Below are 142,129 nucleotides of genomic sequence, written 5' to 3'. Positions count from 1 at the left end.
TGGGCTATGGCACCAATCAGTCCTGCTTCATAGATTTCGGGGGGCGGGGTTATACATATATATATATATATATATATACGCATATATGTATATATGTATCTACATCTGTATTTAGTTCTTTGTATTTATCCTGTTGACCCTCAAATAGGATTAGATTTCATTTTCCTACAAAACAAAACATCCGTTTTTTGATTTTTAGGAATCAACCATCTGTGCTCCCACTTTAAATCACTTCTCTCAAACTCATTCTGCATCTTGCTCCTTTCCAGCACCATCAAATACCTCTGTTAAAATACAGAGCATCAGTGGAAGGACGACAATCTTGTTACTTGCTGAAGAAAGTTAACTTGGATGACATACCTGCTTTTAAAAATCCAAGAGGAACAAAACCTACACATCAGCTTTAGAATTTCAAAAGCTGCTTCCTCAACTCTTCCACACCACTTTACTCTTTGGGGACATTCAGCAGCAATACCAAACAAGCACAGAAAAGAAATGGAAGAAGAAATGCAGATAGTCAGCAGCAGACCACCTACCAAAATACATTTTAAATGCAGCTCCAAGTTCTCCAAGAGCAAGTTTGAAGTGTAAATGGAGACACTCACACAAAATTACTACCACTTGGTACTTTTGGCATTTCCTTGGGCTTTCCTCTTCATTTTTTTTTTATCTCTCACCTAAGGCAAGAGAAAAAACCCCAAACAAACACAACCTTTCAGGCAGAGAAAAGATGTGGTTGCTCTTGAAGAAAGCATTTCATTCTGCCTGGAGAAGAAGCTGCTGGGAAAAATATTAGCTTTTAGCAAAATGGCACTGTGCTGTTGCACTTGTTCTAGCACTGGGAGAAAGAACAGGCCCGTCTGTAAGGCTCCTGCAGCTCACCCTGGCTGAGGGTCATTGACCACTGAGCACTGCAGGCATCACTGGCAACAACGATGGTGGAAAATGGGGAGGGAGCAGGATAAATAAATGTTTGCCATTGCCTTAGCCAAAAAAACCCCAGACATCAAAAGCAACCCACCCTCAAAACAAAGCTATGAAAATAGTTTGCCTCTGAATTTAAAGAACTTCAATTAACTCTATGATGTCTGCTTTTGGTTCAGCATTCATCAATCTGAATTTGAATATGCACAGGGTAATGAAAGGTAACTGAGGCTTAAAAATCATGTCTATTGACTTGTGCATAGCCTATACTGAAGCACATTAAAAAGCAGCGTTTTGCTTGAAATCTGCACGGTATTAACTTCATTCAGTCTTACACTCACTAGGTAATTAAATACATGAAGAAATAGATTTTTTTTTTTTTATTAAGAATGCATTATTAATTAGGAAGGCATGGCTTTAGTAGAGTCTGCTGATACCAACATTACTCAGCTAAGTTCAAAGTATGAACACAAGAACTTGATGACAGAAGCAATGTTCATCAGAGCCTCAACAAGAAAGTTGCAGTTCCAAGTTTTTCAGATGTCCTACACTTGCTAAGGCATCTCCAGAAAGAGGAGTCAACTGAAAATAGCACAGGAAATTTGAAACCCATTTCTCTTTTTGTCTTTTTTTCCTGAACTTTCTTGTGGGCAACAGAAAACTCCTAATATGTGGAATGCAATGTAGTTTTTATGCCAGAGTCATGAGTCATCCCCTCAGTTCCAACCTGATCCAATGCTCACTTGAATCTTGGAAAGGCTCGAATCAGCAAGATGAAATTAAAATTGTATTCATGAAAGGAGCTCTTTACTCTCCATTCCCCTCCCTCCCCCAAATACATCAGCACCAAGTGAGAAAGGCTCGATTTGAAAGATAATTATTACACAATTAAACTTGGACATAGCTAGTTTGCTACAAGTTCCAGCAGACAGACAAACGAGAGCAGAATCAGAGGTTATCAACCTCAATAGAAATTCCAGCTCATGCTTTCCCCAAAAGCCTCATTTAATTTATCCAGGATTAAAAAATAAAAGAGAAATGAAAAAAAATCACATAAAAGCATTTCACATAGTATATAGTGAAATACTATCATTTCCACCTGAAATATTCATCATCATTATTATGTTTTTCCATAGTAAATTACAAAGTCTCCTGCACCCATCTTCCCAATATCTCATTCTAAGTGCTTGCTACTTTAATCCCTTAGGAAGCAAAAGGAGCCTCAGGTGTCTCTGGATCAACAGAAACTAAACAACACAGCTTGACAAAGTATATCAAATTGTCAATCAACTCAATAAAGAACTCCCACTCCAGAGATAGCTATCACCAGCTGATGAATTTGGCTAGGGCAGGTTTAGTGAAGAAAAACTAGGTCTTTATTACCAAATCAGTTAGGAGTTGTTCTACCGTACTGCCCGTAGGATGGGAGTATAAACACCATATTCTTCACAGCCTCATCCACAAAGAATTCCACCTTCAAATTAAGGCTGCTTTGGAGTTGGACCAAACCAATGAAAACTCACTCATCAAACACAGTGATGGCAGCATGCTCAGTCTTTGCAATACAAAACTGGCAACTAACAGCACATTCCTGATCACATCTCCAAGGCTGAGTGTACAGAACTGCAGTGGTGGCCAGGCCCTCGCTGACTGCCAAACCTCCAGCCATCATCCCTTCCTCTCACAGCGACAGGGCAGAAAATAACAACAGCAGAAACTAGATTTTTAGCTTAAGCTAAAACCACAAAGGTCATTGATGAAACAGACTGGAGTGCTTTAGAAACTAGCACGCAGATTTAGCTGAAAACAAATCTTATTGATCACCAATTACAATGAATACTTAATTCTATCATTCTGCATTATTATTAGACAGTCAGAGACAGCCAAGCTGACCTCAAGCATGCTGAAGCATCGGGGCCAAGCAGTGCACATCTTCCCAGGAGCTGATTTACCCATCGTTCTCAAGTGAATTCACCTGCACACAGCCCCACCGTACAACTGCTAGGCTGCAAAATAAAAAAATAGCTCTGCTTAAGAGTCAAACCCCAGGACATAGACCATATGAAAGGAAGAATGAAACCTGCAGCATTTGGTTGACCTTCAATGCCCTGAGAAGATGACAAATTCCCCAAGATGAACAAGTGCCCAAAATACAAAGCAAAGGACTGACTTTTAGGGATCAAATGTTAAATAGGCCTGTGAAATTGGAGTTGTTAGGTTGCACATGAAAGAAGGGAAAAAAGAAAAAACCACCCCAACCCTCAACTGCAATTTTACATCCCTCTTGGAAAATTTGCTTTAATAAGAGAGAGGAATGGATACAATCTTCCCCTCACCTGGAGATTTTAATCAATTCAAGCCATTTCAAATCTGGCAAGAAAGCCCTACCACAGTCCCCATCAAACAACATTGCCTTTCATTTTTGCTTCTCATGACTACTTCAGAGCAGTCTAAATAACAGCAAAGAAGGAAATTCAAGTTGCAATTCAAACACTAAGCTCTGGAATCCCACATTGCCTTCAAACACCTGCATGAAACACTAACTTCATGCTCTATGCTCCCTGCTTTCTTCTAGTTTACTGCACAGTGCATTATTTACATAAAACAGAATTTCTTCTGTGGGAAAGGCTTGCATGGTACTTCAAAGCCTGAATAAATCAGGGACTGCAGCTTGAACTAACAAAAAAATCATCCAAAAAATTCCTTTCAATATCTGCATTGTATTACCTTATCATGCTACCTGTCTAGCTGAGTTATTCAGGTATCCACACCAGAAATGACAGACAATGTCTCTCTATGATGATGTGATGTTACTTCAAATGAAAAAAAACAATAAATAAAAATCACAGATTAATTTCCCATACAAATGATGACTCACTACTCCCAAATCCTTCCTTATAGCAGGATGCTCACTTCAGTCTGGAAGTCTTCATGTTGCAGCCTGCAGGAATCAGCTTATTTCCTGTCAAGGGCTGGAAAGCCTTACAGGAACTGGTTTTGGTTGAAGAACTTCTCCAAGGTGCTTACCTGTGGGACTTATCCAGGTAAGGGATGTTAGCTCCCTCTTCTTTGAGGTTCAGTGTCCAACCACTCCTACTGCTGGTAAGAAGAACAGAAGAAACATCTGCCCATAGCAAGGACTGCACTGGTGGGCAAAGTCCAAATTCCATCCTTCAGGGAAAAAGAAACAAAGACTGAGGAATTCATGTCTGTTCCTTGACTACTGAAAGCATTGGAAGCACATGTGTATGTTTAAAAATGGAATTGTCCTCATTTAAGAATAAAAATAATTTGATCCCATCACCATTTTTCTTGGTCCAATCCTGAACTGCAGATCCAAACAGCTGAGAAAGCATGGAATAGTCTGCTGGACAGCATTAAAATGAGCAACTCCTGTATCTTCCTAAGATAAGAACACAAATCACAAAGAAAGGCACTCTGAGAAAAAATTTCTTAGAGGAAGACCTCAATTATTTTCCAGCAAGGCAGGTAATATGCATTTGGCTATTTGTTAGAAAAAAAACCAAAAAACAAACCTGTTTTTATACAAGATTTTACTCATATATTAACTATCACATATTTTGCAAAACAAAAAGAGACCACAGCAAAGTAAAATCCCAATTTTTTCCTATATTTAAGCTGTGATAGTATGTCTGAAATGGGAATCCAGAGCCTCACCAGATTAATATCACCACTTGGACCAGAGAATTTGCCATATCCACTTCTTCTGGTTTCGTTCAGTTGGAGCTTCTGTTTGTACAGTGATGATGGCTCTTGAACATTCTGGGATTTAAAGTAGTCCCTGAAGAGATGGCTGACAAAAATATGATGTTACTTTTAAGATGCTTTTTAATTATTTCTACCCTCATCCAGAACCTTCTGAGGAGACTTGAAGAATTTTGAGGAATTTTTCTTAGATTTTGTGGAAACTTGTGGAGGTTTTGTGGGATTTTTGTGTGATTTTGTGGGATATTGAGGCGATTTAGGGATCTTGAGGGATTTCTCATGTATTTTGTGGGAATTTGTGGAGATTTGGTGGGATATTTTTCTAGAATTTTGTGGTATTTTGAAAAGATTTAGGGAATTTTGTGGTGTTTTTTCTTGAATTTTGTGGGAAACTGTGCTGATTTTATGGGGCGTTTCTGGAATTTGGTCGAGTTTTCAGAAGTGTTAGGGATTTTTATGGGATGTTCTGGGAATTGGTGGAGATTTTGTGGGACATTCCTGTGAATTGGTAGGGTTTTGAAATGATTTAGGGAGTTTTGTGGGACTTCTCTGGAATTTTGTGTGTTTTTTCTGGAATTGTGTGGGATTCTGAGGAGACTTGAAGAATTTTGAGGAATTTTTCTTAGATTTTGTGGAAACTTGTGGAGGTTTTGTGTGATTTTTGTGGGATTTTGTGGGATATTGAGGCGATTTAGGGATCTTGAGGGATTTTTCATGTATTTTGTGGGAATTTGTGGAGATTTGGTGGGATATTTTTCTAGAATTTGGTCGTGTTTTGAGAAGATTTAGGGAATTTTGTGAGATTTTTCCTGGAATTTTGTTGGATACTGGGGAGATTTTGTGGGATGTTTGTGGAACTTTGAGGGACTTTTCTGGAATTTGGTGAGATTCTGTAGAGAACTGACGAATTATCAGGGATTTTTCATGTATTCTGTGGGAATTTGTGGAGATTTGGTGGGATTTTTGTGGATTTTGGCCGTGTTTTGAGAAGATTTAGGGAATTTTGTGGGATTTTTCCTGGAATTTTGTTGGATACTGGGGAGATTTTGTGGGATGTTTGTGGAACTTTGAGGGACTTTTCTGGAATTTTGTGAGATTCTATAGAGAACTGACGAATTATCAGGGATTTTTCATGTATTCTGTGGGAATTTCTGGAGATTTGGTGGGATTTTTGTGGATTTTGGCCGTGTTTTGAGAAGATTTAGGGAATTTTGTGTGATTTTTCTGGGATTTTGTTGGGTATTGAGGACATTTTGTGGGATGTTTCTGGAATTTGGTGGAGCTTTTCAAGGATTTTGTGGTATTTTGAAAAGGTTTAGGGAATTTTGTGGTGTTTTTTCTTGAATTTTGTGGGAAACTGTGCTGATTTTATGGGGCGTTTCTGGAATTTGGTCGAGTTTTCAGAAGTGTTAGGGATTTTTGTGAGATTTTTGTGGGATGTTCTGGGAATTGGTGGAGATTTTGTGGGACATTCCTGTGAATTGGTAGGGTTTTGAAATGATTTAGGGAGTTTTGTGGGACTTGTCTGGAATTTTGTGTGTTTTTTCTGGAATTGTGTGGGATTCTGAGGAGACTTGAAGAATTTTGAGGAATTTTTCTTAGATTTTGTGGAAACTTGTGGAGGTTTTGGGTGATTTTTGTGTGATTTTGTGTGATATTGAGGAGATTTAGGGATATGAGGGATTTCTCATGTATTTTGTGGGAATTTGTGGAGATTTGGTGGGATATTTTTCTAGAATTTGGTCGTGTTTTGGGAAGATTTAGGGAATTTTGTGGGATTTTTCCTGGAATTTTGTTGGATACTGGGGAGATTTTGTGGGATGTTTGTGGAACTTTGAGGGACTCTTCTGGAATTTGGTGAGATTCTGTAGAGAACTGACGAATTATCAGGGATTTTTCATGTATTCTGTGGGATTTTGTGGAGATTCGGTGGGATTTTTGAGGATTTTGGCCGTGTTTGGAGAAGATTTAGGGAATTTTGTGAGATTTTTCTGGGATTTTGTTGGATATTGAGGACATTTTGTGGGATGTTTGTGGAACTTTGAGGGACTTCTCTGGAATTTGGTGAGATTCTGTAGAGAACTGACGAATTATCAGGGATTTTTCACGTATTCTGTGGGAATTTGTGGAGATTCAGTGGGATTTTTGAGGATTTTGGCCGTGTTTTGAGAAGATTTAGAGAATTTTGTGGGATTTTTCTGGGATTTTGTTGGGTATTGAGGAGATTTTGCGGGATGTTTCTGGAATTTGGTGGGGCTTTTCAAGAATTTTGTGGTATTTTGAAAAGATTTTGGGAATTTTGTGGTGTTTTTTCTTGAATATTGTGGGAAACTGTGCTGATTTTGTGGGGCGCTTCTGGAATTTGGTCAAGTGTTCAGAAGATTTAGGGAATTGTGTGAGATTTTTCCTGGAATTTTGTTGGATATTAGGGAGATTTTGTGGGATGCTTGTGGAACTTTGGGGGACTTTTCTGGAATTTGGTGAGATTCTGTAGAGAACTGACGAATTATCAGGGATTTTTCATGTATTCTGTGGGAATTTGTGGAGATTTGGTGGGATTTTTGTGCATTTTGGCCGTGTTTTGAGAAGATTTAGGGAATTTTGTGGGATTTTTCTTGAATTTTGTTGGATATTGAGGAGATTTTGTGGGATGTTTGTGGAACTTTGAGGGACTTTTCTGGAATTTGGTGAGATTCTGTAGAGAACTGACGAATTATCAGGGATTTTTCACGTATTCTGTGGGAATTTGTGGAGATTTGGTGGGATTTTTCTGGAATTTTGGTTATGTTTTGAGAAAATTTAGGGAATTTTGTGTGATTTTTCTGGGATTTTGTTGGATATTGAGGACATTTTGTGGGATGTTTCGGGAATTTGGTGGGGCTTTTCAAGAATTTTGTGGTATTTTGAAAAGATTTAGGGAATTTTGTGGTGTTTTTTCTTGAATTTTATGAGAAACTGTGCTGATTTTATGGGGCATTTCTGGAATTTGGTCGAGTTTTCAGAAGATTTAGGGATTTTTGTGGGATTTCTGTGGGATGTTCTGGGAATTGGTGGAGATTTTGTGGGACATTCCTGTGAATTGGTAGGGTTTTGAAATGATTTAGGGAGTTTTGTGGGACTTCTCTGGAATTTTGTGTGTTTTTTCTGGAATTGTGTGGGATTCTGAGGAGACTTGAAGAATTTTGAGGAATTTTTCTTAGATTTTGTGGAAACTTGTGGAGGTTTTGGGTGATTTTTGTGTGATTTTGTGGGATATTGAGGCGATTTAGGGATCTTGAGGCATTTCTCACGTATTCTGTGGGAATTTGTGGAGATTCGGTGGGATTTTTGAGGATTTTGGCCGTGTTTTGAGAAGATTTAGAGCATATTTTGGGATTTTTCTTGAATTTTGTTGGATATTGAGGAGATTTTGTGGGATGTTTGTGGAACTTTGAGGGACTTTTCTGGAATTTGGTGAGATTCTGTAGAGAACTGACGAATTATCAGGGATTTTTCATGTATTCTGTGGGAATTTGTGGAGATTCGGTGGGATTTTTCTGGAATTTTGGTTATGTTTTGAGAAAATTTAGGCAATTTTGTGGGATTTTTCTGGGATTTTGTTGGGTATTGAGGAGATTTTGTGGGATGTTTCTGGAATTTGGTGGGGCTTTTCAAGAATTTTGTGGTATTTTGAAAAGATTTTGGGAATTTTGTGGTGTTTTTTCTTGAATTTTGTGGGAAACTGTGCTGATTTTATGGGGCGTTTCTGGAATTTGGTCAAGTTTTCAGAAGTGTTAGGGATTTTTGTGAGATTTTTGTGGGATGTTTGTGGAACTTTGAGGGACTTTTCTGGAATTTGGTGAGATTCTGTAGAGAACTGATGAATTATCAGGGATTTTTCATGTATTCTGTGGGAATTTGTGGAGATTTGGTGGGATTTTTCTGGAATTTGGTAGAGTTTTGAGAAGATTTAGGGAATTTTGTGGTGTTTTTTCTTGAATTTTGTGGGAAACTGTGCTGATTTTATGGGGCGCTTCTGGAATTTGGTCAAGTGTTCAGAAGATTTAGGGAATTGTGTGAGATTTTTCCTGGAATTTTGTTGGATATTAGGGAGATTTTGTGGGATGCTTGTGGAACTTTGGGGGACTTTTCTGGTATTTGGTGAGATTCTGTAGAGAACTGACGAATTATCAGGGATTTTTCACGTATTCTGTGGGAATTTGTGGAGATTCGGTGGGATATTTTTCTAGAATTTGGTCGTGTTTTGAGAAGATTTAGGGAATTTTGTGGGATTTTTCCTGGAATTTTGTTGGATACTGGGGAGATTTTGTGGGATGTTTGTGGAACTTTGAGGGACTTTTCTGGAATTTGGTGAGATTCTGTAGAGAACTGACGAATTATCAGGGATTTTTCACGTATTCTGTGGGAATTTGTGGAGATTTGGTGGGATTTTTCTGGAATTTTGGTTATGTTTTGAGAAAATTTACGGAATTTTGTGTGATTTTTCTGGGATTTTGTTGGATATTGAGGACATTTTGTGGGATGTTTCTGGAATTTGGTGGGGCTTTTCAAGAATTTTGTGGTATTTTGAAAAGATTTAGGGAATTTTCTGGTGTTTTTTCTTGAATTTTGTGAGAAACTGTGCTGATTTTATGGGGCGTTTCTGGAATTTGGTCGAGTTTTCAGAAGATTTAGGGATTTTTGTGGGATTTTTGTGGGATGTTCTGGGAATTGGTGGAGATTTTGTGGGACATTCCTGTGAATTGGTAGGGTTTTGAAATGATTTAGGGAGTTTTGTGGGACTTCTCTGGAATTTGGTGTGTTTTTTCTGGAATTGTGTGGGATTCTGAGGAGACTTGAAGAATTTTGAGGAATTTTTCTTAGATTTTGTGGAAACTTGTGGAGGTTTTGGGTGATTTTTGTGTGATTTTGTGGGATATTGAGGCGATTTAGGGATCTTGAGGGATTTCACATGTATTTTGTGGGAATTTGTGGAGATTTGGTGGGATTTTTGAGGATTTTGGCCGTGTTTTGAGAAGATTTAGAGCATATTTTGGGATTTTTCTTGAATTTTGTTGGATATTGAGGAGATTTTGTGGGATGTTTGTGGAACTTTGAGGGACTTTTCTGGAATTTGGTGAGATTCTGTAGAGAACTGACGAATTATCAGGGTTTTTTCATGTATTCTGTGGGAATTTGTGGAGATTCGGTGGGATTTTTCTGGAATTTTGGTTATGTTTTGAGAAAATTTAGGGAATTTTGTGGGATTTTTCTGGGATTTTGTTGGGTATTGAGGAGATTTTGTGGGATGTTTCTGGAATTTGGTGGGGCTTTTCAAGAATTTTGTGGTATTTTGAAAAGATTTTGGGAATTTTGTGGTGTTTTTTCTTAAATTTTGTGGGAAACTGTGCTGATTTTATGGGGCGTTTCTGGAATTTGGTCGAGTTTTCAGAAGTGTTAGGGATTTTTGTGAGATTTTTGTGGATTGTTTGTGGAACTTTGAGGGACTTTTCTGGAATTTGGTGAGATTCTGTAGAGAACTGACGAATTATCAGGGATTTTTCATGTATTCTGTGGGAATTTGTGGAGATTTGGTGGGATTTTTCTGGAATTTGGTCGTGTTTTGAGAAGATTTAGGGAATTTTGTGGTGTTTTTTCTTGAATTTTGTGGGAAACTGTGCTGATTTTATGGGGCGTTTCTGGAATTTGGTCGAGTTTTCACAAGTGTTAGGGATTTTTGTGAGATTTTTGTGGATTGTTTGTGGAACTTTGAGGGACTTTTCTGGAATTTGGTGAGATTCTGTAGAGAACTGACGAATTATCAGGGATTTTTCATGTATTCTGTGGGAATTTGTGGAGATTCGGTGGGATTTTTCTGGAATTTGGTCGTGTTTTGAGAAGATTTAGGGAATTTTGTGGTGTTTTTTCTTGAATTTTGTGGGAAACTGTGCTGATTTTATGGGGCGTTTCTGGAATTTGGTCAAGTTCTCAGAAGATTTAGGGAATTGTGTGAGATTTTTCCTGGAATTTTGTTGGATATTAGGGAGATTTTGTGGGATGTTTGTGGAACTTTGAGGGACTCTTCTGGAATTTGGTGAGATTCTGTAGAGAACTGACGAATTATCAGGGATTTTTCATGTATTCTGTGGGAATTTGTGGAGATTCGGTGGGATTTTTGTGGATTTTGGCCGTGTTTTGAGAAGATTTAGGGAATTTTGTGTGATTTTTCTGGGATTTTGTTGGATATTGAGGACATTTTGTGGGATGTTTCGGGAATTTGGTGGGGCTTTTCAAGAATTTTGTGGTATTTTGAAAAGGTTTAGGGAATTTTGTGGTGTTTTTTCTTGAATTTTGTGGGAAACTGTGCTGATTTTATGGGGCGTTTCTGGAATTTGGTCGAGTTTTCAGAAGATTTAGGGATTTTTGTGAGATTTTTGTGGGATGTTCTGGGAATTGGTGGAGATTTTGTGGGACATTCCTGTGAATTGGTAGGGTTTTGAAATGATTTAGGGAGTTTTGTGAGACTTCTCTGGAATTTGGTGGGGTTTTTCTGGAATTGTGTGGGATTCTGAGGAGACTTGAAGAATTCTGAGGAATTTGATTTAGATTTTTGTGGGAATTTGTGGAGATTCTGTGGGATTTTTTTGGAATTTGGTGGGCCTTTTCACGAACTTTGTGTGGTTTTGAGGAGACTTGAAGAATTTTGAGGAATTTTTCTTAGATTTTTGTGGAAACTTGTGGTGGTTTTGGGTGATTTTTGTGTGATTTTGTGGGATATTGAGGCGATTTAGGGATCTTGAGGGATTTTTCATGCATTTTGTGGAAATTTGTGGAGATTTGGTGGGATATTTTTCTAGAATTTGGTCGTGTTTTGAGAAGATTTAGAGAATTTTGTGGGACTTTTCTTGAATTTTGTTGGATATTGAGGAGATTTTGTGGGATGTTTGTGGAACTTTGAGGGACTTTTCTGGAATTTGGTGAGATTCTGTAGAGAACTGACGAATTATCAGGGATTTTTCACGTATTCTGTGGGAATTTGTGGAGATTCGGTGGGATTTTTCTGGAATTTTGGTTATGTTTTGAGAAAATTTAGGGAATTTTGTGTGATTTTTCTGGGATTTTGTTGGGTATTGAGGACATTTTGTGGGATGTTTCTGGAATTTGGTGGGGCTTTTCAAGAATTTTTTGGTATTTTGAAAAGGTTTAGGGAATTTTGTGGTGTTTTTTCTTGAATTTTGTGGGAAACTGCTGATTTTCTGGGGCGTTTCTAGAATTTGGTCGAGTTTTCAGAAGTGTTAGGGATTTTTGTGAGATTTTTGTGGGATGTTCTGGGAATTGGTGGAGATTTTGTGGGACATTCCTGTGAATTGGTAGGGTTTTGAAATGATTTAGGGAGTTTTGTGGGACTTCTCTGGAATTTGGTGGGGTTTTTCTGGAATTGTGTGGGATTCTGAGGAGACTTGAAGAATTTTGAGGTATTTGATTTAGATTTTTTTGGGAATTTGTGGAGATTCTGTGGGATTTTTCCGGAATTTGGTGGGCCTTTTCACGAACTTTGTGTGGTTTTGAGGAGACTTGAAGAATTTTGAGGAATTTTACTTAGATTTTGTGAAAACTTGAGGAGGTTTTGTGTATTTTTTGTGCGATTTTGTGGGATATTGAGGCGATTTAGGGATCTTGAGGGATTTATCATGTATTTTGTGGGAATTTGTGGAGATTTGGTGGGATATTTTTCTAGAATTTAGTCGTGTTTTGAGAAGATTTAGGGAATTTTGTGGGATTTTTCTTGAATTTTGTTGGATATTAGGGAGATTTTGTGGGATGTGTGTGGAACTTTGAGGGACTTTTCTGGAATTTGGTGAGATTCTGTAGAGAACTGACAAATTATCAGGGATTTTTCATGTATTCTGTGGGAATTTGTGGAGATTCGGTGGGATTTTTCTGGAATTTTGGTTATGTTTTGAGAAGATTTAGGGAATTTTGTGTGATTTTTCTGGGATTTTGTTGGGTATTGAGGAGATTTTGTGGGATGTTTCTGGAATTTGGTGGGGCTTTTCAAGAATTTTGTGGTATTTTGATAAGATTTTGGGAATTTTGTGGTGTTTTTTCTTGAATTTTGTGGGAAACTGTGCTGATTTTATGGGGCGTTTCTGGAATTTGGTCGAGTTTTCACAAGTGTTAGGGATTTTTGTGAGATTTTTGTGGATTGTTTGTGGAACTTTGAGGGACTTTTCTGGAATTTGGTGAGATTCTGTAGAGAACTGACGAATTATCAGGGATTTTTCATGTATTCTGTGGGAATTTGTGGAGATTTGGTGGGATTTTTCTAGAATTTGGTCGTGTTTTGAGAAGATTTAGGGAATTTTGTGGTGTTTTTTCTTGAATTTTGTGGGAAACTGTGCTGATTTTATGGGGCGTTTCTGGAATTTGGTCAAGTTCTCAGAAGATTTAGGGAATTGTGTGAGATTTTTCCTGGAATTTTGTTGGATATTAGGGAGATTTTGTGGGATGTTTGTGGAACTTTGAGGGACTCTTCTGGAATTTGGTGAGATTCTGTAGAGAACTGACGAATTATCAGGGATTTTTCATGTATTCTGTGGGAATTTGTGGAGATTCGGTGGGATTTTTGTGGATTTTGGCCGTGTTTTGAGAAGATTTAGGGAATTTTGTGTGATTTTTCTGGGATTTTGTTGGATATTGAGGACATTTTGTGGGATGTTTCTGGAATTTGGTGGGGCTTTTCAAGAATTTTGTGGTATTTTGAAAAGGTTTAGGGAATTTTGTGGTGTTTTTTCTTGAATTTTGTGGGAAACTGTGCTGATTTTATGGGGCGTTTCTGGAATTTGGTCGAGTTTTCAGAAGATTTAGGGATTTTTGTGAGATTTTTGTGGGATGTTCTGGGAATTGGTGGAGATTTTGTGGGACATTCCTGTGAATTGGTAGGGTTTTGAAATGATTTAGGGAGTTTTGTGAGACTTCTCTGGAATTTGGTGGGGTTTTTCTGGAATTGTGTGGGATTCTGAGGAGACTTGAAGAATTCTGAGGAATTTGATTTAGATTTTTGTGGGAATTTGTGGAGATTCTGTGGGATTTTTTTGGAATTTTGTGGGCCTTTTCACGAACTTTGTGTGATTTTGAGGAGACTTGAAGAATTTTGAGGAATTTTTCTTAGATTTTTGTGGAAACTTGTGGTGGTTTTGGGTGATTTTTGTGTGATTTTGTGGGATATTGAGGCGATTTAGGGATCTTGAGGGATTTTTCATGCATTTTGTGGAAATTTGTGGAGATTTGGTGGGATATTTTTCTAGAATTTGGTCGTGTTTTGAGAAGATTTAGAGAATTTTGTGGGACTTTTCTTGAATTTTGTTGGATATTGAGGAGATTTTGTGGGATGTTTGTGGAACTTTGAGGGACTTTTCTGGAATTTGGTGAGATTCTGTAGAGAACTGACGAATTATCAGGGATTTTTCACGTATTCTGTGGGAATTTGTGGTGATTCGGTGGGATTTTTCTGGAATTTTGGTTATGTTTTGAGAAAATTTAGGGAATTTTGTGTGATTTTTCTGGGATTTTGTTGGGTATTGAGGACATTTTGTGGGATGTTTCTGGAATTTGGTGGGGCTTTTCAAGAATTTTGTGGTATTTTGAAAAGGTTTAGGAAATTTTGTGGTGTTTTTTCTTGAATTTTGTGGGAAACTGCTGATTTTATGGGGCGTTTCTAGAATTTGGTCGAGTTTTCAGAAGTGTTAGGGATTTTTGTGAGATTTTTGTGGGATGTTCTGGGAATTGGTGGAGATTTTGTGGGACATTCCTGTGAATTGGTAGGGTTTTGAAATGATTTAGGGAGTTTTGTGGGACTTCTCTGGAATTTGGTGTGTTTTTTCTGGAATTGTGTGGGATTCTGAGGAGACTTGAAGAATTTTGAGGAATTTGATTTAGATTTTTTTGGGAATTTGTGGAGATTCTGTAAGATTTTTCTGGAATTTGGTGGGCCATTTCACGAACTTTGTGTGGTTTTGAGGAGACTTGAAGACTTTTGAGGAATTTTTCTTAGATTTTGTGGAAACTTGTGGAGGTTTTGTGTATTTTTTGTGCGATTTTGTGGGATATTGAGGCGATTTAGGGATCTTGAGGGATTTATCATGTATTTTGTGGGAATTTGTGGAGATTTGGTGGGATATTTTTCTAGAATTTGGTCGTGTTTTGAGAAGATTTAGGGAATTTTGTGGGATTTTTCTTGAATTTTGTTGGATATTAGGGAGATTTTGTGGGATGTGTGTGGAACTTTGAGGGACTTTTCTGGAATTTGGTGAGATTCTGTAGAGAACTGAGAAATTATCAGGGATTTTTCATGTATTCTGTGGGAATTTGTGGAGATTCGGTGGGATTTTTGAGGATTTTGGCCGTGTTTTGAGAAGATTTATGGAATTTTGTGAGATTTTTCCTTGAATTTTGTTGGATACTGGGGAGATTTTGTGGGATGTTTGTGGAACTTTGAGGGACTTTTCTGGAATTTGGTGAGATTCTGTAGAGAACTGACGAATTATCAGGGATTTTTCATGTATTCTGTGGGAATTTGTGGAGATTTTGTGGGATTTTTGTGGATTTTGGCCGTGTTTTGAGAAGATTTAGGGAATTTGGTGGGATTTTTCCTGGAATTTTGTTGGATACTGGGGAGATTTTGTGGGATGTTTGTGGAACTTCGAGGGACTCTTCTGGAATTTGGTGAGATTCTGTAGAGAACTGACGAATTATCAGGGATTTTTCATGTATTCTGTGGGAATTTGTGGAGATGTGGTGGGATTTTTGTGGATTTTGGCCGTGTTTTGAGAAGATTTAGGGAATTTGGTGGGATTTTTCCTGGAATTTTGTTGGATACTGGGGAGATTTTGTGGGATGTTTGTGGAACTTTGAGGGACTTTTCTGGAATTTTGTGAGATTCTATAGAGAACTGACGAATTATCAGGGATTTTTCATGTATTCTGTGGGAATTTCTGGAGATTTGGTGGGATTTTTGTGGATTTTGGCCGTGTTTTGAGAAGATTTAGGGAATTTTGTGTGATTTTTCTGGGATTTTGTTGGGTATTGAGGACATTTTGTGGGATGTTTCTGGAATTTGGTGGAGCTTTTCAAGGATTTTGTGGTATTTTGAAAAGGTTTAGGGAATTTTGTGGTGTTTTTTCTTGAATTTTGTGGGAAACTGTGCTGATTTTATGGGGCGTTTCTGGAATTTGGTCGAGTTTTCAGAAGTGTTAGGGATTTTTGTGAGATTTTTGTGGGATGTTCTGGGAATTGGTGGAGATTTTGTGGGACATTCCTGTGAATTGGTAGGGTTTTGAAATGATTTAGGGAGTTTTGTGGGACTTGTCTGGAATTTTGTGTGTTTTTTCTGGAATTGTGTGGGATTCTGAGGAGACTTGAAGAATTTTGAGGAATTTTTCTTAGATTTTGTGGAAACTTGTGGAGGTTTTGGGTGATTTTTGTGTGATTTTGTGTGATATTGAGGAGATTTAGGGATATGAGGGATTTCTCATGTATTTTGTGGGAATTTGTGGAGATTTGGTGGGATATTTTTCTAGAATTTGGTCGTGTTTTGGGAAGATTTAGGGAATTTTGTGGGATTTTTCCTGGAATTTTGTTGGATACTGGGGAGATTTTGTGGGATGTTTGTGGAACTTTGAGGGACTTTTCTGGAATTTGGTGAGATTCTGTAGAGAACTGACAAATTATCAGGGATTTTTCATGTATTCTGTGGGATTTTGTGGAGATTCGGTGGGATTTTTGAGGATTTTGGCCGTGTTTGGAGAAGATTTAGGGAATTTTGTGAGATTTTTCTGGGATTTTGTTGGATATTGAGGACATTTTGTGGGATGTTTGTGGAACTTTGAGGGACTTCTCTGGAATTTGGTGAGATTCTGTAGAGAACTGACGAATTATCAGGGATTTTTCACGTATTCTGTGGGAATTTGTGGAGATTCAGTGGGATTTTTGAGGATTTTGGCCGTGTTTTGAGAAGATTTAGAGAATTTTGTGGGATTTTTCTGGGATTTTGTTGGGTATTGAGGAGATTTTGCGGGATGTTTCTGGAATTTGGTGGGGCTTTTCAAGAATTTTGTGGTATTTTGAAAAGATTTTGGGAATTTTGTGGTGTTTTTTCTTGAATATTGTGGGAAACTGTGCTGATTTTGTGGGGCGCTTCTGGAATTTGGTCAAGTGTTCAGAAGATTTAGGGAATTGTGTGAGATTTTTCCTGGAATTTTGTTGGATATTAGGGAGATTTTGTGGGATGCTTGTGGAACTTTGGGGGACTTTTCTGGAATTTGGTGAGATTCTGTAGAGAACTGACGAATTATCAGGGATTTTTCATGTATTCTGTGGGAATTTGTGGAGATTTGGTGGGATTTTTGTGCATTTTGGCCGTGTTTTGAGAAGATTTAGGGAATTTTGTGTGATTTTTCTTGAATTTTGTTGGATATTGAGGAGATTTTGTGGGATGTTTGTGGAACTTTGAGGGACTTTTCTGGAATTTGGTGAGATTCTGTAGAGAACTGACGAATTATCAGGGATTTTTCACGTATTCTGTGGGAATTTGTGGAGATTTGGTGGGATTTTTCTGGAATTTTGGTTATGTTTTGAGAAAATTTAGGGAATTTTGTGTGATTTTTCTGGGATTTTGTTGGATATTGAGGACATTTTGTGGGATGTTTCGGGAATTTGGTGGGGCTTTTCAAGAATTTTGTGGTATTTTGAAAAGATTTAGGGAATTTTGTGGTGTTTTTTCTTGAATTTTGTGAGAAACTGTGCTGATTTTATGGGGCATTTCTGGAATTTGGTCGAGTTTTCAGAAGATTTAGGGATTTTTGTGGGATTTCTGTGGGATGTTCTGGGAATTGGTGGAGATTTTGTGGGACATTCCTGTGAATTGGTAGGGTTTTGAAATGATTTAGGGAGTTTTGTGGGACTTCTCTGGAATTTTGTGTGTTTTTTCTGGAATTGTGTGGGATTCTGAGGAGACTTGAAGAATTTTGAGGAATTTTTCTTAGATTTTGTGGAAACTTGTGGAGGTTTTGGGTGATTTTTGTGTGATTTTGTGGGATATTGAGGCGATTTAGGGATCTTGAGGCATTTCTCACGTATTCTGTGGGAATTTGTGGAGATTCGGTGGGATTTTTGAGGATTTTGGCCGTGTTTTGAGAAGATTTAGAGCATATTTTGGGATTTTTCTTGAATTTTGTTGGATATTGAGGAGATTTTGTGGGATGTTTGTGGAACTTTGAGGGACTTTTCTGGAATTTGGTGAGATTCTGTAGAGAACTGACGAATTATCAGGGATTTTTCATGTATTCTGTGGGAATTTGTGGAGATTCGGTGGGATTTTTCTGGAATTTTGGTTATGTTTTGAGAAAATTTAGGCAATTTTGTGGGATTTTTCTGGGATTTTGTTGGGTATTGAGGAGATTTTGTGGGATGTTTCTGGAATTTGGTGGGGCTTTTCAAGAATTTTGTGGTATTTTGAAAAGATTTTGGGAATTTTGTGGTGTTTTTTCTTGAATTTTGTGGGAAACTGTGCTGATTTTATGGGGCGTTTCTGGAATTTGGTCAAGTTTTCAGAAGTGTTAGGGATTTTTGTGAGATTTTTGTGGGATGTTTGTGGAACTTTGAGGGACTTTTCTGGAATTTGGTGAGATTCTGTAGAGAACTGATGAATTATCAGGGATTTTTCATGTATTCTGTGGGAATTTGTGGAGATTTGGTGGGATTTTTCTGGAATTTGGTAGAGTTTTGAGAAGATTTAGGGAATTTTGTGGTGTTTTTTCTTGAATTTTGTGGGAAACTGTGCTGATTTTATGGGGCGCTTCTGGAATTTGGTCAAGTGTTCAGAAGATTTAGGGAATTGTGTGAGATTTTTCCTGGAATTTTGTTGGATATTAGGGAGATTTTGTGGGATGCTTGTGGAACTTTGGGGGACTTTTCTGGTATTTGGTGAGATTCTGTAGAGAACTGACGAATTATCAGGGATTTTTCACGTATTCTGTGGGAATTTGTGGAGATTCGGTGGGATATTTTTCTAGAATTTGGTCGTGTTTTGAGAAGATTTAGGGAATTTTGTGGGATTTTTCCTGGAATTTTGTTGGATACTGGGGAGATTTTGTGGGATGTTTGTGGAACTTTGAGGGACTTTTCTGGAATTTGGTGAGATTCTGTAGAGAACTGACGAATTATCAGGGATTTTTCACGTATTCTGTGGGAATTTGTGGAGATTTGGTGGGATTTTTCTGGAATTTTGGTTATGTTTTGAGAAAATTTACGGAATTTTGTGTGATTTTTCTGGGATTTTGTTGGATATTGAGGACATTTTGTGGGATGTTTCTGGAATTTGGTGGGGCTTTTCAAGAATTTTGTGGTATTTTGAAAAGATTTAGGGAATTTTCTGGTGTTTTTTCTTGAATTTTGTGAGAAACTGTGCTGATTTTATGGGGCGTTTCTGGAATTTGGTCGAGTTTTCAGAAGATTTAGGGATTTTTGTGGGATTTTTGTGGGATGTTCTGGGAATTGGTGGAGATTTTGTGGGACATTCCTGTGAATTGGTAGGGTTTTGAAATGATTTAGGGAGTTTTGTGGGACTTCTCTGGAATTTGGTGTGTTTTTTCTGGAATTGTGTGGGATTCTGAGGAGACTTGAAGAATTTTGAGGAATTTTTCTTAGATTTTGTGGAAACTTGTGGAGGTTTTGGGTGATTTTTGTGTGATTTTGTGGGATATTGAGGCGATTTAGGGATCTTGAGGGATTTCACATGTATTTTGTGGGAATTTGTGGAGATTTGGTGGGATTTTTGAGGATTTTGGCCGTGTTTTGAGAAGATTTAGAGCATATTTTGGGATTTTTCTTGAATTTTGTTGGATATTGAGGAGATTTTGTGGGATGTTTGTGGAACTTTGAGGGACTTTTCTGGAATTTGGTGAGATTCTGTAGAGAACTGACGAATTATCAGGGTTTTTTCATGTATTCTGTGGGAATTTGTGGAGATTCGGTGGGATTTTTCTGGAATTTTGGTTATGTTTTGAGAAAATTTAGGGAATTTTGTGGGATTTTTCTGGGATTTTGTTGGGTATTGAGGAGATTTTGTGGGATGTTTCTGGAATTTGGTGGGGCTTTTCAAGAATTTTGTGGTATTTTGAAAAGATTTTGGGAATTTTGTGGTGTTTTTTCTTAAATTTTGTGGGAAACTGTGCTGATTTTATGGGGCGTTTCTGGAATTTGGTCGAGTTTTCAGAAGTGTTAGGGATTTTTGTGAGATTTTTGTGGATTGTTTGTGGAACTTTGAGGGACTTTTCTGGAATTTGGTGAGATTCTGTAGAGAACTGACGAATTATCAGGGATTTTTCATGTATTCTGTGGGAATTTGTGGAGATTTGGTGGGATTTTTCTGGAATTTGGTCGTGTTTTGAGAAGATTTAGGGAATTTTGTGGTGTTTTTTCTTGAATTTTGTGGGAAACTGTGCTGATTTTATGGGGCGTTTCTGGAATTTGGTCGAGTTTTCACAAGTGTTAGGGATTTTTGTGAGATTTTTGTGGATTGTTTGTGGAACTTTGAGGGACTTTTCTGGAATTTGGTGAGATTCTGTAGAGAACTGACGAATTATCAGGGATTTTTCATGTATTCTGTGGGAATTTGTGGAGATTCGGTGGGATTTTTCTGGAATTTGGTCGTGTTTTGAGAAGATTTAGGGAATTTTGTGGTGTTTTTTCTTGAATTTTGTGGGAAACTGTGCTGATTTTATGGGGCGTTTCTGGAATTTGGTCAAGTTCTCAGAAGATTTAGGGAATTGTGTGAGATTTTTCCTGGAATTTTGTTGGATATTAGGGAGATTTTGTGGGATGTTTGTGGAACTTTGAGGGACTCTTCTGGAATTTGGTGAGATTCTGTAGAGAACTGACGAATTATCAGGGATTTTTCATGTATTCTGTGGGAATTTGTGGAGATTCGGTGGGATTTTTGTGGATTTTGGCCGTGTTTTGAGAAGATTTAGGGAATTTTGTGTGATTTTTCTGGGATTTTGTTGGATATTGAGGACATTTTGTGGGATGTTTCGGGAATTTGGTGGGGCTTTTCAAGAATTTTGTGGTATTTTGAAAAGGTTTAGGGAATTTTGTGGTGTTTTTTCTTGAATTTTGTGGGAAACTGTGCTGATTTTATGGGGCGTTTCTGGAATTTGGTCGAGTTTTCAGAAGATTTAGGGATTTTTGTGAGATTTTTGTGGGATGTTCTGGGAATTGGTGGAGATTTTGTGGGACATTCCTGTGAATTGGTAGGGTTTTGAAATGATTTAGGGAGTTTTGTGAGACTTCTCTGGAATTTGGTGGGGTTTTTCTGGAATTGTGTGGGATTCTGAGGAGACTTGAAGAATTCTGAGGAATTTGATTTAGATTTTTGTGGGAATTTGTGGAGATTCTGTGGGATTTTTTTGGAATTTGGTGGGCCTTTTCACGAACTTTGTGTGGTTTTGAGGAGACTTGAAGAATTTTGAGGAATTTTTCTTAGATTTTTGTGGAAACTTGTGGTGGTTTTGGGTGATTTTTGTGTGATTTTGTGGGATATTGAGGCGATTTAGGGATCTTGAGGGATTTTTCATGCATTTTGTGGAAATTTGTGGAGATTTGGTGGGATATTTTTCTAGAATTTGGTCGTGTTTTGAGAAGATTTAGAGAATTTTGTGGGACTTTTCTTGAATTTTGTTGGATATTGAGGAGATTTTGTGGGATGTTTGTGGAACTTTGAGGGACTTTTCTGGAATTTGGTGAGATTCTGTAGAGAACTGACGAATTATCAGGGATTTTTCACGTATTCTGTGGGAATTTGTGGAGATTCGGTGGGATTTTTCTGGAATTTTGGTTATGTTTTGAGAAAATTTAGGGAATTTTGTGTGATTTTTCTGGGATTTTGTTGGGTATTGAGGACATTTTGTGGGATGTTTCTGGAATTTGGTGGGGCTTTTCAAGAATTTTGTGGTATTTTGAAAAGATTTTGGGAATTTTGTGGTGTTTTTTCTTGAATTTTGTGGGAAACTGCTGATTTTATGGGGCGTTTCTAGAATTTGGTCGAGTTTTCAGAAGTGTTAGGGATTTTTGTGAGATTTTTGTGGGATGTTCTGGGAATTGGTGGAGATTTTGTGGGACATTCCTGTGAATTGGTAGGGTTTTGAAATGATTTAGGGAGTTTTGTGGGACTTCTCTGGAATTTGGTGGGGTTTTTCTGGAATTGTGTGGGATTCTGAGGAGACTTGAAGAATTTTGAGGTATTTGATTTAGATTTTTTTGGGAATTTGTGGAGATTCTGTGGGATTTTTCTGGAATTTGGTGGGCCTTTTCACGAACTTTGTGTGGTTTTGAGGAGACTTGAAGAATTTTGAGGAATTTTACTTAGATTTTGTGAAAACTTGAGGAGGTTTTGTGTATTTTTTGTGCGATTTTGTGGGATATTGAGGCGATTTAGGGATCTTGAGGGATTTTTCATGCATTTTGTGGAAATTTGTGGAGATTTGGTGGGATATTTTTCTAGAATTTGGTCGTGTTTTGAGAAGATTTAGGGAATTTTGTGGGATTTTTCTTGAATTTTGTTGGATATTAGGGAGATTTTGTGGGATGTGTGTGGAACTTTGAGGGACTTTTCTGGAATTTGGTGAGATTCTGTAGAGAACTGACAAATTATCAGGGATTTTTCATGTATTCTGTGGGAATTTGTGGAGATTCGGTGGGATTTTTCTGGAATTTTGGTTATGTTTTGAGAAGATTTAGGGAATTTTGTGTGATTTTTCTGGGATTTTGTTGGGTATTGAGGAGATTTTGTGGGATGTTTCTGGAATTTGGTGGGGCTTTTCAAGAATTTTGTGGTATTTTGATAAGATTTTGGGAATTTTGTGGTGTTTTTTCTTGAATTTTGTGGGAAACTGTGCTGATTTTATGGGGCGTTTCTGGAATTTGGTCGAGTTTTCACAAGTGTTAGGGATTTTTGTGAGATTTTTGTGGATTGTTTGTGGAACTTTGAGGGACTTTTCTGGAATTTGGTGAGATTCTGTAGAGAACTGACGAATTATCAGGGATTTTTCATGTATTCTGTGGGAATTTGTGGAGATTTGGTGGGATTTTTCTAGAATTTGGTCGTGTTTTGAGAAGATTTAGGGAATTTTGTGGTGTTTTTTCTTGAATTTTGTGGGAAACTGTGCTGATTTTATGGGGCGTTTCTGGAATTTGGTCAAGTTCTCAGAAGATTTAGGGAATTGTGTGAGATTTTTCCTGGAATTTTGTTGGATATTAGGGAGATTTTGTGGGATGTTTGTGGAACTTTGAGGGACTCTTCTGGAATTTGGTGAGATTCTGTAGAGAACTGACGAATTATCAGGGATTTTTCATGTATTCTGTGGGAATTTGTGGAGATTCGGTGGGATTTTTGTGGATTTTGGCCGTGTTTTGAGAAGATTTAGGGAATTTTGTGTGATTTTTCTGGGATTTTGTTGGATATTGAGGACATTTTGTGGGATGTTTCTGGAATTTGGTGGGGCTTTTCAAGAATTTTGTGGTATTTTGAAAAGGTTTAGGGAATTTTGTGGTGTTTTTTCTTGAATTTTGTGGGAAACTGTGCTGATTTTATGGGGCGTTTCTGGAATTTGGTCGAGTTTTCAGAAGATTTAGGGATTTTTGTGAGATTTTTGTGGGATGTTCTGGGAATTGGTGGAGATTTTGTGGGACATTCCTGTGAATTGGTAGGGTTTTGAAATGATTTAGGGAGTTTTGTGAGACTTCTCTGGAATTTGGTGGGGTTTTTCTGGAATTGTGTGGGATTCTGAGGAGACTTGAAGAATTCTGAGGAATTTGATTTAGATTTTTGTGGGAATTTGTGGAGATTCTGTGGGATTTTTTTGGAATTTTGTGGGCCTTTTCACGAACTTTGTGTGATTTTGAGGAGACTTGAAGAATTTTGAGGAATTTTTCTTAGATTTTTGTGGAAACTTGTGGTGGTTTTGGGTGATTTTTGTGTGATTTTGTGGGATATTGAGGCGATTTAGGGATCTTGAGGGATTTTTCATGCATTTTGTGGAAATTTGTGGAGATTTGGTGGGATATTTTTCTAGAATTTGGTCGTGTTTTGAGAAGATTTAGAGAATTTTGTGGGACTTTTCTTGAATTTTGTTGGATATTGAGGAGATTTTGTGGGATGTTTGTGGAACTTTGAGGGACTTTTCTGGAATTTGGTGAGATTCTGTAGAGAACTGATGAATTATCAGGGATTTTTCACGTATTCTGTGGGAATTTGTGGAGATTCGGTGGGATTTTTCTGGAATTTTGGTTATGTTTTGAGAAAATTTAGGGAATTTTGTGTGATTTTTCTGGGATTTTGTTGGGTATTGAGGACATTTTGTGGGATGTTTCTGGAATTTGGTGGGGCTTTTCAAGAATTTTGTGGTATTTTGAAAAGGTTTAGGAAATTTTGTGGTGTTTTTTCTTGAATTTTGTGGGAAACTGCTGATTTTATGGGGCGTTTCTAGAATTTGGTCGAGTTTTCAGAAGTGTTAGGGATTTTTGTGAGATTTTTGTGGGATGTTCTGGGAATTGGTGGAGATTTTGTGGGACATTCCTGTGAATTGGTAGGGTTTTGAAATGATTTAGGGAGTTTTGTGGGACTTCTCTGGAATTTGGTGTGTTTTTTCTGGAATTGTGTGGGATTCTGAGGAGACTTGAAGAATTTTGAGGAATTTGATTTAGATTTTTTTGGGAATTTGTGGAGATTCTGTAAGATTTTTCTGGAATTTGGTGGGCCATTTCACGAACTTTGTGTGGTTTTGAGGAGACTTGAAGACTTTTGAGGAATTTTTCTTAGATTTTGTGGAAACTTGTGGAGGTTTTGTGTATTTTTTGTGCGATTTTGTGGGATATTGAGGCGATTTAGGGATCTTGAGGGATTTATCATGTATTTTGTGGGAATTTGTGGAGATTTGGTGGGATATTTTTCTAGAATTTGGTCGTGTTTTGAGAAGATTTAGGGAATTTTGTGGGATTTTTCTTGAATTTTGTTGGATATTAGGGAGATTTTGTGGGATGTGTGTGGAACTTTGAGGGACTTTTCTGGAATTTGGTGAGATTCTGTAGAGAACTGACAAATTATCAGGGATTTTTCATGTATTCTGTGGGAATTTGTGGAGATTCGGTGGGATTTTTGAGGATTTTGGCCGTGTTTTGAGAAGATTTATGGAATTTTGTGAGATTTTTCCTTGAATTTTGTTGGATACTGGGGAGATTTTGTGGGATGTTTGTGGAACTTTGAGGGACTTTTCTGGAATTTGGTGAGATTCTGTAGAGAACTGACGAATTATCAGGGATTTTTCATGTATTCTGTGGGAATTTGTGGAGATTTTGTGGGATTTTTGTGGATTTTGGCCGTGTTTTGAGAAGATTTAGGGAATTTGGTGGGATTTTTCCTGGAATTTTGTTGGATACTGGGGAGATTTTGTGGGATGTTTGTGGAACTTCGAGGGACTCTTCTGGAATTTGGTGAGATTCTGTAGAGAACTGACGAATTATCAGGGATTTTTCATGTATTCTGTGGGAATTTGTGGAGATTCGGTGGGATTTTTGTGGATTTTGGCCGTGTTTTGAGAAGATTTAGAGAATTTTGTGTGATTTTCTGGGATTTTGTTGGATATTGAGGAGATTTTGTGGGATGTTTCTGGAATTTGGTGGGGCTTTTCAAGAATTTTGTGGTATTTTGAAAAGGTTTAGGGAATTTTGTGGTGTTTTTTCTTGAATTTTGTGGGAAACTGTGCTGATTTTATGGGGCGTTTCTGGAATTTGGTCGAGTTTTCAGAAGATTTAGGGATTTTTGTGGGATTTTTGTGGGATGTTCTGGGAATTGGTGGAGATTTTGTGGGACATTCCTGTGAATTGGTAGGGTTTTGAAATGATTTACGGAGTTTTGTGGGACTTCTCTGGAATTTTGTGGGTTTTTTCTGGAATTGTGTGGGATTCTGAGGAGACTTGAAAAATTTTGAGGAATTTTTCTTAGATTTTGTGGAAACTTGTGGAGGTTTTGTGTGATTTTTGTGTGATTTTGTGGGATATTGAGGCGATTTAGGGATCTTGAGGCATTTCTCATGTATTTTGTGGGAATTTGTGGAGATTTGGTGGGATTTTTGAGGATTTTGGCCGTGTTTTGAGAAGATTTAGAGCATATTTTGGGATTTTTCTTGAATTTTGTTGAATATTGAGGAGATTTTGTGGGATGTTTGTGGAACTTTGAGGGACTTTTCTGGAATTTGGTGAGATTCTTTAGAGAACTGACGAATTATCAGGGTTTTTTCATGTATTCTGTGGGAATTTGTGGAGATTCGGTGGGATTTTTCTGGAATTTTGGTTATGTTTTGAGAAAATTTAGGGAATTTTGTGGGATTTTTCTGGGATTTTGTTGGGTATTGAGGAGATTTTGTGGGATGTTTCTGGAATTTGGTGGGGCTTTTCAAGAATTTTGTGGTATTTTGAAAAGATTTTAGGAATTTTGTGGTGTTTTTTCTTGAATTTTGTGGGAAACTGTGCTGATTTTATGGGGCGTTTCTGGAATTTGGTCGAGTTTTCAGAAGTGTTAGGGATTTTTGTGAGATTTTTGTGGATTGTTTGTGGAACTGTGTGGGACTTTTCTGGAATTTGGTGAGATTCTGTAGAGAACTGACGAATTATCAGGGATTTTTCATGTATTCTGTGGGAATTTGTGGAGATTTGGTGGGATTTTTCTGGAATTTGGTCGTGTTTTGAGAAGATTTAGGGAATTTTGTGGTGTTTTTTCTTGAATTTTGTGGGAAACTGTGCTGATTTTATGGGGCGTTTCTGGAATTTGGTCAAGTTCTCCGAAGATTTAGGGAATTGTGTGAGATTTTTCCTGGAATTTTGTTGGATATTTGGGAGATTTTGTGGGAGGCTTGTGGAACTTTGGGGGACTTTTCTGGTATTTGGTGAGATTCTGTAGAGAACTGACGAATTATCAGGGATTTTTCATGTATTCTGTGGGAATTTCTGGAGATTCGGTGGGATATTTTTCTAGAATTTGGTCGTGTTTTGAGAAGATTTAGGGAATTTTGTGGGATTTTTCCTGGAATTTTGTTGGATACTGGGGAGATTTTGTGGGATGTTTGTGGAACTTTGAGGGACTCTTCTGGAATTTGGTGAGATTCTGTAGAGAACTGACGAATTATCAGGGATTTTTCATATATTCTGTGGGAATTTGTGGAGATTCGGTGGGATTTTTGTGGAATTTTGGTTATGTTTTGAGAAAATTTAGGGAATTTTGTGTGATTTTTCTGGGATTTTGTTGGATATTGAGGACATTTTGTGGGATGTTTCGGGAATTTGGTGGGGCTTTTCAAGAATTTTGTTGTATTTTGAAAAGATTTAGGGAATTTTGTGGTGTTTTTTCTTGAATTTTGTGAGAAACTGTGCTGATTTTATGGGGCGTTTCTGGAATTTGGTCGAGTTTTCAGAAGATTTAGGGATTTTTGTGGGATTTCTGTGGGATGTTCTGGGAATTGGTGGAGATTTTGTGGGACATTCCTGTGAATTGGTAGGGTTTTGAAATGATTTAGGGAGTTTTGTGGGACTTCTCTGGAATTTGGTGTGTTTTTTCTGGAATTGTGTGGGATTCTGAGGAGACTTGAAGAATTTTGAGGAATTTTTCTTAGATTTTGTGGAAACTTGTGGAGGTTTTGGGTGATTTTTGTGTGATTTTGTGGGATATTGAGGCGATTTAGGGATCTTGAGGGATTTCACATGTATTTTGTGGGAATTTGTGGAGATTTGGTGGGATTTTTGAGGATTTTGGCCGTGTTTTGAGAAGATTTAGAGCATATTTTGGGATTTTTCTTGAATTTTGTTGGATATTGAGGAGATTTTGTGGGATGTTTGTGGAACTTTGAGGGACTTTTCTGGAATTTGGTGAGATTCTGTAGAGAACTGACGAATTATCAGGGTTTTTTCATGTATTCTGTGGGAATTTGTGGAGATTCGGTGGGATTTTTCTGGAATTTTGGTTATGTTTTGAGAAAATTTAGGGAATTTTGTGGGATTTTTCTGGGATTTTGTTGGGTATTGAGGAGATTTTGTGGGATGTTTCTGGAATTTGGTGGGGCTTTTCAAGAATTTTGTGGTATTTTGAAAAGATTTTGGGAATTTTGTGGTGTTTTTTCTTAAATTTTGTGGGAAACTGTGCTGATTTTATGGGGCGTTTCTGGAATTTGGTCGAGTTTTCAGAAGTGTTAGGGATTTTTGTGAGATTTTTGTGGATTGTTTGTGGAACTTTGAGGGACTTTTCTGGAATTTGGTGAGATTCTGTAGAGAACTGACGAATTATCAGGGATTTTTCATGTATTCTGTGGGAATTTGTGGAGATTTGGTGGGATTTTTCTGGAATTTGGTCGTGTTTTGAGAAGATTTAGGGAATTTTGTGGTGTTTTTTCTTGAATTTTGTGGGAAACTGTGCTGATTTTATGGGGCGTTTCTGGAATTTGGTCGAGTTTTCACAAGTGTTAGGGATTTTTGTGAGATTTTTGTGGATTGTTTGTGGAACTTTGAGGGACTTTTCTGGAATTTGGTGAGATTCTGTAGAGAACTGACGAATTATCAGGGATTTTTCATGTATTCTGTGGGAATTTGTGGAGATTTGGTGGGATTTTTCTGGAATTTGGTCGTGTTTTGAGAAGATTTAGGGAATTTTGTGGTGTTTTTTCTTGAATTTTGTGGGAAACTGTGCTGATTTTATGGGGCGTTTCTGGAATTTGGTCAAGTTCTCAGAAGATTTAGGGAATTGTGTGAGATTTTTCCTGGAATTTTGTTGGATATTAGGGAGATTTTGTGGGATGTTTGTGGAACTTTGAGGGACTCTTCTGGAATTTGGTGAGATTCTGTAGAGAACTGACGAATTATCAGGGATTTTTCATGTATTCTGTTGGAATTTGTGGAGATTCGGTGGGATTTTTGTGGATTTTGGCCGTGTTTTGAGAAGATTTAGGGAATTTTGTGTGATTTTTCTGGGATTTTGTTGGATATTGAGGACATTTTGTGGGATGTTTCGGGAATTTGGTGGGGCTTTTCAAGAATTTTGTGGTATTTTGAAAAGGTTTAGGGAATTTTGTGGTGTTTTTTCTTGAATTTTGTGGGAAACTGTGCTGATTTTATGGGGCGTTTCTGGAATTTGGTCGAGTTTTCAGAAGATTTAGGGATTTTTGTGAGATTTTTGTGGGATGTTCTGGGAATTGGTGGAGATTTTGTGGGACATTCCTGTGAATTGGTAGGGTTTTGAAATGATTTAGGGAGTTTTGTGAGACTTCTCTGGAATTTGGTGGGGTTTTTCTGGAATTGTGTGGGATTCTGAGGAGACTTGAAGAATTCTGAGGAATTTGATTTAGATTTTTGTGGGAATTTGTGGAGATTCTGTGGGATTTTTTTGGAATTTGGTGGGCCTTTTCACGAACTTTGTGTGGTTTTGAGGAGACTTGAAGAATTTTGAGGAATTTTTCTTAGATTTTTGTGGAAACTTGTGGTGGTTTTGGGTGATTTTTGTGTGATTTTGTGGGATATTGAGGCGATTTAGGGATCTTGAGGGATTTTTCATGCATTTTGTGGAAATTTGTGGAGATTTGGTGGGATATTTTTCTAGAATTTGGTCGTGTTTTGAGAAGATTTAGAGAATTTTGTGGGACTTTTCTTGAATTTTGTTGGATATTGAGGAGATTTTGTGGGATGTTTGTGGAACTTTGAGGGACTTTTCTGGAATTTGGTGAGATTCTGTAGAGAACTGACGAATTATCAGGGATTTTTCACGTATTCTGTGGGAATTTGTGGAGATTCGGTGGGATTTTTCTGGAATTTTGGTTATGTTTTGAGAAAATTTAGGGAATTTTGTGTGATTTTTCTGGGATTTTGTTGGGTATTGAGGACATTTTGTGGGATGTTTCTGGAATTTGGTGGGGCTTTTCAAGAATTTTTTGGTATTTTGAAAAGGTTTAGGGAATTTTGTGGTGTTTTTTCTTGAATTTTGTGGGAAACTGCTGATTTTATGGGGCGTTTCTAGAATTTGGTCGAGTTTTCAGAAGTGTTAGGGATTTTTGTGAGATTTTTGTGGGATGTTCTGGGAATTGGTGGAGATTTTGTGGGACATTCCTGTGAATTGGTAGGGTTTTGAAATGATTTAGGGAGTTTTGTGGGACTTCTCTGGAATTTTGTGTGTTTTTTCTGGAATTGTGTGGGATTCTGAGGAGACTTGAAGAATTTTGAGGTATTTGATTTAGATTTTTTTGGGAATTTGTGGAGATTCTGTGGGATTTTTCCGGAATTTGGTGGGCCTTTTCACGAACTTTGTGTGGTTTTGAGGAGACTTGAAGAATTTTGAGGAATTTTACTTAGATTTTGTGAAAACTTGAGGAGGTTTTGTGTATTTTTTGTGCGATTTTGTGGGATATTGAGGCGATTTAGGGATCTTGAGGGATTTATCATGTATTTTGTGGGAATTTGTGGAGATTTGGTGGGATATTTTTCTAGAATTTGGTCGTGTTTTGAGAAGATTTAGGGAATTTTGTGGGATTTTTCTTGAATTTTGTTGGATATTAGGGAGATTTTGTGGGATGTGTGTGGAACTTTGAGGGACTTTTCTGGAATTTGGTGAGATTCTGTAGAGAACTGACAAATTATCAGGGATTTTTCATGTATTCTGTGGGAATTTGTGGAGATTCGGTGGGATTTTTCTGGAATTTTGGTTATGTTTTGAGAAGATTTAGGGAATTTTGTGGGATTTTTCTGGGATTTTGTTGGGTATTGAGGAGATTTTGTGGGATGTTTCTGGAATTTGGTGGGGCTTTTCAAGAATTTTGTGGTATTTTGATAAGATTTTGGGAATTTTGTGGTGTTTTTTCTTGAATTTTGTGGGAAACTGTGCTGATTTTATGGGGCGTTTCTGGAATTTGGTCGAGTTTTCACAAGTGTTAGGGATTTTTGTGAGATTTTTGTGGATTGTTTGTGGAACTTTGAGGGACTTTTCTGGAATTTGGTGAGATTCTGTAGAGAACTGACGAATTATCAGGGATTTTTCATGTATTCTGTGGGAATTTGTGGAGATTTGGTGGGATTTTTCTAGAATTTGGTCGTGTTTTGAGAAGATTTAGGGAATTTTGTGGTGTTTTTTCTTGAATTTTGTGGGAAACTGTGCTGATTTTATGGGGCGTTTCTGGAATTTGGTCAAGTTCTCAGAAGATTTAGGGAATTGTGTGAGATTTTTCCTGGAATTTTGTTGGATATTAGGGAGATTTTGTGGGATGTTTGTGGAACTTTGAGGGACTCTTCTGGAATTTGGTGAGATTCTGTAGAGAACTGACGAATTATCAGGGATTTTTCATGTATTCTGTGGGAATTTGTGGAGATTCGGTGGGATTTTTGTGGATTTTGGCCGTGTTTTGAGAAGATTTAGGGAATTTTGTGTGATTTTTCTGGGATTTTGTTGGATATTGAGGACATTTTGTGGGATGTTTCTGGAATTTGGTGGGGCTTTTCAAGAATTTTGTGGTATTTTGAAAAGGTTTAGGGAATTTTGTGGTGTTTTTTCTTGAATTTTGTGGGAAACTGTGCTGATTTTATGGGGCGTTTCTGGAATTTGGTCGAGTTTTCAGAAGATTTAGGGATTTTTGTGAGATTTTTGTGGGATGTTCTGGGAATTGGTGGAGATTTTGTGGGACATTCCTGTGAATTGGTAGGGTTTTGAAATGATTTAGGGAGTTTTGTGAGACTTCTCTGGAATTTGGTGGGGTTTTTCTGGAATTGTGTGGGATTCTGAGGAGACTTGAAGAATTCTGAGGAATTTGATTTAGATTTTTGTGGGAATTTGTGGAGATTCTGTGGGATTTTTTTGGAATTTTGTGGGCCTTTTCACGAACTTTGTGTGATTTTGAGGAGACTTGAAGAATTTTGAGGAATTTTTCTTAGATTTTTGTGGAAACTTGTGGTGGTTTTGAATGATTTTTGTGTGATTTTGTGGGATATTGAGGCGATTTAGGGATCTTGAGGGATTTTTCATGCATTTTGTGGAAATTTGTGGAGATTTGGTGGGATATTTTTCTAGAATTTGGTCGTGTTTTGAGAAGATTTAGAGAATTTTGTGGGACTTTTCTTGAATTTTGTTGGATATTGAGGAGATTTTGTGGGATGTTTGTGGAACTTTGAGGGACTTTTCTGGAATTTGGTGAGATTCTGTAGAGAACTGATGAATTATCAGGGATTTTTCACGTATTCTGTGGGAATTTGTGGAGATTCGGTGGGATTTTTCTGGAATTTTGGTTATGTTTTGAGAAAATTTAGGGAATTTTGTGTGATTTTTCTGGGATTTTGTTGGGTATTGAGGACATTTTGTGGGATGTTTCTGGAATTTGGTGGGGCTTTTCAAGAATTTTGTGGTATTTTGAAAAGGTTTAGGAAATTTTGTGGTGTTTTTTCTTGAATTTTGTGGGAAACTGCTGATTTTATGGGGCGTTTCTAGAATTTGGTCGAGTTTTCAGAAGTGTTAGGGATTTTTGTGAGATTTTTGTGGGATGTTCTGGGAATTGGTGGAGATTTTGTGGGACATTCCTGTGAATTGGTAGGGTTTTGAAATGATTTAGGGAGTTTTGTGGGACTTCTCTGGAATTTGGTGTGTTTTTTCTGGAATTGTGTGGGATTCTGAGGAGACTTGAAGAATTTTGAGGAATTTGATTTAGATTTTTTTGGGAATTTGTGGAGATTCTGTAAGATTTTTCTGGAATTTGGTGGGCCATTTCACGAACTTTGTGTGGTTTTGAGGAGACTTGAAGACTTTTGAGGAATTTTTCTTAGATTTTGTGGAAACTTGTGGAGGTTTTGTGTATTTTTTGTGCGATTTTGTGGGATATTGAGGCGATTTAGGGATCTTGAGGGATTTATCATGTATTTTGTGGGAATTTGTGGAGATTTGGTGGGATATTTTTCTAGAATTTGGTCGTGTTTTGAGAAGATTTAGGGAATTTTGTGGGATTTTTCTTGAATTTTGTTGGATATTAGGGAGATTTTGTGGGATGTGTGTGGAACTTTGAGGGACTTTTCTGGAATTTGGTGAGATTCTGTAGAGAACTGACAAATTATCAGGGATTTTTCATGTATTCTGTGGGAATTTGTGGAGATTCGGTGGGATTTTTGAGGATTTTGGCCGTGTTTTGAGAAGATTTATGGAATTTTGTGAGATTTTTCCTTGAATTTTGTTGGATACTGGGGAGATTTTGTGGGATGTTTGTGGAACTTTGAGGGACTTTTCTGGAATTTGGTGAGATTCTGTAGAGAACTGACGAATTATCAGGGATTTTTCATGTATTCTGTGGGAATTTGTGGAGATTTTGTGGGATTTTTGTGGATTTTGGCCGTGTTTTGAGAAGATTTAGGGAATTTGGTGGGATTTTTCCTGGAATTTTGTTGGATACTGGGGAGATTTTGTGGGATGTTTGTGGAACTTCGAGGGACTCTTCTGGAATTTGGTGAGATTCTGTAGAGAACTGACGAATTATCAGGGATTTTTCATGTATTCTGTGGGAATTTGTGGAGATTCGGTGGGATTTTTGTGGATTTTGGCCGTGTTTTGAGAAGATTTAGAGAATTTTGTGTGATTTTCTGGGATTTTGTTGGATATTGAGGACATTTTGTGGGATGTTTCTGGAATTTGGTGGGGCTTTTCAAGAATTTTGTGGTATTTTGAAAAGGTTTAGGGAATTTTGTGGTGTTTTTTCTTGAATTTTGTGGGAAACTGTGCTGATTTTATGGGGCGTTTCTGGAATTTGGTCAAGTTCTCAGAAGATTTAGGGAATTGTGTGAGATTTTTCCTGGAATTTTGTTGGATATTAGGGAGATTTTGTGGGATGTTTGTGGAACTTTGAGGGACTCTTCTGGAATTTGGTGAGATTCTGTAGAGAACTGACGAATTATCAGGGATTTTTCACGTATTCTGTGGGAATTTGTGGAGATTCGGTGGGATTTTTCTGGAATTTTGGTTATGTTTTGAGAAAATTTAGGGAATTTTGTGTGATTTTTCTGGGATTTTGTTGGGTATTGAGGACATTTTGTGGGATGTTTCTGGAATTTGGTGGGGCTTTTCAAGAATTTTGTGGTATTTTGAAAAGGTTTAGGAAATTTTGTGGTGTTTTTTCTTGAATTTTGTGGGAAACTGCTGATTTTATGGGGCGTTTCTAGAATTTGGTCGAGTTTTCAGAAGTGTTAGGGATTTTTGTGAGATTTTTGTGGGATGTTCTGGGAATTGGTGGAGATTTTGTGGGACATTCCTGTGAATTGGTAGGGTTTTGAAATGATTTAGGGAGTTTTGTGGGACTTCTCTGGAATTTGGTGTGTTTTTTCTGGAATTGTGTGGGATTCTGAGGAGACTTGAAGAATTTTGAGGAATTTGATTTAGATTTTTTTGGGAATTTGTGGAGATTCTGTAAGATTTTTCTGGAATTTGGTGGGCCATTTCACGAACTTTGTGTGGTTTTGAGGAGACTTGAAGACTTTTGAGGAATTTTTCTTAGATTTTGTGGAAACTTGTGGAGGTTTTGTGTATTTTTTGTGCGATTTTGTGGGATATTGAGGCGATTTAGGGATCTTGAGGGATTTATCATGTATTTTGTGGGAATTTGTGGAGATTTGGTGGGATATTTTTCTAGAATTTGGTCGTGTTTTGAGAAGATTTAGGGAATTTTGTGGGATTTTTCTTGAATTTTGTTGGATATTAGGGAGATTTTGTGGGATGTGTGTGGAACTTTGAGGGACTTTTCTGGAATTTGGTGAGATTCTGTAGAGAACTGACAAATTATCAGGGATTTTTCATGTATTCTGTGGGAATTTGTGGAGATTCGGTGGGATTTTTGAGGATTTTGGCCGTGTTTGGAGAAGATTTATGGAATTTTGTGAGATTTTTCCTTGAATTTTGTTGGATACTGGGGAGATTTTGTGGGATGTTTGTGGAACTTTGAGGGACTTTTCTGGAATTTGGTGAGATTCTGTAGAGAACTGACGAATTATCAGGGATTTTTCATGTATTCTGTGGGAATTTGTGGAGATTTTGTGGGATTTTTGTGGATTTTGGCCGTGTTTTGAGAAGATTTAGGGAATTTGGTGGGATTTTTCCTGGAATTTTGTTGGATACTGGGGAGATTTTGTGGGATGTTTGTGGAACTTCGAGGGACTCTTCTGGAATTTGGTGAGATTCTGTAGAGAACTGACGAATTATCAGGGATTTTTCATGTATTCTGTGGGAATTTGTGGAGATTCGGTGGGATTTTTGTGGATTTTGGCCGTGTTTTGAGAAGATTTAGAGAATTTTGTGTGATTTTCTGGGATTTTGTTGGATATTGAGGACATTTTGTGGGATGTTTCTGGAATTTGGTGGGGCTTTTCAAGAATTTTGTGGTATTTTGAAAAGGTTTAGGGAATTTTGTGGTGTTTTTTCTTGAATTTTGTGGGAAACTGTGCTGATTTTATGGGGCGTTTCTGGAATTTGGTCGAGTTTTCAGAAGATTTAGGGATTTTTGTGGGATTTTTGTGGGATGTTCTGGGAATTGGTGGAGATTTTGTGGGACATTCCTGTGAATTGGTAGGGTTTTGAAATGATTTAGGGAGTTTTGTGGGACTTCTCTGGAATTTTGTGGGTTTTTTCTGGAATTGTGTGGGATTCTGAGGAGACTTGAAAAATTTTGAGGAATTTTTCTTAGATTTTGTGGAAACTTGTGGAGGTTTTGTGTGATTTTTGTGTGATTTTGTGGGATATTGAGGCGATTTAGGGATCTTGAGGCATTTCTCATGTATTTTGTGGGAATTTGTGGAGATTTGGTGGGATTTTTGAGGATTTTGGCCGTGTTTTGAGAAGATTTAGAGCATATTTTGGGATTTTTCTTGAATTTTGTTGAATATTGAGGAGATTTTGTGGGATGTTTGTGGAACTTTGAGGGACTTTTCTGGAATTTGGTGATATTCTTTAGAGAACTGACGAATTATCAGGGTTTTTTCATGTATTCTGTGGGAATTTGTGGAGATTCGGTGGGATTTTTCTGGAATTTTGGTTATGTTTTGAGAAAATTTAGGGAATTTTGTGGGATTTTTCTGGGATTTTGTTGGGTATTGAGGAGATTTTGTGGGATGTTTCTGGAATTTGGTGGGGCTTTTCAAGAATTTTGTGGTATTTTGAAAAGATTTTAGGAATTTTGTGGTGTTTTTTCTTGAATTTTGTGGGAAACTGTGCTGATTTTATGGGGCGTTTCTGGAATTTGGTCGAGTTTTCAGAAGTGTTAGGGATTTTTGTGAGATTTTTGTGGATTGTTTGTGGAACTGTGTGGGACTTTTCTGGAATTTGGTGAGATTCTGTAGAGAACTGACGAATTATCAGGGATTTTTCATGTATTCTGTGGGAATTTGTGGAGATTTGGTGGGATTTTTCTGGAATTTGGTCGTGTTTTGAGAAGATTTAGGGAATTTTGTGGTGTTTTTTCTTGAATTTTGTGGGAAACTGTGCTGATTTTATGGGGCGTTTCTGGAATTTGGTCAAGTTCTCCGAAGATTTAGGGAATTGTGTGAGATTTTTCCTGGAATTTTGTTGGATATTTGGGAGATTTTGTGGGAGGCTTGTGGAACTTTGGGGGACTTTTCTGGTATTTGGTGAGATTCTGTAGAGAACTGACGAATTATCAGGGATTTTTCATGTATTCTGTGGGAATTTCTGGAGATTCGGTGGGATATTTTTCTAGAATTTGGTCGTGTTTTGAGAAGATTTAGGGAATTTTGTGGGATTTTTCCTGGAATTTTGTTGGATACTGGGGAGATTTTGTGGGATGTTTGTGGAACTTTGAGGGACTCTTCTGGAATTTGGTGAGATTCTGTAGAGAACTGACGAATTATCAGGGATTTTTCATATATTCTGTGGGAATTTGTGGAGATTCGGTGGGATTTTTGTGGAATTTTGGTTATGTTTTGAGAAAATTTAGGGAATTTTGTGTGATTTTTCTGGGATTTTGTTGGATATTGAGGACATTTTGTGGGATGTTTCGGGAATTTGGTGGGGCTTTTCAAGAATTTTGTTGTATTTTGAAAAGATTTAGGGAATTTTGTGGTGTTTTTTCTTGAATTTTGTGAGAAACTGTGCTGATTTTATGGGGCGTTTCTGGAATTTGGTCGAGTTTTCAGAAGATTTAGGGATTTTTGTGGGATTTCTGTGGGATGTTCTGGGAATTGGTGGAGATTTTGTGGGACATTCCTGTGAATTGGTAGGGTTTTGAAATGATTTAGGGAGTTTTGTGGGACTTCTCTGGAATTTGGTGTGTTTTTTCTGGAATTGTGTGGGATTCTGAGGAGACTTGAAGAATTTTGAGGAATTTTTCTTAGATTTTGTGGAAACTTGTGGAGGTTTTGGGTGATTTTTGTGTGATTTTGTGGGATATTGAGGCGATTTAGGGATCTTGAGGGATTTCACATGTATTTTGTGGGAATTTGTGGAGATTTGGTGGGATTTTTGAGGATTTTGGCCGTGTTTTGAGAAGATTTAGAGCATATTTTGGGATTTTTCTTGAATTTTGTTGGATATTGAGGAGATTTTGTGGGATGTTTGTGGAACTTTGAGGGACTTTTCTGGAATTTGGTGAGATTCTGTAGAGAACTGACGAATTATCAGGGTTTTTTCATGTATTCTGTGGGAATTTGTGGAGATTCGGTGGGATTTTTCTGGAATTTTGGTTATGTTTTGAGAAAATTTAGGGAATTTTGTGGGATTTTTCTGGGATTTTGTTGGGTATTGAGGAGATTTTGTGGGATGTTTCTGGAATTTGGTGGGGCTTTTCAAGAATTTTGTGGTATTTTGAAAAGATTTTGGGAATTTTGTGGTGTTTTTTCTTAAATTTTGTGGGAAACTGTGCTGATTTTATGGGGCGTTTCTGGAATTTGGTCGAGTTTTCAGAAGTGTTAGGGATTTTTGTGAGATTTTTGTGGATTGTTTGTGGAACTTTGAGGGACTTTTCTGGAATTTGGTGAGATTCTGTAGAGAACTGACGAATTATCAGGGATTTTTCATGTATTCTGTGGGAATTTGTGGAGATTTGGTGGGATTTTTCTGGAATTTGGTCGTGTTTTGAGAAGATTTAGGGAATTTTGTGGTGTTTTTTCTTGAATTTTGTGGGAAACTGTGCTGATTTTATGGGGCGTTTCTGGAATTTGGTCGAGTTTTCACAAGTGTTAGGGATTTTTGTGAGATTTTTGTGGATTGTTTGTGGAACTTTGAGGGACTTTTCTGGAATTTGGTGAGATTCTGTAGAGAACTGACGAATTATCAGGGATTTTTCATGTATTCTGTGGGAATTTGTGGAGATTCGGTGGGATTTTTCTGGAATTTGGTCGTGTTTTGAGAAGATTTAGGGAATTTTGTGGTGTTTTTTCTTGAATTTTGTGGGAAACTGTGCTGATTTTATGGGGCGTTTCTGGAATTTGGTCAAGTTCTCAGAAGATTTAGGGAATTGTGTGAGATTTTTCCTGGAATTTTGTTGGATATTAGGGAGATTTTGTGGGATGTTTGTGGAACTTTGAGGGACTCTTCTGGAATTTGGTGAGATTCTGTAGAGAACTGACGAATTATCAGGGATTTTTCATGTATTCTGTGGGAATTTGTGGAGATTCGGTGGGATTTTTGTGGATTTTGGCCGTGTTTTGAGAAGATTTAGGGAATTTTGTGTGATTTTTCTGGGATTTTGTTGGATATTGAGGACATTTTGTGGGATGTTTCGGGAATTTGGTGGGGCTTTTCAAGAATTTTGTGGTATTTTGAAAAGGTTTAGGGAATTTTGTGGTGTTTTTTCTTGAATTTTGTGGGAAACTGTGCTGATTTTATGGGGCGTTTCTGGAATTTGGTCGAGTTTTCAGAAGATTTAGGGATTTTTGTGAGATTTTTGTGGGATGTTCTGGGAATTGGTGGAGATTTTGTGGGACATTCCTGTGAATTGGTAGGGTTTTGAAATGATTTAGGGAGTTTTGTGAGACTTCTCTGGAATTTGGTGGGGTTTTTCTGGAATTGTGTGGGATTCTGAGGAGACTTGAAGAATTCTGAGGAATTTGATTTAGATTTTTGTGGGAATTTGTGGAGATTCTGTGGGATTTTTTTGGAATTTGGTGGGCCTTTTCACGAACTTTGTGTGGTTTTGAGGAGACTTGAAGAATTTTGAGGAATTTTTCTTAGATTTTTGTGGAAACTTGTGGTGGTTTTGGGTGATTTTTGTGTGATTTTGTGGGATATTGAGGCGATTTAGGGATCTTGAGGGATTTTTCATGCATTTTGTGGAAATTTGTGGAGATTTGGTGGGATATTTTTCTAGAATTTGGTCGTGTTTTGAGAAGATTTAGAGAATTTTGTGGGACTTTTCTTGAATTTTGTTGGATATTGAGGAGATTTTGTGGGATGTTTGTGGAACTTTGAGGGACTTTTCTGGAATTTGGTGAGATTCTGTAGAGAACTGACGAATTATCAGGGATTTTTCACGTATTCTGTGGGAATTTGTGGAGATTCGGTGGGATTTTTCTGGAATTTTGGTTATGTTTTGAGAAAATTTAGGGAATTTTGTGTGATTTTTCTGGGATTTTGTTGGGTATTGAGGACATTTTGTGGGATGTTTCTGGAATTTGGTGGGGCTTTTCAAGAATTTTTTGGTATTTTGAAAAGGTTTAGGGAATTTTGTGGTGTTTTTTCTTGAATTTTGTGGGAAACTGCTGATTTTATGGGGCGTTTCTAGAATTTGGTCGAGTTTTCAGAAGTGTTAGGGATTTTTGTGAGATTTTTGTGGGATGTTCTGGGAATTGGTGGAGATTTTGTGGGACATTCCTGTGAATTGGTAGGGTTTTGAAATGATTTAGGGAGTTTTGTGGGACTTCTCTGGAATTTTGTGGGTTTTTTCTGGAATTGTGTGGGATTCTGAGGAGACTTGAAGAATTTTGAGGTATTTGATTTAGATTTTTTTGGGAATTTGTGGAGATTCTGTGGGATTTTTCCGGAATTTGGTGGGCCTTTTCACGAACTTTGTGTGGTTTTGAGGAGACTTGAAGAATTTTGAGGAATTTTACTTAGATTTTGTGAAAACTTGAGGAGGTTTTGTGTATTTTTTGTGCGATTTTGTGGGATATTGAGGCGATTTAGGGATCTTGAGGGATTTATCATGTATTTTGTGGGAATTTGTGGAGATTTGGTGGGATATTTTTCTAGAATTTGGTCGTGTTTTGAGAAGATTTAGGGAATTTTGTGGGATTTTTCTTGAATTTTGTTGGATATTAGGGAGATTTTGTGGGATGTGTGTGGAACTTTGAGGGACTTTTCTGGAATTTGGTGAGATTCTGTAGAGAACTGACAAATTATCAGGGATTTTTCATGTATTCTGTGGGAATTTGTGGAGATTCGGTGGGATTTTTCTGGAATTTTGGTTATGTTTTGAGAAGATTTAGGGAATTTTGTGTGATTTTTCTGGGATTTTGTTGGATATTGAGGAGATTTTGTGGGATGTTTCTGGAATTTGGTGGGGCTTTTCAAGAATTTTGTGGTATTTTGATAAGATTTTGGGAATTTTGTGGTGTTTTTTCTTGAATTTTGTGGGAAACTGTGCTGATTTTATGGGGCGTTTCTGGAATTTGGTCGAGTTTTCACAAGTGTTAGGGATTTTTGTGAGATTTTTGTGGATTGTTTGTGGAACTTTGAGGGACTTTTCTGGAATTTGGTGAGATTCTGTAGAGAACTGACGAATTATCAGGGATTTTTCATGTATTCTGTGGGAATTTGTGGAGATTTGGTGGGATTTTTCTAGAATTTGGTCGTGTTTTGAGAAGATTTAGGGAATTTTGTGGTGTTTTTTCTTGAATTTTGTGGGAAACTGTGCTGATTTTATGGGGCGTTTCTGGAATTTGGTCAAGTTCTCAGAAGATTTAGGGAATTGTGTGAGATTTTTCCTGGAATTTTGTTGGATATTAGGGAGATTTTGTGGGATGTTTGTGGAACTTTGAGGGACTCTTCTGGAATTTGGTGAGATTCTGTAGAGAACTGACGAATTATCAGGGATTTTTCATGTATTCTGTGGGAATTTGTGGAGATTCGGTGGGATTTTTGTGGATTTTGGCCGTGTTTTGAGAAGATTTAGGGAATTTTGTGTGATTTTTCTGGGATTTTGTTGGATATTGAGGACATTTTGTGGGATGTTTCTGGAATTTGGTGGGGCTTTTCAAGAATTTTGTGGTATTTTGAAAAGGTTTAGGGAATTTTGTGGTGTTTTTTCTTGAATTTTGTGGGAAACTGTGCTGATTTTATGGGGCGTTTCTGGAATTTGGTCGAGTTTTCAGAAGATTTAGGGATTTTTGTGAGATTTTTGTGGGATGTTCTGGGAATTGGTGGAGATTTTGTGGGACATTCCTGTGAATTGGTAGGGTTTTGAAATGATTTAGGGAGTTTTGTGAGACTTCTCTGGAATTTGGTGGGGTTTTTCTGGAATTGTGTGGGATTCTGAGGAGACTTGAAGAATTCTGAGGAATTTGATTTAGATTTTTGTGGGAATTTGTGGAGATTCTGTGGGATTTTTTTGGAATTTTGTGGGCCTTTTCACGAACTTTGTGTGATTTTGAGGAGACTTGAAGAATTTTGAGGAATTTTTCTTAGATTTTTGTGGAAACTTGTGGTGGTTTTGGGTGATTTTTGTGTGATTTTGTGGGATATTGAGGCGATTTAGGGATCTTGAGGGATTTTTCATGCATTTTGTGGAAATTTGTGGAGATTTGGTGGGATATTTTTCTAGAATTTGGTCGTGTTTTGAGAAGATTTAGAGAATTTTGTGGGACTTTTCTTGAATTTTGTTGGATATTGAGGAGATTTTGTGGGATGTTTGTGGAACTTTGAGGGACTTTTCTGGAATTTGGTGAGATTCTGTAGAGAACTGATGAATTATCAGGGATTTTTCACGTATTCTGTGGGAATTTGTGGAGATTCGGTGGGATTTTTCTGGAATTTTGGTTATGTTTTGAGAAAATTTAGGGAATTTTGTGTGATTTTTCTGGGATTTTGTTGGGTATTGAGGACATTTTGTGGGATGTTTCTGGAATTTGGTGGGGCTTTTCAAGAATTTTGTGGTATTTTGAAAAGGTTTAGGAAATTTTGTGGTGTTTTTTCTTGAATTTTGTGGGAAACTGCTGATTTTATGGGGCGTTTCTAGAATTTGGTCGAGTTTTCAGAAGTGTTAGGGATTTTTGTGAGATTTTTGTGGGATGTTCTGGGAATTGGTGGAGATTTTGTGGGACATTCCTGTGAATTGGTAGGGTTTTGAAATGATTTAGGGAGTTTTGTGGGACTTCTCTGGAATTTGGTGTGTTTTTTCTGGAATTGTGTGGGATTCTGAGGAGACTTGAAGAATTTTGAGGAATTTGATTTAGATTTTTTTGGGAATTTGTGGAGATTCTGTAAGATTTTTCTGGAATTTGGTGGGCCATTTCACGAACTTTGTGTGGTTTTGAGGAGACTTGAAGACTTTTGAGGAATTTTTCTTAGATTTTGTGGAAACTTGTGGAGGTTTTGTGTATTTTTTGTGCGATTTTGTGGGATATTGAGGCGATTTAGGGATCTTGAGGGATTTATCATGTATTTTGTGGGAATTTGTGGAGATTTGGTGGGATATTTTTCTAGAATTTGGTCGTGTTTTGAGAAGATTTAGGGAATTTTGTGGGATTTTTCTTGAATTTTGTTGGATATTAGGGAGATTTTGTGGGATGTGTGTGGAACTTTGAGGGACTTTTCTGGAATTTGGTGAGATTCTGTAGAGAACTGACAAATTATCAGGGATTTTTCATGTATTCTGTGGGAATTTGTGGAGATTCGGTGGGATTTTTGAGGATTTTGGCCGTGTTTTGAGAAGATTTATGGAATTTTGTGAGATTTTTCCTTGAATTTTGTTGGATACTGGGGAGATTTTGTGGGATGTTTGTGGAACTTTGAGGGACTTTTCTGGAATTTGGTGAGATTCTGTAGAGAACTGACGAATTATCAGGGATTTTTCATGTATTCTGTGGGAATTTGTGGAGATTTTGTGGGATTTTTGTGGATTTTGGCCGTGTTTTGAGAAGATTTAGGGAATTTTGTGTGATTTTTCTGGGATTTTGTTGGATATTGAGGACATTTTGTGGGATGTTTCTGGAATTTGGTGGGGCTTTTCAAGAATTTTGTGGTATTTTGAAAAGATTTAGGGAATTTTGTGGTGTTTTTTCTCGAATTTTGTGGGAAACTGTGCTGATTTTATGGGGCGTTTCTGGAATTTGGTCGAGTTTTCAGAAGATTTAGGGATTTTTGTGAGATTTCTGTGGGATGTTCTGGGAATTGGTAGAGATTTTGTGGGACATTCCTGTGAATTGGTAGGGTTTTGAAATGATTTAGGGAGTTTTGTGAGACTTCTCTGGAATTTGGTGGGGTTTTTCTGGAATTGTGTGGGATTCTGAGGAGACTTGAAGAATTTTGAGGAATTTGATTTAGATTTTTGTGGGAATTTGTGGAGATTCTGTGGGATTTTTTTGGAATTTGGTGGGCCTTTTCACGAACTTTGTGTGGTTTTGAGGAGACTTGAAGAATTTTGAGGAATTTTTCTTAGATTTTGTGGAAACTTGTGGAGGTTTTGTGTGATTTTTGTGTGATTTTGAGGGATATTGAGGCGATTTAGGGATCTTGAGGGATTTTTCATGTATTTTGTGGGAATTTGTGGAGATTTGGTGGGATATTTTTCTAGAATTTGGTTGTGTTTTGAGAAGATTTAGGGAATTTTGTGGTGTTTTTTCTTGAATTTTGTGGGAAACTGTGCTGATTTTATGGGGCGTTTCTGGAATTTTGCCAAGTTTTCAGAAGATTTAGGTAATTCTGTGAGATTTTTCCTGGAATTTTGTTGGATATTAGGGAGATTTTTTGGGATGCTTGTGGAACTTTGAGGGACTTTTCTGGAATTTGGTGAGATTCTGTAGAGAACTGACGAATTATCAGGGATTTTTCACGTATTCTGTGGGAATTTGTGGAGATTCGGTGGGATTTTTCTGGAATTTTGGTTATGTTTTGAGAAAATTTAGGGAATTTTGTGTGATTTTTCTTGAATTTTGTGGGATATTGAGGAGATTTTGTGGGATGTTTGTGGAACTTTGAGGGACTTTTCTGGAATTTGGTGAGATTCTGTAGAGAACTGACGAATTATCAGGGATTTTTCATGTATTCTGTGGGAATTTGTGGAGATTTGATGGGATTTTTGTGGATTTTGGCCGTGTTTTGAGAAGATTTAGGGAATTTTGTGAGATTTTTCCTTGAATTTTGTTGGATATTGAGGACATTTTGTGGGATGTTTCTGGAATTTGGTGGGGCTTTTCAAGAATTTTGTGGTATTTTGAAAAGGTTTAGGGAATTGTGTGGTGTTTTTTCTTGAATTTTGTGGGAAACTGTGCTGATTTTATGGGGCGTTTCTGGAATTTGGTTGAGTTTTCAGAAGATTTAGGGATTTTTGTGAGATTTTTGTGGGATGTTCTGGGAATTGGTGGAGATTTTGTGGGACATTCCTGTGAATTGGTAGGGTTTTGAAATGATTTAGGGAGTTTTGTGGGACTTCTCTGGAATTTTGTGTGTTTTTTCTGGAATTGTGTGGGATTCTGAGGAGACTTGAAGAATTTTGAGGAATTTGTTTTAGATTTTGTGGGAATTTGTGGAGAATCTGTGGGATTTTACTGGAATTTGGTGGGCCTTTTCAAGGACTTTGTGTGGTTTTGAGGAGACTTGAAGACTTTTGAGGAATTTTTCTTAGATTTTGTGGAAACTTGTGGAGGTTTTGTGTGATTTTTGTGGGATTTTGTGGGATATTGAGGCGATTTAGGGATCTTGAGGGATTTTTCATGTATTTTGTGGGAATTTGTGGAGATTTGGTGGGATATTTTTCTAGAATTTGGTCGTATTTTGAGAAGATTTAGGGAATTTTGTGGTGTTTTTTCTTGAATTTTGTGGGATATTGAGGAGATTTTGTGGGATGTTTGTGGAACTTTGAGGGACTTTTCTGGAATTTGGTGAGAATCTGTAGAGAACTGACAAATTATCAGGAATTTTTCATGTATTCTGTGGGAATTTGTGGAGATTCGGTGGGATATTTTTCTAGAATTTGGTCGTGTTTTGAGAAGATTTAGGGAATTTTGTGTGATTTTTCTTGAATTTTGTGGGATATTGAGGAGATTTTGTGGGATGTTTGTGGAACTTTAAGGTACTTTTCTGGAATTTGGTGAGATTAACCTCTTGCGTTTACCTTCTCTGAGCTCCGGTGTCCTGTCTTCTGCCTTTCTTGCTCTTATTACAAGCGGAAAGCTTTTGCACTGCGTCTGGCGAGGAGAACGTGTGACAGGACAGCACATGTTTGTGCAGCTCACCCCTGCCACTGACACAAGCACGGATTTGCAGCACCCTATTCCACCCATGGTGTGACAGGATTCTGCGCTGTGCAGGGCATTTCTCTGCATCTGGGAGTCCAAGGGAAAGTAAAATTGTTGCCGCAGAGAGCAGCAACAGCAGTAGGGAGCAGCAGAAGGATGTCGTTGCAGTACTTCTTCCACACGACAACTAGCAACTAATCAGCAAGGATGCGAGCGGCAGCTATGTTCCACTTACAATCTGAAAGTTTCGTGTGCCAGATGCCTGTTCAACACCTTCCTTATTCGCCTGCCCGCAGCGCTCGCGCTTTCCCCCGCCCTCGCGCTGACCGGCATTCTCCCTCTGATACACATGGTTCCTTAGCCGGTTGCCAAGGGCTCCGGAAAGCAGCTTCTACCGAAGGAGACTCGCCTCTTGCGGTTGCCTTCTCCGAACCCCGGAGTCGCGGCATCTGCCTTTCTTGCTCTTATTGCAAGCGGAAAGCTTTTGCACTGCGTCTGGCGAGGAGAACGTGTGACAGGACAGCACATGTTTGTTCAGCTCACCCCTGCCACTGACACAAGCACGGATTTGCAGCACCCTATTCCACCCATGGTGTGACAGGATTCTGCGCTGTGCAGGGCATTTCTCTGCATCTGGGAGTCCAAGGGAAAATAAAATTGTTGCCGCAGAGAGCAGCAACAGCAGTAGGGAGCAGCAGAAAGAAGTCGTTGCAGTACTTCTTCCACACGACAACTAGCAACTAATCAGCAAGGATGCGAGCGGCAGCTATGTTCCACTTACAATCTGAAAGTTTCCCGTGCCACATGCCTGTTCAACACCTTCCTTATTCGCCTGCCCGCAGCGCTCGCGCTTTCCCCCGCCCTCGCGCTGACCGGCATTCTCCCTCTGACACACATGGTTCCTTGGCCGGTTGCCAAGGGCTCCGGAAAGCAGCTTCTACCGAAGGAGACTCGCCTCTTGCGGTTGCCTTCTCCGAACCCCGGAGTGGCGGCATCTGCCTTTCTTGCTCTTATTGCAAGCGGAAAGCTTTTGCACTGCGTCTGGCGAGGAGAACGTGTGACAGGAGAGCACATGTTTGTGCAGCTTACCCCTGCCACTGACACAAGCACGGATTTGCAGCCCCCTATTCCACCCATGGTGTGACAGGTTTCTGCGCTGTGCAGGGCATTTCTCTGCATCTGGGAGTCCAAGGGAAAGTAAAATTGTTGCCGCAGAGAGCAGCAACAGCAGTAGGGAGCAGCAGAAGGATGTCGTTGCAGTACTTCTTCCACACGACAACTAGCAACTAATCAGCAAGCATGCGAGCGGCAGCTATGTTCCACTTGCAATCTGAAAGTTTCCCGTGCCAGATGCCTGTTCAACACCTTCCTTATTCGCCTGCCCGCAGCGCTCGCGCTTTCCCCCGCCCGCGCTTTCCCCCGCCCGCGCGCAGACCGGTATTCTCCCTCTGACACACATGGTTCCTTAGCCGGTTGCCAAGGGCTCCGGAAAGCAGCTTCTACCGAAGGAGACTCGCCTCTTGCGGTTGCCTTCACCGAACCCCGGAATCGCGGCTTCTGCCTTTCTTGCTCTTATTGCAAGCGGAAAGGTTTTGCACTGCGTCTGGCGAGGAGAACGTGTGACAGGACAGCACATGTTTGTTCAGCTCACCCCTGCCACTGACACAAGCACGGATTTGCAGCACCCTATTCCACCCATGGTGTGACAGGATTCTGCGCTGTGCAGGGCATTTCTCTGCATCTGGGAGTCCAAGGGAAAGTAAAATTGTTGCCGCAGAGAGCAGCAACAGCAGTAGGGAGCAGCAGAAAGAAGTCGTTGCAGTACTTCTTCCACACGACAACTAGCAACTAATCAGCAAGGATGCGAGCGGCAGCTATGTTCCAGTTACAATCTGAAAGTTTCGTGTGCCAGATGCCTGTTCAACACCTTCCTTATTCGCCTGCCCGCAGCGCTCGCGCTTTCCCCCGCCAGCGCGCTGACCAGCAGCGTTCCACAGACACATATGGTTCCTTGGCCGGTTGCCAAGAGCTCTGGAAAGCAGCTTCTGCCGAAGGAGGCTCGCCTCTTGCGGTTACCTTCTCTGAGCTCCGGAGTCCTGCCTTCTGCCTTTCTTGCTCTTAATGCAAGCAGAAAGCTTTTGCACTGCGTCTGGCGGGGAGAACGTGTGACAGGACAGCACATGTTTGTGCAGCTCACCCCTGCCACTGACACAAGCACGGATTTGCAGCACCCTATTCCACCCATGGTGTGACAGGTTTCTGCGCTGTGCAGGGCATTTCTCTGCATCTGGGAGTCCAAGGGAAAGTAAAATTGTTGTCGCAGAGAGCAGCAACAGCAGTAGGGAGCAGCAGAAGGAAGTCGTGGCCGTACTTCTTCTACAAGACAACTAGACACTTGTCAGCAAGCGGCTGAGCAGCATCTACGTTCCACTTGCAGTCTGAAAGTTTCCCGTGCCACATGCCTGTTCAACACCTTTCTTATTCGCCTGCCCGCAGCGCTCGCGCTTTCCCCCGCCCGCGCGCTGACCGGCATTCTCCCTCTGACACACATGGTTCCTTGGCCGGTTGCCAAGGGCTCCGGAAAGCAGCTTCTACCGAAGGAGACTCGCCTCTTGTGGTTGCCTTCTCTGAACCCCGGAGTCGCGGCATCTGCCTTTCTTGCTCTTATTGCAAGCAGAAAGCTTTTGCACTGCGTCTGGCGAGGAGAACGTGTGACAGGACAGCACATGTTTGTGCAGCTTACCCCTGCCACTGACACAAGCACGGATTTGCAGCACCCTATTCCACCCATGGTGTGACAGGTTTCTGCGCTGTGCAAGGCATTTCTCTGCATCTGGGAGTCCAAGGGAAAGTAAAATTGTTGCCGCAGAGAGCAGCAACAGCAGTAGGGAGCAGCAGAAGGAAGTCGTGGCCGTACTTCTTCTACAAGATAACTAGAGACTTGTCAGCAAGCGGCTGAGCAGCATCTACATTCCACTTGCAGTCTGAAAGTTTCCCGTGCCAGATGCCTGTTCAACACCTTCCTTATTCGCCTGCCCGCAGCGCTCGCGCTTTCCCCCGCCCGCGCTTTCCCCCGCCCGCGCGCTGACCGGCATTCTCCCTCTGACACACATGTTTCCTTGGCCGGTTGCCAAGGGCTCCGGAAAGCAGCTTCTACCGAAGGAGGCTCGCCTCTTGCGGTTACCTTCTCTGAGCTCCGGAGTCCTGGCTTCTGCCTTTCTTGCTCTTAATGCAAGCAGAAAGTTTTTGCACTGCGTCTGGCGAGGAGAACGTGTGACAAGACAGCACATGTTTGTGCAGCTCACCCCTGCCACTGACACAAGCACGGATTTGCAGCACCCTATTCCACCCATGGTGTGACAGGTTTCTGCGCTGTGCAGGGCATTTCTCTGCATCTGGGAGTCCAAGGAAAAGTAAAATTGTTGCCGCAGAGAGCAGCAACAGCAGTAGGGAGCAGCAGAAAGAAGTCGTTGCAGTACTTCTTCCACACGACAACTAGCAACTAATCAGCAAGGATGCGAGCGGCAGCTATGTTCCACTTGCAATCTGAAAGTTTCCCGTGCCAGATGCCTGTTCAACACCTTCCTTATTCGCCTGCCCGCAGCGCTCGCGCTTTCCCCCGCCAGCGCGCTGACCAGCAGCGTTCCACAGACACATATGGTTCCTTGGCCGGTTGCCAAGGGCTCCGGAAAGCAGCTTCTACCGAAGGAGACTCGCCTCTTGCGGTTACCTTCTCTGAGCTCCGGAGTCCTGGCTTCTGCCTTTCTTGCTCTTAATGCAAGCAGAAAGCTTTTGCACTGCGTCTGGCGAGGAGAACGTGTGACAGGACAGCACATGTTTGTGCAGCTCACCCCTGCCACTGACACAAGCACGGATTTGCAGCACCCTATTCCACCCATGGTGTGACAGGTTTCTGCGCTGTGCAGGGCATTTCTCTGCATCTGGGAGTCCAAGGGAAAGTAAAATTGTTGCCGCAGAGAGCAGCAACAGCAGTAGGGAGCAGCAGAAAGAAGTCGTTGCAGTACTTCTTCCACACGACAACTAGCAACTAATCAGCAAGGATGCGAGCGTCAGCTATGTTCCACTTACAATCTGAAAGTTTCCCGTGCCAGATGCCTGTTCAACACCTTCCTTATTCGCCTGCCCGCAGCGCTCGCGCTTTCCCCCGCCCGCGCTTTCCCCCGCCCGCTCGCTGACCGGCATTCTCCCTCTGACACACATGGTTCCTTGGCCGGTTGCCAAGGGCTCCGGAAAGCAGCTTCTACCGAAGGAGACTCGCCTCTTGCGGTTACCTTCTCTGAGCTCCGGAGTCCTGGCTTCTGCCTTTCTTGCTCTTAATGCAAGCAGAAAGCTTTTGCACTGCGTCTGGCGAGGAGAACGTGTGACAGGACAGCACATGTTTGTGCAGCTTACCCCTGCCACTGACACAAGCACGGATTTGCAGCCCCCTATTCCACCCATGGTGTGACAGGTTTCTGCGCTGTGCAGGGCATTTCTCTGCATCTGGGAGTCCAAGGGAAAGTAAAATTGTTGCCGCAGAGAGCAGCAACAGCAGTAGGGAGCAGCAGAAGGATGTCGTTGCAGTACTTCTTCCACACGACAACTAGCAACTAATCAGCAAGCATGCGAGCGGCAGCTATGTTCCACTTGCAATCTGAAAGTTTCCCGTGCCAGATGCCTGTTCAACACCTTCCTTATTCGCCTGCCCGCAGCGCTCGCGCTTTCCCCCGCCCGCGCTTTCCCCCGCCCGCGCGCTGACCGGTATTCTCCCTCTGACACACATGGTTCCTTAGCCGGTTGCCAAGGGCTCCGGAAAGCAGCTTCTACCGAAGGAGACTCGCCTCTTGCGGTTGCCTTCTCCGAACCCCGGAGTCGCGGCATCTGCCTTTCTTGCTCTTATTGCAAGCGGAAAGGTTTTGCACTGCGTCTGGCGAAGAGAACGTGTGACAGGACAGCACATGTTTGTTCAGCTCACCCCTGCCACTGACACAAGCACGGATTTGCAGCACCCTATTCCACCCATGGTGTGACAAGTTTCTGCGCTGTGCAGGGCATTTCTCTGCATCTGGGAGTCCAAGGGAAAGTAAAATTGTTGTCGCAGAGAGCAGCAACAGCAGTAGGGAGCAGCAGAAGGAAGTCGTGGCCGTACTTCTTCTACAAGACAACTAGACACTTGTCAGCAAGCGGCTGAGCAGCATCTACGTTCCACTTGCAGTCTGAAAGTTTCCCGTGCCACATGCCTGTTCAACACCTTTCTTATTCGCCTGCCCGCAGCGCTCGCGCTTTCCCCCGCCCGCGCGCTGACCGGCATTCTCCCTCTGACACACATGGTTCCTTAGCCGGTTGCCAAGGGCTCCGGAAAGCAGCTTCTACCGAAGGAGACTCGCCTCTTGCGGTTACCTTCTCTGAACCCCGGAGTCCTGGCTTCTGCCTTTCTTGCTCTTAATACAAGCAGAAAGCTTTTGCACTGCGTCTGGCGAGGAGAACGTGTGACAGGACAGCACATGTTTGTGCAGCTCACCCCTGCCACTGACACAAGCACGGATTTGCAGCACCCTATTCCACCCATGGTGTGACAGGTTTCTGCGCTGTGCAGGGCATTTCTCTGCATCTGGGAGTCCAAGGGAAAGTAAAATTGTTGCCGCAGAGAGCAGCAACAGCAGTAGGGAGCAGCAGAAGGATGTCGTAGCAGTACTTCTTCCACACGACAACTAGCAACTAATCAGCAAGCAAGCGAGCGGCAGCTATGTTCCACTTGCAATCTGAAAGTTTCGCGTGCCAGATGCCTGTTCAACACCTTCCTTATTCGCCTGCCCGCAGCGCTCGCACTTTCCCCCGCCAGCGCGCTGACCAGCAGCGTTCCACAGACACATATGGTTCCTTGGCCGGTTGCCAAGGGATCCGGAAAGCAGCTTCTACCGAAGGAGACTCGCCTCTTGCGGTTACCTTCTCTGAGCTCCGGAGTCCTGGCTTCTGCCTTTCTTGCTCTTAATGCAAGCAGAAAGCTTTTGCACTGCGTCTGGCGAGGAGAACGTGTGACAGGACAGCACATGTTTGTGCAGCTCACCCCTGCCACTGACACAAGCACGGATTTGCAGCACCCTATTCCACCCATGGTGTGACAGGTTTCTGCGCTGTGCAGGGCATTTCTCTGCATCTGGGAGTCCAAGGGAAAGTAAAATTGTTGCCGCAGAGAGCAGCAACAGCAGTAGGGAGCAGCAGAAAGAAGTCGTTGCAGTACTTCTTCCACACGACAACTAGCAACTAATCAGCAAGGATGCGAGCGTCAGCTATGTTCCACTTACAATCTGAAAGTTTCCCGTGCCAGATGCCTGTTCAACACCTTCCTTATTCGCCTGCCCGCAGCGCTCGCGCTTTCCCCCGCCCGCGCTTTCCCCCGCCCGCTCGCTGACCGGCATTCTCCCTCTGACACACATGGTTCCTTGGCCGGTTGCCAAGGGCTCCGGAAAGCAGCTTCTACCGAAGGAGACTCGCCTCTTGCGGTTACCTTCTCTGAGCTCCGGAGTCCTGGCTTCTGCCTTTCTTGCTCTTAATGCAAGCAGAAAGCTTTTGCACTGCGTCTGGCGAGGAGAACGTGTGACAGGACAGCACATGTTTGTGCAGCTTACCCCTGCCACTGACACAAGCACGGATTTGCAGCCCCCTATTCCACCCATGGTGTGACAGGTTTCTGCGCTGTGCAGGGCATTTCTCTGCATCTGGGAGTCCAAGGGAAAGTAAAATTGTTGCCGCAGAGAGCAGCAACAGCAGTAGGGAGCAGCAGAAGGATGTCGTTGCAGTACTTCTTCCACACGACAACTAGCAACTAATCAGCAAGCATGCGAGCGGCAGCTATGTTCCACTTGCAATCTGAAAGTTTCCCGTGCCAGATGCCTGTTCAACACCTTCCTTATTCGCCTGCCCGCAGCGCTCGCGCTTTCCCCCGCCCGCGCTTTCCCCCGCCCGCGCGCTGACCGGTATTCTCCCTCTGACACACATGGTTCCTTAGCCGGTTGCCAAGGGCTCCGGAAAGCAGCTTCTACCGAAGGAGACTCGCCTCTTGCGGTTGCCTTCTCCGAACCCCGGAGTCGCGGCATCTGCCTTTCTTGCTCTTATTGCAAGCGGAAAGGTTTTGCACTGCGTCTGGCGAAGAGAACGTGTGACAGGACAGCACATGTTTGTTCAGCTCACCCCTGCCACTGACACAAGCACGGATTTGCAGCACCCTATTCCACCCATGGTGTGACAGGTTTCTGCGCTGTGCAGGGCATTTCTCTGCATCTGGGAGTCCAAGGGAAAGTAAAATTGTTGCCGCAGAGAGCAGCAACAGCAGTAGGGAGCAGCAGAAAGAAGTCGTTGCAGTACTTCTTCCACACGACAACTAGCAACTAATCAGCAAGGATGCGAGCGGCAGCTATGTTCCAGTTACAATCTGAAAGTTTCGTGTGCCAGATGCCTGTTCAACACCTTCCTTATTCGCCTGCCCGCAGCGCTCGCGCTTTCCCCCGCCAGCGCGCTGACCAGCAGCGTTCCACAGACACATATGGTTCCTTGGCCGGTTGCCAAGAGCTCTGGAAAGCAGCTTCTGCCGAAGGAGGCTCGCCTCTTGCGGTTACCTTCTCTGAGCTCCGGAGTCCTGCCTTCTGCCTTTCTTGCTCTTAATGCAAGCAGAAAGCTTTTGCACTGCGTCTGGCGGGGAGAACGTGTGACAGGACAGCACATGTTTGTGCAGCTCACCCCTGCCACTGACACAAGCACGGATTTGCAGCACCCTATTCCACCCATGGTGTGACAGGTTTCTGCGCTGTGCAGGGCATTTCTCTGCATCTGGGAGTCCAAGGGAAAGTAAAATTGTTGTCGCAGAGAGCAGCAACAGCAGTAGGGAGCAGCAGAAGGAAGTCGTGGCCGTACTTCTTCTACAAGACAACTAGACACTTGTCAGCAAGCGGCTGAGCAGCATCTACGTTCCACTTGCAGTCTGAAAGTTTCCCGTGCCACATGCCTGTTCAACACCTTTCTTATTCGCCTGCCCGCAGCGCTCGCGCTTTCCCCCGCCCGCGCGCTGACCGGCATTCTCCCTCTGACACACATGGTTCCTTGGCCGGTTGCCAAGGGCTCCGGAAAGCAGCTTCTACCGAAGGAGACTCGCCTCTTGTGGTTGCCTTCTCTGAACCCCGGAGTCGCGGCATCTGCCTTTCTTGCTCTTATTGCAAGCAGAAAGCTTTTGCACTGCGTCTGGCGAGGAGAACGTGTGACAGGACAGCACATGTTTGTGCAGCTTACCCCTGCCACTGACACAAGCACGGATTTGCAGCACCCTATTCCACCCATGGTGTGACAGGTTTCTGCGCTGTGCAAGGCATTTCTCTGCATCTGGGAGTCCAAGGGAAAGTAAAATTGTTGCCGCAGAGAGCAGCAACAGCAGTAGGGAGCAGCAGAAGGAAGTCGTGGCCGTACTTCTTCTACAAGATAACTAGAGACTTGTCAGCAAGCGGCTGAGCAGCATCTACATTCCACTTGCAGTCTGAAAGTTTCCCGTGCCAGATGCCTGTTCAACACCTTCCTTATTCGCCTGCCCGCAGCGCTCGCGCTTTCCCCCGCCCGCGCTTTCCCCCGCCCGCGCGCTGACCGGCATTCTCCCTCTGACACACATGTTTCCTTGGCCGGTTGCCAAGGGCTCCGGAAAGCAGCTTCTACCGAAGGAGGCTCGCCTCTTGCGGTTACCTTCTCTGAGCTCCGGAGTCCTGGCTTCTGCCTTTCTTGCTCTTAATGCAAGCAGAAAGCTTTTGCACTGCGTCTGGCGAGGAGAACGTGTGACAGGACAGCACATGTTTGTGCAGCTTACCCCTGCCACTGACACAAGCACGGATTTGCAGCCCCCTATTCCACCCATGGTGTGACAGGTTTCTGCGCTGTGCAGGGCATTTCTCTGCATCTGGGAGTCCAAGGGAAAGTAAAATTGTTGCCGCAGAGAGCAGCAACAGCAGTAGGGAGCAGCAGAAGGATGTCGTTGCAGTACTTCTTCCACACGACAACTAGCAACTAATCAGCAAGCATGCGAGCGGCAGCTATGTTCCACTTGCAATCTGAAAGTTTCCCGTGCCAGATGCCTGTTCAACACCTTCCTTATTCGCCTGCCCGCAGCGCTCGCGCTTTCCCCCGCCCGCGCTTTCCCCCGCCCGCGCGCTGACCGGTATTCTCCCTCTGACACACATGGTTCCTTAGCCGGTTGCCAAGGGCTCCGGAAAGCAGCTTCTACCGAAGGAGACTCGCCTCTTGCGGTTGCCTTCTCCGAACCCCGGAGTCGCGGCATCTGCCTTTCTTGCTCTTATTGCAAGCGGAAAGGTTTTGCACTGCGTCTGGCGAAGAGAACGTGTGACAGGACAGCACATGTTTGTTCAGCTCACCCCTGCCACTGACACAAGCACGGATTTGCAGCACCCTATTCCACCCATGGTGTGACAGGTTTCTGCGCTGTGCAGGGCATTTCTCTGCATCTGGGAGTCCAAGGGAAAGTAAAATTGTTGCCGCAGAGAGCAGCAACAGCAGTAGGGAGCAGCAGAAAGAAGTCGTTGCAGTACTTCTTCCACACGACAACTAGCAACTAATCAGCAAGGATGCGAGCGGCAGCTATGTTCCAGTTACAATCTGAAAGTTTCGTGTGCCAGATGCCTGTTCAACACCTTCCTTATTCGCCTGCCCGCAGCGCTCGCGCTTTCCCCCGCCAGCGCGCTGACCAGCAGCGTTCCACAGACACATATGGTTCCTTGGCCGGTTGCCAAGAGCTCTGGAAAGCAGCTTCTGCCGAAGGAGGCTCGCCTCTTGCGGTTACCTTCTCTGAGCTCCGGAGTCCTGCCTTCTGCCTTTCTTGCTCTTAATGCAAGCAGAAAGCTTTTGCACTGCGTCTGGCGGGGAGAACGTGTGACAGGACAGCACATGTTTGTGCAGCTCACCCCTGCCACTGACACAAGCACGGATTTGCAGCACCCTATTCCACCCATGGTGTGACAGGTTTCTGCGCTGTGCAGGGCATTTCTCTGCATCTGGGAGTCCAAGGGAAAGTAAAATTGTTGTCGCAGAGAGCAGCAACAGCAGTAGGGAGCAGCAGAAGGAAGTCGTGGCCGTACTTCTTCTACAAGACAACTAGACACTTGTCAGCAAGCGGCTGAGCAGCATCTACGTTCCACTTGCAGTCTGAAAGTTTCCCGTGCCACATGCCTGTTCAACACCTTTCTTATTCGCCTGCCCGCAGCGCTCGCGCTTTCCCCCGCCCGCGCGCTGACCGGCATTCTCCCTCTGACACACATGGTTCCTTGGCCGGTTGCCAAGGGCTCCGGAAAGCAGCTTCTACCGAAGGAGACTCGCCTCTTGTGGTTGCCTTCTCTGAACCCCGGAGTCGCGGCATCTGCCTTTCTTGCTCTTATTGCAAGCAGAAAGCTTTTGCACTGCGTCTGGCGAGGAGAACGTGTGACAGGACAGCACATGTTTGTGCAGCTTACCCCTGCCACTGACACAAGCACGGATTTGCAGCACCCTATTCCACCCATGGTGTGACAGGTTTCTGCGCTGTGCAAGGCATTTCTCTGCATCTGGGAGTCCAAGGGAAAGTAAAATTGTTGCCGCAGAGAGCAGCAACAGCAGTAGGGAGCAGCAGAAGGAAGTCGTGGCCGTACTTCTTCTACAAGATAACTAGAGACTTGTCAGCAAGCGGCTGAGCAGCATCTACATTCCACTTGCAGTCTGAAAGTTTCCCGTGCCAGATGCCTGTTCAACACCTTCCTTATTCGCCTGCCCGCAGCGCTCGCGCTTTCCCCCGCCCGCGCTTTCCCCCGCCCGCGCGCTGACCGGCATTCTCCCTCTGACACACATGTTTCCTTGGCCGGTTGCCAAGGGCTCCGGAAAGCAGCTTCTACCGAAGGAGGCTCGCCTCTTGCGGTTACCTTCTCTGAGCTCCGGAGTCCTGGCTTCTGCCTTTCTTGCTCTTAATGCAAGCAGAAAGTTTTTGCACTGCGTCTGGCGAGGAGAACGTGTGACAAGACAGCACATGTTTGTGCAGCTCACCCCTGCCACTGACACAAGCACGGATTTGCAGCACCCTATTCCACCCATGGTGTGACAGGTTTCTGCGCTGTGCAGGGCATTTCTCTGCATCTGGGAGTCCAAGGAAAAGTAAAATTGTTGCCGCAGAGAGCAGCAACAGCAGTAGGGAGCAGCAGAAAGAAGTCGTTGCAGTACTTCTTCCACACGACAACTAGCAACTAATCAGCAAGGATGCGAGCGGCAGCTATGTTCCACTTGCAATCTGAAAGTTTCCCGTGCCAGATGCCTGTTCAACACCTTCCTTATTCGCCTGCCCGCAGCGCTCGCGCTTTCCCCCGCCAGCGCGCTGACCAGCAGCGTTCCACAGACACATATGGTTCCTTGGCCGGTTGCCAAGGGCTCCGGAAAGCAGCTTCTACCGAAGGAGACTCGCCTCTTGCGGTTACCTTCTCTGAGCTCCGGAGTCCTGGCTTCTGCCTTTCTTGCTCTTAATGCAAGCAGAAAGCTTTTGCACTGCGTCTGGCGAGGAGAACGTGTGACAGGACAGCACATGTTTGTGCAGCTCACCCCTGCCACTGACACAAGCACGGATTTGCAGCACCCTATTCCACCCATGGTGTGACAGGTTTCTGCGCTGTGCAGGGCATTTCTCTGCATCTGGGAGTCCAAGGGAAAGTAAAATTGTTGCCGCAGAGAGCAGCAACAGCAGTAGGGAGCAGCAGAAAGAAGTCGTTGCAGTACTTCTTCCACACGACAACTAGCAACTAATCAGCAAGGATGCGAGCGTCAGCTATGTTCCACTTACAATCTGAAAGTTTCCCGTGCCAGATGCCTGTTCAACACCTTCCTTATTCGCCTGCCCGCAGCGCTCGCGCTTTCCCCCGCCCGCGCTTTCCCCCGCCCGCTCGCTGACCGGCATTCTCCCTCTGACACACATGGTTCCTTGGCCGGTTGCCAAGGGCTCCGGAAAGCAGCTTCTACCGAAGGAGACTCGCCTCTTGCGGTTGCCTTCTCCGAACCCCGGAGTCGCGGCATCTGCCTTTCTTGCTCTTATTGCAAGCGGAAAGGTTTTGCACTGCGTCTGGCGAAGAGAACGTGTGACAGGACAGCACATGTTTGTTCAGCTCACCCCTGCCACTGACACAAGCACGGATTTGCAGCACCCTATTCCACCCATGGTGTGACAAGTTTCTGCGCTGTGCAGGGCATTTCTCTGCATCTGGGAGTCCAAGGGAAAGTAAAATTGTTGTCGCAGAGAGCAGCAACAGCAGTAGGGAGCAGCAGAAGGAAGTCGTGGCCGTACTTCTTCTACAAGACAACTAGAAACTTGTCAGCAAGCGGCTGAGCAGCATCTACGTTCCACTTGCAGTCTGAAAGTTTCCCGTGCCACATGCCTGTTCAACACCTTTCTTATTCGCCTGCCCGCAGCGCTCGCGCTTTCCCCCGCCCGCGCGCTGACCGGCATTCTCCCTCTGACACACATGGTTCCTTAGCCGGTTGCCAAGGGCTCCGGAAAGCAGCTTCTACCGAAGGAGACTCGCCTCTTGCGGTTACCTTCTCTGAGCTCCGGAGTCCTGGCTTCTGCCTTTCTTGCTCTTAATACAAGCAGAAAGCTTTTGCACTGCGTCTGGCGAGGAGAACGTGTGACAGGACAGCACATGTTTGTGCAGCTCACCCCTGCCACTGACACAAGCACGGATTTGCAGCACCCTATTCCACCCATGGTGTGACAGGTTTCTGCGCTGTGCAGGGCATTTCTCTGCATCTGGGAGTCCAAGGGAAAGTAAAATTGTTGCCGCAGAGAGCAGCAACAGCAGTAGGGAGCAGCAGAAGGATGTCGTAGCAGTACTTCTTCCACACGACAACTAGCAACTAATCAGCAAGCAAGCGAGCGGCAGCTATGTTCCACTTGCAATCTGAAAGTTTCGCGTGCCAGATGCCTGTTCAACACCTTCCTTATTCGCCTGCCCGCAGCGCTCGCACTTTCCCCCGCCAGCGCGCTGACCAGCAGCGTTCCACAGACACATATGGTTCCTTGGCCGGTTGCCAAGGGATCCGGAAAGCAGCTTCTACCGAAGGAGACTCGCCTCTTGCGGTTACCTTCTCTGAGCTCCGGAGTCCTGGCTTCTGCCTTTCTTGCTCTTAATGCAAGCAGAAAGCTTTTGCACTGCGTCTGGCGAGGAGAACGTGTGACAGGACAGCACATGTTTGTGCAGCTCACCCCTGCCACTGACACAAGCACGGATTTGCAGCACCCTATTCCACCCATGGTGTGACAGGTTTCTGCGCTGTGCAGGGCATTTCTCTGCATCTGGGAGTCCAAGGGAAAGTAAAATTGTTGCCGCAGAGAGCAGCAACAGCAGTAGGGAGCAGCAGAAGGATGTCGTTGCAGTACTTCTTCCACACGACAACTAGCAACTAATCAGCAAGCATGCGAGCGGCAGCTATGTTCCACTTGCAATCTGAAAGTTTCCCGTGCCAGATGCCTGTTCAACACCTTCCTTATTCGCCTGCCCGCAGCGCTCGCGCTTTCCCCCGCCCGCGCTTTCCCCCGCCCGCGCGCTGACCGGTATTCTCCCTCTGACACACATGGTTCCTTAGCCGGTTGCCAAGGGCTCCGGAAAGCAGCTTCTACCGAAGGAGACTCGCCTCTTGCGGTTGCCTTCTCCGAACCCCGGAGTCGCGGCATCTGCCTTTCTTGCTCTTAATGCAAGCAGAAAGTTTTTGCACTGCGTCTGGCGAGGAGAACGTGTGACAAGACAGCACATGTTTGTGCAGCTCACCCCTGCCACTGACACAAGCACGGATTTGCAGCACCCTATTCCACCCATGGTGTGACAGGTTTCTGCGCTGTGCAGGGCATTTCTCTGCATCTGGGAGTCCAAGGAAAAGTAAAATTGTTGCCGCAGAGAGCAGCAACAGCAGTAGGGAGCAGCAGAAAGAAGTCGTTGCAGTACTTCTTCCACACGACAACTAGCAACTAATCAGCAAGGATGCGAGCGGCAGCTATGTTCCACTTGCAATCTGAAAGTTTCCCGTGCCAGATGCCTGTTCAACACCTTCCTTATTCGCCTGCCCGCAGCGCTCGCGCTTTCCCCCGCCAGCGCGCTGACCAGCAGCGTTCCACAGACACATATGGTTCCTTGGCCGGTTGCCAAGGGCTCCGGAAAGCAGCTTCTACCGAAGGAGACTCGCCTCTTGCGGTTACCTTCTCTGAGCTCCGGAGTCCTGGCTTCTGCCTTTCTTGCTCTTAATGCAAGCAGAAAGCTTTTGCACTGCGTCTGGCGAGGAGAACGTGTGACAGGACAGCACATGTTTGTGCAGCTCACCCCTGCCACTGACACAAGCACGGATTTGCAGCACCCTATTCCACCCATGGTGTGACAGGTTTCTGCGCTGTGCAGGGCATTTCTCTGCATCTGGGAGTCCAAGGGAAAGTAAAATTGTTGCCGCAGAGAGCAGCAACAGCAGTAGGGAGCAGCAGAAAGAAGTCGTTGCAGTACTTCTTCCACACGACAACTAGCAACTAATCAGCAAGGATGCGAGCGTCAGCTATGTTCCACTTACAATCTGAAAGTTTCCCGTGCCAGATGCCTGTTCAACACCTTCCTTATTCGCCTGCCCGCAGCGCTCGCGCTTTCCCCCGCCCGCGCTTTCCCCCGCCCGCTCGCTGACCGGCATTCTCCCTCTGACACACATGGTTCCTTGGCCGGTTGCCAAGGGCTCCGGAAAGCAGCTTCTACCGAAGGAGACTCGCCTCTTGCGGTTACCTTCTCTGAGCTCCGGAGTCCTGGCTTCTGCCTTTCTTGCTCTTAATGCAAGCAGAAAGCTTTTGCACTGCGTCTGGCGAGGAGAACGTGTGACAGGACAGCACATGTTTGTGCAGCTTACCCCTGCCACTGACACAAGCACGGATTTGCAGCCCCCTATTCCACCCATGGTGTGACAGGTTTCTGCGCTGTGCAGGGCATTTCTCTGCATCTGGGAGTCCAAGGGAAAGTAAAATTGTTGCCGCAGAGAGCAGCAACAGCAGTAGGGAGCAGCAGAAGGATGTCGTTGCAGTACTTCTTCCACACGACAACTAGCAACTAATCAGCAAGCATGCGAGCGGCAGCTATGTTCCACTTGCAATCTGAAAGTTTCCCGTGCCAGATGCCTGTTCAACACCTTCCTTATTCGCCTGCCCGCAGCGCTCGCGCTTTCCCCCGCCCGCGCTTTCCCCCGCCCGCGCGCTGACCGGTATTCTCCCTCTGACACACATGGTTCCTTAGCCGGTTGCCAAGGGCTCCGGAAAGCAGCTTCTACCGAAGGAGACTCGCCTCTTGCGGTTGCCTTCTCCGAACCCCGGAGTCGCGGCATCTGCCTTTCTTGCTCTTATTGCAAGCGGAAAGGTTTTGCACTGCGTCTGGCGAAGAGAACGTGTGACAGGACAGCACATGTTTGTTCAGCTCACCCCTGCCACTGACACAAGCACGGATTTGCAGCACCCTATTCCACCCATGGTGTGACAAGTTTCTGCGCTGTGCAGGGCATTTCTCTGCATCTGGGAGTCCAAGGGAAAGTAAAATTGTTGTCGCAGAGAGCAGCAACAGCAGTAGGGAGCAGCAGAAGGAAGTCGTGGCCGTACTTCTTCTACAAGACAACTAGACACTTGTCAGCAAGCGGCTGAGCAGCATCTACGTTCCACTTGCAGTCTGAAAGTTTCCCGTGCCACATGCCTGTTCAACACCTTTCTTATTCGCCTGCCCGCAGCGCTCGCGCTTTCCCCCGCCCGCGCGCTGACCGGCATTCTCCCTCTGACACACATGGTTCCTTAGCCGGTTGCCAAGGGCTCCGGAAAGCAGCTTCTACCGAAGGAGACTCGCCTCTTGCGGTTACCTTCTCTGAGCTCCGGAGTCCTGGCTTCTGCCTTTCTTGCTCTTAATACAAGCAGAAAGCTTTTGCACTGCGTCTGGCGAGGAGAACGTGTGACAGGACAGCACATGTTTGTGCAGCTCACCCCTGCCACTGACACAAGCACGGATTTGCAGCACCCTATTCCACCCATGGTGTGACAGGTTTCTGCGCTGTGCAGGGCATTTCTCTGCATCTGGGAGTCCAAGGGAAAGTAAAATTGTTGCCGCAGAGAGCAGCAACAGCAGTAGGGAGCAGCAGAAGGATGTCGTAGCAGTACTTCTTCCACACGACAACTAGCAACTAATCAGCAAGGATGCGAGCGGCAGCTATGTTCCACTTGCAATCTGAAAGTTTCCCGTGCCAGATGCCTGTTCAACACCTTCCTTATTCGCCTGCCCGCAGCGCTCGCGCTTTCCCCCACCAGCGCGCTGACCAGCAGCGTTCCACAGACACATATGGTTCCTTGGCCGGTTGCCAAGAGCTCCGGAAAGCAGCTTCTGCCGAAGGAGGCTCGCCTCTTGCGGTTACCATCTCTGAGCTCCGGAGTCCTGGCTTCTGCCTTTCTTGTTCTTAATGCAAGCAGAAAGCTTTTGCATTGCGTCTGGCGAGGAGAACGTGTGACAGGACAGCACATGTTTGTGCAGCTCACCCCTGCCACTGACACAAGCACGGATTTGCAGCACCCTATTCCACCCATGGTGTGACAGGTATCTGCGCTGTGCAGGGCATTTCTCTGCATCTGGGAGTCCAAGGGAAAGTAAAATTGTTGTCGCAGAGAGCAGCAACAGCAGTAGGGAGCAGCAGAAGGAAGTCGTGGCCGTACTTCTTCTACAAGACAACTAGACACTTGTCAGCAAGCGGCTGAGAATCATCTACGTTCCACTTGCAGTCTGAAAGTTTCCCGTGCCACATGCCTGTTCAACACCTTTCTTATTCGCCTGCCCGCAGCGCTCGCGCTTTCCCCCGCCCGCGCGCTGACCGGCATTCTCCCTCTGACACACATGGTTCCTTGGCCGGTTGCCAAGATCTCCGGAAAGCAGCTTCTACCGAAGGAGACTCGCCTCTTGCGGTTGCCTTCTCCGAACCCCGGAGTCGCGGCATCTGCCTTTCTTGCTCTTATTGCAAGCGGAAAGCTTTTGCACTGCGTCTGGCGAGGAGAACGTGTGACAGGACAGCACATGTTTGTGCAGCTTACCCCTGCCTCTGACACAAGCACGGATTTGCAGCACCCTATTCCACCCATGGTGTGACAGGTTTCTGCGCTGTGCAAGGCATTTCTCTGCATCTGGGAGTCCAAGGGAAAGTAAAATTGTTGCCGCAGAGAGCAGCAACAGCAGTAGGGAGCAGCAGAAAGAAGTCGTTGCAGTACTTCTTCCACACGACAACTAGCAACTAATCAGCAAGGATGCGAGCGTCAGCTATGTTCCACTTACAATCTGAAAGTTTCCCGTGCCAGATGCCTGTTCAACACCTTCCTTATTCGCCTGCCCGCAGCGCTCGCGCTTTCCCCCACCAGCGCGCTGACCAGCAGCGTTCCACAGACACATATGGTTCCTTGGCCGGTTGCCAAGAGCTCCGGAAAGCAGCTTCTGCCGAAGGAGGCTCGCCTCTTGCGGTTACCATCTCTGAGCTCCGGAGTCCTGGCTTCTGCCTTTCTTGTTCTTAATGCAAGCAGAAAGCTTTTGCACTGCGTCTGGCGAGGAGAACGTGTGACAGGACAGCACATGTTTGTGCAGCTTACCCCTGCCACTGACACAAGCACGGATTTGCAGCACCCTATTCCACCCATGGTGTGACAGGTTTCTGCGCTGTGCAAGGCATTTCTCTGCATCTGGGAGTCCAAGGGAAAGTAAAATTGTTGCCGCAGAGAGCAGCAACAGCAGTAGGGAGCAGCAGAAGGAAGTCGTGGCCGTACTTCTTCTACAAGATAACTAGAGACTTGTCAGCAAGCGGCTGAGCAGCATCTACATTCCACTTGCAGTCTGAAAGTTTCCCGTGCCAGATGCCTGTTCAACACCTTCCTTATTCGCCTGCCCGCAGCGCTCGCGCTTTCCCCCGCCCGCGCTTTCCCCCGCCCGCGCGCTGACCGGCATTCTCCCTCTGACACACATGGTTCCTTAGCCGGTTGCCAAGGGCTCCGGAAAGCAGCTTCTACCGAAGGAGACTCGCCTCTTGCGGTTACCTTCTCTGAGCTCCGGAGTCCTGGCTTCTGCCTTTCTTGCTCTTAATACAAGCAGAAAGCTTTTGCACTGCGTCTGGCGAGGAGAACGTGTGACAGGACAGCACATGTTTGTGCAGCTCACCCCTGCCACTGACACAAGCACGGATTTGCAGCACCCTATTCCACCCATGGTGTGACAGGTTTCTGCGCTGTGCAGGGCATTTCTCTGCATCTGGGAGTCCAAGGGAAAGTAAAATTGTTGCCGCAGAGAGCAGCAACAGCAGTAGGGAGCAGCAGAAGGATGTCGTAGCAGTACTTCTTCCACACGACAACTAGCAACTAATCAGCAAGCATGCGAGCGGCAGCTATGTTCCACTTGCAATCTGAAAGTTTCGCGTGCCAGATGCCTGTTCAACACCTTCCTTATTCGCCTGCCCGCAGCGCTCGCACTTTCCCCCGCCAGCGCGCTGACCAGCAGCGTTCCACAGACACATATGGTTCCTTGGCCGGTTGCCAAGGGATCCGGAAAGCAGCTTCTACCGAAGGAGACTCGCCTCTTGCGGTTACCTTCTCTGAGCTCCGGAGTCCTGGCTTCTGCCTTTCTTGCTCTTAATGCAAGCAGAAAGCTTTTGCACTGCGTCTGGCGAGGAGAACGTGTGACAGGACAGCACATGTTTGTGCAGCTCACCCCTGCCACTGACACAAGCACGGATTTGCAGCACCCTATTCCACCCATGGTGTGACAGGTTTCTGCGCTGTGCAGGGCATTTCTCTGCATCTGGGAGTCCAAGGGAAAGTAAAATTGTTGCCGCAGAGAGCAGCAACAGCAGTAGGGAGCAGCAGAAAGAAGTCGTTGCAGTACTTCTTCCACACGACAACTAGCAACTAATCAGCAAGGATGCGAGCGTCAGCTATGTTCCACTTACAATCTGAAAGTTTCCCGTGCCAGATGCCTGTTCAACACCTTCCTTATTCGCCTGCCCGCAGCGCTCGCGCTTTCCCCCGCCCGCGCTTTCCCCCGCCCGCTCGCTGACCGGCATTCTCCCTCTGACACACATGGTTCCTTGGCCGGTTGCCAAGGGCTCCGGAAAGCAGCTTCTACCGAAGGAGACTCGCCTCTTGCGGTTACCTTCTCTGAGCTCCGGAGTCCTGGCTTCTGCCTTTCTTGCTCTTAATGCAAGCAGAAAGCTTTTGCACTGCGTCTGGCGAGGAGAACGTGTGACAGGACAGCACATGTTTGTGCAGCTTACCCCTGCCACTGACACAAGCACGGATTTGCAGCCCCCTATTCCACCCATGGTGTGACAGGTTTCTGCGCTGTGCAGGGCATTTCTCTGCATCTGGGAGTCCAAGGGAAAGTAAAATTGTTGCCGCAGAGAGCAGCAACAGCAGTAGGGAGCAGCAGAAGGATGTCGTTGCAGTACTTCTTCCACACGACAACTAGCAACTAATCAGCAAGCATGCGAGCGGCAGCTATGTTCCACTTGCAATCTGAAAGTTTCCCGTGCCAGATGCCTGTTCAACACCTTCCTTATTCGCCTGCCCGCAGCGCTCGCGCTTTCCCCCGCCCGCGCTTTCCCCCGCCCGCGCGCTGACCGGTATTCTCCCTCTGACACACATGGTTCCTTAGCCGGTTGCCAAGGGCTCCGGAAAGCAGCTTCTACCGAAGGAGACTCGCCTCTTGCGGTTGCCTTCTCCGAACCCCGGAGTCGCGGCATCTGCCTTTCTTGCTCTTATTGCAAGCGGAAAGGTTTTGCACTGCGTCTGGCGAAGAGAACGTGTGACAGGACAGCACATGTTTGTTCAGCTCACCCCTGCCACTGACACAAGCACGGATTTGCAGCACCCTATTCCACCCATGGTGTGACAGGTTTCTGCGCTGTGCAGGGCATTTCTCTGCATCTGGGAGTCCAAGGGAAAGTAAAATTGTTGCCGCAGAGAGCAGCAACAGCAGTAGGGAGCAGCAGAAAGAAGTCGTTGCAGTACTTCTTCCACACGACAACTAGCAACTAATCAGCAAGGATGCGAGCGGCAGCTATGTTCCAGTTACAATCTGAAAGTTTCGTGTGCCAGATGCCTGTTCAACACCTTCCTTATTCGCCTGCCCGCAGCGCTCGCGCTTTCCCCCGCCAGCGCGCTGACCAGCAGCGTTCCACAGACACATATGGTTCCTTGGCCGGTTGCCAAGAGCTCTGGAAAGCAGCTTCTGCCGAAGGAGGCTCGCCTCTTGCGGTTACCTTCTCTGAGCTCCGGAGTCCTGCCTTCTGCCTTTCTTGCTCTTAATGCAAGCAGAAAGCTTTTGCACTGCGTCTGGCGGGGAGAACGTGTGACAGGACAGCACATGTTTGTGCAGCTCACCCCTGCCACTGACACAAGCACGGATTTGCAGCACCCTATTCCACCCATGGTGTGACAGGTTTCTGCGCTGTGCAGGGCATTTCTCTGCATCTGGGAGTCCAAGGGAAAGTAAAATTGTTGTCGCAGAGAGCAGCAACAGCAGTAGGGAGCAGCAGAAGGAAGTCGTGGCCGTACTTCTTCTACAAGACAACTAGACACTTGTCAGCAAGCGGCTGAGCAGCATCTACGTTCCACTTGCAGTCTGAAAGTTTCCCGTGCCACATGCCTGTTCAACACCTTTCTTATTCGCCTGCCCGCAGCGCTCGCGCTTTCCCCCGCCCGCGCGCTGACCGGCATTCTCCCTCTGACACACATGGTTCCTTGGCCGGTTGCCAAGGGCTCCGGAAAGCAGCTTCTACCGAAGGAGACTCGCCTCTTGTGGTTGCCTTCTCTGAACCCCGGAGTCGCGGCATCTGCCTTTCTTGCTCTTATTGCAAGCAGAAAGCTTTTGCACTGCGTCTGGCGAGGAGAACGTGTGACAGGACAGCACATGTTTGTGCAGCTTACCCCTGCCACTGACACAAGCACGGATTTGCAGCACCCTATTCCACCCATGGTGTGACAGGTTTCTGCGCTGTGCAAGGCATTTCTCTGCATCTGGGAGTCCAAGGGAAAGTAAAATTGTTGCCGCAGAGAGCAGCAACAGCAGTAGGGAGCAGCAGAAGGAAGTCGTGGCCGTACTTCTTCTACAAGATAACTAGAGACTTGTCAGCAAGCGGCTGAGCAGCATCTACATTCCACTTGCAGTCTGAAAGTTTCCCGTGCCAGATGCCTGTTCAACACCTTCCTTATTCGCCTGCCCGCAGCGCTCGCGCTTTCCCCCGCCCGCGCTTTCCCCCGCCCGCGCGCTGACCGGCATTCTCCCTCTGACACACATGTTTCCTTGGCCGGTTGCCAAGGGCTCCGGAAAGCAGCTTCTACCGAAGGAGGCTCGCCTCTTGCGGTTACCTTCTCTGAGCTCCGGAGTCCTGGCTTCTGCCTTTCTTGCTCTTAATGCAAGCAGAAAGCTTTTGCACTGCGTCTGGCGAGGAGAACGTGTGACAGGACAGCACATGTTTGTGCAGCTTACCCCTGCCACTGACACAAGCACGGATTTGCAGCCCCCTATTCCACCCATGGTGTGACAGGTTTCTGCGCTGTGCAGGGCATTTCTCTGCATCTGGGAGTCCAAGGGAAAGTAAAATTGTTGCCGCAGAGAGCAGCAACAGCAGTAGGGAGCAGCAGAAGGATGTCGTTGCAGTACTTCTTCCACACGACAACTAGCAACTAATCAGCAAGCATGCGAGCGGCAGCTATGTTCCACTTGCAATCTGAAAGTTTCCCGTGCCAGATGCCTGTTCAACACCTTCCTTATTCGCCTGCCCGCAGCGCTCGCGCTTTCCCCCGCCCGCGCTTTCCCCCGCCCGCGCGCTGACCGGTATTCTCCCTCTGACACACATGGTTCCTTAGCCGGTTGCCAAGGGCTCCGGAAAGCAGCTTCTACCGAAGGAGACTCGCCTCTTGCGGTTGCCTTCTCCGAACCCCGGAGTCGCGGCATCTGCCTTTCTTGCTCTTATTGCAAGCGGAAAGGTTTTGCACTGCGTCTGGCGAAGAGAACGTGTGACAGGACAGCACATGTTTGTTCAGCTCACCCCTGCCACTGACACAAGCACGGATTTGCAGCACCCTATTCCACCCATGGTGTGACAGGTTTCTGCGCTGTGCAGGGCATTTCTCTGCATCTGGGAGTCCAAGGGAAAGTAAAATTGTTGCCGCAGAGAGCAGCAACAGCAGTAGGGAGCAGCAGAAAGAAGTCGTTGCAGTACTTCTTCCACACGACAACTAGCAACTAATCAGCAAGGATGCGAGCGGCAGCTATGTTCCAGTTACAATCTGAAAGTTTCGTGTGCCAGATGCCTGTTCAACACCTTCCTTATTCGCCTGCCCGCAGCGCTCGCGCTTTCCCCCGCCAGCGCGCTGACCAGCAGCGTTCCACAGACACATATGGTTCCTTGGCCGGTTGCCAAGAGCTCTGGAAAGCAGCTTCTGCCGAAGGAGGCTCGCCTCTTGCGGTTACCTTCTCTGAGCTCCGGAGTCCTGCCTTCTGCCTTTCTTGCTCTTAATGCAAGCAGAAAGCTTTTGCACTGCGTCTGGCGGGGAGAACGTGTGACAGGACAGCACATGTTTGTGCAGCTCACCCCTGCCACTGACACAAGCACGGATTTGCAGCACCCTATTCCACCCATGGTGTGACAGGTTTCTGCGCTGTGCAGGGCATTTCTCTGCATCTGGGAGTCCAAGGGAAAGTAAAATTGTTGTCGCAGAGAGCAGCAACAGCAGTAGGGAGCAGCAGAAGGAAGTCGTGGCCGTACTTCTTCTACAAGACAAATAGACACTTGTCAGCAAGCGGCTGAGCAGCATCTACGTTCCACTTGCAGTCTGAAAGTTTCCCGTGCCACATGCCTGTTCAACACCTTTCTTATTCGCCTGCCCGCAGCGCTCGCGCTTTCCCCCGCCCGCGCGCTGACCGGCATTCTCCCTCTGACACACATGGTTCCTTGGCCGGTTGCCAAGGGCTCCGGAAAGCAGCTTCTACCGAAGGAGACTCGCCTCTTGTGGTTGCCTTCTCTGAACCCCGGAGTCGCGGCATCTGCCTTTCTTGCTCTTATTGCAAGCAGAAAGCTTTTGCACTGCGTCTGGCGAGGAGAACGTGTGACAGGACAGCACATGTTTGTGCAGCTTACCCCTGCCACTGACACAAGCACGGATTTGCAGCACCCTATTCCACCCATGGTGTGACAGGTTTCTGCGCTGTGCAAGGCATTTCTCTGCATCTGGGAGTCCAAGGGAAAGTAAAATTGTTGCCGCAGAGAGCAGCAACAGCAGTAGGGAGCAGCAGAAGGAAGTCGTGGCCGTACTTCTTCTACAAGATAACTAGAGACTTGTCAGCAAGCGGCTGAGCAGCATCTACATTCCACTTGCAATCTGAAAGTTTCGCGTGCCAGATGCCTGTTCAACACCTTCCTTATTCGCCTGCCCGCAGCGCTCGCACTTTCCCCCGCCAGCGCGCTGACCAGCAGCGTTCCACAGACACATATGGTTCCTTGGCCGGTTGCCAAGGGATCCGGAAAGCAGCTTCTACCGAAGGAGACTCGCCTCTTGCGGTTACCTTCTCTGAGATCCGGAGTCCTGGCTTCTGCCTTTCTTGCTCTTAATGCAAGCAGAAAGCTTTTGCACTGCGTCTGGCGAGGAGAACGTGTGACAGGACAGCACATGTTTGTGCAGCTCACCCCTGCCACTGACACAAGCACGGATTTGCAGCACCCTATTCCACCCATGGTGTGACAGGTTTCTGCGCTGTGCAGGGCATTTCTCTGCATCTGGGAGTCCAAGGGAAAGTAAAATTGTTGCCGCAGAGAGCAGCAACAGCAGTAGGGAGCAGCAGAAGGATGTCGTTGCAGTACTTCTTCCACACGACAACTAGCAACTAATCAGCAAGCATGCGAGCGGCAGCTATGTTCCACTTGCAATCTGAAAGTTTCCCGTGCCAGATGCCTGTTCAACACCTTCCTTATTCGCCTGCCCGCAGCGCTCGCGCTTTCCCCCGCCCGCGCTTTCCCCCGCCCGCGCGCTGACCGGTATTCTCCCTCTGACACACATGGTTCCTTAGCCGGTTGCCAAGGGCTCCGGAAAGCAGCTTCTACCGAAGGAGACTCGCCTCTTGCGGTTGCCTTCTCCGAACCCCGGAGTCGCGGCATCTGCCTTTCTTGCTCTTAATGCAAGCAGAAAGTTTTTGCACTGCGTCTGGCGAGGAGAACGTGTGACAAGACAGCACATGTTTGTGCAGCTCACCCCTGCCACTGACACAAGCACGGATTTGCAGCACCCTATTCCACCCATGGTGTGACAGGTTTCTGCGCTGTGCAGGGCATTTCTCTGCATCTGGGAGTCCAAGGAAAAGTAAAATTGTTGCCGCAGAGAGCAGCAACAGCAGTAGGGAGCAGCAGAAAGAAGTCGTTGCAGTACTTCTTCCACACGACAACTAGCAACTAATCAGCAAGGATGCGAGCGGCAGCTATGTTCCACTTGCAATCTGAAAGTTTCCCGTGCCAGATGCCTGTTCAACACCTTCCTTATTCGCCTGCCCGCAGCGCTCGCGCTTTCCCCCGCCAGCGCGCTGACCAGCAGCGTTCCACAGACACATATGGTTCCTTGGCCGGTTGCCAAGGGCTCCGGAAAGCAGCTTCTACCGAAGGAGACTCGCCTCTTGCGGTTACCTTCTCTGAGCTCCGGAGTCCTGGCTTCTGCCTTTCTTGCTCTTAATGCAAGCAGAAAGCTTTTGCACTGCGTCTGGCGAGGAGAACGTGTGACAGGACAGCACATGTTTGTGCAGCTCACCCCTGCCACTGACACAAGCACGGATTTGCAGCACCCTATTCCACCCATGGTGTGACAGGTTTCTGCGCTGTGCAGGGCATTTCTCTGCATCTGGGAGTCCAAGGGAAAGTAAAATTGTTGCCGCAGAGAGCAGCAACAGCAGTAGGGAGCAGCAGAAAGAAGTCGTTGCAGTACTTCTTCCACACGACAACTAGCAACTAATCAGCAAGGATGCGAGCGTCAGCTATGTTCCACTTACAATCTGAAAGTTTCCCGTGCCAGATGCCTGTTCAACACCTTCCTTATTCGCCTGCCCGCAGCGCTCGCGCTTTCCCCCGCCCGCGCTTTCCCCCGCCCGCTCGCTGACCGGCATTCTCCCTCTGACACACATGGTTCCTTGGCCGGTTGCCAAGGGCTCCGGAAAGCAGCTTCTACCGAAGGAGACTCGCCTCTTGCGGTTACCTTCTCTGAGCTCCGGAGTCCTGGCTTCTGCCTTTCTTGCTCTTAATGCAAGCAGAAAGCTTTTGCACTGCGTCTGGCGAGGAGAACGTGTGACAGGACAGCACATGTTTGTGCAGCTTACCCCTGCCACTGACACAAGCACGGATTTGCAGCCCCCTATTCCACCCATGGTGTGACAGGTTTCTGCGCTGTGCAGGGCATTTCTCTGCATCTGGGAGTCCAAGGGAAAGTAAAATTGTTGCCGCAGAGAGCAGCAACAGCAGTAGGGAGCAGCAGAAGGATGTCGTTGCAGTACTTCTTCCACACGACAACTAGCAACTAATCAGCAAGCATGCGAGCGGCAGCTATGTTCCACTTGCAATCTGAAAGTTTCCCGTGCCAGATGCCTGTTCAACACCTTCCTTATTCGCCTGCCCGCAGCGCTCGCGCTTTCCCCCGCCCGCGCTTTCCCCCGCCCGCGCGCTGACCGGTATTCTCCCTCTGACACACATGGTTCCTTAGCCGGTTGCCAAGGGCTCCGGAAAGCAGCTTCTACCGAAGGAGACTCGCCTCTTGCGGTTGCCTTCTCCGAACCCCGGAGTCGCGGCATCTGCCTTTCTTGCTCTTATTGCAAGCGGAAAGGTTTTGCACTGCGTCTGGCGAAGAGAACGTGTGACAGGACAGCACCTGTTTGTTCAGCTCACCCCTGCCACTGACACAAGCACGGATTTGCAGCACCCTATTCCACCCATGGTGTGACAAGTTTCTGCGCTGTGCAGGGCATTTCTCTGCATCTGGGAGTCCAAGGGAAAGTAAAATTGTTGTCGCAGAGAGCAGCAACAGCAGTAGGGAGCAGCAGAAGGAAGTCGTGGCCGTACTTCTTCTACAAGACAACTAGACACTTGTCAGCAAGCGGCTGAGCAGCATCTACGTTCCACTTGCAGTCTGAAAGTTTCCCGTGCCACATGCCTGTTCAACACCTTTCTTATTCGCCTGCCCGCAGCGCTCGCGCTTTCCCCCGCCCGCGCGCTGACCGGCATTCTCCCTCTGACACACATGGTTCCTTAGCCGGTTGCCAAGGGCTCCGGAAAGCAGCTTCTACCGAAGGAGACTCGCCTCTTGCGGTTACCTTCTCTGAGCTCCGGAGTCCTGGCTTCTGCCTTTCTTGCTCTTAATACAAGCAGAAAGCTTTTGCACTGCGTCTGGCGAGGAGAACGTGTGACAGGACAGCACATGTTTGTGCAGCTCACCCCTGCCACTGACACAAGCACGGATTTGCAGCACCCTATTCCACCCATGGTGTGACAGGTTTCTGCGCTGTGCAGGGCATTTCTCTGCATCTGGGAGTCCAAGGGAAAGTAAAATTGTTGCCGCAGAGAGCAGCAACAGCAGTAGGGAGCAGCAGAAGGATGTCGTAGCAGTACTTCTTCCACACGACAACTAGCAACTAATCAGCAAGCAAGCGAGCGGCAGCTATGTTCCACTTGCAATCTGAAAGTTTCGCGTGCCAGATGCCTGTTCAACACCTTCCTTATTCGCCTGCCCGCAGCGCTCGCGCTTTCCCCCGCCAGCGCGCTGACCAGCAGCGTTCCACAGACACATATGGTTCCTTGGCCGGTTGCCAAGGGATCCGGAAAGCAGCTTCTACCGAAGGAGACTCGCCTCTTGCGGTTACCTTCTCTGAGCTCCGGAGTCCTGGCTTCTGCCTTTCTTGCTCTTAATGCAAGCAGAAAGCTTTTGCATTGCGTCTGGCGAGGAGAACGTGTGACAGGACAGCACATGTTTGTGCAGCTCACCCCTGCCACTGACACAAGCACGGATTTGCAGCACCCTATTCCACCCATGGTGTGACAGGTATCTGCGCTGTGCAGGGCATTTCTCTGCATCTGGGAGTCCAAGGGAAAGTAAAATTGTTGTCGCAGAGAGCAGCAACAGCAGTAGGGAGCAGCAGAAGGAAGTCGTGGCCGTACTTCTTCTACAAGACAACTAGACACTTGTCAGCAAGCGGCTGAGAATCATCTACGTTCCACTTGCAGTCTGAAAGTTTCCCGTGCCACATGCCTGTTCAACACCTTTCTTATTCGCCTGCCCGCAGCGCTCGCGCTTTCCCCCGCCCGCGCGCTGACCGGCATTCTCCCTCTGACACACATGGTTCCTTGGCCGGTTGCCAAGATCTCCGGAAAGCAGCTTCTACCGAAGGAGACTCGCCTCTTGCGGTTGCCTTCTCCGAACCCCGGAGTCGCGGCATCTGCCTTTCTTGCTCTTATTGCAAGCGGAAAGCTTTTGCACTGCGTCTGGCGAGGAGAACGTGTGACAGGACAGCACATGTTTGTGCAGCTTACCCCTGCCTCTGACACAAGCACGGATTTGCAGCACCCTATTCCACCCATGGTGTGACAGGTTTCTGCGCTGTGCAAGGCATTTCTCTGCATCTGGGAGTCCAAGGGAAAGTAAAATTGTTGCCGCAGAGAGCAGCAACAGCAGTAGGGAGCAGCAGAAAGAAGTCGTTGCAGTACTTCTTCCACACGACAACTAGCAACTAATCAGCAAGGATGCGAGCGTCAGCTATGTTCCACTTACAATCTGAAAGTTTCCCGTGCCAGATGCCTGTTCAACACCTTCCTTATTCGCCTGCCCGCAGCGCTCGCGCTTTCCCCCACCAGCGCGCTGACCAGCAGCGTTCCACAGACACATATGGTTCCTTGGCCGGTTGCCAAGAGCTCCGGAAAGCAGCTTCTGCCGAAGGAGGCTCGCCTCTTGCGGTTACCATCTCTGAGCTCCGGAGTCCTGGCTTCTGCCTTTCTTGTTCTTAATGCAAGCAGAAAGCTTTTGCACTGCGTCTGGCGAGGAGAACGTGTGACAGGACAGCACATGTTTGTGCAGCTTACCCCTGCCACTGACACAAGCACGGATTTGCAGCACCCTATTCCACCCATGGTGTGACAGGTTTCTGCGCTGTGCAAGGCATTTCTCTGCATCTGGGAGTCCAAGGGAAAGTAAAATTGTTGCCGCAGAGAGCAGCAACAGCAGTAGGGAGCAGCAGAAGGAAGTCGTGGCCGTACTTCTTCTACAAGATAACTAGAGACTTGTCAGCAAGCGGCTGAGCAGCATCTACATTCCACTTGCAGTCTGAAAGTTTCCCGTGCCAGATGCCTGTTCAACACCTTCCTTATTCGCCTGCCCGCAGCGCTCGCGCTTTCCCCCGCCCGCGCTTTCCCCCGCCCGCGCGCTGACCGGCATTCTCCCTCTGACACACATGGTTCCTTGGCCGGTTGCCAAGGGCTCCGGAAAGCAGCTTCTACCGAAGGAGACTCGCCTCTTGCTGTTACCTTCTCTGAGCTCCGGAGTCCTGGCTTCTGCCTTTCTTGCTCTTAATGCAAGCAGAAAGCTTTTGCACTGCGTCTGGCGAGGAGAACGTGTGACAGGACAGCACATGTTTGTGCAGCTCACCCCTGCCACTGACACAAGCACGGATTTGCAGCACCCTATTCCACCCATGGTGTGACAGGATTCTGCGCTGTGCAGGGCATTTCTCTGCATCTGGGAGTCCAAGGGAAAATAAAATTGTTGCCGCAGAGAGCAGCAACAGCAGTAGGGAGCAGCAGAAAGAAGTCGTTGCAGTACTTCTTCCACACGACAACTAGCAACTAATCAGCAAGCGTGCGAGCGGCAGCTATGTTCCACTTACAATCTGAAAGTTTCGTGTGCCAGATGCCTGTTCAACACCTTCCTTATTCGCCTGCCCGCAGCGCTCGCGCTTTCCCCCGCCCTCGCGCTGACCGGCATTCTCCCTCTGACACACATGGTTCCTTGGCCGGTTGCCAAGAGCTCCGGAAAGCAGCTTCTGCCGAAGGAGGCTCGCCTCTTGCGGTTACCTTCTCTGAGCTCCGGAGTCCTGGCTTCTGCCTTTCTTGTTCTTAATGCAAGCAGAAAGCTTTTGCACTGCGTCTGGCGAGGAGAACGTGTGACAGGACAGCACATGTTTGTGCAGCTCACCCCTGCCACTGACACAAGCACGGATTTGCAGCACCCTATTCCACCCATGGTGTGACAGGATTCTGCGCTGTGCAGGGCATTTCTCTGCATCTGGGAGTCCAAGGGAAAGTAAAATTGTTGCCGCAGAGAGCAGCAACAGCAGTAGGGAGCAGCAGAAGGATGTCGTTGCAGTACTTCTTCCACACGACAACTTGCAACTAATCAGCAAGCATGCGAGCGGCAGCTATGTTCCACTTGCAATCTGAAAGTTTCCCGTGCCAGATGCCTGTTCAACACCTTCCTTATTCGCCTGCCCGCAGCGCTCGCGTTTTCCCCGCCCGCGCTTTCCACCGCCCGCGCGCTGACCGGTATTCTCCCTCTGACACACATGGTTCCTTAGCCGGTTGCCAAGGGCTCCGGAAAGCAGCTTCTACCGAAGGAGACTCGCCTCTTGCGGTTGCCTTCTCCGAACCCCGGAGTCGCGGCATCTGCCTTTCTTGCTCTTAATGCAAGCAGAAAGCTTTTGCACTGCGTCTGGCGAGGAGAACGTGTGACAGGACAGCACATGTTTGTGCAGCTCACCCCTGCCACTGACACAAGCACGGATTTGCAGCACCAATTCCACCCATGGTGTGACAGGTATCTGCGCTGTGCAGGGCATTTCTCTGCATCTGCGAGTCCAAGGGAAAGTAAAATTGTTGTCGCAGAGAGCAGCAACAGTAGTAGGGAGCAGCAGAAGGAAGTCTTGCCCGTACTTCTTCTACAAGACAACTAGAGACTTGTCAGCAAGCGGCTGAGCAGCATCTACGTTCCACTTGCAGTCTAAAAGTTTCCCGTGCCACATGCCTGTTCAACACCTTCCTTATTCGCCTGCCCGCAGCGCTCGCGCTTTCCCCCGGCCGCGCTCTGACCGGCACTCTCCCTCTGACACACATGGTTCCTTGGCGGGTTGCCAAGAGCTCCGGAAAGCAGCTTCTGCCGAAGGAGGCTCGCCTCTTGCGGTTACCTTCTCTGAGCTCCGGAGTCCTGGCTTCTGCCTTTCTTGCTCTTAATGCAAGCAGAAAGCTTTTGCACTGCGTCTGGCGAGGAGAACGTGTGACAGGACAGCACATGTTTGTGCAGCTCACCCCTGCCACTGACACAAGCACGGATTTGCAGCACCCTATTCCACCCATGGTGTGACAGGATTCTGCGCTGTGCAGGGCATTTCTCTGCATCTGGGAGTCCAAGGGAAAGTAAAATTGTTGCCGCAGAGAGCAGCAACAGCAGTAGGGAGCAGCAGAAAGAAGTCGTTGCAGTACTTCTTCCACACGACAACTAGCAACTAATCAGCAAGGATGCGAGCGGCAGCTATGTTCCAGTTACAATCTGAAAGTTTCGTGTGCCAGATGCCTGTTCAACACCTTCCTTATTCGCCTGCCCGCAGCGCTCGCGCTTTCCCCCGCCAGCGCGCTGACCAGCAGCGTTCCACAGACACATATGGTTCCTTGGCCTTTTGCCAAGAGCTCTGGAAAGCAGCTTCTGCCGAAGGAGACTCGCCTCTTGCGGTTACCTTCTCTGAGCTCCGGAGTCGCGGCATCTGCCTTTCTTGCTCTTAATGCAAGCAGAAAGCTTTTGCACTGCGTCTGGCGAGGAGAACGTGTGACAGGACAGCACATGTTTGTGCAGCTCACCCCTGCCACTGACACAAGCACGGATTTGCAGCACCCTATTCCACCCATGGTGTGACAGGATTCTGCGCTGTGCAGGGCATTTCTCTGTATCTGGGAGTCCAAGGGAAAGTAAAATTGTTGCCGCAGAGAGCAGCAACAGCAGTAGGGAGCAGCAGAAAGAAGTCGTTGCAGTACTTCTTCCACACGACAACTAGCAACTAATCAGCAAGGATGCGAGCGGCAGCTATGTTCCACTTACAATCTGAAAGTTTCGTGTGCCAGATGCCTGTTCAACACCTTCCTTATTAGCCTGCCCGCAGCGCTCGCGCTTTCCCCCGCCAGCGCGCTGACCAGCAGCGTTCCACAGACACATATGGTTCCTTGGCCTTTTGCCAAGAGCTCTGGAAAGCAGCTTCTGCCGAAGGAGGCTCGCCTCTTGCGGTTGCCTTCTCCGAACCCCGGAGTCCTGGCTTCTGCCTTTCTTGTTCTTAATGCAAGCAGAAAGCTTTTGCACTGCGTCTGGCGAGGAGAACGTGTGACAGGACAGCACATGTTTGTTCAGCTCACCCCTGCCACTGACACAAGCACGGATTTGCAGCACCCTATTCCACCCATGGTGTGACAGGTTTCTGCGCTGTGCAGGGCATTTCTCTGCATCTGGGAGTCCAAGGAAAAGTAAAATTGTTGCCGCAGAGATCAGCAACAGCAGTAGGGAGCAGCGGAAAGAAGTCGTTGCAGTACTTCTTCCACACGACAACTAGCAACTAATCAGCAAGCAAGCGAGCGGCAGCTATGTTCCACTTACAATCTGAAAGTTTCCCGTGCCAGATGCTTGTTCAACACCTTCCTTATTCGCCTGCCCGCAGCGCTCGCGCTTTCCCCCGCCAGCGCGCAGACCAGCAGCGTTCCACAGACACATATGGTTCCTTGGCCGGTTGCCAAGGGCTCCGGAAAGCAGCTTCTACCGAAGGAGACTCGCCTCTTGCGGTTACCTTCTCTGAGCTCCGGAGTCGCGGCATCTGCCTTTCTTGCTCTTAATGCAAGCAGAAAGCTTTTGCACTGCGTCTGGCGAGGAGAACGTGTGACAGGACAGCACATGTTTGTGCAGCTCACCCCTGCCACTGACACAAGCACGGATTTGCAGCACCCTATTCCACCCATGGTGTGACAGGATTCTGCGCTGTGCAGGGCATTTCTCTGTATCTGGGAGTCCAAGGGAAAGTAAAATTGTTGCCGCAGAGAGCAGCAACAGCAGTAGGGAGCAGCAGAAAGAAGTCGTTGCAGTACTTCTTCCACACGACAACTAGCAACTAATCAGCAAGGATGCGAGCGGCAGCTATGTTCCACTTACAATCTGAAAGTTTCGTGTGCCAGATGCCTGTTCAACACCTTCCTTATTCGCCTGCCCGCAGCGCTCGCGCTTTCCCCCGCCCGCGCGCTGACCGGCATTCTCCCTCTGACACACATGGTTCCTTGGCCGGTTGCCAAGGGCTCCGGAAAGCAGCTTCTACCGAAGGAAACTCGCCTCTTGCGGTTGCCTTCTCCGAACCCCGGAGTCGCGGCATCTGCCTTTCTTGCTCTTATTGCAAGCGGAAAGGTTTTGCACTGCGTCTGGCGAGGAGAACGTGTGACAGGACAGCACATGTTTGTTCAGCTCACCCCTGCCACTGACACAAGCACGGATTTGCAGCACCCTATTCCACCCATGGTGTGACAGGTTTCTGCGCTGTGCAGGGCATTTCTCTGCATCTGGGAGTCCAAGGAAAAGTAAAATTGTTGCCGCAGAGATCAGCAACAGCAGTAGGGAGCAGCGGAAAGAAGTCGTTGCAGTACTTCTTCCACACGACAACTAGCAACTAATCAGCAAGCAAGCGAGCGGCAGCTATGTTCCACTTACAATCTGAAAGTTTCCCGTGCCAGATGCTTGTTCAACACCTTCCTTATTCGCCTGCCCGCAGCGCTCGCGCTTTCCCCCGCCAGCGCGCAGACCAGCAGCGTTCCACAGACACTTATGGTTCCTTGGCCGGTTGCCAAGGGCTCCGGAAAGCAGCTTCTACCGAAGGAGACTCGCCTCTTGCGGTTACCTTCTCTGAGCTCCGGAGTCCTGGCTTCTGCCTTTCTTGCTCTTAATGCAAGCAGAAAGCTTTTGCACTGCGTCTGGCGAGGAGAACGTGTGACAGGAGAGCACATGTTTGTGCAGCTCACCCCTGCCACTGACACAAGCACGGATTTGCAGCACCCTATTCCACCCATGGTGTGACAGGATTCTGCGCTGTGCAGGGCATTTCTCTGCATCTGGGAGTCCAAGGGAAAGTAAAATTGTTGCCGCAGAGAGCAGCAACAGCAGTAGGGAGCAGCAGAAAGAAGTCGTTGCAGTACTTCTTCCACACGACAACTAGCAACTAATCAGCAAGAATGCGAGCGGCAGCTATGTTCCAGTTACAATCTGAAAGTTTCCCGTGCCACATGCCTGTTTAACACCTTCCTTATTCGCCTGCCCGCAGCGCTCGCGCTTTCCCCCGCCAGCGCGCTGACCAGCAGCGTTCCACAGACACATATGGTTCCTTGGCCGGTTGCCAAGGGCTCCGGAAAGCAGCTTCTGCCGAAGGAGGCTCGCCTCTTGCGGTTACCATCTCTGAGCTCCGGAGTCCTGGCTTCTGCCTTTCTTGTTCTTAATGCAAGCAGAAAGCTTTTGCACTGCGTCTGGCGAGGAGAACGTGTGACAGGACAGCACATGTTTGTGCAGCTTACCCCTGCCACTGACACAAGCACGGATTTGCAGCACCCTATTCCACCCATGGTGTGACAGGTTTCTGCGCTGTGCAAGGCATTTCTCTGCATCTGGGAGTCCAAGGGAAAGTAAAATTGTTGCCGCAGAGAGCAGCAACAGCAGTAGGGAGCAGCAGAAGGAAGTCGTGGCCGTACTTCTTCTACAAGATAACTAGAGACTTGTCAGCAAGCGGCTGAGCAGCATCTACATTCCACTTGCAGTCTGAAAGTTTCCCGTGCCAGATGCCTGTTCAACACCTTCCTTATTCGCCTGCCCGCAGCGCTCGCGCTTTCCCCCGCCCGCGCTTTCCCCCGCCCGCGCGCTGACCGGCATTCTCCCTCTGACACACATGGTTCCTTAGCCGGTTGCCAAGGGCTCCGGAAAGCAGCTTCTACCGAAGGAGACTCGCCTCTTGCGGTTACCTTCTCTGAGCTCCGGAGTCCTGGCTTCTGCCTTTCTTGCTCTTAATACAAGCAGAAAGCTTTTGCACTGCGTCTGGCGAGGAGAACGTGTGACAGGACAGCACATGTTTGTGCAGCTCACCCCTGCCACTGACACAAGCACGGATTTGCAGCACCCTATTCCACCCATGGTGTGACAGGTTTCTGCGCTGTGCAGGGCATTTCTCTGCATCTGGGAGTCCAAGGGAAAGTAAAATTGTTGCCGCAGAGAGCAGCAACAGCAGTAGGGAGCAGCAGAAGGATGTCGTAGCAGTACTTCTTCCACACGACAACTAGCAACTAATCAGCAAGCAAGCGAGCGGCAGCTATGTTCCACTTGCAATCTGAAAGTTTCGCGTGCCAGATGCCTGTTCAACACCTTCCTTATTCGCCTGCCCGCAGCGCTCGCACTTTCCCCCGCCAGCGCGCTGACCAGCAGCGTTCCACAGACACATATGGTTCCTTGGCCGGTTGCCAAGGGATCCGGAAAGCAGCTTCTACCGAAGGAGACTCGCCTCTTGCGGTTACCTTCTCTGAGCTCCGGAGTCCTGGCTTCTGCCTTTCTTGCTCTTAATGCAAGCAGAAAGCTTTTGCACTGCGTCTGGCGAGGAGAACGTGTGACAGGACAGCACATGTTTGTGCAGCTCACCCCTGCCACTGACACAAGCACGGATTTGCAGCACCCTATTCCACCCATGGTGTGACAGGTTTCTGCGCTGTGCAGGGCATTTCTCTGCATCTGGGAGTCCAAGGGAAAGTAAAATTGTTGCCGCAGAGAGCAGCAACAGCAGTAGGGAGCAGCAGAAAGAAGTCGTTGCAGTACTTCTTCCACACGACAACTAGCAACTAATCAGCAAGGATGCGAGCGTCAGCTATGTTCCACTTACAATCTGAAAGTTTCCCGTGCCAGATGCCTGTTCAACACCTTCCTTATTCGCCTGCCCGCAGCGCTCGCGCTTTCCCCCGCCCGCGCTTTCCCCCGCCCGCTCGCTGACCGGCATTCTCCCTCTGACACACATGGTTCCTTGGCCGGTTGCCAAGGGCTCCGGAAAGCAGCTTCTACCGAAGGAGACTCGCCTCTTGCGGTTACCTTCTCTGAGCTCCGGAGTCCTGGCTTCTGCCTTTCTTGCTCTTAATGCAAGCAGAAAGCTTTTGCACTGCGTCTGGCGAGGAGAACGTGTGACAGGACAGCACATGTTTGTGCAGCTTACCCCTGCCACTGACACAAGCACGGATTTGCAGCCCCCTATTCCACCCATGGTGTGACAGGTTTCTGCGCTGTGCAGGGCATTTCTCTGCATCTGGGAGTCCAAGGGAAAGTAAAATTGTTGCCGCAGAGAGCAGCAACAGCAGTAGGGAGCAGCAGAAGGATGTCGTTGCAGTACTTCTTCCACACGACAACTAGCAACTAATCAGCAAGCATGCGAGCGGCAGCTATGTTCCACTTGCAATCTGAAAGTTTCCCGTGCCAGATGCCTGTTCAACACCTTCCTTATTCGCCTGCCCGCAGCGCTCGCGCTTTCCCCCGCCCGCGCTTTCCCCCGCCCGCGCGCTGACCGGTATTCTCCCTCTGACACACATGGTTCCTTAGCCGGTTGCCAAGGGCTCCGGAAAGCAGCTTCTACCGAAGGAGACTCGCCTCTTGCGGTTGCCTTCTCCGAACCCCGGAGTCGCGGCATCTGCCTTTCTTGCTCTTATTGCAAGCGGAAAGGTTTTGCACTGCGTCTGGCGAAGAGAACGTGTGACAGGACAGCACATGTTTGTTCAGCTCACCCCTGCCACTGACACAAGCACGGATTTGCAGCACCCTATTCCACCCATGGTGTGACAGGTTTCTGCGCTGTGCAGGGCATTTCTCTGCATCTGGGAGTCCAAGGGAAAGTAAAATTGTTGCCGCAGAGAGCAGCAACAGCAGTAGGGAGCAGCAGAAAGAAGTCGTTGCAGTACTTCTTCCACACGACAACTAGCAACTAATCAGCAAGGATGCGAGCGGCAGCTATGTTCCAGTTACAATCTGAAAGTTTCGTGTGCCAGATGCCTGTTCAACACCTTCCTTATTCGCCTGCCCGCAGCGCTCGCGCTTTCCCCCGCCAGCGCGCTGACCAGCAGCGTTCCACAGACACATATGGTTCCTTGGCCGGTTGCCAAGAGCTCTGGAAAGCAGCTTCTGCCGAAGGAGGCTCGCCTCTTGCGGTTACCTTCTCTGAGCTCCGGAGTCCTGCCTTCTGCCTTTCTTGCTCTTAATGCAAGCAGAAAGCTTTTGCACTGCGTCTGGCGGGGAGAACGTGTGACAGGACAGCACATGTTTGTGCAGCTCACCCCTGCCACTGACACAAGCACGGATTTGCAGCACCCTATTCCACCCATGGTGTGACAGGTTTCTGCGCTGTGCAGGGCATTTCTCTGCATCTGGGAGTCCAAGGGAAAGTAAAATTGTTGTCGCAGAGAGCAGCAACAGCAGTAGGGAGCAGCAGAAGGAAGTCGTGGCCGTACTTCTTCTACAAGACAACTAGACACTTGTCAGCAAGCGGCTGAGCAGCATCTACGTTCCACTTGCAGTCTGAAAGTTTCCCGTGCCACATGCCTGTTCAACACCTTTCTTATTCGCCTGCCCGCAGCGCTCGCGCTTTCCCCCGCCCGCGCGCTGACCGGCATTCTCCCTCTGACACACATGGTTCCTTGGCCGGTTGCCAAGGGCTCCGGAAAGCAGCTTCTACCGAAGGAGACTCGCCTCTTGTGGTTGCCTTCTCTGAACCCCGGAGTCGCGGCATCTGCCTTTCTTGCTCTTATTGCAAGCAGAAAGCTTTTGCACTGCGTCTGGCGAGGAGAACGTGTGACAGGACAGCACATGTTTGTGCAGCTTACCCCTGCCACTGACACAAGCACGGATTTGCAGCACCCTATTCCACCCATGGTGTGACAGGTTTCTGCGCTGTGCAAGGCATTTCTCTGCATCTGGGAGTCCAAGGGAAAGTAAAATTGTTGCCGCAGAGAGCAGCAACAGCAGTAGGGAGCAGCAGAAGGAAGTCGTGGCCGTACTTCTTCTACAAGATAACTAGAGACTTGTCAGCAAGCGGCTGAGCAGCATCTACATTCCACTTGCAGTCTGAAAGTTTCCCGTGCCAGATGCCTGTTCAACACCTTCCTTATTCGCCTGCCCGCAGCGCTCGCGCTTTCCCCCGCCCGCGCTTTCCCCCGCCCGCGCGCTGACCGGCATTCTCCCTCTGACACACATGTTTCCTTGGCCGGTTGCCAAGGGCTCCGGAAAGCAGCTTCTACCGAAGGAGGCTCGCCTCTTGCGGTTACCTTCTCTGAGCTCCGGAGTCCTGGCTTCTGCCTTTCTTGCTCTTAATGCAAGCAGAAAGTTTTTGCACTGCGTCTGGCGAGGAGAACGTGTGACAAGACAGCACATGTTTGTGCAGCTCACCCCTGCCACTGACACAAGCACGGATTTGCAGCACCCTATTCCACCCATGGTGTGACAGGTTTCTGCGCTGTGCAGGGCATTTCTCTGCATCTGGGAGTCCAAGGAAAAGTAAAATTGTTGCCGCAGAGAGCAGCAACAGCAGTAGGGAGCAGCAGAAAGAAGTCGTTGCAGTACTTCTTCCACACGACAACTAGCAACTAATCAGCAAGGATGCGAGCGGCAGCTATGTTCCACTTGCAATCTGAAAGTTTCCCGTGCCAGATGCCTGTTCAACACCTTCCTTATTCGCCTGCCCGCAGCGCTCGCGCTTTCCCCCGCCAGCGCGCTGACCAGCAGCGTTCCACAGACACATATGGTTCCTTGGCCGGTTGCCAAGGGCTCCGGAAAGCAGCTTCTACCGAAGGAGACTCGCCTCTTGCGGTTACCTTCTCTGAGCTCCGGAGTCCTGGCTTCTGCCTTTCTTGCTCTTAATGCAAGCAGAAAGCTTTTGCACTGCGTCTGGCGAGGAGAACGTGTGACAGGACAGCACATGTTTGTGCAGCTCACCCCTGCCACTGACACAAGCACGGATTTGCAGCACCCTATTCCACCCATGGTGTGACAGGTTTCTGCGCTGTGCAGGGCATTTCTCTGCATCTGGGAGTCCAAGGGAAAGTAAAATTGTTGCCGCAGAGAGCAGCAACAGCAGTAGGGAGCAGCAGAAAGAAGTCGTTGCAGTACTTCTTCCACACGACAACTAGCAACTAATCAGCAAGGATGCGAGCGTCAGCTATGTTCCACTTACAATCTGAAAGTTTCCCGTGCCAGATGCCTGTTCAACACCTTCCTTATTCGCCTGCCCGCAGCGCTCGCGCTTTCCCCCGCCCGCGCTTTCCCCCGCCCGCTCGCTGACCGGCATTCTCCCTCTGACACACATGGTTCCTTGGCCGGTTGCCAAGGGCTCCGGAAAGCAGCTTCTACCGAAGGAGACTCGCCTCTTGCGGTTACCTTCTCTGAGCTCCGGAGTCCTGGCTTCTGCCTTTCTTGCTCTTAATGCAAGCAGAAAGCTTTTGCACTGCGTCTGGCGAGGAGAACGTGTGACAGGACAGCACATGTTTGTGCAGCTTACCCCTGCCACTGACACAAGCACGGATTTGCAGCCCCCTATTCCACCCATGGTGTGACAGGTTTCTGCGCTGTGCAGGGCATTTCTCTGCATCTGGGAGTCCAAGGGAAAGTAAAATTGTTGCCGCAGAGAGCAGCAACAGCAGTAGGGAGCAGCAGAAGGATGTCGTTGCAGTACTTCTTCCACACGACAACTAGCAACTAATCAGCAAGCATGCGAGCGGCAGCTATGTTCCACTTGCAATCTGAAAGTTTCCCGTGCCAGATGCCTGTTCAACACCTTCCTTATTCGCCTGCCCGCAGCGCTCGCGCTTTCCCCCGCCCGCGCTTTCCCCCGCCCGCGCGCTGACCGGTATTCTCCCTCTGACACACATGGTTCCTTAGCCGGTTGCCAAGGGCTCCGGAAAGCAGCTTCTACCGAAGGAGACTCGCCTCTTGCGGTTGCCTTCTCCGAACCCCGGAGTCGCGGCATCTGCCTTTCTTGCTCTTATTGCAAGCGGAAAGGTTTTGCACTGCGTCTGGCGAAGAGAACGTGTGACAGGACAGCACATGTTTGTTCAGCTCACCCCTGCCACTGACACAAGCACGGATTTGCAGCACCCTATTCCACCCATGGTGTGACAAGTTTCTGCGCTGTGCAGGGCATTTCTCTGCATCTGGGAGTCCAAGGGAAAGTAAAATTGTTGTCGCAGAGAGCAGCAACAGCAGTAGGGAGCAGCAGAAGGAAGTCGTGGCCGTACTTCTTCTACAAGACAACTAGAAACTTGTCAGCAAGCGGCTGAGCAGCATCTACGTTCCACTTGCAGTCTGAAAGTTTCCCGTGCCACATGCCTGTTCAACACCTTTCTTATTCGCCTGCCCGCAGCGCTCGCGCTTTCCCCCGCCCGCGCGCTGACCGGCATTCTCCCTCTGACACACATGGTTCCTTAGCCGGTTGCCAAGGGCTCCGGAAAGCAGCTTCTACCGAAGGAGACTCGCCTCTTGCGGTTACCTTCTCTGAGCTCCGGAGTCCTGGCTTCTGCCTTTCTTGCTCTTAATACAAGCAGAAAGCTTTTGCACTGCGTCTGGCGAGGAGAACGTGTGACAGGACAGCACATGTTTGTGCAGCTCACCCCTGCCACTGACACAAGCACGGATTTGCAGCACCCTATTCCACCCATGGTGTGACAGGTTTCTGCGCTGTGCAGGGCATTTCTCTGCATCTGGGAGTCCAAGGGAAAGTAAAATTGTTGCCGCAGAGAGCAGCAACAGCAGTAGGGAGCAGCAGAAGGATGTCGTAGCAGTACTTCTTCCACACGACAACTAGCAACTAATCAGCAAGCAAGCGAGCGGCAGCTATGTTCCACTTGCAATCTGAAAGTTTCGCGTGCCAGATGCCTGTTCAACACCTTCCTTATTCGCCTGCCCGCAGCGCTCGCACTTTCCCCCGCCAGCGCGCTGACCAGCAGCGTTCCACAGACACATATGGTTCCTTGGCCGGTTGCCAAGGGATCCGGAAAGCAGCTTCTACCGAAGGAGACTCGCCTCTTGCGGTTACCTTCTCTGAGCTCCGGAGTCCTGGCTTCTGCCTTTCTTGCTCTTAATGCAAGCAGAAAGCTTTTGCACTGCGTCTGGCGAGGAGAACGTGTGACAGGACAGCACATGTTTGTGCAGCTCACCCCTGCCACTGACACAAGCACGGATTTGCAGCACCCTATTCCACCCATGGTGTGACAGGTTTCTGCGCTGTGCAGGGCATTTCTCTGCATCTGGGAGTCCAAGGGAAAGTAAAATTGTTGCCGCAGAGAGCAGCAACAGCAGTAGGGAGCAGCAGAAGGATGTCGTTGCAGTACTTCTTCCACACGACAACTAGCAACTAATCAGCAAGCATGCGAGCGGCAGCTATGTTCCACTTGCAATCTGAAAGTTTCCCGTGCCAGATGCCTGTTCAACACCTTCCTTATTCGCCTGCCCGCAGCGCTCGCGCTTTCCCCCGCCCGCGCTTTCCCCCGCCCGCGCGCTGACCGGTATTCTCCCTCTGACACACATGGTTCCTTAGCCGGTTGCCAAGGGCTCCGGAAAGCAGCTTCTACCGAAGGAGACTCGCCTCTTGCGGTTGCCTTCTCCGAACCCCGGAGTCGCGGCATCTGCCTTTCTTGCTCTTAATGCAAGCAGAAAGATTTTGCACTGCGTCTGGCGAGGAGAACGTGTGACAAGACAGCACATGTTTGTGCAGCTCACCCCTGCCACTGACACAAGCACGGATTTGCAGCACCCTATTCCACCCATGGTGTGACAGGTTTCTGCGCTGTGCAGGGCATTTCTCTGCATCTGGGAGTCCAAGGAAAAGTAAAATTGTTGCCGCAGAGAGCAGCAACAGCAGTAGGGAGCAGCAGAAAGAAGTCGTTGCAGTACTTCTTCCACACGACAACTAGCAACTAATCAGCAAGGATGCGAGCGGCAGCTATGTTCCACTTGCAATCTGAAAGTTTCCCGTGCCAGATGCCTGTTCAACACCTTCCTTATTCGCCTGCCCGCAGCGCTCGCGCTTTCCCCCGCCAGCGCGCTGACCAGCAGCGTTCCACAGACACATATGGTTCCTTGGCCGGTTGCCAAGGGCTCCGGAAAGCAGCTTCTACCGAAGGAGACTCGCCTCTTGCGGTTACCTTCTCTGAGCTCCGGAGTCCTGGCTTCTGCCTTTCTTGCTCTTAATGCAAGCAGAAAGCTTTTGCACTGCGTCTGGCGAGGAGAACGTGTGACAGGACAGCACATGTTTGTGCAGCTCACCCCTGCCACTGACACAAGCACGGATTTGCAGCACCCTATTCCACCCATGGTGTGACAGGTTTCTGCGCTGTGCAGTGCATTTCTCTGCATCTGGGAGTCCAAGGGAAAGTAAAATTGTTGCCGCAGAGAGCAGCAACAGCAGTAGGGAGCAGCAGAAAGAAGTCGTTGCAGTACTTCTTCCACACGACAACTAGCAACTAATCAGCAAGCAAGCGAGCGGCAGCTATGTTCCACTTACAATCTGAAAGTTTCCCGTGCCAGATGCCTGTTCAACACCTTCCTTATTCGCCTGCCCGCAGCGCTCGCGCTTTCCCCCGCCCGCGCTTTCCCCCGCCCGCTCGCTGACCGGCATTCTCCCTCTGACACACATGGTTCCTTGGCCGGTTGCCAAGGGCTCCGGAAAGCAGCTTCTACCGAAGGAGACTCGCCTCTTGCGGTTACCTTCTCTGAGCTCCGGAGTCCTGGCTTCTGCCTTTCTTGCTCTTAATGCAAGCAGAAAGCTTTTGCACTGCGTCTGGCGAGGAGAACGTGTGACAGGACAGCACATGTTTGTGCAGCTTACCCCTGCCACTGACACAAGCACGGATTTGCAGCCCCCTATTCCACCCATGGTGTGACAGGTTTCTGCGCTGTGCAGGGCATTTCTCTGCATCTGGGAGTCCAAGGGAAAGTAAAATTGTTGCCGCAGAGAGCAGCAACAGCAGTAGGGAGCAGCAGAAGGATGTCGTTGCAGTACTTCTTCCACACGACAACTAGCAACTAATCAGCAAGCATGCGAGCGGCAGCTATGTTCCACTTGCAATCTGAAAGTTTCCCGTGCCAGATGCCTGTTCAACACCTTCCTTATTCGCCTGCCCGCAGCGCTCGCGCTTTCCCCCGCCCGCGCTTTCCCCCGCCCGCGCGCTGACCGGTATTCTCCCTCTGACACACATGGTTCCTTAGCCGGTTGCCAAGGGCTCCGGAAAGCAGCTTCTACCGAAGGAGACTCGCCTCTTGCGGTTGCCTTCTCCGAACCCCGGAGTCGCGGCATCTGCCTTTCTTGCTCTTATTGCAAGCGGAAAGGTTTTGCACTGCGTCTGGCGAAGAGAACGTGTGACAGGACAGCACATGTTTGTTCAGCTCACCCCTGCCACTGACACAAGCACGGATTTGCAGCACCCTATTCCACCCATGGTGTGACAAGTTTCTGCGCTGTGCAGGGCATTTCTCTGCATCTGGGAGTCCAAGGGAAAGTAAAATTGTTGTCGCAGAGAGCAGCAACAGCAGTAGGGAGCAGCAGAAGGAAGTCGTGGCCGTACTTCTTCTACAAGACAACTAGACACTTGTCAGCAAGCGGCTGAGCAGCATCTACGTTCCACTTGCAGTCTGAAAGTTTCCCGTGCCACATGCCTGTTCAACACCTTTCTTATTCGCCTGCCCGCAGCGCTCGCGCTTTCCCCCGCCCGCGCGCTGACCGGCATTCTCCCTCTGACACACATGGTTCCTTAGCCGGTTGCCAAGGGCTCCGGAAAGCAGCTTCTACCGAAGGAGACTCGCCTCTTGCGGTTACCTTCTCTGAGCTCCGGAGTCCTGGCTTCTGCCTTTCTTGCTCTTAATACAAGCAGAAAGCTTTTGCACTGCGTCTGGCGAGGAGAACGTGTGACAGGACAGCACATGTTTGTGCAGCTCACCCCTGCCACTGACACAAGCACGGATTTGCAGCACCCTATTCCACCCATGGTGTGACAGGTTTCTGCGCTGTGCAGGGCATTTCTCTGCATCTGGGAGTCCAAGGGAAAGTAAAATTGTTGCCGCAGAGAGCAGCAACAGCAGTAGGGAGCAGCAGAAGGATGTCGTAGCAGTACTTCTTCCACACGACAACTAGCAACTAATCAGCAAGCAAGCGAGCGGCAGCTATGTTCCACTTGCAATCTGAAAGTTTCGCGTGCCAGATGCCTGTTCAACACCTTCCTTATTCGCCTGCCCGCAGCGCTCGCGCTTTCCCCCGCCAGCGCGCTGACCAGCAGCGTTCCACAGACACATATGGTTCCTTGGCCGGTTGCCAAGGGATCCGGAAAGCAGCTTCTACCGAAGGAGACTCGCCTCTTGCGGTTACCTTCTCTGAGCTCCGGAGTCCTGGCTTCTGCCTTTCTTGCTCTTAATGCAAGCAGAAAGCTTTTGCATTGCGTCTGGCGAGGAGAACGTGTGACAGGACAGCACATGTTTGTGCAGCTCACCCCTGCCACTGACACAAGCACGGATTTGCAGCACCCTATTCCACCCATGGTGTGACAGGTATCTGCGCTGTGCAGGGCATTTCTCTGCATCTGGGAGTCCAAGGGAAAGTAAAATTGTTGTCGCAGAGAGCAGCAACAGCAGTAGGGAGCAGCAGAAGGAAGTCGTGGCCGTACTTCTTCTACAAGACAACTAGACACTTGTCAGCAAGCGGCTGAGAATCATCTACGTTCCACTTGCAGTCTGAAAGTTTCCCGTGCCACATGCCTGTTCAACACCTTTCTTATTCGCCTGCCCGCAGCGCTCGCGCTTTCCCCCGCCCGCGCGCTGACCGGCATTCTCCCTCTGACACACATGGTTCCTTGGCCGGTTGCCAAGATCTCCGGAAAGCAGCTTCTACCGAAGGAGACTCGCCTCTTGCGGTTGCCTTCTCCGAACCCCGGAGTCGCGGCATCTGCCTTTCTTGCTCTTATTGCAAGCGGAAAGCTTTTGCACTGCGTCTGGCGAGGAGAACGTGTGACAGGACAGCACATGTTTGTGCAGCTTACCCCTGCCTCTGACACAAGCACGGATTTGCAGCACCCTATTCCACCCATGGTGTGACAGGTTTCTGCGCTGTGCAAGGCATTTCTCTGCATCTGGGAGTCCAAGGGAAAGTAAAATTGTTGCCGCAGAGAGCAGCAACAGCAGTAGGGAGCAGCAGAAAGAAGTCGTTGCAGTACTTCTTCCACACGACAACTAGCAACTAATCAGCAAGGATGCGAGCGTCAGCTATGTTCCACTTACAATCTGAAAGTTTCCCGTGCCAGATGCCTGTTCAACACCTTCCTTATTCGCCTGCCCGCAGCGCTCGCGCTTTCCCCCACCAGCGCGCTGACCAGCAGCGTTCCACAGACACATATGGTTCCTTGGCCGGTTGCCAAGAGCTCCGGAAAGCAGCTTCTGCCGAAGGAGGCTCGCCTCTTGCGGTTACCATCTCTGAGCTCCGGAGTCCTGGCTTCTGCCTTTCTTGTTCTTAATGCAAGCAGAAAGCTTTTGCACTGCGTCTGGCGAGGAGAACGTGTGACAGGACAGCACATGTTTGTGCAGCTTACCCCTGCCACTGACACAAGCACGGATTTGCAGCACCCTATTCCACCCATGGTGTGACAGGTTTCTGCGCTGTGCAAGGCATTTCTCTGCATCTGGGAGTCCAAGGGAAAGTAAAATTGTTGCCGCAGAGAGCAGCAACAGCAGTAGGGAGCAGCAGAAGGAAGTCGTGGCCGTACTTCTTCTACAAGATAACTAGAGACTTGTCAGCAAGCGGCTGAGCAGCATCTACATTCCACTTGCAGTCTGAAAGTTTCCCGTGCCAGATGCCTGTTCAACACCTTCCTTATTCGCCTGCCCGCAGCGCTCGCGCTTTCCCCCGCCCGCGCTTTCCCCCGCCCGCGCGCTGACCGGCATTCTCCCTCTGACACACATGGTTCCTTGGCCGGTTGCCAAGGGCTCCGGAAAGCAGCTTCTACCGAAGGAGACTCGCCTCTTGCTGTTACCTTCTCTGAGCTCCGGAGTCCTGGCTTCTGCCTTTCTTGCTCTTAATGCAAGCAGAAAGCTTTTGCACTGCGTCTGGCGAGGAGAACGTGTGACAGGACAGCACATGTTTGTGCAGCTCACCCCTGCCACTGACACAAGCACGGATTTGCAGCACCCTATTCCACCCATGGTGTGACAGGATTCTGCGCTGTGCAGGGCATTTCTCTGCATCTGGGAGTCCAAGGGAAAATAAAATTGTTGCCGCAGAGAGCAGCAACAGCAGTAGGGAGCAGCAGAAAGAAGTCGTTGCAGTACTTCTTCCACACGACAACTAGCAACTAATCAGCAAGCGTGCGAGCGGCAGCTATGTTCCACTTACAATCTGAAAGTTTCGTGTGCCAGATGCCTGTTCAACACCTTCCTTATTCGCCTGCCCGCAGCGCTCGCGCTTTCCCCCGCCCTCGCGCTGACCGGCATTCTCCCTCTGACACACATGGTTCCTTGGCCGGTTGCCAAGAGCTCCGGAAAGCAGCTTCTGCCGAAGGAGGCTCGCCTCTTGCGGTTACCTTCTCTGAGCTCCGGAGTCCTGGCTTCTGCCTTTCTTGTTCTTAATGCAAGCAGAAAGCTTTTGCACTGCGTCTGGCGAGGAGAACGTGTGACAGGACAGCACATGTTTGTGCAGCTCACCCCTGCCACTGACACAAGCACGGATTTGCAGCACCCTATTCCACCCATGGTGTGACAGGATTCTGCGCTGTGCAGGGCATTTCTCTGCATCTGGGAGTCCAAGGGAAAGTAAAATTGTTGCCGCAGAGAGCAGCAACAGCAGTAGGGAGCAGCAGAAGGATGTCGTTGCAGTACTTCTTCCACACGACAACTTGCAACTAATCAGCAAGCATGCGAGCGGCAGCTATGTTCCACTTGCAATCTGAAAGTTTCCCGTGCCAGATGCCTGTTCAACACCTTCCTTATTCGCCTGCCCGCAGCGCTCGCGTTTTCCCCGCCCGCGCTTTCCACCGCCCGCGCGCTGACCGGTATTCTCCCTCTGACACACATGGTTCCTTAGCCGGTTGCCAAGGGCTCCGGAAAGCAGCTTCTACCGAAGGAGACTCGCCTCTTGCGGTTGCCTTCTCCGAACCCCGGAGTCGCGGCATCTGCCTTTCTTGCTCTTAATGCAAGCAGAAAGCTTTTGCACTGCGTCTGGCGAGGAGAACGTGTGACAGGACAGCACATGTTTGTGCAGCTCACCCCTGCCACTGACACAAGCACGGATTTCCAGCACCAATTCCACCCATGGTGTGACAGGTATCTGCGCTGTGCAGGGCATTTCTCTGCATCTGCGAGTCCAAGGGAAAGTAAAATTGTTGTCGCAGAGAGCAGCAACAGTAGTAGGGAGCAGCAGAAGGAAGTCTTGCCCGTACTTCTTCTACAAGACAACTAGAGACTTGTCAGCAAGCGGCTGAGCAGCATCTACGTTCCACTTACAATCTGAAAGTTTCGTGTGCCAGATGCCTGTTCAACACCTTCCTTATTAGCCTGCCCGCAGCGCTCGCGCTTTCCCCCGCCAGCGCGCTGACCAGCAGCGTTCCACAGACACATATGGTTCCTTGGCCTTTTGCCAAGAGCTCTGGAAAGCAGCTTCTGCCGAAGGAGGCTCGCCTCTTGCGGTTGCCTTCTCCGAACCCCGGAGTCCTGGCTTCTGCCTTTCTTGTTCTTAATGCAAGCAGAAAGCTTTTGCACTGCGTCTGGCGAGGAGAACGTGTGACAGGACAGCACATGTTTGTTCAGCTCACCCCTGCCACTGACACAAGCACGGATTTGCAGCACCCTATTCCACCCATGGTGTGACAGGTTTCTGCGCTGTGCAGGGCATTTCTCTGCATCTGGGAGTCCAAGGAAAAGTAAAATTGTTGCCGCAGAGATCAGCAACAGCAGTAGGGAGCAGCGGAAAGAAGTCGTTGCAGTACTTCTTCCACACGACAACTAGCAACTAATCAGCAAGCAAGCGAGCGGCAGCTATGTTCCACTTACAATCTGAAAGTTTCCCGTGCCAGATGCTTGTTCAACACCTTCCTTATTCGCCTGCCCGCAGCGCTCGCGCTTTCCCCCGCCAGCGCGCAGACCAGCAGCGTTCCACAGACACATATGGTTCCTTGGCCGGTTGCCAAGGGCTCCGGAAAGCAGCTTCTACCGAAGGAGACTCGCCTCTTGCGGTTACCTTCTCTGAGCTCCGGAGTCGCGGCATCTGCCTTTCTTGCTCTTAATGCAAGCAGAAAGCTTTTGCACTGCGTCTGGCGAGGAGAACGTGTGACAGGACAGCACATGTTTGTGCAGCTCACCCCTGCCACTGACACAAGCACGGATTTGCAGCACCCTATTCCACCCATGGTGTGACAGGATTCTGCGCTGTGCAGGGCATTTCTCTGTATCTGGGAGTCCAAGGGAAAGTAAAATTGTTGCCGCAGAGAGCAGCAACAGCAGTAGGGAGCAGCAGAAAGAAGTCGTTGCAGTACTTCTTCCACACGACAACTAGCAACTAATCAGCAAGGATGCGAGCGGCAGCTATGTTCCACTTACAATCTGAAAGTTTCGTGTGCCAGATGCCTGTTCAACACCTTCCTTATTAGCCTGCCCGCAGCGCTCGCGCTTTCCCCCGCCAGCGCGCTGACCAGCAGCGTTCCACAGACACATATGGTTCCTTGGCCTTTTGCCAAGAGCTCTGGAAAGCAGCTTCTGCCGAAGGAGGCTCGCCTCTTGCGGTTACCTTCTCTGAGCTCCGGAGTCCTGGCTTCTGCCTTTCTTGTTCTTAATGCAAGCAGAAAGCTTTTGCACTGCGTCTGGCGAGGAGAACGTGTGACAGGACAGCACATGTTTGTGCAGCTCACCCCTGCCACTGACACAAGCACGGATTTGCAGCACCCTATTCCACCCATGGTGTGACAGGATTCTGCGCTGTGCAGGGCATTTCTCTGCATCTGGGAGTCCAAGGGAAAATAAAATTGTTGCCGCAGAGAGCAGCAACAGCAGTAGGGAGCAGCAGAAAGAAGTCGTTGCAGTACTTCTTCCACACGACAACTAGCAACTAATCAGCAAGGATGCGAGCGGCAGTTATGTTCCACTTACAATCTGAAAGTTTCCCGTGCCACATGCCTGTTCAACACCTTCCTTATTCGCCTGCCCGCAGCGCTCGCGCTTTCCCCCGCCCGCGCGCTGACCGGCATTCTCCCTCTGACACACATGGTTCCTTGGCCGGTTGCCAAGGGCTCCGGAAAGCAGCTTCTACCGAAGGAAACTCGCCTCTTGCGGTTGCCTTCTCCGAACCCCGGAGTCGCGGCATCTGCCTTTCTTGCTCTTATTGCAAGCGGAAAGGTTTTGCACTGCGTCTGGCGAGGAGAACGTGTGACAGGACAGCACATGTTTGTTCAGCTCACCCCTGCCACTGACACAAGCACGGATTTGCAGCACCCTATTCCACCCATGGTGTGACAGGTTTCTGCGCTGTGCAGGGCATTTCTCTGCATCTGGGAGTCCAAGGAAAAGTAAAATTGTTGCCGCAGAGATCAGCAACAGCAGTAGGGAGCAGCGGAAAGAAGTCGTTGCAGTACTTCTTCCACACGACAACTAGCAACTAATCAGCAAGCAAGCGAGCGGCAGCTATGTTCCACTTACAATCTGAAAGTTTCCCGTGCCAGATGCTTGTTCAACACCTTCCTTATTCGCCTGCCCGCAGCGCTCGCGCTTTCCCCCGCCAGCGCGCAGACCAGCAGCGTTCCACAGACACTTATGGTTCCTTGGCCGGTTGCCAAGGGCTCCGGAAAGCAGCTTCTACCGAAGGAGACTCGCCTCTTGCGGTTACCTTCTCTGAGCTCCGGAGTCCTGGCTTCTGCCTTTCTTGCTCTTAATGCAAGCAGAAAGCTTTTGCACTGCGTCTGGCGAGGAGAACGTGTGACAGGAGAGCACATGTTTGTGCAGCTCACCCCTGCCACTGACACAAGCACGGATTTGCAGCACCCTATTCCACCCATGGTGTGACAGGATTCTGCGCTGTGCAGGGCATTTCTCTGCATCTGGGAGTCCAAGGGAAAGTAAAATTGTTGCCGCAGAGAGCAGCAACAGCAGTAGGGAGCAGCAGAAAGAAGTCGTTGCAGTACTTCTTCCACACGACAACTAGCAACTAATCAGCAAGAATGCGAGCGGCAGCTATGTTCCAGTTACAATCTGAAAGTTTCCCGTGCCACATGCCTGTTTAACACCTTCCTTATTCGCCTGCCCGCAGCGCTCGCGCTTTCCCCCGCCAGCGCGCTGACCAGCAGCGTTCCACAGACACATATGGTTCCTTGGCCGGTTGCCAAGGGCTCCGGAAAGCAGCTTCTGCCGAAGGAGGCTCGCCTCTTGCGGTTACCTTCTCTGAGCTCCGGAGTACTGTCTCCTGCCTTTCTTGCTCTTATTGCAAGCGGAAAGCTTTTGCACTGCGTCTGGCGAGGAGAACGTGTGACAGGACAGCACATGTTTGTGCAGCTCACCCCTGCCACTGACACAAGCACGGATTTGCAGCCCCCTATTCCACCCATGGTGTGACAGGATTCTGCGCTGTGCAGGGCATTTCTCTGCATCTGGGAGTCCAAGGGAAAGTAAAATTGTTGTCGCAGAGAGCAGCAACAGCAGTAGGGAGCAGCAGAAGGAAGTCTTGCCCGTACATCTTCTACAAGACAACTAGAGACTTGTCAGCAAGCGGCTGAGCAGCATCTACGTTCCACTTGCAGTCTAAAAGTTTCCCGTGCCACATGCCTGTTCAACACCTTCCTTATTCGCCTGCCCGCAGCGCTCGCGCTTTCCCCCGCCCGCGCTCTGACCGGCACTCTCCCTCTGACACACATGGTTCCTTGGCCGGTTGCCAAGAGCTCCGGAAAGCAGCTTCTGCCGAAGGAGGCTCGCCTCTTGCGGTTACCTTCTCTGAGCTCCGGAGTCCTGGCTTCTGCCTTTCTTGCTCTTAATGCAAGCAGAAAGCTTTTGCACTGCGTCTGGCGAGGAGAACGTGTGACAGGACAGCACATGTTTGTGCAGCTCACCCCTGCCACTGACACAAGCACGGATTTGCAGCACCCTATTCCACCCATGGTGTGACAGGATTCTGCGCTATGCAGGGCATTTCTCTGCATCTGGGAGTCCAAGGGAAAGTAAAATTGTTGCCGCAGAGAGCAGCAACAGCAGTAGGGAGCAGCAGAAAGAAGTCGTTGCAGTACTTCTTCCACACGACAACTAGCAACTAATCAGCAAGGATGCGAGCGTCAGCTATGTTCCACTTACAATCTGAAAGTTTCCCTAGCCACATGCCTGTTCAACACCTTCCTTATTCGCCTGCCCGCAGCGCTCGCGCTTTCCCCCGCCCGCGCTTTCCCCCGCCCGCGCGCTGACCGGCATTCTCCCTCTGACACACATGGTTCCTTGGCCGGTTGCCAAGGGCTCCGGGAAGCAGCTTCTACCGAAGGAGACTCGCCTCTTGCGGTTGCCTTCTCCGAACCCCGGAGTCGCGGCATCTGCCTTTCTTGCTCTTATTGCAAGCGGAAAGCTTTTGCACTGCGTCTGGCGAGGAGAACGTGTGACAGGAGAGCACATGTTTGTGCAGCTCACCCCTGCCACTGACACAAGCACGGATTTGCAGCCCCCTATTCCACCCATGGTGTGACAGGTTTCTGCGCTGTGCAGGGCATTTCTCTGCATCTGGGAGTCCAAGGGAAAGTAAAATTGTTGCCGCAGAGAGCAGCAACAGCAGTAGGGAGCAGCAGAAAGAAGTCGTTGCAGTACTTCTTCCACACGACAACTAGCAACTAATCAGCAAGAATGCGAGCGGCAGCTATGTTCCAGTTACAATCTGAAAGTTTCGTGTGCCACATGCCTGTTTAACACCTTCCTTATTCGCCTGCCCGCAGCGCTCGCGCTTTCCCCCGCCAGCGCGCTGACCAGCAGCTTTCCACAGACACATATGGTTCCTTGGCCGGTTGCCAAGGGCTCCGGAAAGCAGCTTCTGCCGAAGGAGGCTCGCCTCTTGCGGTTACCTTCTCTGAGCTCCGGAGTTCTGTCTCCTGCCTTTCTTGCTCTTATTGCAAGCGGAAAGCTTTTGCACTGCGTCTGGCGAGGAGAACGTGTGACAGGACAGCACATGTTTGTGCAGCTTACCCCTGCCACTGACACAAGCACGGATTTGCAGCCCCCTATTCCACCCATGGTGTGACAGGATTCTGCGCTGTGCAGGGCATTTCTCTGCATCTGGGAGTCCAAGGGAAAGTAAAATTGTTGTCGCAGAGAGCAGCAACAGCAGTAGGGAGCAGCAGAAGGAAGTCTTGCCCGTACATCTTCTACAAGACAACTAGAGACTTGTCAGCAAGCGGCTGAGCAGCATCTACGTTCCACTTGCAGTCTTAAAGTTTCCCGTGCCACATGCCTGTTCAACACCTTCCTTATTCGCCTGCCCGCAGCGCTCGCGCTTTCCCCCGCCCGCGCTCTGACCGGCACTCTCCCTCTGACACACATGGTTCCTTGGCCGGTTGCCAAGAGCTCCGGAAAGCAGCTTCTACCGAAGGAGACTCGCCTCTTGCGGTTGCCTTCTCCGAACCCCGGAGTCGCGGCATCTGCCTTTCTTGCTCTTAATGCAAGCAGAAAGCTTTTGCACTGCGTCTGGCGAGGAGAACGTGTGACAGGACAGCACATGTTTGTGCAGCTCACCCCTGCCACTGACACAAGCACGGATTTGCAGCACCCTATTCCACCCATGGTGTGACAGGATTCTGCGCTGTGCAGGGCATTTCTCTGCATCTGGGAGTCCAAGGGAAAGTAAAATTGTTGCCGCAGAGAGCAGCAACAGCAGTAGGGAGCAGCAGAAAGAAGTCGTTGCAGTACTTCTTCCACACGACAACTAGCAACTAATCAGCAAGGATGCGAGCGGCAGCTATGTTCCACTTACAATCTGAAAGTTTCGTGTGCCAGATGCCTGTTCAACACCTTCCTTATTCGCCTGCCCGCAGCGCTCGCGCTTTCCCCCGCCAGCGCGCTGACCAGCAGCGTTCCACAGACACATATGGTTCCTTGGCCTTTTGCCAAGAGCTCTGGAAAGCAGCTTCTGCCGAAGGAGGCTCGCCTCTTGCGGTTACCTTCTCTGAGCTCCGGAGTCCTGGCTTCTGCCTTTCTTGTTCTTAATGCAAGCAGAAAGCTTTTGCACTGCGTCTGGCGAGGAGAACGTGTGACAGGACAGCACATGTTTGTGCAGCTCACCCCTGCCACTGACACAAGCACGGATTTGCAGCACCCTATTCCACCCATGGTGTGACAGGATTCTGCGCTGTGCAGGGCATTTCTCTGCATCTGGGAGTCCAAGGGAAAATAAAATTGTTGCCGCAGAGAGCAGCAACAGCAGTAGGGAGCAGCAGAAAGAAGTCGTTGCAGTACTTCTTCCACACGACAACTAGCAACTAATCAGCAAGGATGCGAGCGGCAGTTATGTTCCACTTACAATCTGAAAGTTTCCCGTGCCACATGCCTGTTCAACACCTTCCTTATTCGCCTGCCCGCAGCGCTCGCGCTTTCCCCCCCCCCGCGCGCTGACCGGCATTCTCCCTCTGACACACATGGTTCCTTGGCCGGTTGCCAAGGGCTCCGGAAAGCAGCTTCTACCGAAGGAGACTCGCCTCTTGCGGTTGCCTTCTCCGAACCCCGGAGTCGCGGCATCTGCCTTTCTTGCTCTTATTGCAAGCGGAAAGCTTTTGCACTGCGTCTGGCGAGGAGAACGTGTGACAGGACAGCACATGTTTGTGCAGCTCACCCCTGCCACTGACACAAGCACGGATTTGCAGCCCCCTATTCCACCCATGGTGTGACAGGTTTCTGCGCTGTGCAGGGCATTTCTCTGCATCTGGGAGTCCAAGGGAAAGTAAAATTGTTGCCGCAGAGAGCAGCAACAGCAGTAGGGAGCAGCAGAAAGAAGTCGTTGCAGTACTTCTTCCACACGACAACTAGCAACTAATCAGCAAGAATGCGAGCGGCAGCTATGTTCCAGTTACAATCTGAAAGTTTCCCGTGCCACATGCCTGTTTAACACCTTCCTTATTCGCCTGCCCGCAGCGCTCGCGCTTTCCCCCGCCAGCGCGCTGACCAGCAGCTTTCCACAGACACATATGGTTCCTTGGCCGGTTGCCAAGGGCTCCGGAAAGCAGCTTCTGCCGAAGGAGGCTCGCCTCTTGCGGTTACCTTCTCTGAGCTCCGGAGTTCTGTCTCCTGCCTTTCTTGCTCTTATTGCAAGCGGAAAGCTTTTGCACTGCGTCTGGCGAGGAGAACGTGTGACAGGACAGCACATGTTTGTGCAGCTTACCCCTGCCACTGACACAAGCACGGATTTGCAGCCCCCTATTCCACCCATGGTGTGACAGGATTCTGCGCTGTGCAGGGCATTTCTCTGCATCTGGGAGTCCAAGGGAAAGTAAAATTGTTGTCGCAGAGAGCAGCAACAGCAGTAGGGAGCAGCAGAAGGAAGTCTTGCCCGTACATCTTCTACAAGACAACTAGAGACTTGTCAGCAAGCGGCTGAGCAGCATCTACGTTCCACTTGCAGTCTTAAAGTTTCCCGTGCCACATGCCTGTTCAACACCTTCCTTATTCGCCTGCCCGCAGCGCTCGCGCTTTCCCCCGCCCGCGCTCTGACCGGCACTCTCCCTCTGACACACATGGTTCCTTGGCCGGTTGCCAAGAGCTCCGGAAAGCAGCTTCTACCGAAGGAGACTCGCCTCTTGCGGTTGCCTTCTCCGAACCCCGGAGTCGCGGCATCTGCCTTTCTTGCTCTTAATGCAAGCAGAAAGCTTTTGCACTGCGTCTGGCGATGAGAACGTGTGACAGGACAGCACATGTTTGTGCAGCTCACCCCTGCCACTGACACAAGCACGGATTTGCAGCACCCTATTCCACCCATGGTGTGACAGGATTCTGCGCTGTGCAGGGCATTTCTCTGCATCTGGGAGTCCAAGGGAAAGTAAAATTGTTGCCGCAGAGAGCAGCAACAGCAGTAGGGAGCAGCAGAAAGAAGTCGTTGCAGTACTTCTTCCACACGACAACTAGCAACTAATCAGCAAGGATGCGAGCGGCAGCTATGTTCCACTTACAATCTGAAAGTTTCGTGTGCCAGATGCCTGTTCAACACCTTCCTTATTCGCCTGCCCGCAGCGCTCGCGCTTTCCCCCGCCAGCGCGCTGACCAGCAGCGTTCCACAGACACATATGGTTCCTTGGCCTTTTGCCAAGAGCTCTGGAAAGCAGCTTCTGCCGAAGGAGGCTCGCCTCTTGCGGTTACCTTCTCTGAGCTCCGGAGTCCTGGCTTCTGCCTTTCTTGTTCTTAATGCAAGCAGAAAGCTTTTGCACTGCGTCTGGCGAGGAGAACGTGTGACAGGACAGCACATGTTTGTGCAGCTCACCCCTGCCACTGACACAAGCACGGATTTGCAGCACCCTATTCCACCCATGGTGTGACAGGATTCTGCGCTGTGCAGGGCATTTCTCTGCATCTGGGAGTCCAAGGGAAAATAAAATTGTTGCCGCAGAGAGCAGCAACAGCAGTAGGGAGCAGCAGAAAGAAGTCGTTGCAGTACTTCTTCCACACGACAACTAGCAACTAATCAGCAAGGATGCGAGCGGCAGTTATGTTCCACTTACAATCTGAAAGTTTCCCGTGCCACATGCCTGTTCAACACCTTCCTTATTCGCCTGCCCGCAGCGCTCGCGCTTTCCCCCGCCCGCGCGCTGACCGGCATTCTCCCTCTGACACACATGGTTCCTTGGCCGGTTGCCAAGGGCTCCGGAAAGCAGCTTCTACCGAAGGAGACTCGCCTCTTGCGGTTGCCTTCTCCGAACCCCGGAGTCGCGGCATCTGCCTTTCTTGCTCTTATTGCAAGCGGAAAGCTTTTGCACTGCGTCTGGCGAGGAGAACGTGTGACAGGACAGCACATGTTTGTGCAGCTTACCCCTGCCACTGACACAAGCACGGATTTGCAGCCCCCTATTCCACCCATGGTGTGACAGGTTTCTGCGCTGTGCAGGGCATTTCTCTGCATCTGGGAGTCCAAGGGAAAGTAAAATTGTTGCCGCAGAGAGCAGCAACAGCAGTAGGGAGCAGCAGAAGGATGTCGTTGCAGTACTTCTTCCACACGACAACTAGCAACTAATCAGGAAGCATGCGAGCGGCAGCTATGTTCCACTTGCAATCTGAAAGTTTCCCGTGCCAGATGCCTGTTCAACACCTTCCTTATTCGCCTGCCCGCAGCGCTCGCGTTTTCCCCGCCCGCGCTTTCCACCGCCCGCGCGCTGACCGGTATTCTCCCTCTGACACACATGGTTCCTTAGCCGGTTGCCAAGGGCTCCGGAAAGCAGCTTCTACCGAAGGAGACTCGCCTCTTGCGGTTGCCTTCTCCGAACCCCGGAGTCGCGGCATCTGCCTTTCTTGCTCTTATTGCAAGCGGAAAGGTTTTGCACTGCGTCTGGCGAGGAGAACGTGTGACAGGACAGCACATGTTTGTTCAGCTCACCCCTGCCACTGACACAAGCACGGATTTGCAGCACCCTATTCCACCCATGGTGTGACAGGTTTCTGCGCTGTGCAGGGCATTTCTCTGCATCTGGGAGTCCAAGGAAAAGTAAAATTGTTGCCGCAGAGATCAGCAACAGCAGTAGGGAGCAGCGGAAAGAAGTCGTTGCAGTACTTCTTCCACACGACAACTAGCAACTAATCAGCAAGCAAGCGAGCGGCAGCTATGTTCCACTTACAATCTGAAAGTTTCCCGTGCCAGATGCTTGTTCAACACCTTCCTTATTCGCCTGCCCGCAGCGCTCGCGCTTTCCCCCGCCAGCGCGCAGACCAGCAGCGTTCCACAGACACATATGGTTCCTTGGCCGGTTGCCAAGGGCTCCGGAAAGCAGCTTCTACCGAAGGAGACTCGCCTCTTGCGGTTACCTTCTCTGAGCTCCGGAGTCCTGGCTTCTGCCTTTCTTGCTCTTAATGCAAGCAGAAAGCTTTTGCACTGCGTCTGGCGAGGAGAACGTGTGACAGGACAGCACATGTTTGTGCACCTCACCCCTGCCACTGACACAAGCACGGATTTGCAGCACCCTATTCCACCCATGGTGTGACAGGTTTCGGCGCTGTGCAGGGCATTTCTCTGCATCTGGGAGTCCAAGGGAAAGTAAAACTGTTGTCGCAGAGAGCAGCAACAGCAGTAGGGAGCAGCAGAAGGAAGTCGTGGCCGTACTTCTTCTACAAGACAACTAGACACTTGTCAGCAAGCGGCTGAGAATCATCTACGTTCCACTTGCAGTCTGAAAGTTTCCCGTGCCACATGCCTGTTCAACACCTTTCTTATTCGCCTGCCCGCAGCGCTCGCGCTTTCCCCCGCCCGCGCGCTGACCGGCATTCTCCCTCTGACACACATGGTTCCTTGGCCGGTTGCCAAGAGCTCCGGAAAGCAGATTCTACCGAAGGAGACTCGCCTCTTGCGGTTGCCTTCTCCGAACCCCGGAGTCGCGGCATCTGCCTTTCTTGCTCTTATTGCAAGCGGAAAGCTTTTGCACTGCGTCTGGCGAGGAGAACGTGTGACAGGACAGCACATGTTTGTGCAGCTTACCCCTGCCTCTGACACAAGCACGGATTTGCAGCACCCTATTCCACCCATGGTGTGACAGGATTCTGCGCTGTGCAGGGCATTTCTCTGCATCTGGGAGTCCAAGGGAAAGTAAAATTGTTGCCGCAGAGAGCAGCAACAGCTGTAGGGAGCAGCAGAAAGAAGTCGTTGCAGTACTTCTTCCACACGACAACTAGCAACTAATCAGCAAGGATGCGAGCGTCAGCTATGTTCCACTTACAATCTGAAAGTTTCGTGTGCCAGATGCCTGTTCAACACCTTCCTTATTCGCCTGCCCGCAGCGCTCGCGCTTTCCCCCGCCAGCGCGCTGACCAGCAGCGTTCCACAGACACATATGGTTCCTTGGCCGGTTGCCAAGGGCTCCGGAAAGCAGCTTCTGCCGAAGGAGGCTCGCCTCTTGCGGTTACCTTCTCTGAGCTCCGGAGTTCTGTCTCCTGCCTTTCTTGCTCTTATTGCAAGCGGAAAGCTTTTGCACTGCGTCTGGCGAGGAGAACGTGTGACAGGACAGCACATGTTTGTGCAGCTTACCCCTGCCACTGACACAAGCACGGATTTGCAGCCCCCTATTCCACCCATGGTGTGACAGGATTCTGCGCTGTGCAGGGCATTTCTCTGCATCTGGGAGTCCAAGGGAAAGTAAAATTGTTGTCGCAGAGAGCAGCAACAGCAGTAGGGAGCAGCAGAAGGAAGTCTTGCCCGTACATCTTCTACAAGACAACTAGAGACTTGTCAGCAAGCGGCTGAGCAGCATCTACGTTCCACTTGCAGTCTTAAAGTTTCCCGTGCCACATGCCTGTTCAACACCTTCCTTATTCGCCTGCCCGCAGCGCTCGCGCTTTCCCCCGCCAGCGCGCTGACCAGCAGCGTTCCACAGACACATATGGTTCCTTGGCCGGTTGCCAAGAGCTGCGGAAAGCAGCTTCTGCCGAAGGAGGCTCGCCTCTTGCGGTTACCTTCTCTGAGCTCCGGAGTCCTGTCTTCTGCCTTTCTTGCTCTTATTGCAAGCGGAAAGCTTTTGCACTGCGTCTGGCGAGGAGAACGTGTGACAGGACAGCACATGTTTGTGCAGCTCACCCCTGCCACTGACACAAGCACGGATTTGCAGCACCCTATTCCACCCATGGTGTGACAGGATTCTGCGCTGTGCAGGGCATTTCTCTGCATCTGGGAGTCCAAGGGAAAGTAAAATTGTTGCCGCAGAGAGCAGCAACAGCAGTAGGGAGCAGCAGAAAGAAGTCGTTGCAGTACTTCTTCCACACGACAACTAGCAACTAATCAGCAAGGATGCGAGCGGCAGCTATGTTCCACTTACAATCTGAAAGTTTCCCGTGCCAGATGCCTGTTCAACACCTTCCTTATTCGCCTGCCCGCAGCGCTCGCGCTTTCCCCCGCCCGCGCTCTGACCGGCATTCTCCCTCTGACACACATGGTTCCTTGGCCGGTTGCCAAGGGCTCCGGAAAGCAGCTTCTACCGAAGGAGACTCGCCTCTTGCGGTTGCCTTCTCCGAACCCCGGAGTCGCGGCATCTGCCTTTCTTGCTCTTATTGCAAGCGGAAAGCTTTTGCACTGCGTCTGGCGAGGAGAACGTGTGACAGGACAGCACATGTTTGTTCAGCTCACCCCTGCCACTGACACAAGCACGGATTTGCAGCACCCTATTCCACCCATGGTGTGACAGGTTTCTGCGCTGTGCAGGGCATTTCTCTGCATCTGGGAGTCCAAGGGAAAGTAAAATTGTTGTCGCAGAGAGCAGCAACAGCAGTAGGGAGCAGCAGAAGGAAGTCTTGCCCGTACTTCTTCTACAAGACAACTAGAGACTTGTCAGCAAGCGGCTGAGCAGCATCTACGTTCCACTTGCAGTCTGAAAGTTTCCCGTGCCACATGCCTGTTCAACACCTTCCTTATTCGCCTGCCCGCAGCGCTCGCGCTTTCCCCCGCCCGCGCTCTGACCGGCACTCTCCCTCTGACACACATGGTTCCTTGGCCGGTTGCCAAGGGCTCCGGAAAGCAGCTTCTGCCGACGGAGGCTCGCCTCTTGCGGTTACCTTCTCTGAGCTCCGGAGTCCTGTCTTCTGCCTTTCTTGCTCTTATTACAAGCGGAAAGCTTTTGCACTGCGTCTGGCGAGGAGAACGTGTGACAGGACAGCACATGTTTGTGCAGCTCACCCCTGCCACTGACACAAGCACGGATTTGCAGCACCCTATTCCACCCATGGTGTGACAGGTTTCTGCGCTGTGCAGGGCATTTCTCTGCATCTGGGAGTCCAAGGGAAAGTAGAATTGTTGCCGCAGAGAGCAGCAACAGCAGTAGGAAGCAGCAGAAAGAAGTCGTTGCAGTACTTCTTCCACACGACAACTAGCAACTAATCAGCAAGGATGCGAGCGGCAGCTATGTTCCACTTGCAATCTGAAAGTTTCGTGTGCCAGATGCCTGTTCAACACCTTCCTTATTCGCCTGCCCGCAGCGCTCGCGCTTTCCCCCGCCCGCGCGCTGACCGGCATTCTCCCTCTGACACACATGGTTCCTTGGCCGGTTGCCAAGGGCTCCGGAAAGCAGCTTCTGCCGAAGGAGGCTCGCCTCTTGCGGTTACCTTCTCTGAGCTCCGGAGTCCTGGCTTCTGCCTTTCTTGTTCTTAATGCAAGCAGAAAGCTTTTGCACTGCGTCTGGCGAGGAGAACGTGTGACAGGACAGCACATGTTTGTGCAGCTCACCCCTGCCACTGACACAAGCACGGATTTGCAGCACCCTATTCCACCCATGGTGTGACAGGATTCTGCGCTGTGCAGGGCATTTCTCTGCATCTGGGAGTCCAAGGGAAAATAAAATTGTTGCCGCAGAGAGCAGCAACAGCAGTAGGGAGCAGCAGAAAGAAGTCGTTGCAGTACTTCTTCCACACGACAACTAGCAACTAATCAGCAAGGATGCGAGCGGCAGTTATGTTCCACTTACAATCTGAAAGTTTCCCGTGCCACATGCCTGTTCAACACCTTCCTTATTCGCCTGCCCGCAGCGCTCGCGCTTTCCCCCGCCCGCGCGCTGACCGGCATTCTCCCTCTGACACACATGGTTCCTTGGCCGGTTGCCAAGGGCTCCGGAAAGCAGCTTCTACCGAAGGAAACTCGCCTCTTGCGGTTGCCTTCTCCGAACCCCGGAGTCGCGGCATCTGCCTTTCTTGCTCTTATTGCAAGCGGAAAGGTTTTGCACTGCGTCTGGCGAGGAGAACGTGTGACAGGACAGCACATGTTTGTTCAGCTCACCCCTGCCACTGACACAAGCACGGATTTGCAGCACCCTATTCCACCCATGGTGTGACAGGTTTCTGCGCTGTGCAGGGCATTTCTCTGCATCTGGGAGTCCAAGGAAAAGTAAAATTGTTGCCGCAGAGATCAGCAACAGCAGTAGGGAGCAGCGGAAAGAAGTCGTTGCAGTACTTCTTCCACACGACAACTAGCAACTAATCAGCAAGCAAGCGAGCGGCAGCTATGTTCCACTTACAATCTGAAAGTTTCCCGTGCCAGATGCTTGTTCAACACCTTCCTTATTCGCCTGCCCGCAGCGCTCGCGCTTTCCCCCGCCAGCGCGCAGACCAGCAGCGTTCCACAGACACTTATGGTTCCTTGGCCGGTTGCCAAGGGCTCCGGAAAGCAGCTTCTACCGAAGGAGACTCGCCTCTTGCGGTTACCTTCTCTGAGCTCCGGAGTCCTGGCTTCTGCCTTTCTTGCTCTTAATGCAAGCAGAAAGCTTTTGCACTGCGTCTGGCGAGGAGAACGTGTGACAGGAGAGCACATGTTTGTGCAGCTCACCCCTGCCACTGACACAAGCACGGATTTGCAGCACCCTATTCCACCCATGGTGTGACAGGATTCTGCGCTGTGCAGGGCATTTCTCTGCATCTGGGAGTCCAAGGGAAAGTAAAATTGTTGCCGCAGAGAGCAGCAACAGCAGTAGGGAGCAGCAGAAAGAAGTCGTTGCAGTACTTCTTCCACACGACAACTAGCAACTAATCAGCAAGAATGCGAGCGGCAGCTATGTTCCAGTTACAATCTGAAAGTTTCCCGTGCCACATGCCTGTTTAACACCTTCCTTATTCGCCTGCCCGCAGCGCTCGCGCTTTCCCCCGCCAGCGCGCTGACCAGCAGCGTTCCACAGACACATATGGTTCCTTGGCCGGTTGCCAAGGGCTCCGGAAAGCAGCTTCTGCCGAAGGAGGCTCGCCTCTTGCGGTTACCTTCTCTGAGCTCCGGAGTACTGTCTCCTGCCTTTCTTGCTCTTATTGCAAGCGGAAAGCTTTTGCACTGCGTCTGGCGAGGAGAACGTGTGACAGGACAGCACATGTTTGTGCAGCTCACCCCTGCCACTGACACAAGCACGGATTTGCAGCCCCCTATTCCACCCATGGTGTGACAGGATTCTGCGCTGTGCAGGGCATTTCTCTGCATCTGGGAGTCCAAGGGAAAGTAAAATTGTTGTCGCAGAGAGCAGCAACAGCAGTAGGGAGCAGCAGAAGGAAGTCTTGCCCGTACATCTTCTACAAGACAACTAGAGACTTGTCAGCAAGCGGCTGAGCAGCATCTACGTTCCACTTGCAGTCTAAAAGTTTCCCGTGCCACATGCCTGTTCAACACCTTCCTTATTCGCCTGCCCGCAGCGCTCGCGCTTTCCCCCGCCCGCGCTCTGACCGGCACTCTCCCTCTGACACACATGGTTCCTTGGCCGGTTGCCAAGAGCTCCGGAAAGCAGCTTCTGCCGAAGGAGGCTCGCCTCTTGCGGTTACCTTCTCTGAGCTCCGGAGTCCTGGCTTCTGCCTTTCTTGCTCTTAATGCAAGCAGAAAGCTTTTGCACTGCGTCTGGCGAGGAGAACGTGTGACAGGACAGCACATGTTTGTGCAGCTCACCCCTGCCACTGACACAAGCACGGATTTGCAGCACCCTATTCCACCCATGGTGTGACAGGATTCTGCGCTATGCAGGGCATTTCTCTGCATCTGGGAGTCCAAGGGAAAGTAAAATTGTTGCCGCAGAGAGCAGCAACAGCAGTAGGGAGCAGCAGAAAGAAGTCGTTGCAGTACTTCTTCCACACGACAACTAGCAACTAATCAGCAAGGATGCGAGCGTCAGCTATGTTCCACTTACAATCTGAAAGTTTCCCTAGCCACATGCCTGTTCAACACCTTCCTTATTCGCCTGCCCGCAGCGCTCGCGCTTTCCCCCGCCCGCGCTTTCCCCCGCCCGCGCGCTGACCGGCATTCTCCCTCTGACACACATGGTTCCTTGGCCGGTTGCCAAGGGCTCCGGGAAGCAGCTTCTACCGAAGGAGACTCGCCTCTTGCGGTTGCCTTCTCCGAACCCCGGAGTCGCGGCATCTGCCTTTCTTGCTCTTATTGCAAGCGGAAAGCTTTTGCACTGCGTCTGGCGAGGAGAACGTGTGACAGGAGAGCACATGTTTGTGCAGCTCACCCCTGCCACTGACACAAGCACGGATTTGCAGCCCCCTATTCCACCCATGGTGTGACAGGTTTCTGCGCTGTGCAGGGCATTTCTCTGCATCTGGGAGTCCAAGGGAAAGTAAAATTGTTGCCGCAGAGAGCAGCAACAGCAGTAGGGAGCAGCAGAAAGAAGTCGTTGCAGTACTTCTTCCACACGACAACTAGCAACTAATCAGCAAGAATGCGAGCGGCAGCTATGTTCCAGTTACAATCTGAAAGTTTCGTGTGCCACATGCCTGTTTAACACCTTCCTTATTCGCCTGCCCGCAGCGCTCGCGCTTTCCCCCGCCAGCGCGCTGACCAGCAGCTTTCCACAGACACATATGGTTCCTTGGCCGGTTGCCAAGGGCTCCGGAAAGCAGCTTCTGCCGAAGGAGGCTCGCCTCTTGCGGTTACCTTCTCTGAGCTCCGGAGTTCTGTCTCCTGCCTTTCTTGCTCTTATTGCAAGCGGAAAGCTTTTGCACTGCGTCTGGCGAGGAGAACGTGTGACAGGACAGCACATGTTTGTGCAGCTTACCCCTGCCACTGACACAAGCACGGATTTGCAGCCCCCTATTCCACCCATGGTGTGACAGGATTCTGCGCTGTGCAGGGCATTTCTCTGCATCTGGGAGTCCAAGGGAAAGTAAAATTGTTGTCGCAGAGAGCAGCAACAGCAGTAGGGAGCAGCAGAAGGAAGTCTTGCCCGTACATCTTCTACAAGACAACTAGAGACTTGTCAGCAAGCGGCTGAGCAGCATCTACGTTCCACTTGCAGTCTTAAAGTTTCCCGTGCCACATGCCTGTTCAACACCTTCCTTATTCGCCTGCCCGCAGCGCTCGCGCTTTCCCCCGCCCGCGCTCTGACCGGCACTCTCCCTCTGACACACATGGTTCCTTGGCCGGTTGCCAAGAGCTCCGGAAAGCAGCTTCTACCGAAGGAGACTCGCCTCTTGCGGTTGCCTTCTCCGAACCCCGGAGTCGCGGCATCTGCCTTTCTTGCTCTTAATGCAAGCAGAAAGCTTTTGCACTGCGTCTGGCGAGGAGAACGTGTGACAGGACAGCACATGTTTGTGCAGCTCACCCCTGCCACTGACACAAGCACGGATTTGCAGCACCCTATTCCACCCATGGTGTGACAGGATTCTGCGCTGTGCAGGGCATTTCTCTGCATCTGGGAGTCCAAGGGAAAGTAAAATTGTTGCCGCAGAGAGCAGCAACAGCAGTAGGGAGCAGCAGAAAGAAGTCGTTGCAGTACTTCTTCCACACGACAACTAGCAACTAATCAGCAAGGATGCGAGCGGCAGCTATGTTCCACTTACAATCTGAAAGTTTCGTGTGCCAGATGCCTGTTCAACACCTTCCTTATTCGCCTGCCCGCAGCGCTCGCGCTTTCCCCCGCCAGCGCGCTGACCAGCAGCGTTCCACAGACACATATGGTTCCTTGGCCTTTTGCCAAGAGCTCTGGAAAGCAGCTTCTGCCGAAGGAGGCTCGCCTCTTGCGGTTACCTTCTCTGAGCTCCGGAGTCCTGGCTTCTGCCTTTCTTGTTCTTAATGCAAGCAGAAAGCTTTTGCACTGCGTCTGGCGAGGAGAACGTGTGACAGGACAGCACATGTTTGTGCAGCTCACCCCTGCCACTGACACAAGCACGGATTTGCAGCACCCTATTCCACCCATGGTGTGACAGGATTCTGCGCTGTGCAGGGCATTTCTCTGCATCTGGGAGTCCAAGGGAAAATAAAATTGTTGCCGCAGAGAGCAGCAACAGCAGTAGGGAGCAGCAGAAAGAAGTCGTTGCAGTACTTCTTCCACACGACAACTAGCAACTAATCAGCAAGGATGCGAGCGGCAGTTATGTTCCACTTACAATCTGAAAGTTTCCCGTGCCACATGCCTGTTCAACACCTTCCTTATTCGCCTGCCCGCAGCGCTCGCGCTTTCCCCCCCCCCGCGCGCTGACCGGCATTCTCCCTCTGACACACATGGTTCCTTGGCCGGTTGCCAAGGGCTCCGGAAAGCAGCTTCTACCGAAGGAGACTCGCCTCTTGCGGTTGCCTTCTCCGAACCCCGGAGTCGCGGCATCTGCCTTTCTTGCTCTTATTGCAAGCGGAAAGCTTTTGCACTGCGTCTGGCGAGGAGAACGTGTGACAGGACAGCACATGTTTGTGCAGCTCACCCCTGCCACTGACACAAGCACGGATTTGCAGCCCCCTATTCCACCCATGGTGTGACAGGTTTCTGCGCTGTGCAGGGCATTTCTCTGCATCTGGGAGTCCAAGGGAAAGTAAAATTGTTGCCGCAGAGAGCAGCAACAGCAGTAGGGAGCAGCAGAAAGAAGTCGTTGCAGTACTTCTTCCACACGACAACTAGCAACTAATCAGCAAGAATGCGAGCGGCAGCTATGTTCCAGTTACAATCTGAAAGTTTCCCGTGCCACATGCCTGTTTAACACCTTCCTTATTCGCCTGCCCGCAGCGCTCGCGCTTTCCCCCGCCAGCGCGCTGACCAGCAGCTTTCCACAGACACATATGGTTCCTTGGCCGGTTGCCAAGGGCTCCGGAAAGCAGCTTCTGCCGAAGGAGGCTCGCCTCTTGCGGTTACCTTCTCTGAGCTCCGGAGTTCTGTCTCCTGCCTTTCTTGCTCTTATTGCAAGCGGAAAGCTTTTGCACTGCGTCTGGCGAGGAGAACGTGTGACAGGACAGCACATGTTTGTGCAGCTTACCCCTGCCACTGACACAAGCACGGATTTGCAGCCCCCTATTCCACCCATGGTGTGACAGGATTCTGCGCTGTGCAGGGCATTTCTCTGCATCTGGGAGTCCAAGGGAAAGTAAAATTGTTGTCGCAGAGAGCAGCAACAGCAGTAGGGAGCAGCAGAAGGAAGTCTTGCCCGTACATCTTCTACAAGACAACTAGAGACTTGTCAGCAAGCGGCTGAGCAGCATCTACGTTCCACTTGCAGTCTTAAAGTTTCCCGTGCCACATGCCTGTTCAACACCTTCCTTATTCGCCTGCCCGCAGCGCTCGCGCTTTCCCCCGCCCGCGCTCTGACCGGCACTCTCCCTCTGACACACATGGTTCCTTGGCCGGTTGCCAAGAGCTCCGGAAAGCAGCTTCTACCGAAGGAGACTCGCCTCTTGCGGTTGCCTTCTCCGAACCCCGGAGTCGCGGCATCTGCCTTTCTTGCTCTTAATGCAAGCAGAAAGCTTTTGCACTGCGTCTGGCGATGAGAACGTGTGACAGGACAGCACATGTTTGTGCAGCTCACCCCTGCCACTGACACAAGCACGGATTTGCAGCACCCTATTCCACCCATGGTGTGACAGGATTCTGCGCTGTGCAGGGCATTTCTCTGCATCTGGGAGTCCAAGGGAAAGTAAAATTGTTGCCGCAGAGAGCAGCAACAGCAGTAGGGAGCAGCAGAAAGAAGTCGTTGCAGTACTTCTTCCACACGACAACTAGCAACTAATCAGCAAGGATGCGAGCGGCAGCTATGTTCCACTTACAATCTGAAAGTTTCGTGTGCCAGATGCCTGTTCAACACCTTCCTTATTCGCCTGCCCGCAGCGCTCGCGCTTTCCCCCGCCAGCGCGCTGACCAGCAGCGTTCCACAGACACATATGGTTCCTTGGCCTTTTGCCAAGAGCTCTGGAAAGCAGCTTCTGCCGAAGGAGGCTCGCCTCTTGCGGTTACCTTCTCTGAGCTCCGGAGTCCTGGCTTCTGCCTTTCTTGTTCTTAATGCAAGCAGAAAGCTTTTGCACTGCGTCTGGCGAGGAGAACGTGTGACAGGACAGCACATGTTTGTGCAGCTCACCCCTGCCACTGACACAAGCACGGATTTGCAGCACCCTATTCCACCCATGGTGTGACAGGATTCTGCGCTGTGCAGGGCATTTCTCTGCATCTGGGAGTCCAAGGGAAAATAAAATTGTTGCCGCAGAGAGCAGCAACAGCAGTAGGGAGCAGCAGAAAGAAGTCGTTGCAGTACTTCTTCCACACGACAACTAGCAACTAATCAGCAAGGATGCGAGCGGCAGTTATGTTCCACTTACAATCTGAAAGTTTCCCGTGCCACATGCCTGTTCAACACCTTCCTTATTCGCCTGCCCGCAGCGCTCGCGCTTTCCCCCGCCCGCGCGCTGACCGGCATTCTCCCTCTGACACACATGGTTCCTTGGCCGGTTGCCAAGGGCTCCGGAAAGCAGCTTCTACCGAAGGAGACTCGCCTCTTGCGGTTGCCTTCTCCGAACCCCGGAGTCGCGGCATCTGCCTTTCTTGCTCTTATTGCAAGCGGAAAGCTTTTGCACTGCGTCTGGCGAGGAGAACGTGTGACAGGACAGCACATGTTTGTGCAGCTTACCCCTGCCACTGACACAAGCACGGATTTGCAGCCCCCTATTCCACCCATGGTGTGACAGGTTTCTGCGCTGTGCAGGGCATTTCTCTGCATCTGGGAGTCCAAGGGAAAGTAAAATTGTTGCCGCAGAGAGCAGCAACAGCAGTAGGGAGCAGCAGAAGGATGTCGTTGCAGTACTTCTTCCACACGACAACTAGCAACTAATCAGGAAGCATGCGAGCGGCAGCTATGTTCCACTTGCAATCTGAAAGTTTCCCGTGCCAGATGCCTGTTCAACACCTTCCTTATTCGCCTGCCCGCAGCGCTCGCGTTTTCCCCGCCCGCGCTTTCCACCGCCCGCGCGCTGACCGGTATTCTCCCTCTGACACACATGGTTCCTTAGCCGGTTGCCAAGGGCTCCGGAAAGCAGCTTCTACCGAAGGAGACTCGCCTCTTGCGGTTGCCTTCTCCGAACCCCGGAGTCGCGGCATCTGCCTTTCTTGCTCTTATTGCAAGCGGAAAGGTTTTGCACTGCGTCTGGCGAGGAGAACGTGTGACAGGACAGCACATGTTTGTTCAGCTCACCCCTGCCACTGACACAAGCACGGATTTGCAGCACCCTATTCCACCCATGGTGTGACAGGTTTCTGCGCTGTGCAGGGCATTTCTCTGCATCTGGGAGTCCAAGGAAAAGTAAAATTGTTGCCGCAGAGATCAGCAACAGCAGTAGGGAGCAGCGGAAAGAAGTCGTTGCAGTACTTCTTCCACACGACAACTAGCAACTAATCAGCAAGCAAGCGAGCGGCAGCTATGTTCCACTTACAATCTGAAAGTTTCCCGTGCCAGATGCTTGTTCAACACCTTCCTTATTCGCCTGCCCGCAGCGCTCGCGCTTTCCCCCGCCAGCGCGCAGACCAGCAGCGTTCCACAGACACATATGGTTCCTTGGCCGGTTGCCAAGGGCTCCGGAAAGCAGCTTCTACCGAAGGAGACTCGCCTCTTGCGGTTACCTTCTCTGAGCTCCGGAGTCCTGGCTTCTGCCTTTCTTGCTCTTAATGCAAGCAGAAAGCTTTTGCACTGCGTCTGGCGAGGAGAACGTGTGACAGGACAGCACATGTTTGTGCACCTCACCCCTGCCACTGACACAAGCACGGATTTGCAGCACCCTATTCCACCCATGGTGTGACAGGTTTCGGCGCTGTGCAGGGCATTTCTCTGCATCTGGGAGTCCAAGGGAAAGTAAAACTGTTGTCGCAGAGAGCAGCAACAGCAGTAGGGAGCAGCAGAAGGAAGTCGTGGCCGTACTTCTTCTACAAGACAACTAGACACTTGTCAGCAAGCGGCTGAGAATCATCTACGTTCCACTTGCAGTCTGAAAGTTTCCCGTGCCACATGCCTGTTCAACACCTTTCTTATTCGCCTGCCCGCAGCGCTCGCGCTTTCCCCCGCCCGCGCGCTGACCGGCATTCTCCCTCTGACACACATGGTTCCTTGGCCGGTTGCCAAGAGCTCCGGAAAGCAGATTCTACCGAAGGAGACTCGCCTCTTGCGGTTGCCTTCTCCGAACCCCGGAGTCGCGGCATCTGCCTTTCTTGCTCTTATTGCAAGCGGAAAGCTTTTGCACTGCGTCTGGCGAGGAGAACGTGTGACAGGACAGCACATGTTTGTGCAGCTTACCCCTGCCTCTGACACAAGCACGGATTTGCAGCACCCTATTCCACCCATGGTGTGACAGGATTCTGCGCTGTGCAGGGCATTTCTCTGCATCTGGGAGTCCAAGGGAAAGTAAAATTGTTGCCGCAGAGAGCAGCAACAGCTGTAGGGAGCAGCAGAAAGAAGTCGTTGCAGTACTTCTTCCACACGACAACTAGCAACTAATCAGCAAGGATGCGAGCGTCAGCTATGTTCCACTTACAATCTGAAAGTTTCGTGTGCCAGATGCCTGTTCAACACCTTCCTTATTCGCCTGCCCGCAGCGCTCGCGCTTTCCCCCGCCAGCGCGCTGACCAGCAGCGTTCCACAGACACATATGGTTCCTTGGCCGGTTGCCAAGGGCTCCGGAAAGCAGCTTCTGCCGAAGGAGGCTCGCCTCTTGCGGTTACCTTCTCTGAGCTCCGGAGTTCTGTCTCCTGCCTTTCTTGCTCTTATTGCAAGCGGAAAGCTTTTGCACTGCGTCTGGCGAGGAGAACGTGTGACAGGACAGCACATGTTTGTGCAGCTTACCCCTGCCACTGACACAAGCACGGATTTGCAGCCCCCTATTCCACCCATGGTGTGACAGGATTCTGCGCTGTGCAGGGCATTTCTCTGCATCTGGGAGTCCAAGGGAAAGTAAAATTGTTGTCGCAGAGAGCAGCAACAGCAGTAGGGAGCAGCAGAAGGAAGTCTTGCCCGTACATCTTCTACAAGACAACTAGAGACTTGTCAGCAAGCGGCTGAGCAGCATCTACGTTCCACTTGCAGTCTTAAAGTTTCCCGTGCCACATGCCTGTTCAACACCTTCCTTATTCGCCTGCCCGCAGCGCTCGCGCTTTCCCCCGCCAGCGCGCTGACCAGCAGCGTTCCACAGACACATATGGTTCCTTGGCCGGTTGCCAAGAGCTGCGGAAAGCAGCTTCTGCCGAAGGAGGCTCGCCTCTTGCGGTTACCTTCTCTGAGCTCCGGAGTCCTGTCTTCTGCCTTTCTTGCTCTTATTGCAAGCGGAAAGCTTTTGCACTGCGTCTGGCGAGGAGAACGTGTGACAGGACAGCACATGTTTGTGCAGCTCACCCCTGCCACTGACACAAGCACGGATTTGCAGCACCCTATTCCACCCATGGTGTGACAGGATTCTGCGCTGTGCAGGGCATTTCTCTGCATCTGGGAGTCCAAGGGAAAGTAAAATTGTTGCCGCAGAGAGCAGCAACAGCAGTAGGGAGCAGCAGAAAGAAGTCGTTGCAGTACTTCTTCCACACGACAACTAGCAACTAATCAGCAAGGATGCGAGCGGCAGCTATGTTCCACTTACAATCTGAAAGTTTCCCGTGCCAGATGCCTGTTCAACACCTTCCTTATTCGCCTGCCCGCAGCGCTCGCGCTTTCCCCCGCCCGCGCTCTGACCGGCATTCTCCCTCTGACACACATGGTTCCTTGGCCGGTTGCCAAGGGCTCCGGAAAGCAGCTTCTACCGAAGGAGACTCGCCTCTTGCGGTTGCCTTCTCCGAACCCCGGAGTCGCGGCATCTGCCTTTCTTGCTCTTATTGCAAGCGGAAAGCTTTTGCACTGCGTCTGGCGAGGAGAACGTGTGACAGGACAGCACATGTTTGTTCAGCTCACCCCTGCCACTGACACAAGCACGGATTTGCAGCACCCTATTCCACCCATGGTGTGACAGGTTTCTGCGCTGTGCAGGGCATTTCTCTGCATCTGGGAGTCCAAGGGAAAGTAAAATTGTTGTCGCAGAGAGCAGCAACAGCAGTAGGGAGCAGCAGAAGGAAGTCTTGCCCGTACTTCTTCTACAAGACAACTAGAGACTTGTCAGCAAGCGGCTGAGCAGCATCTACGTTCCACTTGCAGTCTGAAAGTTTCCCGTGCCACATGCCTGTTCAACACCTTCCTTATTCGCCTGCCCGCAGCGCTCGCGCTTTCCCCCGCCCGCGCTCTGACCGGCACTCTCCCTCTGACACACATGGTTCCTTGGCCGGTTGCCAAGGGCTCCGGAAAGCAGCTTCTGCCGACGGAGGCTCGCCTCTTGCGGTTACCTTCTCTGAGCTCCGGAGTCCTGTCTTCTGCCTTTCTTGCTCTTATTACAAGCGGAAAGCTTTTGCACTGCGTCTGGCGAGGAGAACGTGTGACAGGACAGCACATGTTTGTGCAGCTCACCCCTGCCACTGACACAAGCACGGATTTGCAGCACCCTATTCCACCCATGGTGTGACAGGTTTCTGCGCTGTGCAGGGCATTTCTCTGCATCTGGGAGTCCAAGGGAAAGTAGAATTGTTGCCGCAGAGAGCAGCAACAGCAGTAGGAAGCAGCAGAAAGAAGTCGTTGCAGTACTTCTTCCACACGACAACTAGCAACTAATCAGCAAGGATGCGAGCGGCAGCTATGTTCCACTTGCAATCTGAAAGTTTCGTGTGCCAGATGCCTGTTCAACACCTTCCTTATTCGCCTGCCCGCAGCGCTCGCGCTTTCCCCCGCCCGCGCGCTGACCGGCATTCTCCCTCTGACACACATGGTTCCTTGGCCGGTTGCCAAGGGCTCCGGAAAGCAGCTTCTACCGAAGGAGACTCGCCTCTTGCGGTTGCCTTCTCCGAACCCCGGAGTCGCGGCATCTGCCTTTCTTGCTCTTATTGCAAGCGGAAAGCTTTTGCACTGCGTCTGGCGAGGAGAACGTGTGACAGGACAGCACATGTTTGTGCAGCTCACCCCTGCCACTGACACAAGCACGGATTTGCAGCACCCTATTCCACCCATGGTGTGACAGGTTTCTGCCCTGTGCAGGGCATTTCTCTGCATCTGGGAGTCCAAGGGAAAGTAAAATTGTTGCCGCAGAGAGCAGCAACAGCAGTAGGGAGCAGCAGAAGGAAGTCTTGCCCGTACTTCTTCTACAAGACAACTAGAGACTTGTCAGCAAGCGGCTGAGAAGCATCTACGTTCCACTTGCAGTCTGAAAGTTTCCCGTGCCACATGCCTGTTCAACACCTTCCTTATTCGCCTGCCCGCAGCGCTCGCGCTTTCCCCCGCCCGCGCTCTGACCGGCATTCTCCCTCTGACACACATGGTTCCTTGGCCGGTTGCCAAGAGCTCCGGAAAGCAGCTTCTGCCGACCGAGGCTCGCCTCTTGCGGTTACCTTCTCTGAGCTCCGGAGTCCTGTCTTCTGCCTTTCTTGCTCTTATTGCAAGTGGAAAGCTTTTGCACTGCGTCTGGCGAGGAGAACGTGTGACAGGACAGCACATGTTTGTGCAGCTCACCCCTGCCACTGACACAAGCACGGATTTGCAGCACCCTATTCCACCCATGGTGTGACAGGTTTCTGCGCTGTGCAGGGCATTTCTCTGCATCTGGGAGTCCAAGGGAAAGTAAAATTGTTGCCGCAGAGAGCAGCAACAGCAGTAGGAAGCAGCAGAAAGAAGTCGTTGCAGTACTTCTTCCACACGACAACTAGCAACTAATCAGCAAGGATGCGAGCGGCAGCTATGTTCCACTTACAATCTGAAAGTTTCGCGTGCCAGATGCCTGTTCAACACCTTCCTTATTCGCCTGCCCGCAGCGCGCGCTTGAAGAATTTTGAGGAATTTTTCTTAGATTTTGTGGAAACTTGTGGTGGTTTTGTGGGATTTTTGTGTGATTTTGTGGGATATTGAGGCGATTTAGGGATCTTGAGGGATTTCTCATGTATTTTGTGGGAATTTGTGGAGATTTGGTGGGATATTTTTCTAGAATTCGGTTGTGTTTTGAGAAGATTTAGGGAATTTTGTGGTGTTTTTTCTTGAATTTTGTGGGAAACTGTGCTGATTTTATGGGGCGTTTCTGGAATTTGGTCGAGTTTTCAGAAGATTTAGGGATTTTTGTGAGATTTTTGTGGGATGTTCTGGGAATTGGTGGAGATTTTGTGGGACATTCCTTTGAATTGGTAGGGTTTTGAAATGATTTAGGGAGTTTTGTGGGACTTCTCTGGTATTTGGTGTGTTTTTTCTGGAATTGTGTGGGATTCTGAGGAGACTTGAAGAATTTTGAGGAATTTGTTTTAGATTTTGTGGGAATTTGTGGAGAATCTGTGGGATTTTACTGGAATTTGGTGGGCCTTTTCAAGGACTTTGTGTGGTTTTGAGGAGACTTGAAGAATTTTGAGGAATTTTTCTTAGATTTTGTGGAAACTTGTGGAGGTTTTGTGTGATTTTTGTGGGATTTTGTGGGATATTGAGGCGATTTCGGGATCTTGAGGGATTTTTCGTGTATTTTGTGGGAATTTGTGGAGATTTGGTGGGACATTTTTCTAGAATTTAGTCGTGTTTTGAGAAGATTTAGGGAATTTTGTGTGATTTTTCTGGGATTTTGTTGGATATTGAGGAGATTTTGTGGGATGTTTGTGGAACTTTGAGGGACTTTTCTGGAATTTGGTGAGATTCTGTGGAGAACTTACGACTTATCAGGGGTATTTTCATGTATTCTGTGGGAATTTGTGGAGATTTGGTGGGATTTTTGTGGATTTTGGCCGTGTTTTGAGAAGATTTAGGGAATTTTGTGTGATTTTTCTGGGATTTTGTTGGGTATTGAGGACATTTTGTGGGATGTTTCGGGAATTTGGTGGGGCTTTTCAAGAATTTTGTGGTATTTTGAAAAGATTTAGGGAATTTTGTGGTGTTTTTTCTTGAATTTTGTGGGAAACTGTGCTGATTTTATGGGGCGTTTCTGGAATTTGGTCGAGTTTTCAGAAGATTTAGGGATTTTTGTGAGATTTTTGTGGGATGTTCTGGGAATTGGTGGAGATTTTGTGGGACATTCCTGTGAATTGGTAGGGTTTTGAAATGATTTAGGGAGTTTTGTGGAACTTCTCTGGAATTTTGTGTGTTTTTTCTGGAATTGTGTGGGATTCTGAGGAGACTTGAAGAATTTTGAGGAATTTTTCTTAGATTTTGTGGGAATTTGTGGAGAATCTGTGGGATTTTACTGGAATTTGGTGGGCCTTTTCAAGGACTTTGTGTGGTTTTGAGGAGACTTGAAGACTTTTGAGGAATTTTTCTTAGATTTTGTGGAAACTTGTGGAGGTTTTGTGTGATTTTTGTGGAATTTTGTGGGATATTGAGGCGATTTAGGGATCTTGAGGGATTTTTCATGTATTTTGTGGGAATTTGTGGAGATTTGGTGGGATATTTTTCTAGAATTTGGTCGTGTTTTGAGAAGATTTAGGGAATTTTGTGTGATTTTTCTTGAATTTTGTGGGATATTGAGGAGATTTTGTGGGATGTTTGTGGAACTTTGAGGGACTTTTCTGGAATTTGGTGAGATTCTGTAGAGAACTGAGAAATTATCAGGGATTTTTCATTTATTCTGTGGGAATTTGTGGAGATTTGATGGGATTTTTGTGGATTTTGGCCGTGTTTTGAGAAGATTTAGGGAATTTTGTGTGATTTTTCTGGGATTTTGTTGGGTATTGAGGAAATTTTGTGGGATGTTTCTGGAATTTGGTGGGGCTTTTCAAGAATTTTGTGGTATTTTGAAAAGATTTAGGGAATTTTGTGGTGTTTTTTCTTGAATTTTGTGGGAAACTGTGCTGATTTTATGGGGCGTTTCTGGAATTTGGTCGAGTTTTCAGAAGATTTAGGGATTTTTGTGAGATTTTTGTGGGATGTTCTGGGAATTGGTGGAGATTTTGTGGGACATTCCTGTGAATTGGTAGGGTTTTGAAATGATTTAGGGAGTTTTGGGAGACTTCTCTGGAATTTGGTGGGGTTTTTCCGGAATTGTGTGGGATTCTGAGGAGACTTGAAGAATTTTGAGGAATTTTTCTTAGATTTTGTGGAAACTTGTGGAGGTTTTGTGTGATTTTTGTGTGATTTTGTGGGATATTGAGGCGACTTAGGGATCTTGAGGGATTTCTCATGTATTTTGTGGGATTTTGTGGAGATTTGGTGGGATATTTTTATAGAATTTGGTTGTGTTTTGAGAAGATTTAGGGAATTTTGTGGTGTTTTTTCTTGAATTTTGTGGGAAACTGTGCTGATTTTATGGGGCGTTTCTGGAATTTGGTCGAGTTTTCAGAAGATTTAGGGATTTTTGTGAGATTTTTGTGGGATGTTCTGGGAATTGGTGGAGATTTTGTGGGACATTCCTGTGAATTGGTAGGGTTTTGAAATGATTTAGGGAGTTTTGTGGGACTTCTCTGGAATTTTGTGTGTTTTTTCTGGAATTGTGTGGGATTCTGAGGAGACTTGAAGAATTTTGTGGAATTTTTCTTAGATTTTGTGGAAACTTGTGGAGGTTTTGTGTGATTTTTGTGTGATTTTGTGGGATATTGAGGCGATTTAGGGATCTTGAGGGATTTCTCATGTATTTTGTGGGAATTTGTGGAGATTTGGTGGGATATTTTTCTAGAATTTGGTCGTGTTTTGAGAAGATTTAGGGAATTTTGTGTGATTTTTCTTGAATTTTGTGGGATATTGAGGAGATTTTGTGGGATGTTTGTGGAACTTTGAGGGACTTTTCTGGAATTTGGTGAGATTCTGTAGAGAACTGAGAAATTATCAGGGATTTTTCATGTATTCTGTGGGAATTTGTGGAGATTTGGTGGGATTTTTGTGGATTTTGGCCGTGTTTTGAGAAGATTTAGGGAATTTTGTGTGATTTTTCTGGGATTTTGTTGGGTATTGAGGAAATTTTGTGGGATGTTTCTGGAATTTGGTGGGGCTTTTCAAGAATTTTGTGGTATTTTGGAAAGATTTAGGGAATTTTGTGGTGTTTTTTCTTGAATTTTGTGGGAAACTGTGCTGATTTTATGGGGCGTTTCTGGAATTTGGTCGAGTTTTCAGAAGATTTAGGGATTTTTGTGAGATTTTTGTGGGATGTTCTGGGAATTGGTGGAGATTTTGTGGGACATTCCTGTGAATTGGTAGGGTTTTGAAATGATTTAGGGAGTTTTGTGGGACTTCTCTGGAATTTGGTGTGTTTTTTCTGGAATTGTGTGGGATTCTGAGGAGACTTGAAGAATTTTGAGGAATTTTTCTTAGATTTTGTGGAAACTTGTGGAGGTTTTGTGTGATTTTTGTGTGATTTTGTGGGATATTGAGGCGATTTAGGGATCTTGAGGGATTTCTCATGTATTTTGTGGGAATTTGTGGAGATTTGGTGGGATATTTTTCTAGAATTTGGTTGTGTTTTGAGAAGATTTAGGGAATTTTGTGGTGTTTTTTCTTGAATTTTGTGGGAAACTGTGCTGATTTTATGGGGCGTTTCTGGAATTTGGTCGAGTTTTCAGAAGTGTTAGGGATTTTTGTGAGATTTTTTGGGATGTTCTGGGAATTGGTGGAGATTTTGTGGGACATTCCTGTGAATTGGTAGGGTTTTGAAATGATTTAGGGAGTTTTGTGGGACTTCTCTGGAATTTTGTGTGTTTTTTCTGGAATTGTGTGGGATTCTGAGGAGACTTGAAGAATTTTGAGGAATTTGTTTTAGATTTTGTGGGAATTTGTAGAGATTCTGTGGGATTTTACTGGAATTTGGTGGGCCTTTTCAAGGACTTTGTGTGGTTTTGAGGAGACTTGAAGACTTTTGAGGAATTTTTCTTAGATTTTGTGGAAACTTGTGGAGGTTTTGTGGGATTTTTGTGGGATTTTGTGGGATATTGAGGCGATTTAGGGATCTTGAGGGATTTTTCATGTATTTTGTGGGAATTTGTGGAGATTTGGTGGGATATTTTTCTAGAATTTGGTCGTGTTTTGAGAAGATTTAGGGAATTTTGTGTGATTTTTCTTGAATTTTGTGGGATATTGAGGAGATTTTGTGGGATGTTTGTGGAACTTTGAGGGACTTTTCTGGAATTTGGTGAGATTCTGTAGAGAACTGAGAAATTATCAGGGATTTTTCATGTATTCTGTGGGAATTTGTGGAGATTTGGTGGGATTTTTGTGGATTTTGGCCGTGTTTTGAGAAGATTTAGGGAATTTTGTGTGATTTTTCTGGGATTTTGTTGGGTATTGAGGAAATTTTGTGGGATGTTTCTGGAATTTGGTGGGGCTTTTCAAGAATTTTGTGGTATTTTGAAAAGATTTAGGGAATTTTGTGGTGTTTTTTCTTGAATTTTGTGGGAAACTGTGCTGATTTTATGGGGCATTTCTGGAATTTGGTTGAGTTTTCAGAAGATTTAGGGATTTTTGTGGGATTTTTGTGGGATGTTCTGGGAATTGGTGGAGATTTTGTGGGACATTCCTGTGAATTGGTAGGGTTTTGAAATGATTTAGGGAGTTTTGTGGGACTTCTCTGGAATTTTGTGTGTTTTTTCTGGAATTGTGTGGGATTCTGAGGAGACTTGAAGAATTTTGAGGAATTTTTCTTAGATTTTGTGGAAACTTGTGGAGGTTTTGTGTGATTTTTGTGTGATTTTGTGGGATATTGAGGCGATTTAGGGATCTTGAGGGATTTCTCATGTATTTTGTGGGGATTTGTGGAGATTTGGTGGGATATTTTTCTAGAATTTGGTTGTGTTTTGAGAAGATTTAGGGAATTTTGTGTGATTTTTCTGGGATTTCGTGGGAAACTGTGCTGATTTTATGGGGCGTTTCTGGAATTTGGTCGAGTTTTCAGAAGATTTAGGGATTTTTGTGAGATTTTTGTGGGATGTTCTGGGAATTGGTGGAGATTTTGTGGGACATTCCTGTGAATTGGTAGGGTTTTGAAATGATTTAGGGAGTTTTGTGGGACTTCTCTGGAATTTTGTGTGTTTTTTCTGGAATTGTGTGGGATTCTGAGGAGACTTGAAGAATTTTGAAGAATTTTTCTTAGATTTTGTGGAAACTTGTGGAGGTTTTGTGGGATTTTTGTGTGATTTTGTGGGATATTGAGGCGATTTAGGGATCTTGAGGGATTTCTCATGTATTTTGTGGGAATTTGTGGAGATTTGGTGGGATATTTTTCTAGAATTTGGTTGTGTTTTGAGAAGATTTAGGGAATTTTGTGGTGTTTTTTCTTGAATTTTGTGGGAAACTGTGCTGATTTTATGGGGCGTTTCTGGAATTTGGTCTACTTTTCAGAAGTGTTAGGGATTTTTGTGAGATTTTTTGGGATGTTCTGGGAATTGGTGGAGATTTTGTGGGACATTCCTGTGAATTGGTAGGGTTTTGAAATGATTTAGGGAGTTTTGTGGGACTTCTCTGGAATTTAGTGGGTTTTTTCTGGAATTGTGTGGGATTCTGAGGAGACTTGAAGAATTTTGAGGAATTTGTTTTAGATTTTGTGGGAATTTGTGGAGATTCTGTGGGATTTTACTGGAATTTGGTGGGCCTTTTCAAGGACTTTGTGTGGTTTTGAGGAGACTTGAAGACTTTTGAGGAATTTTTCTTAGATTTTGTGGAAACTTGTGGAGGTTTTGTGGGATTTTTGTGGAATTTTGTGGGATATTGAGGCGATTTAGGGATCTTGAGGGATTTTTCATGTATTTTGTGGGAATTTGTGGAGATTTGGTGGGATATTTTTCTAGAATTTGGTCGTGTTTTGAGAAGATTTAGGGAATTTTGTGTGATTTTTCTTGAATTTTGTGGGATATTGAGGAGATTTTGTGGGATGTTTGTGGAACTTTGAGGGACTTTTCTGGAATTTGGTGAGATTCTGTAGAGAACTGAGAAATTATCAGGGATTTTTCATGTATTCTGTGGGAATTTGTGGAGATTTGGTGGGATTTTTGTGGATTTTGGCCGTGTTTTGAGAAGATTTAGGGAATTTTGTGTGATTTTTCTGGGATTTTGTTGGGTATTGAGGAAATTTTGTGGGATGTTTCTGGAATTTGGTGGGGCTTTTCAAGAATTTTGTGGTATTTTGGAAAGATTTAGGGAATTTTGTGGTGTTTTTTCTTGAATTTTGTGGGAAACTGTGCTGATTTTATGGGGCGTTTCTGGAATTTGGTCGAGTTTTCAGAAGATTTAGGGATTTTTGTGAGATTTTTGTGGGATGTTCTGGGAATTGGTGGAGATTTTGTGGGACATTCCTGTGAATTGGTAGGGTTTTGAAATGATTTAGGGAGTTTTGTGGGACTTCTCTGGAATTTTGTGTGTTTTTTCTGGAATTGTGTGGGATTCTGAGGAGACTTGAAGAATTTTGAGGAATTTGTTTTAGATTTTGTGGGAATTTGTGGAGAATCTGTGGGATTTTACTGGAATTTGGTGGGCCTTTTCAAGAACTTTGTGTGGTTTTGAGGAGACTTGAAGACTTTTGAGGAATTTTTCTTAGATTTTGTGGAAACTTGTGGAGGTTTTGTGTGATTTTTGTGGGATTTTGTGGGATATTGAGGCGATTTCGGGATCTTGAGGGATTTTTTGTGTATTTTGTGGGATTTTGTGGAGATTTGGTGGGACATTTTTCTAGAATTTAGTCGTGTTTTGAGAAGATTTAGGGAATTTTGTGTGATTTTTCTGGGATTTTGTTGGATATTGAGGAGATTTTGTGGGATGTTTGTGGAACTTTGAGGGACTTTTCTGGAATTTGGTGAGATTCTGTAGAGAACTGAGAAATTATCAGGGATTTTTCATGTATTCTGTGGGAATTTGTGGAGATTTGGTGGGATTTTTGTGGATTTTGGCCGTGTTTTGAGAAGATTTAGGGAATTTTGTGTGATTTTTCTGGGATTTTGTTGGGTATTGAGGAAATTTTGTGGGATGTTTCTGGAATTTGGTGGGGCTTTTCAAGAATTTTGTGGTATTTTGAAAAGATTTAGGGAATTTTGTGGTGTTTTTTCTTGAATTTTGTGGAAAACTGTGCTGATTTTATGGGGCATTTCTGGAATTTGGTTGAGTTTTCAGAAGATTTAGGGATTTTCGTGGGATTTTTGTGGGATGTTCTGGGAATTGGTGGAGATTTTGTGGGACATTCCTGTGAATTGGTAGGGTTTTGAAATGATTTAGGGAGTTTTGTGGGACTTCTCTGGAATTTTGTGTGTTTTTTCTGGAATTGTGTGGGATTCTGAGGAGACTTGAAGAATTTTGAGGAATTTTTCTTAGATTTTGTGGAAACTTGTGGAGGTTTTGTGTGATTTTTGTGTGATTTTGTGGGATATTGAGGCGATTTAGGGATCTTGTGGGATTTCTCATGTATTTTGTGGGAATTTGTGGAGATTTGGTGGGATATTTTTCTAGAATTCGGTTGTGTTTTGAGAAGATTTAGGGAATTTTGTGGTGTTTTTTCTTGAATTTTGTGGGAAACTGTGCTGATTTTATGGGGCGTTTCTGGAATTTGGTCGAGTTTTCAGAAGATTTAGGGATTTTTGTGAGATTTTTGTGGGATGTTCTGGGAATTGGTGGAGATTTTGTGGGACATTCCTGTGAATTGGTAGGGTTTTGAAATGATTTAGGGAGTTTTGTGGGACTTCTCTGGAATTTTGTGTGTTTTTTCTGGAATTGTGTGGGATTCTGAGGAGACTTGAAGAATTTTGAGGAATTTGTTTTAGATTTTGTGGGAATTTGTGGAGAATCTGTGGGATTTTACTGGAATTTGGTGGGCCTTTTCAAGGACTTTGTGTGGTTTTGAGGAGACTTGAAGACTTTTGAGGAATTTTTCTTAGATTTTGTGGAAACTTGTGGAGGTTTTGTGTGATTTTTGTGTGATTTTGTGGGATATTGAGGCGATTTAGGGATCTTGAGGGATTTCTCATGTATTTTGTGGGAATTTGTGGAGATTTGGTGGGATATTTTTCTAGAATTTGGTCGTGTTTTGAGAAGATTTAGGGAATTTTGTGTGATTTTTCTTGAATTTTGTGGGATATTGAGGAGATTTTGTGGGATGTTTGTGGAACTTTGAGGGACTTTTCTGGAATTTGGTGAGATTCTGTAGAGAACTGAGAAATTATCAGGGATTTTTCATGTATTCTGTGGGAATTTGTGGAGATTTGGTGGGATATTTTTCTCGAATTTGGTCGTGTTTTGAGAAGATTTAGGGAATTTTGTGTGATTTTTCTGGGATTTTGTTGGGTATTGAGGAAATTTTGTGGGATGTTTCTGGAATTTGGTGGGGCTTTTCAAGAATGTTGTGGTATTTTGAAAAGATTTAACGAATTTTGTGGTGTTTTTTCTTGAATTTTGTGGGAAACTGTGCTGATTTTATGGGGCATTTCTGGAATTTGGTCGAGTTTTCAGAAGATTTAGGGATTTTTGTGGGATTTTTGTAGGATGTTCTGGGAATTGGTGGAGATTTTGTGGGACATTCCTGTGAATTGGTAGGGTTTTGAAATGATTTAGGGAGTTTTGTGGGACTTCTCTGGAATTTTGTGTGTTTTTTCTGGAATTGTGTGGGATTCTGAGGAGACTTGAAGAATTTTGAGGAATTTTTCTTAGATTTTGTGGAAACTTGTGGAGGTTTTGTGGGATTTTTGTGTGATTTTGTGGGATATTGAGGCGATTTAGGGATCTTGAGGGATTTCTCATGTATTTTGTGGTTATTTGTGGAGATTTGGTGGGATATTTTTCTAGAATTTGGTTGTGTTTTGAGAAGATTTAGGGAATTTTGTGTGATTTTTCTGGGATTTTGTTGGATATTGAGGAGATTTTGTGGGATGTTTGTGGAACTTTAAGGTACTTTTCTGGAATTTGGTGAGATTAACCTCTTGCGTTTACCTTCTCTGAGCTCCGGTGTCCTCTCTTCTGCCTTTCTTGCTCTTATTACAAGCGGAAAGCTTTTGCACTGCGTCTGGCGAGGAGAACGTGTGACAGGACAGCACATGTTTGTGCAGCTCACCCCTGCCACTGACACAAGCACGGATTTGCAGCACCCTATTCCACCCATGGTGTGACAGGATTCTGCGCTGTGCAGGGCATTTCTCTGCATCTGCGAGTCCAAGGGAAAGTAAAATTGTTGCCGCAGAGAGCAGCAACAGCAGTAGGGAGCAGCAGAAAGAAGTCGTTGCAGTACTTCTTCCACACGACAACTAGCAACTAATCAGCAAGGATGTGAGCGGCAGCTATGTTCCACTTACAATCTGAAAGTTTCGTGTGCCAGATGCCTGTTCAACACCTTCCTTATTCGCCTGCCCGCAGCGCTCGCTCTTTCCCCCGCCCTCGCGCTGACCGGCATTCTCCCTCTGACACACATGGTTCCTTAGCCGGTTGCCAAGGGCTCCGGAAAGCAGCTTCTACCGAAGGAGACTCGCCTCTTGCGGTTGCCTTCTCCGAACCCCGGAGTCGCGGCATCTGCCTTTCTTGCTCTTATTGCAAGCGGAAAGCTTTTGCACTGCGTCTGGCGAGGAGAACGTGTGACAGGACAGCACATGTTTGTTCAGCTCACCCCTGCCACTGACACAAGCACGGATTTGCAGCCCCCTATTCCACCCATGGTGTGACAGGTTTCTGCGCTGTGCAGGGCATTTCTCTGCATCTGGGAGTCCAAGGGAAAGTAAAATTGTTGCCGCAGAGAGCAGCAACAGCAGTAGGGAGCAGCAGAAAGAAGTCGTTGCAGTACTTCTTCCACACGACAACTAGCAACTAATCAGCAAGGATGCGAGCGGCAGCTATGTTCCACTTACAATCTGAAAGTTTCGTGTGCCAGATGCCTGTTCAACACCTTCCTTATTCGCCTGCCCGCACCGCTCGCGCTTTCCCCCGCCCTCGCTGTGACCGGCACTCTCCCTCTGACACACATGGTTCCTTAGCCGGTTGCCAAGGGCTCCGGAAAGCAGCTTCTACCGAAGGAGACTCGCCTCTTGCGGTTGCCTTCTCCGAACCCCGGAGTCGCGGCATCTGCCTTTCTTGCTCTTATTGCAAGCGGAAAGCTTTTGCACTGCGTCTGGCGAGGAGAACGTGTGACAGGACAGCACATGTTTGTGCAGCTCACCCCTGCCACTGACACAAGCACGGATTTGCAGCACCCTATTCCACCCATGGTGTGACAGGTTTCTGCGCTGTGCAGGGCATTTCTCTGCATCTGCGAGTCCAAGGGAAAGTAAAATTGTTGCCGCAGAGAGCAGCAACAGCAGTAGGGAGCAGCAGAAGGATGTCGTTGCAGTACTTCTTCCACACGACAACTAGCAACTAATCAGCAAGGATGCGAGCGGCAGCTATGTTCCACTTGCAATCTGAAAGTTTCGCGTGCCAGATGCCTGTTCAACACCTTGCTTATTCGCCTGCCCGCAGCGCTCGCGCTTTCCCCCGCCAGCGCGCTGACCAGCAGCTTTCCACAGACACATATGGTTCCTTGGCCGGTTGCCAAGAGCTCCGGAAAGCAGCTTCTGCCGAAGGAGGCTCGCCTCTTGCGGTTACCTTCTCTGAGCTCCGGAGTCCTGTCTTCTGCCTTTCTTGCTCTTAATGCAAGCAGAAAGCTTTTGCACTGCGTCTGGCGAGGAGAACGTGTGACAGGACAGCACATGTTTGTGCAGCTCACCCCTGCCACTGACACAAGCACGGATTTGCAGCCCCCTATTCCACCCATGGTGTGACAGGTTTCTGCGCTGTGCAGGGCATTTCTCTGCATCTGGGAGTCCAAGGGAAAGTAAAATTGTTGCCGCAGAGAGCAGCAACAACAGTAGGGAGCAGCAGAAGGAAGTCTTGCCCGTACTTCTTCTACAAGACAACTAGAGACTTGTCAGCAAGCGGCTGAGCAGCATCTACGTTCCACTTGCAGTCTGAAAGTTTCCCGTGCCACATGCCTGTTCAACACCTTCCTTATTCGCCTGCCCGCAGCGCTCGCGCTTTCCCCCGCCCGCGCTCTGACCGGCACTCTCCCTCTGACACACATGGTTCCTTGGCGGGTTGCCAAGAGCTCCGGAAAGCAGCTTCTACCGAAGGAGACTGGCCTCTTGCGGTTACCTTCTCTGAGCTCCGGAGTCCTGGCTTCTGCCTTTCTTGCTCTTATTGCAAGCGGAAAGCTTTTGCACTGCGTCTGGCGAGGAGAACGTGTGACAGGACAGCACATGTTTGTTCAGCTCACCCCTGCCATTGACACAAGCACGGATTTGCAGCACCCTATTCCACCCATGGTGTGACAGGTTTCTGCGCTGTGCAGGGCATTTCTCTGCATCTGGGAGTCCAAGGGAAAGTAAAATTGTTGCCGCAGAGAGCAGCAACAGCAGTAGGGAGCAGCAGAAGGATGTCGTTGCAGTACTTCTTCCACACGACAACTAGCAACTAATCAGCAAGGATGCGAGCGGCAGCTATGTTCCACTTGCAATCTGAAAGTTTCGCGTGCCAGATGCCTGTTCAACACCTTCCTTATTCGCCTGCCCGCAGCGCTCGCGCTTTCCCCCGCCCGCGCTTTCCCCCGCCCTCGCGCTGACCGGCATTCTCCCTCTGACACACATGGTTCCTTGGCCGGTTGCCAAGAGTTCCGGAAAGCAGCTTCTACCGAAGGAGACTCGCCTCTTGCGGTTGCCTTCTCCGAACCCCGGAGTCGCGGCATCTGCCTTTCTTGCTCTTATTGCAAGCGGAAAGCTTTTGCACTGCGTCTGGCGAGGAGAACGTGTGACAGGACAGCACATGTTTGTTCAGCTCACCCCTGCCACTGACACAAGCACGGATTTGCAGCACCCTATTCCACCCATGGTGTGACAGGTTTCTGCGCTGTGCAGGGCATTTCTCTGCATCTGGGAGTCCAAGGGAAAGGAAAATTGTTGCCGCAGAGAGCAGCAACAGCAGTAGGGAGCAGCAGAAAGAAGTCGTTGCAGTACTTCTTCCACACGACAACTAGCAACTAATCAGCAAGGATGCGAGCGGCAGCTATGTTCCACTTACAATCTGAAAGTTTCGTGTGCCAGATGCCTGTTCAACACCTTCCTTATTCGCCTGCCCGCAGCGCTCGCGCTTTCCCCCGCCCGCGCTTTCCCCCGCCCGCGCGCTGACCGGCATTCTCCCTCTGACACACATGGTTCCTTAGCCGGTTGCCAAGGGCTCCGGAAAGCAGCTTCTACCGAAGGAGACTCGCCTCTTGCGGTTGCCTTCTCCGAACCCCGGAGTCGCGGCATCTGCCTTTCTTGCTCTTATTGCAAGCGGAAAGCTTTTGCACTGCGTCTGGCGAGGAGAACGTGTGACAGGAGAGCACATGTTTGTTCAGCTCACCCCTGCCACTGACACAAGCACGGATTTGCAGCCCCCTATTCCACCCATGGTGTGACAGGTTTCTGCCCTGTGCAGGGCATTTCTCTGCATCTGGGAGTCCAAGGGAAAGTAAAATTGTTGCCGCAGAGAGCAGCAACAGCAGTAGGGAGCAGCAGAAGGAAGTCTTGCCCGTACTTCTTCTACAAGACAACTAGAGACTTGTCAGCAAGCGGCTGAGCAGCAGCTATGTTCCACTTGCAGTCTGAAAGTTTCCCGTGCCACATGCCTGTTCAACACCTTCCTTATTCGCCTGCCCGCAGCACTCGCGCTTTCCCCCGCCCGCGCTGTGACCAGCACTCTCCCTCTGACACACATGGTTCCTTGGCGGGTTGCCAAGAGCTCCGGAATGCAGCTTCTGCCGAAGGAGGCTCGCCTCTTGCGGTTACCTTCTCTGAGCTCCGGAGTCCTGTCTTCTGCCTTTCTTGCTCTTATTGCAAGCGGAAAGCTTTTGCACTGCGTCTGGCGAGGAGAACGTGTGACAGGACAGCACATGTTTGTGCAGCTCACCCCTGCCACTGACACAAGCACGGATTTGCAACACCCTATTCCACCCATGGTGTGACAGGTTTCTGCGCTGTGCAGGGCATTTCTCTGCATCTGGGAGTCCAAGGGAAAGTAAAATTGTTGCCGCAGAGAGCAGCAACAGCAGTAGGGAGCAGCAGAAAGAAGTCGTTACAGTACTTCTTCCACACGACAACTAGCAACTAATCAGCAAGGATGCGAGCGGCAGCTATGTTCCAGTTACAATCTGAAAGTTTCGTGTGCCAGATGCCTGTTCAACACCTTCCTTATTCGCCTGCCCGCAGCGCTCGCGCTTTCTCCCGCCCTCGCGCTGACCGGCATTCTCCCTCTGACACACATGGTTCCTTGGCCGGTTGCCAAGGGCTCCGGAAAGCAGCTTCTACCGAAGGAGACTCGTCTCTTGCGGTTGCCTTCTCCGAACCCCGGAGTCGCGGCATCTGCCTTTCTTGCTCTTTTTGCAAGCGGAAAGCTTTTGCACTGCGTCTGGCGAGGAGAACGTGTGACAGGACAGCACATGTTTGTTCAGCTCACCCCTGCCACTGACACAAGCACGGATTTGCAGCACCCTATTCCACCCATGGTGTGACAGGTTTCTGCGCTGTGCAGGGCATTTCTCTGCATCTGGGAGTCCAAGGGAAAGTAAAATTGTTGCCGCAGAGAGCAGCAACAGCAGTAGGGAGCAGCAGAAGGATGTCGTTGCAGTACTTCTTCCACACGACAACTAGCAACTAATCAGCAAGGATGCGAGCGGCAGCTATGTTCCACTTGCAATCTGAAAGTTTCGCGTGCCAGATGCCTGTTCAACACCTTCCTTATTCGCCTGCCCGCAGCGCTCGCGCTTTCCCCCGCCCGCGCTTTCCCCCGCCCTCGCGCTGACCGGCATTCTCCCTCTGACACACATGGTTCCTTGGCCGGTTGCCAAGGGCTCCGGAAAGCAGCTTCTACCGAAGGAGACTCGCCTCTTGCGGTTGCCTTCTCCGAACCCCGGAGTCGCGGCATCTGCCTTTCTTGCTCTTATTGCAAGCGGAAAGCTTTTGCACTGCGTCTGGCGAGGAGAACGTGTAACAGGACAGCACATGTTTGTGCAGCTCACCCCTGCCACTGACACAAGCACGGATTTGCAGCCCCCTATTCCACCCATGGTGTGACAGGTTTCTGCGCTGTGCAGGGCATTTCTCTGCATCTGGGAGTCCAAGGGAAAGTAAAATTGTTGCCGCAGAGAGCAGCAACAGCAGTAGGGAGCAGCAGAAAGAAGTCGTTGCAGTACTTCTTCCACACGACAACTAGCAACTAATCAGCAAGGATGCGAGCGGCAGCTATGTTCCACTTACAATCTGAAAGTTTCGTGTGCCAGATGCCTGTTCAACACCTTCCTTATTCGCCTGCCCGCAGCGCTCGCGCTTTCCCCCGCCAGCGCGCTGACCAGCAGCGTTCCACAGACACATATGGTTCCTTGGCCGGTTGCCAAGAGCTGCGGAAAGCAGCTTCTGCCGAAGGAGGCTCGCCTCTTGCGGTTACCTTCTCTGAGCTCCGGAGTCCTGGCTTCTGCCTTTCTTGCTCTTATTGCAAGCGGAAAGCTTTTGCACTGCGTCTGGTGAGGAGAACGTGTGACAGGACAGCACATGTTTGTGCAGCTCACCCCTGCCACTGACACAAGCACGGATTTGCAGCACCCTATTCCACCCATGGTGTGACAGGTTTCTGCGCTGTGCAGGGCATTTCTCTGCATCTGGGAGTCCAAGGGAAAGTAAAATTGTTGTCGCAGAGAGCAGCAACAGCAGTAGGGAGCAGCAGAAGGAAGTCTTGCCCGTACTTCTTCTACAAGACAACTAGAGACTTGTTAGCAAGCGGCTGAGCAGCATCTACGTTCCACTTGCAGTCTGAAAGTTTCCCATGCCACATGCCTGTTCAACACCTTCCTTATTCGCCTGCCCGCAGCGCTCGCGCTTTCCCCCGCCCGCGCTCTGACCGGCACTCTCCCTCTGACACACATGGTTCCTTGGCCGGTTGCCAAGAGCTCCGGAAAGCAGCTTCTGCCGAAGGAGGCTCGCCTCTTGCGGTTACCTTCTCTGAGCTCCGGAGTCCTGGCTTCTGCCTTTCTTGCTCTTAATGCAAGCAGAAAGCTTTTGCACTGCGTCTGGCGAGGAGAACGTGTGACAGGACAGCACATGTTTGTGCAGCTCACCCCTGCCACTGACACAAGCACGGATTTGCAGCCCCCTATTCCACCCATGGTGTGACAGGATTCTGCGCTGTGCAGGGCATTTCTCTGCATCTGGGACTCCAAGGGAAAGTAAAATTGTTGCCGCAGAGAGCAGCAACAGCAGTAGGGAGCAGCAGAAAGAAGTCGTTGCAGTACTTCTTCCACACGACAACTAGCAACTAATCAGCAAGGATGAGAGCGGCAGCTATGTTCCACTTACAATCTGAAAGTTTCCCGTGCCAGATGCCTGTTCAACACCTTCCTTATTCGCCTGCCCGCAGCGCTCGCGCTTTCCCCCGCCCGCGCTTTCCCCCGCCCGCGCGCTGACCGGCATTCTCCCTCTGACACACATGGTTCCTTGGCCGGTTGCCAAGGGCTCCGGAAAGCAGCTTCTACCGAAGGAGACTCGCCTCTTGCGGTTGCCTTCTCCGAACCCCGGAGTCGCGGCATCTGCCTTTCTTGCTCTTATTGCAAGCGGAAAGCTTTTGCACTGCGTCTGGCGAGGAGAACGTGTGACAGGACAGCACATGTTTGTGCAGCTCACCCCTGCCACTGACACAAGCACGGATTTGCAGCACCCTATTCCACCCATGGTGTGACAGGTTTCTGCGCTGTGCAGGGCATTTCTCTGCATCTGGGAGTCCAAGGGAAAGTAAAATTGTTGCCGCAGAGAGCAGCAACAGCAGTAGGGAGCAGCAGAAAGAAGTCGTTGCAGTACTTCTTCCACACGACAACTAGCAACTAATCAGCAAGAATGCGAGCGGCAGCTATGTTCCAGTTACAATCTGAAAGTTTCCCGTGCCACATGCCTGTTTAACACCTTCCTTATTCGCCTGCCCGCAGCGCTCGCGCTTTCCCCCGCCAGCGCGCTGACCAGCAGCTTTCCACAGACACATATGGTTCCTTGGCCGGTTGCCAAGGGCTCCGGAAAGCAGCTTCTGCCGAAGGAGGCTCGCCTCTTGCGGTTACCTTCTCTGAGCTCCGGAGTTCTGTCTCCTGCCTTTCTTGCTCTTATTGCAAGCGGAAAGCTTTTGCACTGCGTCTGGCGAGGAGAACGTGTGACAGGACAGCACATGTTTGTGCAGCTTACCCCTGCCACTGACACAAGCACGGATTTGCAGCCCCCTATTCCACCCATGGTGTGACAGGATTCTGCGCTGTGCAGGGCATTTCTCTGCATCTGGGAGTCCAAGGGAAAGTAAAATTGTTGTCGCAGAGAGCAGCAACAGCAGTAGGGAGCAGCAGAAGGAAGTCTTGCCCGTACATCTTCTACAAGACAACTAGAGACTTGTCAGCAAGCGGCTGAGCAGCATCTACGTTCCACTTGCAGTCTTAAAGTTTCCCGTGCCACATGCCTGTTCAACACCTTCCTTATTCGCCTGCCCGCAGCGCTCGCGCTTTCCCCCGCCCGCGCTCTGACCGGCACTCTCCCTCTGACACACATGGTTCCTTGGCCGGTTGCCAAGAGCTCCGGAAAGCAGCTTCTACCGAAGGAGACTCGCCTCTTGCGGTTGCCTTCTCCGAACCCCGGAGTCGCGGCATCTGCCTTTCTTGCTCTTAATGCAAGCAGAAAGCTTTTGCACTGCGTCTGGCGAGGAGAACGTGTGACAGGACAGCACATGTTTGTGCAGCTCACCCCTGCCACTGACACAAGCACGGATTTGCAGCACCCTATTCCACCCATGGTGTGACAGGATTCTGCGCTGTGCAGGGCATTTCTCTGCATCTGGGAGTCCAAGGGAAAGTAAAATTGTTGCCGCAGAGAGCAGCAACAGCAGTAGGGAGCAGCAGAAAGAAGTCGTTGCAGTACTTCTTCCACACGACAACTAGCAACTAATCAGCAAGGATGCGAGCGGCAGCTATGTTCCACTTACAATCTGAAAGTTTCGTGTGCCAGATGCCTGTTCAACACCTTCCTTATTCGCCTGCCCGCAGCGCTCGCGCTTTCCCCCGCCAGCGCGCTGACCAGCAGCGTTCCACAGACACATATGGTTCCTTGGCCTTTTGCCAAGAGCTCTGGAAAGCAGCTTCTGCCGAAGGAGGCTCGCCTCTTGCGGTTACCTTCTCTGAGCTCCGGAGTCCTGGCTTCTGCCTTTCTTGTTCTTAATGCAAGCAGAAAGCTTTTGCACTGCGTCTGGCGAGGAGAACGTGTGACAGGACAGCACATGTTTGTGCAGCTCACCCCTGCCACTGACACAAGCACGGATTTGCAGCACCCTATTCCACCCATGGTGTGACAGGATTCTGCGCTGTGCAGGGCATTTCTCTGCATCTGGGAGTCCAAGGGAAAATAAAATTGTTGCCGCAGAGAGCAGCAACAGCAGTAGGGAGCAGCAGAAAGAAGTCGTTGCAGTACTTCTTCCACACGACAACTAGCAACTAATCAGCAAGGATGCGAGCGGCAGTTATGTTCCACTTACAATCTGAAAGTTTCCCGTGCCACATGCCTGTTCAACACCTTCCTTATTCGCCTGCCCGCAGCGCTCGCGCTTTCCCCCGCCCGCGCGCTGACCGGCATTCTCCCTCTGACACACATGGTTCCTTGGCCGGTTGCCAAGGGCTCCGGAAAGCAGCTTCTACCGAAGGAGACTCGCCTCTTGCGGTTGCCTTCTCCGAACCCCGGAGTCGCGGCATCTGCCTTTCTTGCTCTTATTGCAAGCGGAAAGCTTTTGCACTGCGTCTGGCGAGGAGAACGTGTGACAGGACAGCACATGTTTGTGCAGCTTACCCCTGCCACTGACACAAGCACGGATTTGCAGCCCCCTATTCCACCCATGGTGTGACAGGTTTCTGCGCTGTGCAGGGCATTTCTCTGCATCTGGGAGTCCAAGGGAAAGTAAAATTGTTGCCGCAGAGAGCAGCAACAGCAGTAGGGAGCAGCAGAAGGATGTCGTTGCAGTACTTCTTCCACACGACAACTAGCAACTAATCAGGAAGCATGCGAGCGGCAGCTATGTTCCACTTGCAATCTGAAAGTTTCCCGTGCCAGATGCCTGTTCAACACCTTCCTTATTCGCCTGCCCGCAGCGCTCGCGTTTTCCCCGCCCGCGCTTTCCACCGCCCGCGCGCTGACCGGCATTCTCCCTCTGACACACATGGTTCCTTGGCCGGTTGCCAAGAGCTCCGGAAAGCAGCTTCTACCGAAGGAGACTCGCCTCTTGCGGTTGCCTTCTCCGAACCCCGGAGTCGCGGCATCTGCCTTTCTTGCTCTTATTGCAAGCGGAAAGCTTTTGCACTGCGTCTGGCGAGGAGAACGTGTGACAGGACAGCACATGTTTGTGCAGCTTACCCCTGCCTCTGACACAAGCACGGATTTGCAGCACCCTATTCCACCCATGGTGTGACAGGTTTCTGCGCTGTGCAAGGCATTTCTCTGCATCTGGGAGTCCAAGGGAAAGTAAAATTGTTGCCGCAGAGAGCAGCAACAGCTGTAGGGAGCAACAGAAAGAAGTCGTTGCAGTACTTCTTCCACACGACAACTAGCAACTAATCAGCAAGGATGCGAGCGTCAGCTATGTTCCACTTACAATCTGAAAGTTTCCCGTGCCAGATGCCTGTTCAACACCTTCCTTATTCGCCTGCCCGCAGCGCTCGCGCTTTCCCCCGCCAGCGCGCTGACCAGCAGCGTTCCACAGACACATATGGTTCCTTGGCCGGTTGCCAAGAGCTGCGGAAAGCAGCTTCTGCCGAAGGAGGCTCGCCTCTTGCGGTTACCTTCTCTGAGCTCCGGAGTCCTGGCTTCTGCCTTTCTTGCTCTTAATGCAAGCAGAAAGCTTTTGCACTGCGTCTGGCGAGGAGAACGTGTGACAGGAGAGCACAAGTTTGTGCAGCTCACCCCTGCCACTGACACAAGCACGGATTTGCAGCACCCTATTCCACCCATGGTGTGACAGGTTTCTGCGCTGTGCAGGGCATTTCTCTGCATCTGGGAGTCCAAGGGAAAGTAAAATTGTTGTCGCAGAGAGCAGCAACAGTAGTAGGGAGCAGCAGAAGGAAGTCTTGCCCGTACTTCTTCTACAAGACAACTAGAGACTTGTCAGCAAGCGGCTGAGCAGCATCTACGTTCCACTTGCAGTCTAAAAGTTTCCCGTGCCACATGCCTGTTCAACACCTTCCTTATTCGCCTGCCCGCAGCGCTCGCGCTTTCCCCCGGCCGCGCTCTGACCGGCACTCTCCCTCTGACACACATGGTTCCTTGGCCGGTTGCCAAGAGCTCCGGAAAGCAGCTTCTGCCGAAGGAGGCTCGCCTCTTGCGGTTACCTTCTCTGAGCTCCGGAGTCCTGGCTTCTGCCTTTCTTGCTCTTAATGCAAGCAGAAAGCTTTTGCACTGCGTCTGGCGAGGAGAACGTGTGACAGGACAGCACATGTTTGTGCAGCTCACCCCTGCCACTGACACAAGCACGGATTTGCAGCACCCTATTCCACCCATGGTGTGACAGGATTCTGCGCTGTGCAGGGCATTTCTCTGCATCTGGGAGTCCAAGGGAAAGTAAAATTGTTGCCGCAGAGAGCAGCAACAGCAGTAGGGAGCAGCAGAAAGAAGTCGTTGCAGTACTTCTTCCACACGACAACTAGCAACTAATCAGCAAGGATGCGAGCGTCAGCTATGTTCCACTTACAATCTGAAAGTTTCCCGTGCCAGATGCCTGTTCAACACCTTCCTTATTCGCCTGCCCGCAGCGCTCGCGCTTTCCCCCGCCCGCGCTTTCCCCCGCCCGCGCGCTGACCGGCATTCTCCCTCTGACACACATGGTTCCTTGGCCGGTTGCCAAGTGCTCCGGAAAGCAGCTTCTACCGAAGGAGACTCGCCTCTTGCGGTTGCCTTCTCCGAACCCCGGAGTCGCGGCATCTGCCTTTCTTGCTCTTATTGCAAGCGGAAAGCTTTTGCACTGCGTCTGGCGAGGAGAACGTGTGACAGGAGAGCACATGTTTGTGCAGCTCACCCCTGCCACTGACACAAGCACGGATTTGCAGCACCCTATTCCACCCATGGTGTGACAGGTTTCTGCGCTGTGCAGGGCATTTCTCTGCATCTGGGAGTCCAAGGGAAAGTAAAATTGTTGCCGCAGAGAGCAGCAACAGCAGTAGGGAGCAGCAGAAAGAAGTCGTTGCAGTACTTCTTCCACACGACAACTAGCAACTAATCAGCAAGAATGCGAGCGGCAGCTATGTTCCAGTTACAATCTGAAAGTTTCCCGTGCCACATGCCTGTTTAACACCTTCCTTATTCGCCTGCCCGCAGCGCTCGCGCTTTCCCCCGCCAGCGCGCTGACCAGCAGCGTTCCACAGACACATATGGTTCCTTGGCCGGTTGCCAAGGGCTCCGGAAAGCAGCTTCTGCCGAAGGAGGCTCGCCTCTTGCGGTTACCTTCTCTGAGCTCCGGAGTCCTGTCTCCTGCCTTTCTTGCTCTTATTGCAAGCGGAAAGCTTTTGCACTGCGTCTGGCGAGGAGAACGTGTGACAGGACAGCACATGTTTGTGCAGCTTACCCCTGCCACTGACACAAGCACGGATTTGCAGCCCCCTATTCCACCCATGGTGTGACAGGATTCTGCGCTGTGCAGGGCATTTCTCTGCATCTGGGAGTCCAAGGGAAAGTAAAATTGTTGTCGCAGAGAGCAGCAACAGCAGTAGGGAGCAGCAGAAGGAAGTCTTGCCCGTACATCTTCTACAAGACAACTAGAGACTTGTCAGCAAGCGGCTGAGCAGCATCTACGTTCCACTTGCAGTCTTAAAGTTTCCCGTGCCACATGCCTGTTCAACACCTTCCTTATTCGCCTGCCCGCAGCGCTCGCGCTTTCCCCCGCCCGCGCTCTGACCGGCACTCTCCCTCTGACACACATGGTTCCTTGGCCGGTTGCCAAGAGCTCCGGAAAGCAGCTTCTACCGAAGGAGACTCGCCTCTTGCGGTTGCCTTCTCCGAACCCCGGAGTCGCGGCATCTGCCTTTCTTGCTCTTAATGCAAGCAGAAAGCTTTTGCACTGCGTCTGGCGATGAGAACGTGTGACAGGACAGCACATGTTTGTGCAGCTCACCCCTGCCACTGACACAAGCACGGATTTGCAGCACCCTATTCCACCCATGGTGTGACAGGATTCTGCGCTGTGCAGGGCATTTCTCTGCATCTGGGAGTCCAAGGGAAAGTAAAATTGTTGCCGCAGAGAGCAGCAACAGCAGTAGGGAGCAGCAGAAAGAAGTCGTTGCAGTACTTCTTCCACACGACAACTAGCAACTAATCAGCAAGGATGCGAGCGGCAGCTATGTTCCACTTACAATCTGAAAGTTTCGTGTGCCAGATGCCTGTTCAACACCTTCCTTATTCGCCTGCCCGCAGCGCTCGCGCTTTCCCCCGCCAGCGCGCTGACCAGCAGCGTTCCACAGACACATATGGTTCCTTGGCCTTTTGCCAAGAGCTCTGGAAAGCAGCTTCTGCCGAAGGAGGCTCGCCTCTTGCGGTTACCTTCTCTGAGCTCCGGAGTCCTGGCTTCTGCCTTTCTTGTTCTTAATGCAAGCAGAAAGCTTTTGCACTGCGTCTGGCGAGGAGAACGTGTGACAGGACAGCACATGTTTGTGCAGCTCACCCCTGCCACTGACACAAGCACGGATTTGCAGCACCCTATTCCACCCATGGTGTGACAGGATTCTGCGCTGTGCAGGGCATTTCTCTGCATCTGGGAGTCCAAGGGAAAATAAAATTGTTGCCGCAGAGAGCAGCAACAGCAGTAGGGAGCAGCAGAAAGAAGTCGTTGCAGTACTTCTTCCACACGACAACTAGCAACTAATCAGCAAGGATGCGAGCGGCAGTTATGTTCCACTTACAATCTGAAAGTTTCCCGTGCCACATGCCTGTTCAACACCTTCCTTATTCGCCTGCCCGCAGCGCTCGCGCTTTCCCCCGCCCGCGCGCTGACCGGCATTCTCCCTCTGACACACATGGTTCCTTGGCCGGTTGCCAAGGGCTCCGGAAAGCAGCTTCTACCGAAGGAGACTCGCCTCTTGCGGTTGCCTTCTCCGAACCCCGGAGTCGCGGCATCTGCCTTTCTTGCTCTTATTGCAAGCGGAAAGCTTTTGCACTGCGTCTGGCGAGGAGAACGTGTGACAGGACAGCACATGTTTGTGCAGCTTACCCCTGCCACTGACACAAGCACGGATTTGCAGCCCCCTATTCCACCCATGGTGTGACAGGTTTCTGCGCTGTGCAGGGCATTTCTCTGCATCTGGGAGTCCAAGGGAAAGTAAAATTGTTGCCGCAGAGAGCAGCAACAGCAGTAGGGAGCAGCAGAAGGATGTCGTTGCAGTACTTCTTCCACACGACAACTAGCAACTAATCAGGAAGCATGCGAGCGGCAGCTATGTTCCACTTGCAATCTGAAAGTTTCCCGTGCCAGATGCCTGTTCAACACCTTCCTTATTCGCCTGCCCGCAGCGCTCGCGTTTTCCCCGCCCGCGCTTTCCACCGCCCGCGCGCTGACCGGTATTCTCCCTCTGACACACATGGTTCCTTAGCCGGTTGCCAAGGGCTCCGGAAAGCAGCTTCTACCGAAGGAGACTCGCCTCTTGCGGTTGCCTTCTCCGAACCCCGGAGTCGCGGCATCTGCCTTTCTTGCTCTTATTGCAAGCGGAAAGGTTTTGCACTGCGTCTGGCGAGGAGAACGTGTGACAGGACAGCACATGTTTGTGCAGCTCACCCCTGCCACTGACACAAGCACGGATTTGCAGCACCCTATTCCACCCATGGTGTGACAGGTTTCGGCGCTGTGCAGGGCATTTCTCTGCATCTGGGAGTCCAAGGGAAAGTAAAACTGTTGTCGCAGAGAGCAGCAACAGCAGTAGGGAGCAGCAGAAGGAAGTCGTGGCCGTACTTCTTCTACAAGACAACTAGACACTTGTCAGCAAGCGGCTGAGAATCATCTACGTTCCACTTGCAGTCTGAAAGTTTCCCGTGCCACATGCCTGTTCAACACCTTTCTTATTCGCCTGCCCGCAGCGCTCGCGCTTTCCCCCGCCCGCGCGCTGACCGGCATTCTCCCTCTGACACACATGGTTCCTTGGCCGGTTGCCAAGAGCTCCGGAAAGCAGCTTCTACCGAAGGAGACTCGCCTCTTGCGGTTGCCTTCTCCGAACCCCGGAGTCGCGGCATCTACCTTTCTTGCTCTTATTGCAAGCGGAAAGCTTTTGCACTGCGTCTGGCGAGGAGAACGTGTGACAGGACAGCACATGTTTGTGCAGCTTACCCCTGCCTCTGACACAAGCACGGATTTGCAGCACCCTATTCCACCCATGGTGTGACAGGTTTCTGCGCTGTGCAAGGCATTTCTCTGCATCTGGGAGTCCAAGGGAAAGTAAAATTGTTGCCGCAGAGAGCAGCAACAGCTGTAGGGAGCAGCAGAAAGAAGTCGTTGCAGTACTTCTTCCACACGACAACTAGCAACTAATCAGCAAGGATGCGAGCGTCAGCTATGTTCCACTTACAATCTGAAAGTTTCGTGTGCCAGATGCCTGTTCAACACCTTCCTTATTCGCCTGCCCGCAGCGCTCGCGCTTTCCCCCGCCAGCGCGCTGACCAGCAGCGTTCCACAGACACATATGGTTCCTTGGCCGGTTGCCAAGGGCTCCGGAAAGCAGCTTCTGCCGAAGGAGGCTCGCCTCTTGCGGTTACCTTCTCTGAGCTCCGGAGTTCTGTCTCCTGCCTTTCTTGCTCTTATTGCAAGCGGAAAGCTTTTGCACTGCGTCTGGCGAGGAGAACGTGTGACAGGACAGCACATGTTTGTGCAGCTTACCCCTGCCACTGACACAAGCACGGATTTGCAGCCCCCTATTCCACCCATGGTGTGACAGGATTCTGCGCTGTGCAGGGCATTTCTCTGCATCTGGGAGTCCAAGGGAAAGTAAAATTGTTGTCGCAGAGAGCAGCAACAGCAGTAGGGAGCAGCAGAAGGAAGTCTTGCCCGTACATCTTCTACAAGACAACTAGAGACTTGTCAGCAAGCGGCTGAGCAGCATCTACGTTCCACTTGCAGTCTTAAAGTTTCCCGTGCCACATGCCTGTTCAACACCTTCCTTATTCGCCTGCCCGCAGCGCTCGCGCTTTCCCCCGCCCGCGCTCTGACCGGCACTCTCCCTCTGACACACATGGTTCCTTGGCCGGTTGCCAAGAGCTCCGGAAAGCAGCTTCTACCGAAGGAGACTCGCCTCTTGCGGTTGCCTTCTCCGAACCCCGGAGTCGCTGCATCTGCCTTTCTTGCTCTTAATGCAAGCAGAAAGCTTTTGCACTGCGTCTGGCGAGGAGAACGTGTGACAGGACAGCACATGTTTGTGCAGCTCACCCCTGCCACTGACACAAGCACGGATTTGCAGCACCCTATTCCACCCATGGTGTGACAGGATTCTGCGCTGTGCAGGGCATTTCTCTGCATCTGGGAGTCCAAGGGAAAGTAAAATTGTTGCCGCAGAGAGCAGCAACAGCAGTAGGGAGCAGCAGAAAGAAGTCGTTGCAGTACTTCTTCCACACGACAACTTGCAACTAATCAGCAAGGATGCGAGCGGCAGCTATGTTCCAGTTACAATCTGAAAGTTTCGTGTGCCAGATGCCTGTTCAACACCTTCCTTATTCGCCTGCCCGCAGCGCTCGCGCTTTCCCCCGCCCGCGCTTTCCCCCGCCCGCGCGCTGACCGGCATTCTCCCTCTGACACACATGGTTCCTTGGCCGGTTGCCAAGGGCTCCGGAAAGCAGCTTCTACCGAAGGAGACTCGCCTCTTGCGGTTGCCTTCTCCGAACCCCGGAGTCGCGGCATCTGCCTTTCTTGCTCTTATTGCAAGCAGAAAGCTTTTGCACTGCGTCTGGCGAGGAGAACGTGTGACAGGAGAGCACATGTTTG

This window comes from Cyanistes caeruleus, chromosome 5 (assembly GCF_971803275.1).
Source record: "Cyanistes caeruleus chromosome 5, bCyaCae1.hap1.1, whole genome shotgun sequence".
NCBI classification, from domain to species: Eukaryota; Metazoa; Chordata; class Aves; order Passeriformes; family Paridae; genus Cyanistes; species Cyanistes caeruleus.
This window is presented reverse-complemented; position numbering follows the sequence as displayed.